Below are 102564 nucleotides of genomic sequence, written 5' to 3'. Positions count from 1 at the left end.
CACTGAATTGTCATATTTTTATCTTTCGGTATTTTTACCGATACATATTAAGATCTGAACATTTTGAATTCTGTTACAAGTCAGAACCATTGCAGGGGTTTCTAACCCTCGTTTTTTACCATGATATTGCCATTTGTTATATGGACTTTCCTTTTGACTGCAGCCTATAGATTTTACCAGTTTGTAAATTTTATTATTACCCTTCTTTATTTTGCTAATATATGCCAAAAGTGAACAATACTGAAATAAACTTATACATTTAAGTCCTGAGAGATCTGTGGAATGTTAGATGTGATTTGTCTCCACCAACGAAAAATTGGGACCACAAAAAAAGCTCGAAAAATTGGGAATCATTTGACTTGTTTCTTTGTCATGCTACTAAATATAATTATTTTTTCTTACAACGATCAAAATGCAATAGATGCATAATTGCTTTTATATAAATATCATTTTCATCGCCACTCGTTTTCAATAAAATATTCAGTGAAGTTAATTTAACTATTCCGCAATTAAATATATTTGTGAATACAAGCTTCTCGACCTAATTTATTTTGATAAAATTCTTCTACACTGCATGCAGACTATTTTGATTACGTGTAGATCTGGTAGACCCGTGCAGGTCCGGGTGTCAAAATAGTAGGCCTGCAGCAGCGCTAAGCTGGTCGTAAAAGGCGACTAAATAGTGCTCAGAACCTTAGCCGGAGGCTAGGGCGCTCTGCCCACAGAACAACTGGGTTGTGTGTCCCAGGTGGTGGAATGGGGTACCCCTGGCGTGTTACATGCTGGAGCTGTCAGGCTATAATACGGAAAACCTGACCGCAAATCATATTGCTTCACCGTGTTGGGAAAAATGCCACGTTCCTGGCACGTTAAAAAACCCTACTGTGGTATTCTCCCGGAGTAGGAACCATAGGGCTCTGCCACAGGAGGCTAAATTGCCCGACCCTACCCACCTCTGCCTATTTCTAGTGGCAATCAAAATTTGTCGGCCCCATTATCCTTGTGTCCCATCCAATTTTTCATTTCATCATCATTTCATGTTCATTTTATCATCCACTTCATATTCATCGCCTGAATATAGCTCGAATATTGCTGCTCGGGCGTTAAACCCCAACAGACAAACAAATAACAAAATATACAAAAGAAACAGAGACAATTAATGAATATTTTGACTCGAATACATTATCTATAAGCAATAATACTGAGGAACTAATATTGATTTCAATTTTCCAAAAAGATTCGAGCGTTTTCGTTTATATTTTAATTCGACATTGTTTAAAAATTTTATAACCTTTTTGTTGTCTTTCCCGAATCTCACTTTCAGAAAATAACGTTTAAAACAAATACAGACAAATATTACTCGCATATGTTAATGTATTATTCAAGAGCAGTTGTAGGTAAAAGATGGGTACCCAAAATTCATAAGAAGTAAAGTCCTTGTTTTGCTGTTGAAAAAAGCCCAAAATATTCAGATCAAAATCTGAAATAGAGGTGTACATCTTCAATATTAAAAACAAGAGGCTCCCAGGAGACTGAATCGCTCACCTTGTTGAATTTTGCCTTTCAAAGGCAATAAATTAAACAAATCAAATATCCCAACATAACTTCTATGCAGGATACCCCAAGGAACATTCATACTAAGTTTGGTTTCAATTGGTCAAGTAGTGTCAGGGGAGAAGATTTTTGAAAGAAATAAAATTAAAAATAGCAAAAATTGTTGAAAAAGGGCAACAACTCCAACATGGCTTAACGGATTAAACCAAAATTTGACCAGAGATAGATATTATCATGCTGAACACTTGAACTCCAGAATTCAGCTAAAACTAACGGTTTAGGAGATATATGTGAAAAACTACCGTCTGACCCCTATTTTCTATTTTTAGAAACGGCGGCCGTGTTTTTTGACGAATCAAAAATCCCCACATAATTTCTATGCAGGATACTCCAAGGAACATTTCATATCAAGTTTGGTTTCAATTGGTCAATTAGTGTCAGAGGAGAAGATTTTTGAAAGAAATAACATTAAAAACACGAAAAAATCGTTGAAAAAGGGCAATAACTTCAACATGGCTTAATGGATTAAAATCAAAATTTGACCATAGATAGATCTCATCATGCTGAATACTTTTACCGCGTGTCAGAATTCAGCTAAAACTAACGGTTTAGGAGAGATACGTGAAAAACTACTATCTGACCCCTATGTTCTATTTTTAGTAACGGCGACCATGTTTTTTGAGGAATCAAAAACCCCCACATCAGTTCTATGCAGTATACCCCCAAGAAACATTCACACCAAGTTTGGTTTCAATTGGTCAAGTAGTTTTAGAGGAGAAGAGTTTTGTATAATTGTTAACGACGACGATGACGGCGGACGCCAAGTGATGGCAATAGCTAAAAATACTCGGTGAAAGTTCTATTAACTTTCAATTAGTGGTGAAAATACAAAAACTACCAATCAATTTCGATATGCTGTACACATGTTTCAAGGAGTAAGCTCTCACCAGGAGCATAAGAATCAAATAAATATAGGAAGACCAAAATAAAAAAAAATTGTATACAAGAAGTACTCAAAGTAAAAAATATCGAAATATGAAGCTAAATCCACCACCGTGAAGTTCGACCATGTGCAATACAAGGAATAAAGCCTAAGTGTTATAGGTATTTTTAATATGTTCATAATGCAAATTTTGATAAATATGATAATTAAAATATGATATAATTCAGGCCAGACAACTGGGTTGGTGAATACCATGAGAAGTGGGAGGAGTTGTAGGTAAGAGATGGGTACCCTGTATTCGTATGAGGTAAATATTATGTTTTTCTATAGAAAACTCCCCAAAACATACAGATCAAATGAAAGAAGGGGTATCCCTGTATAACAGAGAATTAAAGGACAAATACCCCAATTACTATATTCCCCCTTTCTGCAAGCAGGGCATATAAAAGGGAAATTGACTCAGAATATATACACCAAATACATTCGTTTTGATGATAACACATGATAACTTGAAAATATTAAATTTGTAAGGGAGAGAGGAGTTCATTCATTTAATCTAAAGGTTTGACACTGCAGTTATATTTTGGCAAACAAACAATTATTTTCTATTCATATCAGGCTTAAAAACTAATATACATGCAGGCAAAAATAATCTAAGGTATTGGTGATCTTTGCTGGCCCTTGGTCCTCATGAAAAACAGTCTGGGTGCAGAGTAGATTTGTTTGTTATCAAAATATTTTAAAGCCTTTTTTTAGCTCTTTTCTGACCAGAATGTGACCTACACTTGTATTATCCATGATATCTTTTAAAGCTGATTTTGTTATAAAATAGTAGGTACCAGTTGTGAAAAAACACTCAGAACAACCAGAAACGACCTCCAACTCTCGTTTTAAACAGGGAAAACATCCATTTTTTATTTTTGATAGAAATTAATATCTAAAATGAACAGCATGACACCAAAGATAGTATGTGGGAGAGTGTGATTTTGTGTTTGAAAGCTTGAGACTTAACATGTTTGTACCTTATTATATACATTCTGCCTGATTCTTAGAAAGAGATATATACTAACTACTTATTGATATAAACATTCTCATAGGAGTTTAAGAAAGCTAACAAACAATGGAATGTCTACATTTAAACCCTTTGATATTATCATAGAGAAAAACAAACATTTCCTTAAAATAGAGTCTAGCTTTGTCAATAATGCAACCTAATAGTGTTTTTCAAGGAAGATAATTAGATTAGAATGTATTTTTGGCCATAACTCTGTTGAAAGCCTGGTTAGCATATCTGTTCTTTACTAGAATTGATAAACCTCCTTAAGGTAAAGTTTGCTTTGAATTTCCATCCATTTATCATTTTGCATCATTCAGTTTGGAAATAATATTAGATCTTTGTTTTGATTTATTTTGAGTAGATTTAGAACCATGCAAATGTTTGACTGCATGATAGGAGCCTTTTACACTGAAAATTAATTAGGGATCATGCATTTCTATAAGAACCTAAAGATGTGCCAATTATGAAGGAAAAAACATTGATATCATTTCTTCTGTGTCTGCAAGGGTTAACAATGAAGCATTATTATACTCCTTTTTGCTGGCAAAAAAAAAAGATTTATTGATTTCAATAATGGTTCTAATTTTTAATCAAAAGACATTTGCTTAGACAAATGTACATGTATTGCACATATGGAATATAAGTAACCTTTACCTAAAAGGCAATGATTGATAAAATTTATCACTCTTTAACATTATAACCATTGTTAATGACAACAGACAACAAACTATTCAATTCAGTGTGTAATTTCTTTCCAACGAATGTTCATTCTAAATCATACAATCATTAAAAATATCACAGACAGTTTAACTTCAACTCTACCAATGTCATTTTTTCCTGTAATACAGTGTTATGAGGATTCCAACACCAATCAATGATCCCATTCCAACTGTCAACTTTAAACAAAATCTAGATTGTCTTGGTTTTCTCTTCTTCAAATCTGTTCTAGACACCACAAATGCTTCATTCAGTTCAGTGTATGACACAGCTTGAGGATGAAACCTATAAATAACTTGAAATGCTGCACGTTTTCCAGCCTGGACAGCCCCATTCATAAATCCACACCACCTGGTTGCTGATTCTGTACCAGCAAAATATACTCTGAAAGAGTGAAAACTAGATTCAAATATTTTTATACCACTGACATTTTGCTGATAAACAATTAATATCCTTCATGATTTACTGAGGTTTTGATTGTTATCATTGTACTCCCATGTGATTTTCATTTATCATGCATTACAGTTAAATGTTTACTATTATTTCTTTTTAATTTGAGATAATAGTTCATGTTCCCTTAGAAAACCTTGAATCTTGAAACAAACTTGGTTCACTGTTATCTACAAAAATGTATAACTGAGTCATCATTTGTATATATCACACGTAAACTAACTTGACATACCTATCACAGGGGTCCCTAAGTCCACTGACAAAATATGACATAGATCCAGGTGTGGCACTACACACCGGGCTGCCTTCTGTGTAAGGTTCTAGTCCCCAATCCTGTTCTCTGTAGTCACAGTAGTTCCAGGCTTCATCTCCAAAGAAAGATGAAAGACTCTTTAACACAGCTGATTGTCTGTCTGCTGCCTAAAACAAAAAAAAATATTAAATACTGTACATAAAATGCATGTAAGTTGTGATTACTACTAGATGTTTATTTCTTTAAGTTTATAATCACACTTCTGATCATACAAAACATATTTGTTTGTAAATGTAGCATAGCTGGTATTCATTTTCCAACAGATTATATCCTGTAACTGTGTATTCAAATTGTCACAAACCATGCCTCACTGTGTACACAAATGCTAATATTTACACAAGGTTTTAATATTCTGAATCATTACATAATGTCTGCTATAGCTCTGCCTGTTTACTGAATGCAGAGAATACTGATATTCCAACAAGGTTAAAATCAAGAAGAGGTAGATGGTTTGCAGACAAACAGGCATTTATTATTCATTCAATTTGTTTGCACCCAATAAAAATAAAATGAAGAATTACAGGAAACTTATTATATTGAGTAAAGTGAATTTCCCCTTTTTTTGCAACATTTCATTTCAAGACTCATTTAAGCAAGTAATTTACAGTGAAGCTATTTTTTAAAAATCTTTATTACCTATAAGAATGTCTGTATCAAAGGGAAATAATTCTGAACCAAATTCAATCTGGTCTGGCATTCTGAATCTTTTTGTCCATGTTTTTCCTTTTTATTGAGTGGTTGCCATTATGATTCCTGTTTGCCACTTATAATTCTCTGGATACTTACAGACTGTTGTTGCCACTGTACTGCCTGTTTGCCACCAATGAATGCTACAAGAGCTGGATTATGGTTTGATGAAGTGGCATCATACACAATACACAATGGTCCCTCATCACAACCAGATACTGATGACGGTCCACCAATTGTTACTATTTCTCCTGAATGTCCTGCTTCCCTCCAAAAACACTAAATTATAGAACAGAATATAAGGAATAAAAGACAGACATAATCAAATAACAGTTATTCTGACCCGCATAAAAATTTATATGTTGCATGAAATTTAAAGAATGAAATAATAAAACGAAAACATAAGTTTTGTCCAATATACTGATAGTTAAAAAATGATGGAGAATAAACATACATTTTTCCATGTTCACTAATACATTTAACACAAGATATATTTCTTCCTAAGGTCTCTTGGTTCTACCCAACTTCAATCCTCTCATTTAAATTCATTTGTTTTTAGATGTCAATTCAAGTTCCCCAGTCATTAGGCCTGAAGTATTTTTATGTGCAAGCTTATATGTATTTTTTATTTCAAAACAACCCAAAATTGGATTCCAACAATGTATATAAATTTATCAGTTCCAGTACCCACAGTCTATTTTAATCAAACTATGTTGCACAGTGTTCTTGGGTGGTCTAGTATTTTTTTATGCCTTACTGGGTCACTAAGGCTAATAACTTACAAAATATTGAATGTTTTTAAAAATATTTCGTGAAAAGTTCTTTTTCACCTTTGGATTTATTGACCTTTGACCATATGAATCTTTGTACTATCAAGTGGTAACCACTGATAGGTAAGCTTATAGAGCAGACTGACTTCCAAAGAAACAGTAGATGTACCTTTTCATATGTAATGATTACTTTGGTAAGTAGACTGACTGGCATTCTTTTTATGATTTCCCTCTTTGGTACTGGAAGGTTAGGATTAAAGCTAATTTTATCTGAAATTATGATTGAAAAAGTAGACAAATTATAATGTGGACAAACTGACAGAAATAATTTCTAATCAGAATTATTATCCACAATAAAATCTCAATTTCATAAGAAATTAATTTATAACCAAAAATCATGTTTATAAAAAGACATAGTTTTCTTTTCATATTTTTGTGCAGTGTAAAAAAAAAACAGTAAGTTTTACAGATTTTCAGATATTTTCTTATAAGGTCCAAAAGAAAAAATTCAAAAAATCAAAACATAACATTGGATTGATATTAATATTATCAAAATGCTTACTTCATTACAAAACCTTTAGTACTGTGATATTTTTCCAATGAAAGTCATCAAAGCATAAAAGTTTATAGATTTTTAGCTCACCTGGCCAAAGGCCATGTGAGCTATTGCCATCGTTTGGCGTCCGTCGTTGTCATTAACAATTATATAAAACTCTTCTCCTCTGAAACTACTTGACCAATTGACACCAAACATGGTATGAATGTTCCTTGGGGTATCCTGCATAGAAGTTATGTGGGGTTTTTTGATTCGTTGAAAAACATGGCCGCCATTACTAAAAATAGAACATAAGGGTCAGACAGTAATTTTTCACATATATCTCCTAAACCATTAGGTTTAGCTAAATTTTGACCGGGTAAGTGTTCAGCATGATGAGATCTATCTCTGGACAAATTTTGGTTTTAATCCATAAAGCCATGATAAACGATTTTTGCCATTTTTAATGTTAATTCTTTCAAAAATCTTCTCCTCTTACACTACTTGACTAATTGAAACCAAACTTGGTATGAATGTTCCTTGGGGTATCCTGCACAGAACAGATGTGGGGATTTTTGATCCGTCAATAACATGGCAGCTGTTACTAAAAATAGAACATAGGGGTCAGAGAGTAGTTTTTCGCATATATCTCCAAAACCGTTAGGTTTATCCAAATTCTTTCAATAGCTGAAATGATCCATATTATTAGAACTACAAAAGTCTTCAGGGATAAAAGTTGTCAGATGACTCCTTGTAAGAGTTATTGCCCTTGAAAGGGGAAAAATGACTCCTTTTTTTTTTAACAGTTTTCAGTCGATATCTTGAAAACCATGATAGATTAAAAGAAACTTTCAATTGTTGAGAAGATCTTATGATAAGTCCTACCAAATAACTCTTGAGTCAAAATTGTTGGACAACTTCTGGTTAAATTTATTGTCTTTGAAAGGCGAAATTCAACCAGGTGAGCAATTCAGGCTCATAGGAGCCTTTTGTTTTCTTAAGCCCAATATTTTGGATCTTCTTCTTTCAAGGATAGTTAAAATGTTTGAATGAACCATAATATATAATATGATGTTTCATAGTATATTTTTAATCACTTCTTACTTGTCATATTTGGAGGTGTAGCCATTATAACAGCTCTACATCTGTATAATATACCCTTAACTGTGGTGACATTAATATTGTCTTTTGTCTGTGAAAATATTTAAGAGAAAATAAATGTAAACTAAAAAAACTGTGAACATAGATAAATTGATACTCCATACTCCTCCCAATTTATAACATGCACTTGTTGACCTCAAAATTGATGTGGATCAAAATATGAAAATAGAAGACACACAATGAGAATATGTAATGAGAATCTGAGAAAGTTCCATTCAGTGCAGTAGGAGAAGTAACAGATACGAAATGCGAGATAAATGACTAAGTCCATGTTATGCTATGTGAAATATCCAAATTGATTTGAAACAAAATCTAAAATAGGAGATGCAAAATGGGAATATGTGATAAAGATTTTGTAAAAGTTATATTTAATTCTATTCAGAAGTGTAGGATGTACCAAAAACAACCTTGTGTAGGACTGTTGAGGGAGAATTGATAGAGCTTAAGATGACATTGGGAGAGGCTGAGAACATTAGGCAAAGAAGAGACCTGGAGCGAAGATGATAGGTAGGTAGGTAGGTAGGTAGGTACGTAGGTAATGTAGAATGTGTAACAAAAGGAAGGATTGACACCCCTATCACTTCATATCTGCTCAAGTGGGGTATAAAATGGCAGTAGTTAACAAATGACTATAATAAACTCTATAATTCTATTATTCTTTGCCCCTGAAGATCTAGTTATACTGCTGTTCATTCATTCCCAATTGGGAACGAGAGAACACTGTTATTTCAACATTCTTCTTTAGATTTCAACCAAATTGATACCGGTACATACTGATACAAAGTCCTTTAAGAAAATCTATAATTTTTTGCTTGTCAAAGCCACATTGCCATTCTGTTTTACACTGAAGGTATGCCATGTGCTTACTTTTTGTCTACTTTTTGATATCAACTCATTTCTACGAATCTTATCAATGCAAATTTGTGACACAAATAGTAAGTAAAACTGTACTCTATTGAACAAAAACAATTTTTTTCTGTTGTTGTTTTCCAATCAAAATCATCAGAGTTTTGTACCCAATAAATGCTTCAAAATTTGTGTCTAAGGACCAAACAAATACAATTTTTGACCTTAAGTATAATCTACCATTAACTCTGAGTAAAAATAATGTAGACTGAAGAGAAACAGACAACCTATACTACATGTATGTTTACACTCCCATTTTCCCAGAATTTTTTTACCTGTTCTATACTACTGACTGGTTGACTTAGCTTCACAGAGTCCTTTTCTAGTTTGGTGACCAGGGTCTTTGATATTTGTTGTGCTCCACCCTATAATAAATATTTGACATGCAAAATTACACATCATGCAGAAAAAAGTAAAATCACCAGTATCATACTAATATTTGAAAAATATCATGGACTAAATAACTTAGTTTTTGATTGTTTTCCTATCATAGTAACTTATCACTTTTCTTTATATTCATACACAGGTACATTAAAACATAAGTGTACAACATTGTGTCAATATACTAGTATAACATAGTTTCATTTGACAATGGTCATTTCTATAGTAATTAAGTTACCAGTAACAATTTATTTAATTGGTGCTTCTTGGGATCACAAATCACTTTTTTAAATTAGATATATCTCAGTAACACACACTTTTATTTTAAACTCCTGGCCACAATTTTCTGTTGCCTCTATCAATTTCTGAAGGGAACCAGCTGCATTGATATACGACAAGTAATACAACAAGGATATCTGGGATAGCTCAACTCCCATCATGCATCTGGTCGCAGAAATTATGGCATCTCTGGCAGCTGTAAGATTTCAACAAAATGATACACAACTACATAACGAAGACCATGATTAGAAAAACTGATACAATGTGGAAGTATCTCACATCTAGTGGACAATATATTGGTATACATATGGAAATTTCTGACTAAAATCATGAATTTAAATTGTAAATACAATATAAAAATAACATTGAAATCCAGCTTAACTACCATTAAGCATATAATTACACATGTAGTACCAAAGCAACTTTATTTCTACAACTTGGGTAAACCTACCTTTGGTCCACATTTGCTGGTTGACAAAGGTCTCCACAGTCATTGAATCCCATGTACTGGCTTTTGGACATTTATATGGGTCCTGGATGTTAACAGCCAGAGCCATTTTATCTATCTAAAACATCAAAAATTTCTAATACATTATCACAGCTTTTAAACATTTCCTTGAGAGTGGATTGTATCTGTAGACTTTTTGGATATGTTACACATCCACAACATGCTCAGTCAGGCACACATTATATATTAAACCAACATAAACAATGAGACATTTTCACTTTGTCATGTACACAAGTAAGTAACAACAAGATTTTAAGCAGAATATTGATATTTCATATACAATTACTAAAACAACTTAATGAATGATTGACAACTCAATGTAAATAAAATGCTTTGCAGGGGGCAGCTTGATACATTTATGTACAACCACAGAGGTCAAACACTAAACAATTGAGACAAGTATTGACACACCATTTAAGCATGATACAGGAAAAAATTTGATCAGTATTGCAGTGGCCCCCTTTTGGCACAATGAGCAAAACCCCCAAAATAAATCCAAGCCTTCCTTTTGTGGTACAATTACAGAGATCCAACAACAAACAACAACGACATCCAAATATTTTGTGGTTGTACTAAAAGTTGATTTCTTGGCGTCTAGGCCCCTTCGAACCCTTATAACTAAAAAACTGTAAGAGTAATCTGAAGTCAGTTGAAAAATACAGGCAGGGATTTTCATAAGGAATCCGAAAATTTTTTTTTCTTTCAAAATCCAACCAAACATAAACAAGAGGCTCTCAGAAGCCTGAATTGTTCACCTGGTTCAATTTTTGCCTTTCAAAGGCAATAACTGCAACAAGGAGTTGTCCCTTTCATTTCATCATTCAAAAGTTCCTTTCTATCATTATAGTTTTCAAGATATCGGCTAAAAACTGTAAAAAAAAAACCATCATTTTCGACTTTCAAGGGCAATAACTCTAACAAGGAGTTGCCCAACATCTTTGATCCACGCAGACTTTTGTAGGCCTTATCATAAGAATCATTTTTGCAATTGAAAGAATTTGGCTAAACCTAACAGTTTTGGAGATGTATGAGAAAAACCTCTGTCTGTCATGTTCTATTTTTAGTAGTGGCAGCCATATCTTTCGACAGATCAAAAATCTCAACATCGGTTCTAAGCTGAATACCCAAGGGAACATTCATACCAAGTTTGGTTCAATCCATCGAGTAGATTTTGAAAAATTGTTAAGGACCATGGTCGACAACAGCAGACGCCAAGTGATGGTAATAGCTTATATGGCCTTTGGCCAGGTAAGCTAAAAAGTTCATTTATTAGGCATGGTCAATTTTGTACCCATTTGACTCAAAATGAATAAAGATAAGTCTACCCTATAATAAACTTTTAAAAAAGAATTTCAAAAAGAATACATTTACATCAGAGTAATCAAAATTGGATCAATAAATTAACTTTTTCTATCAATTCTAATGATTACAACCATTTGCCCATTTTAGCCCCTTGTTTTCAAGGTCTGGCAAAAACCTCCAAAAACTAGGGCCCTTTGCCATGTACCTAGAAACGATACGTTAAAATTTAAAAAAAAGATTGGATACGTTTTACTCAAGCTATTGCAAATAAACTTAAGTCAGCGGATGCTAACAATGAGGACACAAATGACAAGGTGTTATCATTATATGACTGAAATTTTTTTGCAGTCAAATTAAAATGTCTGTCCCCTTTCCAAAAAATATCTACAACTTATCGGAACCACTGAAATTGAATTCCCTGAAAATTTGCAGTAATGATGTGTTTTTAGAAATTCGAAAAATGTTTTAATTCTTTTTTGTTCTTCTGATTCTATGTATTACTGAAGTTGCCATCATTTCAAATGTTATATTTATCTTGTAACCTTGCTGTGTAAAATATTTAGCCGCAATGAAACAAACATCTGAACTATAAACAATTTTCTTTTGATCAAACAGAAATCAGTGAAATATGAATGTGTTATTTTTTCAAAACTTTTGGGGTACTTATTATTTTTATTTCTCCTGTATATAAAATGTACGACTATTTAATATTAACATAACATAACATGTATAAATATTTTGATTTACTCTATTCCCAAATTAACAAAGATAGACAAATAAAAAAGAGGTTTTTCAGCTGTTATGCCTATATGAAATTCTTGTACAGTAATCAAATTTCATTTTCTGCCCTGGTTTCAATTAGAGGTGTCCAATATTATTGGTTCTGTGGACTTTTTTCCTAATTTGTTTGGAAATGTATACTAAATTCTAAACATGCTAAAAGCCTGTCTGTTTTAACATCATCTCTTAATTCCTTTTTTTAGAAAGAGTGATCAAGGGAACCAAGATTCTAGTGGAAATCAAAAGAATGTAATCCAGGGACAAAGACCAGACATGGAAAACAGATATACACAACAAAGAATATAAAGTAACTAAAACCATACATACAAAGTAACAAAAGCTGGGACATCATGATATAAAAGGAAAGCCTGTTTCTATGATACAGTATAATAATACTTATCACCATTACTTAATGCTACTTTTAAAAGGAATGGGTGCTTAGTCAAATACCATAACCTTTTTCATAAATCTATCTAGTTCAATGAGTGAGATCACAGACAGTGATGGTATTGTTGAGGTATAGCTCGATATTTTATCTCCACCAAGCTGCATGAATTTTCTTCCAGAAATGAACTGTCGATATGTATCTAAACCAAGCTCCTTCAGAAGATCCATGATGTCTACTTGAGTTCTACAAAATGAATAAAATGCTTCACTTGTTACTGCTTGATATGACCACAAAGGTTGAACAGTCTGTGAATGTATGGCAATTCATTCAAGCTTGATACAGCTCTGAATTTTGATTGAAATTAAATGTTTGACTTAGAATAAGATTTAAACCAGAATCAAAGTAACCTTTTTCAGCAGTTCAAATAATACCCCGCCTTCCTTGGTAAGGCACCTTGTGGACAATTTTAAAGAAATGAATACTCATGTAATATGATAGTCTTTTGGAAAATGCTTGTTCAGGCCACTTCAATGCCCCTTATTCCTGTTATCAAGTAAAATTCTTTTATTGAATAACCTTCTCTGTTCTACTACAATTAGAACTAGGATTTAAGTATGTATACAAATTAAATTGTTTAAGTCTACTAAACTCAAATGTTCTAACTACACATGTGTTAGAAGTTTTTTTAAATGTAATTTCTTGTAATAATCATTTCTTCGCTTTTTTGTGAATAATTCCAGATTTCACTTACGAGCCAATCCATTGTCCTCCCAGGTCAAATATATCAGTTCCTGATCCAGTCTTCAATGGAACAGATAATGTCCTCCCACCTACTCTATCTGTAATGATATCAATTAGTCAGAATTATAGTCCGCTCAGCACATGGCCTAAAACAAGAATAAAGATTGAAGTGAATATTAATGTATACAGTCCCTACATGGTGACAAAAGCAATAAGTGTGTTCCTTATGATGTCATACATGTAGGTTATTTGTGATTGTTTTTAGTTGGCAAAAAATCCAAAATGTGGCATGTTTATTACATATATTGGTTATAAACAAATATGTGCCCAAGAATTTTGTATTTGTAAGTTTCTTCTCCACCCTATTTGCTTTTGAGGTAATGCTGTTTAACAGTGTATTCCAATTCATGTCTTCTGAACTTGTTCTGTGCTTTTTTCCAATACTTCTTTCATTTTTTTTCAGAAAAAAGATACTTTTTACAAAAACACACTGAAAAACCTTAAATAGGAATTTCTGATGATTTAAGATATTTTCAGGATATATTTATGAACACATCATAAATACAAAGTACAAGTAAATTTCAGTGTACAGAGAGAAATTCATTGTAAAGAAACTTTAAAAACTCTTATTGACTCCCTAACCAGTGCTCCATAAGGACTATTGCTCAATAAAAAATACTTTGATTTGTATTGTTCCTAAATAAAAGCATAATTGTCTTCATGTGTTAGAATTTATCATGTTCCAATGTAAATGTTCAATCAGGAAAATGATTGAGAGTGAGGCTCTATGGCAGAGCCAGATGATAATATCAACAATAAATATTGATTTTTTCACACAAGCTCAGGAAAAGGTTACTTTTTGACAAATAGGTAAATTACAATACTGTGACTGAAAAGTAGTTCTTTTAAAGGACAAAGTGCTCAACCACACATACATAGCCATCCTTTCTTCCAGTTTCCACACATCTAAGCCGTAAGTCCAATTTTATACAGTAAAACTAGTCAGATGCTCATATAGTGGTTTAACCTGTTCTGGTGTAACCTCTTTCCCATGCAATGACAAATTTTGATTTTTTATAACGAAGAACAGGGGTTTGCACATGTGGATCATATGTCATCAAGGTCAGGTTATGAAGTGTTTTCTTACATATTCAAATCAGCTCATCATTCCATATATTGTTTATTATTCTCTTTGTAAGTTTGCCATTGTGGTTTACTGAACACCCTAAAAATCTGTGTATGCATTCAAAATTAGATCCATGTTTTAACATTGATAATCAACCTAAAATAAAATGAACAGAACTGATTAATGATCTGCTATGTAGGAGACATTCCTCAATAAAATCAGATTATAATTAATTGCATACATGGCCAAGAATTTCACCTTTGCACTGGAAACAAAAACAATAATGGCAGCTATGACCATCGTCATTCATCCATTTTTTAACTACGTCACCATTTACAATTATAATAAATTTTATGACATTTAATAGAATAATATCCAGGCTAAATGTACAGATGCAAAACATGCCCATCAATCGTCCTTTTGAATTTTTATTGGTGGCTTAATATTTTGACCACTAGATTATGGTTAATTCACTATAGATGCCTTTGCTTTGTTAATAAAAAATGTTTTGGTTCCATTTCAATCATTTCAAATGTAAATAATCCATCGTTTTAATCAGTTACTTATTCATCAGCAAAATGAATATAGTAAATGACAAACTATGTGAAGTTTTCTAAGGTTACCTCCTTTAAAGTTTATTTTTATTATCGAGCACTTGTCAAGTGATGCTTCGATTTCAGAATTTTCAATCAGGGTTTCATCCTTACTTATCTCCCTAGGTAGCCCACAGGACTTTCTGATAGATAAATTAGGTAGACCTCAAAATTATTTCGTGTTCCTGTCTGTAGAACAAAGGAGTAAAATGTACTACAAAAATCCTTGGTAGGACTAATAAAATTAAAAAAAAATAATTTACATAGGTAGCCCAAAGAACTTCTGATAAAACTTTATGGTAAAGTCCTCTCTAAAATTAAGTAAGCATAGGACAAGACCACTGCTAGTGTTGAACCCTGTCAATGGTTCCAAACAAGTTTGTCCATTGATTACGTAACACCCTTTTCAATCTTTTCTCCTCATTAAGACTGATGGAAATATTGTCTACATTGACTTAATTAAATGCTAGTGGTGAACATAAAAAAATCAAAGTACTCATGTACTGAATCAATTTATATCGATCCTTTGCATTTTTAAAAAATCGTCAAATTGAAAAAAAATATGGAATAAAAGGAAAATACGGGGATGATCTCAAACGTACCTCAACACAAGCTTATGGTTATATATGGTTAATATTGAACTTTTTGTTTTATATTTTAATACACCATTCTGATTATGAAGGACATTTAAAAAAACACACACACAACTTCACGATGCATCGTAACAGTGCACCAGTTTGCATTATATTCAGTTTCAATATCGGTTTACATGGAACAACTAGATGAATGTACACACAATTATCCTACTCAGTGTATAATTCAACTAGAATCTACTTTTGGCCATTCTCGATTTTAAATTTTCAGGTCCAATTTCAATTTACTGACCTCCAGGTCGAAATGTAAGTCACAATCATTGAAATAAATCAGATCCTTAGATACATGATCCTCTCAACTAGCTACATTTCCCTGTTGGTAAGCTTAATAGCTCAAGTTATTCCATAGTCACCTATGTGTCACATAAAAGTGCTTTGTTTCTGGATACATACATGTAGTTCCAAAGACAAGTACATTAAAATACCTATAAACAATAAAGCCTTAGAATATAATTTCAACAATGGTGTCTAGTGCAGGAACATTAGCCAAGCACCTACAGCTCTATTATAATAACATTCAAAAGACCAAATTAGTCAAATAGATTAAGAATGATTAAGAAAAAAGCAATAACACCAGACCAAAAAAACGACACAATTCCTGAAAAATGAATTATCGAAATTCCTATGCTATCGTCTATGCAAAGTTTCATTTTTATTTGACATCTCCGGGCTTCCAATGTCATGAGGCAGTAACCGTAATAAAAATACACAATACAATTGCTGATATGTCAGGATGGTTTCGGGGGTTATGCTATCCCTTTATAAGAGTAATCAAGGGGACCAAGATTCTAGTGGAAATCAAAAGCATGTAATCCAGGGACAAAGACCAGACATGGAAAACAGACAAACAACATAAAGAAATTAAAATAATACATACAAAGAAACAGAAGTAAATGAGAAAAAATGGCCAAAATATGAACCCCGAACCCCTTTTCTTTATACACATATTCTTGATCGGAACCACCTCCCCTTTTATCTGCCAGGGCCTGCATGAAATATTTGAGGACAGCTACTCCAATTGGTACTAAGCATTTATCTTTATATTTCAATCCTATGATTTATGACTATTTATAATATTGTAGGGTTTCATTTCTAGCTTAACATCAAATGGTTTATTATGCATCTAAAAATAAATAAGCAACTTAAATATATTGAGACTGAAGACCGCATGTGAGGGCAATTGCATAGAAATATACAGGTACTGATAAGAGGTTAGAGGTCAATTAATTTTAATTTGAATATTATTAATGCAAACCAAATTTACAAGTATATTCAGTTTGCAGTAAAAGTTGTTTATTTGAGTTTGTTTATTGGCATAAATAACACAGACTTGAATTTGATGTATTATAAATACCTATAAAGGTGACATAACTATCTGCATTTGAACCTGATGGAGGTATGCCAATGGGACTACTTTCCTGTGGTAGTATAAGATAATTGCAGATGCTATCAGGTATTACAAAGTTAAAGGCTCTGGCGACTGCTATATAATTCTTATCTTCGATCTTAATTGATAAAAACAACATTATATAATTAATTTTGCCATAGCATTACAAAAAATTATCGAGGACTGGTTCTTCCATAATGGGTTCTTCAGCTGTTATCGCAAATTAGTCACCTTTGGCTTCCAGAACAACGTAAGTCAAGTTTGGGTCACGTTTTGCTATTGTGTATGCAGCTGTTAGTCCAGAAATCCCAGCCCCAACAATAACAATATCCACTTCCACCGTCATATTGAAAGTGAAAGTAAGCACACCGATATTTGAAGCTAAATTCTAGATGAGTTCCGACAGGTTTATATGGAATCTACCGAAAGTTCGGTTTGCCTAGAGACCGACACGCTATGAAAATACAGAGACGTACCAAAGGTATTCGGTCACTCTCATTAGCATACTTTAAAAAAATGCCAATGAAATACTTCACGACTCGTTTTGAAGATATTTTACTATAAAAGAGAATAATGTCAAAACTAAACTTTTGTCATTGATGGGGTTCTACAATATCATTTTCAGAAGTATCGGAGAATTCCGTTGTGAAAAAATATAGTGTCATATTTTTTGTTAAAAACAGTGTAAAATTGTTACGTCATAAATTGTTCGGGTAATTAAACTGCCAACATCCCTTCATTTTTACAGGGGCGGATCAGACACTTTAAAAAGAAGTGGTTCCTCAAAGAAAAAGGGGTGCTAGGACATTAATATTTGCCATTTATTTTTTCTCAATTTTACACATGAAAATGACAATTTTTTAAATAAAAAGAGGGTGCCAACCTCTGCATCCCCTTCGGGATCCAACACTGTTTTAGTCAGAAAATCTTCTTTTCTTTTAATAAATTGTAAACATTTCTATGGCAAGCCGTTGTGGAATTTATTCCCCATTTATTGATATCAATAAATTATTTATTAATATCAATAATTCATTTATTGATATCAATAAATGATTTATTGATATAAGGATTAATTATTGATATCAATAAATTGGCATTATTGATATCAATAAATTGGCATTATTGATATCAATAAATCTTACATATTTATTTCTCTTCTACATCTACATTGGTAATCCGTAAAGAGCCTGTCCGACTCATCACACGAATGGGGTGTGATTATTTTTAATTAAAATAATCTAGAAATAACTTCCAAATATGTGATTTTGCATAGAAACAAAGGAAAGATTTAAACAAAAGGAAAACTTACAAGTGACTGAATACTTTTGGCACGTCTCTGTACATGAATATCAATGTCCCCATGTTTTGTGTCTTTTGTGCTTTTTCTATCATTATGTCTACAATTCGTCAATATTCATGTCAGATAAAATACATCCACCTTGTTGATTTTCTTGGTGGATGAAACAAGAGTGTGTATTATAAAGTCCCTGATGAAGTCGACACAGTAATTAAATCATACGTGGCGCCGAATGGGACTTGATCTTATTGTAATCAAAATCAATTTTGCGTACACAAATCATTTTTGTCGTACAAAACTATGTTATACAGACTTGTTTTATGACCACTTCAGTTTTGATATGACAAAATTCATTCTTGTAATGACAACATTCTTTTTTGTCATGACAGCATTCATTTTTGTCATGACAAAATTCAATTTTGTCAAATATGTATGCAATCATTAATTTATTTGCATAGAAAATTGACTTTTGTTACCTGATATGGAAATTAAATAACAAAAGTCAATTTTGTGAGACAAAATTGAAATTGTATGCAAAATGTTGATTAAGTTAGTTAGCATCCTGTGATTTTGTATTTTAAATTAATTTTTGTAGATACAGAAGTGAAAATTTAACACTATAGTCAATTTTATATGCAAACTAGTTTACAGAATCCTCGCTGAAACCTGCGTCTGCGACCCGCGGTTACTATATTCATGCAATGAGAGACCTTACAAAATCGTGATGAGAGAATTCATTTGCATATCCAAAGATTTCTGAAAACTAATTTGCGTACAAAATTGACTTTGGTGACACAAAATTGACTTCTGTGACACAAAAATGACTTTTAATTGTGACAAAAATAAATGACTTTGGTGTTAGATTGCATGCAAAAGTGATTTGTGACAAAATTTAATTTTGTCATAATATTTCTCAGTTTTGTATGCAAATTAGTTCACAGAATCTAAACTAAACTAATTTGCATACAAAATTTACTTTTGTTACCCAATATTCAAATTAGTAATCAAAAATAAAGTCTATGACACAAAAATGAATTTTGTCATGACAAAAGTAACTTTGTCCACTGAAAGATTACTTTGTATGACAACATTTAAATGTGTAGTATATTATAAATTTTGTTAATCTGAACTCATTTTTGTTGAACAAAACTCACTTTTGTCAGTAAAAAAATTAAATTTTGAGTGCAAAACCACAATAGTCCCATTAGGTGCCTCGTAAAATCAGTTTATGCAATGACATTTGCTACGAACTGGCTTTTGATTGAAATGGGATTGCTTTTGTATGATTTTATCCTCATAGCAGTTGGTAATAAACATTTTTGGCAGTTTCAGTGTTTTATATGGTTTTTTTTTTTGGACAATATGAACGTTCCGTTGAAGGCAGGTGTTAGAAAACTCACCTTTCGTATCTTAATTGTGCGATAAGATTACTTAGGTATTCTGATCATGTGACATTGACACTTACATTACGCGAGGGCTACATTCCATAAAAATTCTACCATCTCAGAATTTAATTGTAAACCCGTATAAAAAGCGGAACTAAATCCGACCAACCGGGAACAATCATGGAAAGTGACCAGAAGGAAATGAAGAGAGGAAAATTGTATTACCATTCATGTTTCAGATCGAATAGATGTATATGGCTTCTGAGAGGTAAGGTATTTGCGTCTACTTACGAAATTTTATATGGTAGTGTTTGTCAAGTAAGTCTGTTTTGAGTTACAATATACGTTTTTTAGGAGGCTCATGTATGATGAAATTTTGCCTTTAATTTCTGAAAAGTAGTGTAATGTACTTGTATTATTATTATTTCATATCCTTTGCAAAATGGATATAATTTTTCACAGACATCCTTGAAATGTTAGTAAAAGTCGCAGTTTTGCTGAAACTGTAAAAAACTAACAGAATTTTAACATCCATTTTCACATCCTATCAGCTGTTCAATTTTTCTCAACCACTGGTAAAGTCAACTTGTCAGGTGCCTTCAAATCCACGATCAACGACGTGAATTTCCAAATCATCTATACACAGGCCAGTTCAGGTCTTGTATTCCTTTGAAAATTGATCTTTTATATGTTATAAGGGTATATTTAGCTTTGAAACATTAAACATGCTCATGAAGCAACAAATTAAAAAAAAAACAAAACAATCGTTATTAATATTCTGTATTATACACAAGGATATGGTGAAAAGCTACAAATGCACAAAATACACCTAAAATAGTAAATACATTCAGAAATTACGTGAATATGATGCATATTTTACGTTTATGCAAGAGTATATTAAATAAAATCTTCAGGATAAAAGGGACGAAGCGAGCGTGAAAGTCAAATATTTCATTGGGAAATAATTTGGGTCACCGGTTATTGTTCCCTTTTTGTAAACACAGAGGCTTGAGTTCATGAGCTTGATTCATTAAATTGTCAAAAATTGAATTAAAATAGCCATTTTTACGAATTTTTTGCATTTTACTCTCCATGGCAGTACACTAAAAAACCATGTGCCGATTTTTTCATACATTGCGATGTATCAAAATCTACAGTTTTTTTCAGTACATGGCCATGGATAGTAAAATGCAAACTAAATGGCATTTCAGTCAATTTTTGACAATTTTATGGAGCTCATGAACTGAAGCCCCTGTAAACAACAATTACAAGAATAATCAAAAGAATACATGTATATTCTAGGATGACGGGTCATGACTAGACAGGAAGAAAAGACATAAACAATAAAGAATGTTAAATATCAAAATTAACACGTACAAGGAAACAAAAGTTAACGAGCAACCCAGACTCCACTAAAACATGGTTTAATTATTTACACGCTTTGTTTTTTAAGAGATAAGAGCCTTGCAGGACTATGAACTCATTGATGTTGATGTGTGGAACAAAACGTCAGATGAACGTAAAAACTACACTAAACATGTCCATCCACACACAACAATTCCTGCTCTGGAATATGACGGCAAAATAATCTTGGAATCTGGGGCCATTTGTATGTTCTTAGTCCAGAAATATCCCGAATTAATTCCTGTGGATCTAATCGATTATTACAAGTAAGAAAAATATCACCTGTTTAAGGAAGTCGTTGATATTAATATAACTAGGACGCCTAATTCTTCGATTGTTGATTTCACCAGTTGTTGTCATTATTGGTGGATTAAGATATTATAAAGGGGTACCAGAAAAGGGGTTCCGTACTGTTATTTCCTTTTTTAACCTACAAACTAAAAAATACAACAAAAATGGGTGATCGGAGGTTCCAACCACAAAAATGTTACTTTACTATATGCTAATATGCAATTAAAAATATAGCAAATGATAAAAACTTTTTGAAAAACCAATAATTGTCAGGGAAGGTCAAATCAAAATTATAAAATAACTCTTATCTTTGACAATTTGGTTTGTTTCCCATTATTTCCCTTTATTTACAGTCTAATGTTTTATGTCTGTGCAACGGTAGACGAAGTACAAGAAAGGTTGTTTGTCCAATACTTCTTCAACGAACCACAGGGAACAGAAGACAAAGATGAGATAGAAAAATCAAGGAAGAAATTCGAGACATGTTTGGACTACATAGGATCCAAACTTAAGCAAGGTGGTCCTTTCATTTGCGGAAAAACGTAAGTTAAGTTTTGATTATGATCCTCCTACTTATTTGATTTTAATGCTGCTGATGAGAGGTTACTTTTTGAAACACGTGTACAGCATATCGAAATTTACAATATAAAAAGGTGGTATTTTTTGTATTTTAGATTTGTTCTAAGTATCTGTCATTTACTTTATCGTGGATCAAACATATGCTGAGATGGCAAGTCACATTGTACATTTTATTCGTTCGTGTTTTGAATATCATTCATTGGTTTGAATTGTTTTGTCAGATGATATGTTGAATAAATGCAGACTTTCAATATTTGTTTCAGATTTACTGTTGTTGACTGTGTACTGGGGTATAATATCTGGTGGGCAAGTGTTATGAAGGAAGGTATACTACAGAAGTATCCAGAGCTCACTGAATACCTTAAACGACTTGGACAAAGACCTGCTTTTCAGAAAACATTCAAAACTGATGAATAATACTAAAGTAGTGACAAACTCACATACTATAGAAAATAACATACTTAGGAATAGTGTTTACATCAGTAACTTTTCTGACGAGGTATTATCCTATGTTTCCGGTGGTTCCGATACATTCAAATACATACACGCCATCCTTTTTTTATTAATTAGAACCTATAGACTAGAGTATTCAACTGTTTGTACTTTTTTGTTTCTTTTGATATTTACTACAGCTTTTAATAAATGACTGATTTTATTCAGTCTAATGTTGAGATATGAGTACTACGATAAAATGCAGTCAAATGAGTATGCTATATTTTTTCCAGTCAATTTCTTTCATTTTATTATACTACACACAACAAGCTATATAGCGTTGCTAATGCAATTATAAGAAAAGTACGAGTACTCGTTTCCTTTCACAGTTTACCGACACCCTAATCAGAGTATAGAATTTGAATATATCAAAATAATGATATAATATATTGAAATAACGATAAAATTATATCATGATAACGATGTATATATCGAAATAACTATAATTATTTTTTCTATGTTCCTGTCAGGGCTTCCGTAGAATTCTCTACATGGGTTTGGAGAATCTAATCGATATGTTTTATTTATCAGATATATGGGAACTTTAGAAATGTTTCTTCGTTAAAATAAACATATAGCGTTTTTTATTCATAGTAAAACCGTATGATACGAACATTATCGGCGCGCTCATTCAATGCCACCTTCTGCATGTGTTCCAATGGTAGTGCTGCTTAAACTACTGAAGGCTTGTCTATTAGTGCGCATTATGGGTGCATGGTCATTTGATTAAAATCCATAAAAAATTAAAGGGGGGGGGGGCCCCCCCCCCCCAAAAAAAAAAAAAAAAAAAAACACGACCACGAAAACAGACGCTAGAAAGTTAAAAACAGATGTAAAAGAGTATTAATAATCAATGGAACCAAGATTTGGGCAGAAATCAAAAGAATATAATCTGAGGATAAGACCAGTGAGTGAAAACAGACACACACAAAAAAGATCACGAATTAACTAAAATAAAATAAAACTAGTATAGAGAAACAAAAGCATTTGATCAACTCGTACTCCGTCAAAAACTGGAAGCATGAACTAGGTGCACCGGTAGGTTAATATAAAACAGGAGATGGATGTGGAGCCAAAAGTATTGCACACAAAAAACATGCAAATGCATCGTTTTATTAAAAACAAAAAACAAGAAAAGCGAAAAACAGTCAAAAAAATGTTTTTAAAAAAAAACATACGTTAAAATAAAAACATACATCAAATTGACAGAAACCGATATAAAACTAGGAAAACTGCGAGCATGCAATGTTCACTAACCGGATATCCCCACTCCCCAATTTAAAAACAACCTTTTTAACCGACTTTTTGATGTAAATCAAAATCTAAAATAGGAGGTGCACAATGGTGATTGTTGTAGTGTCTGTGTTTGTCTGTGACTGTCACTCTCGCTTTCAGCCTCATCATTGGAGAGTAGATTGCTGCGGAAAGGAAGATGTGTATGTAACACTTCCCTGCCAATTATAGCCACTCATGCAGTAAGACCAATGTGATCATGAACTAGAGATGGGATCGTCGTCGAGTTGGTAGATGGTAACCTTGCGGTCCCTGGCTAAAAGGCACGTAGTTCCCCTGGTGTGTGGATATGTCCAGATGCCTGCAAACCTAGTTCCCAGCTAAGGGTCAAATAGTACCAATTGCCTTGTGGCAAACTGGACAGTTAAAGGCCGTGGGAGAAACCAAGACAGAAAACGCGACTAGAAGAGGGTCACAGTCTAGTTAAGACATCGAAGAGAAGAATACTCTGAAATCGTTTCCGGACAGATGGCGTTCGTAAGCCTGGTAATCCCACTATCTATTGGAAGAAACCCTACACAAATCACGCTGGTCCACTAGGTTGGAGGTTGTACAAGAGTGTTATTCCCCCTTCCCGTAAAACAAAACTCATTACGGAAACAAGGATTAGAAGAATAAGAAAAAGAAAGTCGAATGTTCACGGTGCACCAGAATCAGAACTCATATTACATGGAGTAGTGAAAACAAAAAGGAAGCTGATCTTATGAAGAGTATGCTGAATACGAGAACAAAACTCAGAATAGAATTCTGGAATGTTCGTACTATTTATGAAACAGAAAAAAAACAAGCCCAGGTAGTATGTGAAATAAAAAACAAGCTACACATACTAAAGGTAAGTGTATGTAGACGGACAGTTTTTGGTAAGAACACGACAAGTACAGGAGAAACAATACTTTACTCTGGAAGAAAGGACAATGTATATCAAGAAGGATAACAGAAAAATAATTAAAAATAAAAAAAAAGTGTAGAAATGAAACAAACAAAATATACAGAGAAAGATAAGTCCTAAGCCCTACTTACCTATGTATAGAACGCCATACAATTGGATAACACTAATTAGGACACTAAATGGTTCATATGGGGTCGTTTCTGCCCCCAACCTTTCAGGGTCCCCTTCCTAAGTCAAGGGTCCACGTGTCCCTTCAACCCAGTAATACAATTTTTAAAAATTAATGGTTTTAACAAGAGGAATGAAAGAAAAACTCGCTCGGACGTCGCCCAGTATAAAAAGGTCCGAACCTGACAGCAGATCAGACACTCTGTTGTCTTGTAAGAATGTGGTGTCCCCAGATTGGAATGTTAGCACACTCACATCTGGTATGGAAAGTGCCCGACCAACTCAACTAAAAGTATCCAATCACACGTTCAGTCTGCAGACCATATATTACCATACAAAAATTCAGACTATTTGAAAATTATCAAACCATGTTCCATCACTTTAAATGATATATTTGACCACAACGATGACAAACCGCATTGTACCATATCAAAATGTGGAATTAAAAATTGCAAAACATACAACATTCTTATAACGACTCTTACTTCTCCAGTTTCCTTCCATGCAAGAAGTCACGATGACTTAAGTTGCAAATCAACAAACTTAATATATGGATTAGAATGCAACTTATGTGGTTTAGTATATGTCGGAGATACACAAGAACGACAAATTCCCGACAGTTTATCAACACTTTAATCAATAAGATCATTCAATCCTCTCAATGAAAGTTCGTATTTTAAAAAAAAAAAAACCATCCTACGAACAGTCCCGTTATAATTAAAAACTATTGCAGGGAAAGAGAGGAGTACTGGATACAAATTAGGTACTGCAATACCTTACGGATGCAATGACAACATCAAAAGTATAGGAAACCTTTCAAGCCAATATAACAATAGCATAAATGTGATGAATTTATTTGACAAAAATCCAAGACGGGAAAGGAGTCATGGCCATCGCCACTATACGTCACCTAAGTTACATTATGTCTCCATAGATGGTCTCCTTCCTTTCATGCAAAAACCTCTTGGACTTTATCACATTAGAACCAAACTTTATTCTATACCTCTTACTCTACTACACTCCCTTTACAAAACAAGTCTTGACACTCCTGTTTCTGACCCCACCGCATCATTATACAGACTTGTTGCCATCATTTTGGATATTGGTTTCCACAGACTCTTTAAACCAGTTTGTGTGAAAAGTCAAGATGAAGAAAAACGATAATTTCTTCCACTACCGTTTGTCAAAAAACGTATAGATGCAATTAATTTGGCTAAGATCCTCCATCACAAAAACGTCACCACCAAAATTCCCCCATATTTCAAAAACAAATCCATACCAATTATTTCATATTCCTATACTTCACCCATTGCATCCAAAATTTTCAATTATAAAAGGCAATTGCAGAACCTCGATATTGAGGACTTCAAGGCTAAACCACCTGACTGTTCTTGCAAAAACTCTTCATTCAAATATGGCCCTTCTGGTCACGTTGTTACGGGAGATTTAACCATCATCGAAAACGAATCTGTGAGTAATATCCTTTCTAAAGGTCCCAAGTACCGTAAACCACGCTCCATAAATTAGAATCACAACTTTAAAGTTCTTATGGAAGCCGTCGAGGACTAAATGGATAAAACGAGAACAAGAAGACATTGATTCTCCGTCACAGTGGTTAAAGGCCGTGAAGTCTTTAATTTTGAAACGAATGAAAGTTTTAAGTAGGTCAATGAGTGCCAAAGCTACATCAGTTTTCAAAGACCCCGATGTAGCAAAAACATTGTCTACTATACATGAAAAATATTTGTCGTACCAGCAGACAAAGCCCAAAACAACATTGTTTTTGTCTGCAAAACGTTTTACATCCAATGTTTATTATCAGAGCTAGACGTAGAAAATAATAGCAGTGATAAGGCCTATACTGCTACCACACTCTCCAAAGAAGAGATTGTGGAAAACCCTAAATCTGTGCTATCCTCTTTTGGTTTCTCTACCAAGGACTATGGTTGTGATTAACCGTCTATGTACGGGATTCCTAAAATCCACAAGAATCCATACAAACAACGTTTCATAGCTGGATCTGCAAAATGTACCACCAAACCTTTTTCAAAACTTATAACTTCTATACTCACAACTGTCAAAGAGGGTCTGCAGTCCTACAACAACACTTCTTACTCCCGTAGTGGTATTAATTCAATGTGGATCCTGGAAAATTCGAAAAATCTTTTGGAGACAATCAGTTCAAGACTATTATCTGAATATAATAGCATTAAAACCTATGATTTTTCAACACTGTATACTTTATTCCCCATACTCAGTTAAAATCCCGACTTAAAAACATTTTACATCGTTATTTTTCCAAAAAAGATGGAACACCTAGATACAAATATATAGTTCTTGGCAGAGACTCCTCATACTTTGTAAAAAATAATTCCAAATCATCTTCCAAATATACAGAGGAAGATGTTTACAAAATGCTGGAATTTTTAATCGACAACATATTTGTCCAGTGTGGTGGACGTGTTTTTCAACAAACGGTCGGCGTTCCAATGGGAACAAATTGTGCTCCTTTACTAGCTGACCTATTCCTTCACGCTTATGAGGATGACTTTATAGCTGACCTGATCCGAAAGAAAGAACATCGTTTGGCTAGATCCTTTAATCTCAGTTTCCGCTATATAGATGACGTATTGTCGTTAAACAATACTAATTTCGGGGTTTTGATACATCGCATCTACCCCAAAGAACTTGTGATAACGGATACTACAGACACGGTAAGGTCAGCCTCATATATTGACCTACACTTAGAAATCGATGATAAAGGAAAACTATAGACCAAACTTTACGACAAACGTGATGATTTTTTATTCAGAATTGTCAACGTTCCTTGCATCTGTGGCAACATCCCTTCAGCACCTGCGCATGGAGTGTTCATATCACAACTCATACATTATGCCAGAGCTTGGCGGAACTACGCAGACTCTTTGTATCGCGCTAGAACTGTAACAAATAGGCTTCTGGAACAGGGTTATGTTGCTACAAGATTGAAGTCATTACTACAGAAGTTTTATGAACGTCATCATGGATCGTGGATGGTTATGGTGTATCCATCTGCAACATGAAAACTGATTCATTCAACGGGTCATAGTTTTCCTTTCCTCGTTTGTCTACCCCGGACTTGACTTTTTATGAGCAACTCGGCGGGTGTTTCTAGAAATGCAGAGGACGCTTACCCTACTGGTGCAGCTGGTCCATGCTCCCAGTTTTTAGTAGAGTCCGAGTTGCTCATTTGCTTTTGTTACTGTGTATGTATTATTTTAGTTACTTTATGTTCTTTGTTGTGTATGTCTGCTTTCCATGCCTGTTCTTGGCCCTGGATTACATTCTTTTGATTACCGCTATAACATTGGTTCCCTTGATTACCCTTCATTAGTCAAGGGTCACCATGTCCCCTTCATTAGTCAAGAGTCTTCATCTAAGCCCACTTCCAGTCAAGGTTGTCCAATTCCGGGTTCCCACAGTCTCCTTCCTGTCTCCTGTCCCTACCGATAACCCCCCCCCTCAGATGTTCCGATCAAGTGCACATTTTACTATAGAAAAGTCCATAGAGAAGGACATTAAAGTGATCTTTATGTACTTTTGATAGAAAAGACTGCTGTTGCAAATCAACTGAAAAAAAGAACATACAATGATTTAGAAGAAGAAAAGAGATGCTGCGATAAAATATTTGTACTCAGAAACATCATCGAGCAATGCACAGAATGGCAAAGACAATTAACTGATAATAAATTTCATCGACTTTAAAAAAGCTTTTGATTCCATACAGTGAAACAGCTTATGGAAAATATTAAGAAATTATAGCATACCAGTAAAGATAGTCCTATTTATCCAAATGTTTTACGCAGAATTTAGATGCTTCATTGGAAACACTACTGACACCAATTTCCTAGTATTCTGGAGTACGTCAAGGGTGTGTAATGTCATCTCTCCTCTTTATGATAACAATTGACTGGGTTATGAGATCAAGCCTAAGTGAAGGAAACATCGGTATTAGATAGACCTTATTTACACATCTAGACGATTAATAGATTATGCAGATGATATTGTCTTAATGTCACATCTGGAGATCAACATCCAAGATAAAACAACAAAATTACAAAAGAATGCAGCTTCAATAGAATTAACCATCAACATCGAGAAAACAGAAGTGATTGCCCTTAACTGCAGAGTACCTCCTGATATTGAAGTAAATGAAAACCATCTAGATTGCTCTACATCATTCACGTACCTAGAAAGCATCTGACAGTGGTGCTGACAAAGAGTAATCAAGAGAACCAAGATTCTGGCGGAAATCAAAAATGTAATCCAGGGACATATGCAAGACATGGAAAACCAGACAAACACAACAAAGAACATAAAGTAACTAAAATACTACATACAAAGTAACAAAAGTAAATGAGCAACTCGGACTCCACTAAAAATTGAGCATGGACAAGGTGCACCGGTAGGTTAAGCGTCCTCTGTTTTTCTAGAAACACTCGCCGAGTTGCTCATAAAAAGTCAAGTCCAGGTTAGATAAAATAGGAAAGGAAAACTATGACACGTTGAACAAATCAGTTTTCATGCTGCAGATGAATACACCGTAACGATCCACAAGTTCATGATGAACTTGAACATATAAAAATTCTGTAGTGATGACTTCAATCTTGTAGCAACATAATCCTCTTCCAGAAGCCTAATTGTAAGAAGTCTAGCTCGATACAAAAAGTCTGCGTAGTTATGGAAAGCCATGGCATAACGTATGAGTTGTGATATGAAATCTCCATGCGCAGGTGCTGAAGGGATGTTGCCACAAATGAAAGGAAAGTTGACGGTTCAGAATAAAAAGTCATCACGTTTGTCGTAAAGTTTGGTCAATAGTTTTCCTTTACCATCGACCTCTAAGTGTAGGTCAAGATATGATGCTGACTTCATAGCGTCTGTAGTATCCTTTTTCCCAACTTCTTTGGGGTAGATGCGATGTATCAAATCCCCGAAATTAGGATTGTTTAACGATAACACGTCATCTATATAGCGGAAACTAAGATTAAAGGATCTACCTAAACGATGTTCTTTCTTTCGGATCAGGTCAGCTATAAAGTCAGCCTCATAAGCGTGAAGGAATATGCCAGCAAGTAAAGGAGCACAATTTGTTCCCATTGAAATGCCGACCGTTTGTTGAAAAACGCGTCCACCACATGCACCGGACAAATATGTTTTCGATAAAAAAAAATCCAGCATTTTGGAAACATCCTCTTATGTATATTTGGAAGATGATTTGGAATTATTTTTTAAAAAGTATGAGGAATCTCTACCATGATTTATATATTTGTAGCTAGGTGTACCATCTTTTTTCGAATAGTAACGAAGTATAATGTTTTTGCGTCGGGATTTTAACTGAATATGGTAAATAGAAGTATACAGTTTTGAAAAATCATACGTTTTAATGCTATTATATTCTGATAATAATGTTGAAATGAGGGTCTCCAAAAGATCTTTCGAATTTTTCAGGATCCACAAATGAATTCATACCACTACGGGAGTAACAAGTGTTATGGTAAGAAATGAGACCCTCTTTAACAGCTGTATAGAAGTTAAAAGTTTTGAAAGATGTTTGGTGGAACATTTTGCAGATCCAGCTATGTAACGTTGTTAGTATGGATTTTTGTGGTTTAGGAATCCCGTACATAGACGGTAAATCACAATCATCGTCTTTGGTAGAGAGAGATCAAAAGAGGATAGCACTGATTTATGGTTTTCCACTGTCTCTTCTTTTGAGAGTGTATATCCAATCAAGATAGGAAAGGCAAGACGTGCATTTGTCAAACTTCGGAACATCTGGAAACCCTCAGCTATCAGTAGGACAAGCAAAAACAAGATATACAACAGTTGTGTCCTCTATGTTCTCCTATATGGAGCAAAATATTGGAGAAATGACTGACTGAGACATCAAAAATCTCTCCATTTTCCATAACGGATGCTTGACAAAGATCATCAAGATATTTTGGCCCCGTAAGATCACTAACATACAGCTACACCAATCAACAGGATATGGGGACATGACAACACTTTTAAAACGAAAAAAGACGGAGAAGAATTGGCCACGTGTTAAGAAAACCTGCTGATAACTTGGCCGGAGTGGCACTAAGATAAACAGAAGAAGGGAAGAGAAAAAAGGAACGTCCAAAAACATGAAGACGAACGGTAGAAGCAGAGATGAAAGAGTATGGCTACAGGAGGGAAGAGTTGGAAAAGAAAGTCTACTTGTCCTTGTCCTATGTGCCCTCGGGTAAAACAAGGACTAGGTAGGCAGGTACAATGGGAACGTGTAATATAGATTCTGTGAAAATTCCATTCAGTGGTATATGAAGAGTAATGGATCAGGGATGGGTTCCCCTTGTCCACATATAAACAATTGACAGATTAGTCCATTTTGTGCTATGTGAAACTCCAACATTGATTTAATCAAAATCTAAAATAGAAGGTGCACAATGGGAATAATGTCATGAAGATTCTGTGAAAGTTTCATTCAAGTATATTCAGTTGTATAGGAGGAGTGACGTGTAAGAGATATGTCCCCTTGTCCCAATATTAACAAAAGACAAAGTCCAAGACATGGAAAACAGACATACACAACAAAGAACATAAAGTAACTAAAATCATACATACAAAGTAACAAAAGCAAATGAGCAACTCGGACTCCACTAAAAACTGGGAGCATGGACCAGGTGCACCGGTAGGATAAGCGTCCTATGCTTTTCTAGAAACACTCGATAAGAGATGAGTCCCTCTATTTGCACATATTTACAAATGACAAAGTCCATGTTTCGCTATATGAAACCCCCAATTTGATTCGGACGAAAATCTTAAATAGAAGTTGCACAATAAGAACATGAAATAAAGATTTTGTGAAAGTTTCATTCAATTCCATTCGGTTGTATAAGAGGAGTAACGGATAAGAGATAGGTTTCCCAGTTGCCCATATTAATAATTTACAAAGTCAATATTTTAATATGTGAACCCAAACACCCAAATTTATTCGGATCAAAAACTAAAATAGAAGGTGTACAATGGGAAGATATGATAAAGATTCTGTGAAAGTTCCAGTAGTGGCGGGAGGAGTAACGGATAAGAGATGCCGCCCCCTGAGTATCGGAAGGACGGACGGGCTGATACCCGATCATTTTATATACCCCCAGTTTTCCAGGCAGTATAATAATGCTAGACTTCTATTAAAGATTGAAAAACAGAAGTCAAACAAAATTAGGAAAAACTCAAATAGAGTACAGACAACAAGGGTCTAATATATAAAAAAAACGGACACAAAATTAAAAAAACAGACATTTTTTAATAATACGAGGCATTTGATTGTTTTGTGGACACATTTCTAGATTACTTCGCCAATAATCTAACAATTCATCGTATTTTTTACTTGTTAAAAATATTCTTCAACATGGAAGTATGTCATTATTGTGATTTGCAATCATAACTTACAAATGCACATTCTCGTTTGCTTAAGCTTCTGCTGATGACACAAAAATACTATCTATAGTATTATCATGGCATCGCATCTCCCCCTTTTTCCCCCATATAATTTTAAATAAATCATTAACTTTTTCTGATATTGTATTTCTATATTTTAGTTGTGAGCTTTTTGCTTTACTGTTTGAACACCAACATCTTTTGTTGTAAATTGTTACCTATATAACAAAGCGCTCGTGATAATTTATCAAGTAATTTTGAAGCAACTCTTCAGATCATCATAATCAAATCTTACGCAACGACGTTAAGGTACTTTTCATGATTTCCTTACTTTTTCACTGGGAATACACAGTACATCTCTTTAACATGTATAATAACTATCATTAAACGTCAATTTCATTATTCTAAACGATTTACGTGATTTCTTGATAACCAGAGAGCACCTTGCAATATTTATTGTTTGACTTCATCTATCAGCTTTAATTTGCGTCACGTGATTGTAAAACGAAAGTACCACCCTTAATCAGAAACATCAAAAGTCCAGGTGGAAGCCGACCACAGTTTGTCATGGAATTTCACATGTTGCTTCCTGGTTACATATTCTATACAGAAACTGCTGCGCCCAATTTTAAAATTATTGTTAAAACTTTTTAAAATAGCAAAAAGTGGCGACTTGTGACATATCAATGGAAATTTGACACTTTTCGTGTATTTTAATATACTTTTCATAGCGAGAAAAAATTGGGCGCAGCACTTTTCTATTAAATCAATCACTTCTCTTTTAGCGAATATGAAAATCTAGTAATTCTATTGCGTTCTACCACCCGGACCTTTCGATTAAACACAAGTGATATTGTTTTTCTTTCCGTGATGGCGAAAATAAAACGCCGAACTGACGTTGGTAGTGTAAAATGACGCAGTCACCAGAACAACAACTTATAATTTCCGAAAAAGGAACTGAACATTTTGTTTACGTTGACGGTAGATACATATTATGTTTTACGTGCTGTAAATCTGAAAAATAGTGTTTTAAGTGTTTGGTGTTTTTATAAATAAATACATTTCTGTGATAGCTCAAAAAAGGAGTAAAATAAACATAATGACGTGTTGGTACAATAAAATATTGGATTTTTTTATGTATATTTGTATTTTGTAAATTTAATCAACAACTCAAGGGCTGATGCAGAAATTCAACTGTTTTAAATAAAAAGTGGCCGACAGACATTTTGCTACTGACACAAATATCGTGGGTAAAATTTTTTAACAGAAAGAGGAATCTCGAATCCCCTCCCCCTTTTCCCCGTCAAGATCTGCCACTGCATCCGGCTTTGTATACATGTCTTAAATTTCTGATCAGCAGTGTCTAATATTTTAGTCTCGATTGCAGCATTTAATAGTGGCACATTGTGTACATCATACATGTAACAAGTTTGGTTTTGTGGCGGGAAATTATACCGATGTCGGACGGCAGAGAATTGATATGAAGTATTTCTCTTTAAAGTTTATGCGCTACCTTTAAGACATCGTCGTCCCAGTCACGATGGCTTTGTGTGGCAATTTAAATGTAGATCTTGGGATCACTTTATCCGCAGTGTCAAGTAGCAATGACTCAATTAAAGAACACAGACTGCCAGTGTCTATTTTACAGTTATTTTCAAAATTTTAATCTATTCCTGAATCTAACATTGATATTTGAAACTATGATTGGTGGTTTTTATGGTCTTGTGGAATTGTGTTAGTAGATATGTTAGTGTTTGGGGTAGCGGAGCCCAGCCTTCGGGATACCTGACCGAAGAACTCAGAGTATGTCCGACTAGCGACTGAGCTGCTCTGTTGACGCTATGGCCTACTCCCAGACTCCACGTGGGTCCGAGAGCGTTTCTTCACTCTAACTATTTGTGAGTACATCAACGCGTAGAGTGGATTGTTGAAATAATTAGACAGTTCTTATATAGTAGATCCAAGATTCGGTGACTGAGTGGACCAATCAGTAAGTGTGATTTTGATTACTGTACAAAATAAACTTTACCTTGTTTTAGATCCATTTCAACATTATTTTTTCCAATACCTGACCTAGCCCTTCCGTACTGTAATGATGGTCAACCTAGATAGATCAGCCTTTCTCCATAGCTCATGTGTTGGTTGACTTTTAATAATCTAGTTGCCCTTCTTTGCACATTTTCAATTAGAATTGCTTCTTTTTTTTATTAAGGACAGACCATACTGAACTACCATACACCAGATGCGGACGTACTAGACTTTTATATAGGGCAAGGAACATTTCTTTGCTTAAATATTTGAAGGTTTTGTTTATCAAACCTAATTTTTGAATTGCCTTTCTAACTTGGATGTTGATATGTTCTTGAAAATCCAGTTTGTTAGGTTACAGACCACCAATTCAACCAATGAGCATTTGGAACGTACGCAAAAATAGTCCTACGCAGAAATTACCCCTGTTCCTCATAGTGCTGTGAAAAAAGTTCTCATCTTATTTAAAAAATTTAAACAGTTTCTGAAAGGAAAAAACATTTCTGTACATTTTATAGGTGCATTTTGCTTCTTGTGATGTAAAGCCTAATCTCCATAATGATTTTTAAATATACCCCTATCTTGTGAAAACACTGGGATTTCCCATGCTATTTATAGACCCTTCACTTCCGGTGACCAGTACTGCACTGCAAGTCTGCTAACCCCACATGCCATTCTGAGGATTGTGAGCTGACATATGTAGAATCATGCTGATATATAGTCATCTGCAGGTTAAAGTTAAGGTAAAGTCCAGAGAAGCCATTGAATGTTGTGAAATTAGCATAGAAGCCTATGGGAAGTGGAATTAGTGGTTTTTAGCCTGTTATCTATAGTGGTTCCGAGATCTTTTTCTTTGTTCGTCTCTGTTAATTACAATCTCATTATTCATGGTATATTTAGCACCTGTTTCTTGACCTATGTGCAAGTGTTTACATTTGGTTTTATTAACTTTTAGTAACCAATCATCTAACCAGTTCATTAGAGCATCTATGTCCCTTTGTAGACTATTACTTTCTTCTTCTGTGTTTACAGTGGCGTATACTTTTTTGTCGTCTGCAAATAGTTTGACTAGGTTTTCAATAGCATCAGGGAGGTCATTTTTATAGTTTAAACAGTATAAGACCAAAAACACTGCATTGTTGAATTCCACTGGTGACACTGGATCAATTTGAGTTTTCTCCATCTAGCACAACTCTTTGTTTTCTATTATCGAGAAAATCTTTAATTCAATTCAGTACGCTACCGTCTATTCCGTACCCTTTGAGTTTGTGGATTAGTCTTTTGTGCGGCACTGTATCAAAAGCTATGTACGTGGAAGTCGAGAAACAAACAGTCTATGGATTCTTTGTTGCCTCGGTCATCTTTACATTTCCCCATTACTTCTATTAGTTGGGTAACGCAGGATCTTCCCTTTCAGTTTCTAAAGCTATGTTGATGATTCGTGAATAATTTGGGTTTTTTATATGTGTTCCATAATTTTGACCCTGATTATTCTTTCCATCGTTTTGTTTTCATTTCATAAGTCTAGTGTTGTTTTTATTTGTACTATTATGAATGCTTGCTAAAAGATAAAATAAAACTTTACATTTTATGCTTGTGTTTATATTAAATAATAATCGGTTATTGGTTAAATTAAATCTTAAATCCGAAGTGGATCAGTCCGACATAGTTTCGTCCTTTATATTTAAGGTGAAGGTCAGCAAAAATGGCCACTGTCGCAAAGAACGTGCGAGCCCTTCTTAAAGTGCAGTCAACAGTGCTAAGAAGTTCATTATGTAGATTTAGTGCTGTTACATATGTTCACATTAAACACCAAACAAATCAGTTATGCTTGTCTAACCTCCACAGACTATTTCCTCAGGTAGAATATTAATATATTGTTTCATAAGTTTGGCTGATCTTTTGAAGGACAAGGAGCCGTCTGCTCTTTATATCTGTATAGACCTTCGAAGTGCTTTATATAAGCCATGGATAATTTATTTTTGTGTTTGACAGAAAAAAAAAACTAAACATTGAATGACTAGTTTATAGCGAACTACTGTTCATATCATATGAATCAGTCAAAAGCTCAATACTACAATAGAGCTTACAGTTACATTGCAAGTTTATTTTTACTGGATCCGGCAAAATATTCAATGCCTTATTTTTATGTATATTATGCCTTCTCTAAATAAAACTTGTTTATTGTTAAGGCAATCATGTTCCTCTGAATAGTTTTACCATAAATTTACCATGATTTACAAACAATGACATTTTCTGTAAGTTTTTATTGACAATATGTTATGAATTTTAATTCAATGGATTTTGCAGGTATCCTTATGTACAGTGATAAATCTACAATAATAACCATCCCCCCACATTAAACCCTTTGGGATTAAGTGCTTGAGATATTTTTGTTTGTTTTTCCCCTAAAAAAATTCCAAAATTACTATTATTATACCTGTTAACCTAGTCAAACCTAACTGTGGGCGATCTCCAGCAATCCATCATAAAATTGCAGGAGATTTAGCATGACATATTTTGTGATGTTATAAATTAAATAAAACTGGATTTTAAATATTTTTAACAAAACGATAAATATATGATATATACTAATGAATCAACAAAATGAATTTGTACATGTATGCACAGAAGTAAGGCTTGGTATGGCATAAAATAGATTTTGCCCTGTTCCAGTGTTCGTCACTGGCATGTCAATGAATCTGGTTTTGATGGACCTCCTTCCATCTTTAAAAATGTGAACAAGGGTAGCAAAGAACTTTTTGCCATCCCTATGATTGCTTTCATCAGATAAAATACTGAATGGTATCTGTTTACAGTTTTCAGTCACTGTACGTTTATAGCCTCAAGACTTGGTATGATAACCTGCTTTATGATTTGGTTGCATTTAGTCCTTTTACATTATATTTCTTTGCAATTTTATTGTCAGCGAATGTTTATTTTTCCCAAACTCAGTAAAATGATCTGTCACACAGAACGGCAAGTTGTGTTCGGCCATAAATTTCGTAAAATCTTGATATAACTATCCATTTGAAATTGTAAATCATACAATTTGTTGATGTCAGCAAAGATAATTCTAGAGAGACTTGTATGTCGATCATCTATTCCAAGTGTTTTGACGATAAAGCCATTTTGTGACCTACAATGTTGTTATCATAAACAAAAATAGACGAAAATTTGATAAATTCAATGATTGGAGGTTTTTACGGGAGGAATTCCTGAAACCGGGAGATCGATGCCTCCCGCATGGTAGACTTATTTTGCAGGTCAAAAAGTAAAATTACGGGAGACTCCCGCAAAAAAAAAAAAAAACAGGAAGGTAAACACCTATGCTATTATACCTCCTTAAAATGGCAAAAAAATCAGACAAAATTGTTTGCTTCAACTTATGGTATGATTAGAAATACAGATTTGAGTTTCAATTGAGAAGATTGGTATTTTGCAATGGACCCCTAATTGAATGTAAAATTGAAAACAACATATTAACTTTGTGGTCATCTATAGTCACTTAATGTCAGTATAATCACTTCAGAATAAATTTAAGTGTATTATAAACTCTTTGAGATTGATATTTTGCATGCATTTAGAAATGAGTAGCTTAGTAATGGCTCTAGACAAGCATTTTCATGATGTCTGAACAAAGACTTGAGTATAAATGAATGGATATCTTTGGAATTGTACCACCTTCCGAAAGTACTATGCATTAAAATATGTGCATCTTCATGTTTGTGAATGCAACTCCTCTGAAGCCGTTGGTAAAAAGCAAGTTACAGGTAGTTGTTATATTTAATAAGTTGTCTTTATTTATACATTTATTTGAGCGTGCCTTGTATTTGTTCATTTGCAAGGGATACTGATTGGCTTTTGTCCTTTTTGATTAGGGTGCTTACTTTTACATAATAAACATAAATACAACATTTTTAAAGGATTCATCTGGTAGCTTTTTGCGACCAATGCAACATAATCAAGTGCTTTATTAGTCTTTTTAGTAGAACAAGGTAAAAACATGTATTTTTTTGTGAATGGTGGGGCTTCTGTGTCTTATAGACACATTCTCTTGTTCACTTCAGATTTCACCTTTAAATTTGAACTCTAGAGTACAATACCATGGGAAGAAACGTCCTCAAGAAACTGAAATTGCAGAGAGGGTCATGAAGTTGTTGAGAGATTATGATAAAATTACAGCAGATAAGGTATGAATTCGTTACCATGGTTACTTTATTTATTTCCAGACACCTAATGTAAATATTACAAGATCTTATGGTGCAGAAATTCCTATGACATTTGATAACATCACACAGAGAGTAATTCTTGTATTGAGGCTTTTTGATAAAGTTGATCCAGAAAAGGTAAGATAAGGCCATAAAAAATATTTGTCTGCTTATGGTTACTGGGTTGACCCTAAGCCATTTTATCAGCAAGCTGAAAGTGAAAAAATAAAAGTTGATAATATCTATTTAAAAAGGAAAGTACAATTTAGCCAAGTTACTTAAGTGTTTGAGTTATCCAGGCGTTTTCACATTCACCAAAGCGTATTGGCCACCCAGTTGTAAAAAAAAGGTCAGCATGGCACAGGCCATGTTGACCAGTGCTGAAATTGAAAATTACAACAAACTGACCCTATTTTTGTTAAGAATATAACTAAACAGACATTATATTTTTCATGTCCAAATTGGTTGTGGTAAATGTAAGGAAAACATTGTTTGTACTCCATCAATTACAAACTGCTGTTAAACACACAAGGGTACATCTGTTATCAATCCTTAGAATAAAGTAGGAAGAAAAATACATAACACACAATTTGTTATAACATATGTAATTTTTGTACAGGACTCCATATATGCTTCCTAGAATATGTAAGAAGCTTTATCATTTTACTATAGGGTCTCAACTGGCAAAAAAGTTGATTGATATGTTAACGGTAAACCATATGAGAATTTTCTATAGAATAAGAATTTCGATGAAATTTTCAGCAGCCTTTCAAATGGTTTGCTTATTGATTATGCATATTAGGAAAATTGTTTCATCCTTTTTTTTCTTTCAATTCATGCTTCGTAAAATCCGGTAGGATTTTATGATAACATAACTACATGCTTTAAATTTATATTTCAGTGAAATTCAGTCAGATATCTTGTGTTGTTTCTACATGACACATAATGGTGAAAGCAAATTTACACTATGTATGAGCAGTGGTTAAAAATTCTTATTCTGTTCTGTTTTTAAGAAGTGCATGCATTTTCTAACATTCTCCTGAATTGACTATAAGGTCCTTTCCTTTGAAATTATTTTAAAATCAGACAGTTTCCAAAATTTTCAACTATAAGATAGACACTTGTTTTTCTTGTTGGCTAAACTTTAAAAGAATTTTTTTTAACTACTTCCAATAGACAGTGCCTTAAGTATCTCAATGTTTTTGGTAGAACCAAATTGACCTTGTTTTTTGTTTTACTGAAATGTGTTTCAATTGTTTGTTTGTATTCCTTTTCTGTGATAAGAAAGACTTAGTATTGTATTATAATACACACTAGGTATTGCTTTAAAAGAATTTTATACCAAAATAAAACCATTAGAACCAAGTTTCACCAAACAATCAATTTAATTTTTGATTGTGTCCCTAACCATGCAAATCTGAATCATAGATAAGTTCTAGGCCGTGTTTAACATTCTCATTATAGGTAGCTATTGTATCACACTACAGGGATTTTTTTTCTTTTATTTTAGCTTACAGATGTATCCCACTTCATGAATGATTTAGGTTTGGACAGCTTGGACCATGTAGAAATAATAACAGCTATCGAAGATGAATTTGGTAAGTTAAATATTATAAAAGCAAATCATTTGGGTTCTGTTAATTTTTATAAATTCAAAAATGATTTAATTGGGTTTAGTGTGAAAGTGTGTAAATTTTGAATATTGTACAATAAATGTGTCATATTGACAGTCGCATGCATTTTCTAAACTACATTTTGTATAAAGCAATTTTAGTTTTAATAGAAAAGCCAGAGAAAACAACAATTTCTGCAAGAAAAATAATATCTGCTTGGGACAATTTGAATATTAACCCATATAAATGCAATAATACAGAAGTTTTGATCAAAAAGTGGGTATTTTTTTGTTAATTATGTTTTTACTTTGAAATTGTTAAGATTAATAAAAACTTATTCCCTTTTGTTTCAGCTTTTGAAATACCAGATTCAGATGCAGAAAGATTAATGACTCCAAAAGATATAATTCAGTATATTGCAGATAAAGAGGACATATATTAAGAATGGTAAGTTCTGTGAAGTCAGAAACTTCATGGCTAGTGTGTGATATATTTAAAAAAATGTATATTATGGAATTACTGTAATGTCTCTGCAGTGCACAGTTTATAAAATAAGCAGGCATCTCTCCCAACACAGTGCACCACTATGGTTTGCGGTCAGGTTTTCCGTATTATTGCCTGACAACCCAGCATGTAACACACCAGGAGTACCCCATTCTACCACCTGGGACACACAACCCAGTTGCTCTGCGGGCAGAACGCCCTAGCCCCTGGCTAGGGTTCTGAGCACTATTTAGTCGCCTTTTACAACAAGCTTAGCGCTGCTGCAGGCCTATTCTTTTGTCACCCGGACCCACACACGGCTTCAAGTAAGGGAGTGTTGTATGAAATTTGGCATACTTGAAATGCATTATGCTTAAAGTATCATGCATGTAACTAAAATGAAATTAAAAATCAGGTAAAATAATCATTTACCCCAGTGTATTTTCATTGGAAGTATTGATCATTAGCAGATAACATTTCATCTTTTATAGTTAGTGATTGAGTCATTGATTCTACACTTTGTTTTGTTTCTGTTTCAGATATTAAACAGACTGTTTTAGGATACATGTGAATTATCACTGGACAAAAATCATGAACAATATCAGTACTGTTCTTAATGTGTGATTTATTTGTTTGTTGAATTGTAGTAAAAGTTTTACACAGGATTAGTATTTTATGTAAAGACAGATTCCAAAAAGAGTAGATGATGAACAAGGGAATAAATACTTTCATGTGTGAAAAGGGAAAAAGAGGCTATAGGTGCTTGATTGGGGTGTACCATTAAACACCAGCTTCCTTGCTGTATATGATAGTCAAATAAAGGTATATACAGGAAAATGTTCGTGGAACAACTACCCCAACAATAATTACAATAAGAGAGTATTCCATGTTGTATACTTCCTACAGTACCATGAACAAAGTGAAACAAAATTCAATGAATGTCAATGATATTTATTTGCCCAATGGTAGAAAATACACAAAATTTATACAAAGCCCATCAAATTTCTGTAGTTTTAGCTGAAATATTTTTTCTCTTTGTATCTTTATTTTTAATATTGTAGTACATTAATGTATTTGTTTTCTTGTACTAAATGATATAATCTTGGTTCATCACAAATGAAAGATCTCTATATTACAGTCTCATAAGAATCAATATCAAACATTGTAGGAAATTACGCAGTTTGAAAAAGAAGTGCACATATCTAGGAAAGGGGAATAAGTCAGTTGACTTCACGTACAAGAACATAATAAGAAACACTGACATTTAAGCTACCTTCATTCTGTTATTTTTAAATTTTCATCAGTTTGATAATTTTTACAGAGTTATGGCCCTTGGGCTTACTCTTTATCTTGAAATTGTCAGTTTTCCTGTTTACATATTTTTTGGAAGTGGTTTCTGATCATTGGCTTTTCATTTTTGGTACCTTGCAATCAGTAGCATTTTTGAAACGTTTATGTCATTAGGTATCATATTTTTGTAGCCCCATCTTTGTTTGCTGGCATAATTCAAATGCTAAATATCAAATATTTTTATGACAAATAAGTATAAACTTTTATTTCTTACATAGTACACAATGACAACATACAAAGAATAACATATGAAAATGCATGTGTTGTTGGTAATAATTATTTTTGTACTTGACAAAATGTTAATGAAATGGTGATAAAGTGTTTAAAATGGCAACAAACTTCTGAAAAATTCTCACTAACCTAAAATGAATGTAAATAGTGAAAAATTGCCACAACTTCACATATTTTTTTGGTTTCACAACAGTAAAAAAAAAGCAAAGCTCAAGAATGCTCAAAATTGAACTCCCTGTATATGACATTCCCCAAGGAAATATGTTTATGCCCCCCAAATCAAAAATGTGTACCTTCCAGGTGATTTCTACAAAATAAGGGCTTATTTAGTTCATTTTTAATTTTTGATAGAGATTCATTTTCATATTAATATGCAATTTTGTCTTCTTTTCCTTAACCTGACTGGCGGAGGGTTAAGTGCTGCTCGTATTGCTTCATCAAATATTGGCTTCAGTCCTTTCATTAGCATGGCAGAGCATTCTAAGTACTTGATAGCTTTGATTTCCTTACATAATGCCATGCCTTGTACTGGAGTAATGGCTGACAGATGTTTGGATTTTAAAGTTGCTACTGTATCTTTGTCATCCCTCAAGTCAGATTTGGTTCCGATTAGAATAATGGGCGTGTCAGGGCAGTGGTGCACAACTTCAGGATACCACTGAAAATAATATTGAAATGGTTCACTATTTATTGCAAACTTAACAATATACCAGGGTATATATTGCCTTCCATTTGTTATACCAGGGTATACGAAACAAGACAGATACAAAAAAAACCTTATAAGGAAGATAAAATAATTTTAAAAATTAGATGTAAAAAACCCAATCATTACAAATACATGTATTAAGGTTCAGCTAAAATCGCTTAATGAAATGTTTTCATTCACAGTTTTAATAAGACATTAAATTCAGCCCTGAAACATTGCTTAATGCTACTTTGCTTATAAGCACAAGTCAAATTCAGGAAAAAAGTTATGTAACTTCTATACAACATTTACAACAAAAGTGTAAACAACATATTTTAGAATAAATTGGCTGTAAAAAACAAGACCTGAAATCTGAAATTCATATACTGGAAGTCCTGTTCCTAAATGTATTATGCAGTGCAAGCTAGCATTTCTTTAAATTTAGATGAACTGAGATATTCTATGCCATGATCCAGCTAAATACAGCTAAACACCATTAAATATGAAAAATAAAATTTTAATCAAATCTGACAATTTGTCATAAATTATTGCTAGCTTGCACTATACTGTATAATTAGGCCATAGCATATTTGCCTTTCACAACAAAAATCTGTTCTAGTATCTGTACATTTATTTGAAAATATGATGTTGGCAAAATATGTCTGTAGTAATATGTTTTGTGAAGGAAAAAACGTGCATATATATATGTAGAATACTGTATAAAAATGCATTAAGCAGAGTTTTCAAGATAATAATTGCATTTTTAACATCTTTAACATCCTAGAGTTTGACTTCGGCAGAACTTAAGATACAGCCCATTACAGTGCCAAGGAGGAAAAAGGGTTGGTATTTAGAAAAAAAATAAATGTAAATCAAATTTTTGTCTTGCCTGCGATCAATGTCACAAAAGGTGAGAATATGGTATTACTTGTAAGGCCTTGGCGTCACAGTCCAAGTTATGAGTTTTCTGATTAGATCATTTTGATATAATCCACTTTTGCTAGGTCCATCAAATTTAGTATGTAGTTGCATAAGCAGCTCTATAGCACAATTCTTTATCCAATTCATTGAAATTTCAAGTTTTATGCTAAGATATTGTTCAGTTTTCTAATTAGGTTAGTTTGATATGAACCAATCATATCACTTTACCACAATTCTGTATCTGTTATATGCAAATGCCCACACAGTCCTAGTGTATTGAAATTTCTTGTTAATATTTTTATGTTAGTTTTCAGATAAGGTGATTAAAACATGAATCACTTATACTAAGGACCTATAATATACCTTAGGAATCTGTCAAGTTTTATGGTGTCAAATAGTTGTATTAAATTATAAATTGTCCATAAAATATATTAAATTAGTTACGAAGTCACTATCATTCAAGTTTTAAACAGTGTCCATGTGGGACAGGCAAGACATATCTCTGTGATAAGTTTATTTTCTGATGAAAAATTTATTCTATCACACCTGAAAATCCAAGCCTATAGGAAGTAGTAAGTAATGCTAAACTTAATTTTCATGTAAAACACAAGTTCTTTTTTTTTGTTGTTGTACCATGGAATATAATATAAGGCAACCCACACAAAAAACAAAGAGAACAAGTTTTTATAATGATATACATTTGAAAAAACTGCATACTAAATATAATTGTTCTCTTCATAGATCTATAACATGGTGGATTGGAAAAAAAGACATAACACTCAAATGTTCATTGATGGACATTAATGAAGTCTTGTTAACTTTCAGTTTCTTTTATAAGACCATGTTTAACAAAAATTACCATTAAATTATATTGCACATTTGTTTCCACTACAATGGAAAGTGAATTTGGAAAATGGTCTTTAACAAAGAAATCCAAAATTTGGTTTAAGATGTTGGAATAACATTCCTTCATGGCACTAAGTCAGAAAATAGCTTGGGGAACAATTTTTTCTTTAATGATATCTTGATTTTTCACAAATTTTAGGTATTTTATTTTTTAATGCCACCCCTATTAACCTGAAATTCTGGATTCACCCCTGTTTAGCATTGCCGGAGTAGTAAAAAAGGGGTGTAAACATTAGTATTCATGTATATTGCTTTTTTCTTATCAGTTTTTGATGACTAATGGCTCTAAAGAGCCTAAATTGCTCTCCTGGCTTGATAAGCAACATTTTATTTTTGTAAAAGCACCCAGGTTTTTTCTTTGATAAAATTTCTAATGCTCATACTAAAGAAACAACATATCAATTTTAATCAAATTCTATTCAGAAGTGTGTGAGGAAAAGTGTTTTGAAGTAATCTCATTAAAAACAGCAAAAATAATACTTCATTAAAGGGCAATAACTCCTACATGGTGCAAGATTAACCTGAAAATTTGACCATAAATCTCATCATGCTGAACACTTTAACCCAGTCAGAATTTGTCTTAACCAGTTTTTGATATATGCAAAAATCTTCTGTCTGGCCCCTCTGGTCTATTTTTAGTAACAGCTACCATGTTTTTCAACAGATAAAAAATCCCCACATCAGTTCTATGCACAATCCTAAGGAACATTATACCAAGTTTGATTCTAATTGTTTTAGTAGTTTCAGGTAAGATTTTATAAGAAAATGCCCATTAATAATAGCAACAAATGTTGAAAAAGTGCAATAAGTCTACCATGGTGCAACAGATATACGAAAATTTGACTATGGATAGATCTCGACTATTGAACACTTTAAGCCCAATCAGAATTTGGCTAAACCTAATGACTTTTAGTTGTATGTGAAAAATTTCTGTTGGATTCCTATGGTCTACTTTTAGCAACAGTGGCTGTGTTTTCCAGTGATAAAAAATCCCCACATCAGTTCTATTCACAATGTCTTAAGGAATATTCATACCAAGTTTGGTTCTGATTGCTTCAGTAGTTCAGAGGAGATTTTTAAAGAAATAACATTGAAACAGCGAAAAAACATCGAAAAAGGACAATAATCCCAACATGGCGAAACAGATTAACACAAAAAATTTTACCACAGATAGATCTCATCACACTGAACACTTTAACCCAGTCAGAATTTGTCTCAACCAAACAGTTTTTGATATATGCAAAAAAAAACTTGTGTCTGACCCCTATGGCCTACTTTTAGTAACAATGGCCATGTTTTTCGATGGATCAAAATCCCCACATCAATTCTGTGCCGAATACCCTAAGGAACAATTTACCAAGTTGGGTTCAACTTGGCCCAATTGTTTCAGAGGGAAGAGTTTTGAAAAATTGTTAATGATGGAAGCCAAGTGATTGCAATAGTTCACATGGCCTTTTGCCGAGGTGAACTAAAAAGGTATATATAAGAATATGAAATTATCTGCATAGATATAATACTAAAGAGGGAAATAAACAAGAGGCTTCCAGGAGCCTGAATTGCTTACCTGGTTGAATTTTGTCTTTCAAGGGCAGTAAATTTAAGAAGATTTTCTATTTATCATAGTTTTCAAGATATTAGCTGAAAACTGTAAAAAAAAACATAACAAAAAACCTGTCATTTTTCCCTTTTCAAGGGCAATAACTCTTACGAGGAATCATCTGACAACTTTTTTTTCCTGGAGACTTTTGTAGTCCTAATAATAAGGATCATTTCAGATACTGCAAGAATTTGGCTAACCCCAACAGTTTGGAGATATCGTATGTGAAAAACAACTGTCTGACCTTATGTTCTATTTTTAGTAACAGTGACCATGTTTTTTGACAGATTAAAAATCCCCAAATCAGTTCTATGTGGGATACCCCAAGGAACATTCATACCAGGTTTGGTTCCAATTGGTTAAGTAGTGTCAGAGAAGAAGATTTTTGAAAGAAATAACAGAAAATAGCAAAAAATGTTGAAAAGGGGCAATAACTCCAACATGGCTTTGGTCTCACTAACCACTTCTAACGTTTCCATTACTTTACATGTTAAAAAAGTAATTTTCAAAGTCTCCCTGTGAATTCCCAGGACAAATCACATCTTAAAGTTGCATACTGTTGCGAGGCTTGGAAAATATGGCTTCCAAAATCATTATTCTAATGGTACGATGATAGTAGAAATTCTTCACAAAATTTACTTGAATAAATAATAATGAAAATCCACATTTTTACCTGTTCTGCTAACTGACAGCATGGAGGCAAATTACTCACACATGTAAACAATATTTATACACTTTTGTAGTTAATTACATATATGATTTTAAAGTACACATTTTGACTACTTTTAATCATAATACACACAAATAATGCACTTACAATGCATATGTCTAGGTTCAGTGTGTTTTTGGTACTACATAGGGGCGTGGCCATTTGACCCGGAAGTGGTTAGTGAGACCTTTACGGATTAAAATGAAAATTTGACCACAGATAGATCTCATCATGCTGAACAGTTTTAGCCACTGTCGGAATTAAGCTAAACCTAGCGGCTTTGGAGATATATATGAAAAACTACTGTCTGACCCCTATGTTCTATTTTTATTAACGGCAGCCATGTTTTTCAACTGATAAAAAATCCCAAAAAATTCTAAGCAGGATACCCCAAGGAACATTCATACCAAGTTTGGTTCAAATTGGTCGTGTTGTGTCAAAGGAGAAGATTTTTGAAAGAAATAACATAAAAAATAGCAAAAAATGTTGAAAAAGGGCAATAACTCCAAACATGGCTTAGGTCTCACTAACAACTTCTAAAGTTTCCATTACTTAACATGTTAAACAAGTAATTTTCAATGTTTCACTGTGAATTTCCAGGACAAATGACAACTTAAAGTTGCATACCATCACAAAGCTGGAAAAATAAGGCTTTCATAATCATCACTCTAATGGTACAATGTCCACAGAATTTCTTTACAAAATTTACTTGAATAAAATGTACTGAAAATCAACATTTTTACCATTTCTGCTAACTGACAGCATGGAGGCAAATTACTCACTCATGTAAGCAATATTTATACACTTTTGTAGTAAATTACATATATGATTTTAAAGTACACATTCTCAGCCTTATTTTGACTACTTTTAATCAGAATACACACAAATAATGCACTTACAATGCATAGATCTAGGTTCAGTGTGTTTTTGGTACGTGTACTACAAAGGGGGGTGGCCATTTGACCCGGAAGTGGTTAGTGACATCTTCATGGAATAAAATGAAAATTTGACCACAGATGGATCACATCATGCTGAACACTTTTACCCATGTCAGAAGTAGCTAAACCTAAAGGTTTTGGAGATATATGCAAAAACTATTGTCTGACCCCTATGTTCTATTTTTAGTAAAGGCAGCCATGTTTTTCAACAGATCAAAAATCCCCACATCAGTTCTATGCAGGATACACCACGGAACATTCATACCAAGTTTGGTTCAAATTGGTCAAGTAGTGTCGGAGGACAAGAGCTTTGAAAAATTGTTAACGACAACGACGGACGACAAGTGATGGCAATAGCTCACGTGGCCTTCGGGCAGTGAGCTAAAAGGATTTTATGTACTGTTAAGCTGATGATAATTTAATATGGCTGTCGTTGCTGAGAATACAACATACGGAATTTACTTAAAGGATAACTATGACTTAAATTGAAAAGGAGCAAAGAGAAACTGAGCAGAAATCATTAACACACTTTCAACTGAATGTAATTGAGTATTGTTCCAACATACTTTATTTGTGGGCTTCAGGATCTCCTATCAGTTTGCTGCAATTCAATTTTGCAACATCTTTTTCACACTAGTTTCAAAGAGATCCATTCACTTTACTGGAGATATGACCATGCTTGTTTCTGGCCAGCTTAAGCCATAACCACCAAAATCACTTACAGTCCAAACATAATGAAATTTCTTCTTTCTGGCCCCTAATTCTTGAACTGTTCAAGTCACAACCCCTACCTTCCTTTTGTGGTATAGCACTTAGTGGTACAATTTTATAAAGATCTATACACATATACTCAAATTACTGTTTGGACAAGAATGCAATCAATGACAGCATGATACCATATACAACAATTTTTGTGCAGTCCTAGAAAAACAGCATCATAACATAATAAGACTGCAATTTTAGTTGTTAAAAATCTGAAAGAGTAGAACTAAAGACTAAAAACCTTCTTGCAAGCCAAATACATAATTGGCTCTAATTTATACAGCATTCTTATTATTGAAAAAAAATGGTATTGGCATTTTCTAGTGAAACATGTTGTAAGAAAAAAATGCTAAATGGGACTCCAAAGTCAAAAGATTATACATCAATTTTAATGATGTAGGCTGTACAACTAAATTTGGTTCTGGAAAGACCTTACGGGGCAATTTATCAATGGCTTTTAATAATATGGAATGACAGTACCTACAGTAAAACATTGATTATGTTTGACTTCAATTCCTATACAGTTGATATTTTACAAAAGGTGTTACTCATCATAATGCCTACTAACTAATCCCAAGAAGTAGATGTAAAGACAGCAGAAATATTTATATGCCCAACAACTAAAATCAAGAAGACCTTAAAATTTCAAAGGAAAAAAAACCAAGAAGTTATCAACAATAAATATTAAACTGAAGTAAAATATGTGGCTTCAATTCTTGAACATCATACTACAAACTAAAATAAAAACATTAGAATATTATAGTTTTAAATTTATTGATCATTTATGAAGCTTATATGAACATATACACTTTTGTTAATATATATTCACATCAAATGAAAATAAAACATCCAAATATATGAAGAAAATATCTCTCTACTGTAAAGATGTAGTTTCTCTTATAAAGGCGTTTAAAGCAGGAATTACACAAAAAAAAAGAAACACAATGTAAGATGACAATCGAGAGTACATAAATTGTTACATAAACAATAGCACATCAGAAATCATGTCCAATATATATTCTGACACATCTATCCTACTTATGAATGAAAACAATGTATGACGCATTGAAACCTGCTTGAATTATACCAGTAAGAGACAGTCTAAATAAAGATAAACAACTGAAGAAGTACCAAACCATACTTTGAACAATTGCCTACTTTGATCTTGAACTAGATAACTTTTGTATAGGATAGTTTTTCTTTACTTAGTTGGTAATACTTCGAACAACTTTCAATGTTTATCATTTGAAATAGAAACAGACACATTTCTACCCTAATACAGCAATGCATAGCTGAATCATTGGCACCAATCAAGTAGAAATCTAGAAAAATAACTTGATAAATTTGTATTCTTCCCTTTAACCTTTCAGTAAGTAAGCTGATCCAACAAAATCATGACTTTTCAGCAAGATTCAAGAAGAAAATTCATTATTACTGCCACATAGGCTATTTCATTTCATCAATAAATTGTTTGATTTCTATAAGACAGTGTTTTACAGTTTATACTGACCTCAGACATAACAAATCATGCACTTGAGTCCAATGTATACTGAACTTTCAGACAAGCCATGACAAAATTCTTAAATAAATAGCTTTGTCCCTAACCATAGATGTGCCATTAGGAAAATTTCGCACAATTTTATACAGAGTTGCTAAGTTGTATTAATTGTGAATTAAAATCATATGAATTATACAATGCATTATGTGAGCAAGGCTTATAATACAAAAAGGTTCATAATGCTCTGTAAAAAGATAACAAATTTACACAACTGTTTCAAAATTTAACATAAAAATAAAATTTCAAAGCTTCAATAAGATGCTATAAACACAAATCTAACAATTACTAGGATTGACAAACAAACAAAAATTACTTTTTTTTCATTATGTGTTAAAAACTCATAAATGATGTACTAAATGAAATTCTGTGAAGAAATATTTCTAAAATAATCATCTCCCATTAATTATTAGTCCAGAAACTTTATACTGAAAAAAAAAACAGTAAAACATTTAAAATACAATAATACTTATTTTCAAGTACAAAGACAGAGGAAATTATTGCAATTATTCACAGTTTTAACCAACTAAAAGATCAGGTGTTTAGTAACTTAACATGTTCATTTAAATGTACAAAAAAAAAACATTTAACTAGCACTAAAAGGTCCCACATTCTCAAAATATCTACCTTCATATCAACAATTTAATATTAAATAAATGCATTCAACTTTAGGACCTTTACTATAAAGATGTATAAAAATAGTTTTTACACTAATACTACTAAATGTGAGTGTGTCCAAAAAATGAAAATAGTTGTGCATATGATATTGCTTGTCCGTAATCAAATTAATACCACTAATTAAAAAAAAGTCAATTTACACTCAGTAAGATGCAGATTTAATGTAATCATCAGTTGCTTCAAAATTATAGCTATTCAAACAGTAAGCCAGAAATCTGAATAAACCTATAAATTTTTCAAATGCACCACATTAACGTCCCTGACAAACAATAAAACACAAAAATCAGTGTCATATTTTTATGTCGGCATTATGAGGCAAGAAGTTTTTTTTTGTGAAATCATTTTTCAAAATTTCTATCAGATCCAAAGTAACATAATAAAATATTCTACACTGTTATACATTCAATTAAAAAAGCTATATTTTCAAACAATATGATCTCATACAAACTACAATAATACTGTGAAAGTACTATTGTTCGTGGGGTACCAATTTTCATGGTTTTCGTAGATAGGCCAAACAACGAAATGTGGTTACCAAAGAAATGGAGATTTTCATTGATGTGTATACTGAAAACCTCAAAACCACGAATTCAAGAATCCAAGAACTTGTGTTTCATCCCTAATCCTTGAACATTGGTATCCATGAATTAAAGTACTTTGACAGTAGTACAGAGCAATTTAAACACTACCTTGGGTGATGTAACATTTCACCTTCAAGTCTGGTAATTATAAATATCTGAGAAAGTAGCATCAATAAATTCATGATTCAATTCAATAAAGAAGACAATTCTATCTTATATCAACCAGTCTAAAATGACTTCTAAAATGGAGAAAGTGTCACTGAGCTATTTCGCTTGTTTGCTTTCACACATCATCATCTTATTTAAGGATGTTTTTATCCCAATTTTTTAACTTCTGTACTACAATACTGAAGACTTTTTACAGGAGTAAGGGCTAATTTCTATGTAGAAAATTTATGTCTACACATGATTTACAAAATAACCCCAACATTGTTAGCTAACATGAAATAAAAGAGGGTTGTTAGAAAAAGTAAAAAAATCCGGATACTAGATCCTACTATTTGCCTGCAAAGGTACAATCTACAATAGAAATTAGTCCACACTACAAAGTTAATAATAACAGTATTTGTAATACTTTCTTCAGATATCACAATATTATGTCTATAAAACAATGAGAAGAATACATCTTTAATATTCTATAATAATTGATAACAAAAATATCCTTCCCAACAAAAAAACCTAAAACCTAAGTGTCTAATTATAGCATTTTGCATTTCTTCTTCTTGGGCTTTGGTTTTGGGCACAGCACTGCTCGGATAGCTTCATCAAACACTGTTTTTAGGCCTTTCTGTGTCAGAGCTGAACATTCCAAGTATTTCACAGCATTGATTTCTTTTGCCATAGCCAGACCTTGTGGGTATGTGATTGGTGAGAGTTTCTTCTCTCGTAATTTTTCTACAGTCTCTTTGTCTTCTCTCAGATCAAGTTTTGTTCCAACAAGGATGATTGGGGTATTTGGACAGTGATGGCTTACTTCTGGGTACCACTACAATAAAACAACAAACACTTCTATATGATCAAATTATTAACTAGTATTTACTACAGAGGTTGGTGCTTTTAACTCAAACCTATTTGTTTATCAATTTAAGATTATGGCAAGACTGACCATTGTGGAAACATTGTTTTTTCTTTATTATTTTCTAAGCTGCTATGGGTAGATATCATTTAATGGTACATGTTAAAGATCATTTCTGTGTAATACGTGTAATAAAGTTACGACATTTAAACTAAAATTTTACACCTTCTGTATTAAAAGGTAATTCCCATAACAAAATGAGAAAGGAAATAATATCTAAGTTTATTTACAGAGACATGAAGCTTAATGTATTGACAAGTTGTTCAGGACCCACAATATAAAAATTTTGTTTAAAAATGAAAAATTAATTCCTGTAAATAAAATATAATTACAATTAAATATACATTTTGTATTAATTTCAGAGGCAATAATTAGAGTAAAGCTAGGTCTTTCTTTCAGATTACTTTTTCAGTCTTTCCATAAAATTCTATCCTTAACATGAATTTCATTATATCAATTGTTTGGAAAGAGGTTTTTCCCTATTACAGTTCTTTAACTAAGCATTATTTCATAGAAAGCATTCTAAATAAATGTTATTTTATTAAAAAAGCTGTCATATAAAACGAGTGAGTCATAGCAAAAGCTTATTTTTTTCCAAATTCAGGCAGGATATGATTTGCAAAAAAACGAAAAGAAGACTTCAAAAATTTACCTTCAATTCCAAAACAATCTTGACGCAACAAAATGACCGTGATTTTATTCTCTCGTGCGTTTGCTTACTTGTAGGAAAGCTATTTTGCAAGGATTGTTAAATTTCAAGACCATTCAATTCCTTAAAGATTCAATGAAAATATTGAAGTTGCTGGAAAATGTAACAGCGAGATGTTTTATGAAACTTGATCTAGACACAACAGAATGTGTGTGTCCAGACACAAATCTCAACCATTCAACATGTGTCATATACAACAAATCGTCTTGATATATTTTTCTTACTTATCGACAAGTCATTATTAGGTATATCACTAAACAAATGCCAAATTTATAATTGATCAGAAAAAAACTCAAGACAGTCATGTTAAGCCAATAACTAGTGAAATAATGCTTAAATGAAATGCTTGCAGGACACAGCTTGATATACCATAGCATCCAAACTATTATCATACAAAACAAGATTCTGACATATATGATTGTTCTCATAGAACTTTGAAATTTGAAGTTAGACATAAGATAAACAATTCAGAATAAAATGCATTACAGTGTGCAGCTTGGTACAACTACAGAGGTCAAACCTTGAACAGTTGGGGCAAGTATGAACACTTCATTCAAACTTGATATAGCTTTAGATTGGGATTTAACATTTGATACAGGATAAAATTTTGACCAGAATCAAAATGACTCCTAATTCCTAAAATGGTACTAGCCACACCTTTCCTACTGATGTATGCCACTATGTGGTACAATTTCAAAAAGATCCATTCCCTTTAACTCAAGTTATTATCAGAAATCAGAAAAATGCTTGTTTCTGACCCTTTTGTGGTCCCTAATTTTTAAAATACTCAAGTCACAACCTCTGAATCAATATCAGACTTCCTTTTGTGGTATGACAACATGTAGTAAAATTTAAGAGATTAATTTCCTCAGTCAAGTTTCTGTCCAAACATTAGGAAAATGCTTGTTTCTGGCCACTTTTTGGTCACTCATTCCTAAACTGTTCAAATATTAACCCAAAAACTCAATCCAAGTGTGACTATAGTGGTATAGAATATTCTAGACATAAATGTACATATGCTTTTACTGAAGTTGTATGGTTCAACTCTCCCAAAAACTTGTTTTGGCCACTTTTTGGTCTCTCATTCCAAAACTGTTGGGGCCATAACCCAATAAATCAATTCCAATCTTCTTTTTGTCAGTTGAAACCTTGTTGTTGAACTTCATAAATATCAACCAGCTGAAACTTAAGTTATCACACGAAAACCAATGGTCTTCCAATGACGACAGCTTCATACCATTATACGACTGCAAATTTTTTGCAGTCATATAAAAAGTTGATCAAAATACTTACTTCCGACCCATTTTTGCTATTAAGTAAGAACCAAAACCCTTAAAATCCATTTAAATCTTCATTCTATGATTCTGAACCTACATGTAGTAGTACAATTTCATAGAGACCCAGAACCTAATTTAGAAACATGAAAAGCAATTGCTTTTCTGGTTTCAGAAATAATCCAAAAACCTAGTTCAGAAACACACTAAAACCAATGCACAAAAACTTATACTAACCTTTGCTCTAACATTTTCAAAACTGGCTGGACTTATCAGTGAAAAGCATATAAGGAAGACATCCTACAATGAACAACATTAATTAAATGAATCACTGTACTTATTGAATAAAGCTTCATTAATTTTACGTAATTCATGTAATTAGAAAGTGCAGAAGGAAATGTTCATTTCAAGATTTATACTATTTCCAGTCCTTTTAATTGAGATTACCATAATTTGTTTCCTATTCAAAGTATTAGTACATGTGCAATATAAGGAGAATGGATATGGTGAATATGGAACCCAGATGCGGAGGTTGCCATGTTTGTTTGAACAGGTAACTGACAAAACCGGATGCGGATGGAGCATAATTTATGGATTTTTCATTTTACGCCTATTTTTCAAATAAAAATGTTTAAGGTCGGTGTCAGAAAATAGGATCAGTCGGGGTACTGTAAACACACACATTTTTTTTTGCCCAATCAGGATAAAATATGTCAGCTCAAGGCCACCCATGGGTCTTCAATGAATATTGAGGAAATCCTCACACCTATGGGCAGGCCACAGCTTGCCCCAAAACATTATACATTGGTACAGCCAAATAGTTGCCTGTATTTACTGTATAGCAAACTTTTTGTTGTAAACTTGGTATTTCTAAGACTACTTCTTGTCACTACTTTAACTTACTTGTACAGTCTGTACTGTAACTCCAAAGATTGCCAGTGATTTTTTCTTGAACTGTCTTATTTCTATTGGATTTCTTGCAACAAGTTAAATTTATTGTATTTGATAGTTTACATACATCTTTTTATATTGTTAAATTGGATAATACTAAAGTAATTGCACAACATACTGTTTGTGGATATGACAGGGGACGTAACCTATCATAATCTTCTTGTCCTGCTGTATCCCATAAACCTAAATTGATAGGTTTGCCATCTACCATAACATTTGCAGAATAGTTGTCAAATCTGAAAAATAAAAAATCATTGTTGAAGTTGATAGATAATATAATAAAAGTACAATAATGTACAAATACATGTAACTGTTATTTTTTATTTAATTGTATAATTCATAGTCATTTAAATATGGATAATTTATGGTAGTTCATAATTAGTCTATCTCTCAACAACTCATTTTATACTGTACTGAACTAAAAACAAACATAAATGTTTTCCTGTTTCACAGCACTGACCATTTTGACCTAAATATAGAACATTGTATTTATACATTTTTGTATTTGTTTTTACCTCCTGTTTAATTCAAACATTCAACAAATCTTCCTGATATTGAACTAAAAAATCTTTCATTTATTAAAATGAATTTCTTTTAAAAGAAACAACACAGGTACATTTTCTTAAACATTCACACATTAAAGCAATAACTTCCTTATTTTAGATATTTCTGTCATACAACATGGCCATAGACAATTAATAAATGTTTTATCAATCGTATCAAAACATTCCTTTTAAGACAAGGACTTCCAGTTTAAAGGACACTAGATAACTTATATATTGACATCAAATGGGCACAGGTACATTGGCATTAAATTCTGGTCTTTGATGACAATGAGTATAAAAAAGTGACTCATAATCTATAATGACAAATCCTACTTTAATAGACACAATATCTTCAAATTTGGTTTTTGTACAGTGTATTCATTTATCAGCCTTTAGACATTAAAATGTCACAGAGCTTTGATTTAACTTGATAACCTTTTAATAATGACCTGCTAAAAATCAAAATAATTTCCACTAGAGTGAAAATTGACATACATTATATTGTACATCACTTCATAAAAATCAACATCTGCACTGAGAGGCCAAGCAAAAAGATCATTGACTCTTAACTCATTATTCTTTTAAGGCATAAAAACCTATAATTGTCTCTTTTCCTACATTTGTATGTTTAAAACATTTCAGTGATACTGAAGTTTTGATTTTGTTTTTCCTTTTTAAAAACTAAGTTGTCTTAAGACATGGACCTTATGGAAAACATTTTGTCTACTGCTTTCTAAAGAAATATATACCAGTGGTGTTTATATTTTCTAACTGCAATTGCACTACAATTACATGTACATATTCATGTGTACATTGTATGTTATTTAAACCCATTAAATTTTCTATAAAGATAATAACCTTCATAATGAATACAATATTCCACTAAATGGTACATTTTTAACTTTCACATCAAATTACATGTACATAGCCTTTTATTCATGTTCATGTTAAATTTAATAAACATAAACTTCCTATGACTGACATCAAAAGAGGGTTGTTATATCCTGGGATTAAATGACAATTCACAAGCAAATTAATCAGCGTAATTAATGTGGTAAGTCAAACTCCTACAGTTCAGCAATAGGGTTTACCACCTAAAGTAGGACACACTAAAGTTGAATATACATGTACACATTCATATGTAATAAATTGAGGATTGTATACAAACCTACATATACTATGTATTCAATTTCAAATACATATGAAAGGTTTGGAAAGCTTGAAAACAGTGGTAGATGAAATACATTTCATACTTAATTTATTTGTGTGATTTCGGAAAACGCAAGTCCAATTGAAAAATAAATATTTCTGATATTAAATCTGTGTCAACTTCTCTAATAGAATACATGAATATGTGTACATAGATAATTGTATACAGTTTACAACTTCCTGGACATAATAGCCTACTTGAGCAAAATCATCCTTCAAATTTACCATTGTAATGTATACTTTTAACCAATATCAAGTTGTTCCTGGTTTCAGTGATTGTCAGAGGTACATATATACCATGCACATGCAATTAACAAATGTATTACAGTCGGTGGAAAATAGGACTTCGGTGAATTGAATACTTCAATGATTCTCTTTGAGTGAATACTTCCATAATTTCCTTTCAGTGAACACTTCCATAGATGTTCTTTGAATGAATACATTCATATACAATGTACATGTTTGTATGTTCTTGATAAATACTTACACTGTGGGTATATACTCTCCTGGGAAGGCATTTGTAGTATAACTGATCAATAAACAGGTTTTACCAACAGCACTGTAAAGAAACATAAAGAATATAGACATGGTACTCTATATTAACAACAAATACATGATACTTGTTGATGGTAAATTAAAACTGAATAATTTTCAATGGGTAACAACCCTTTCGACTGGGCCAGGGGTCATGTCAGGCAAAATGCATTTGTTCAGTGACTAAGAATTTAAATTAAAAAACTACCAAAGAATCTGCCGTGGGATAATCTAAATATGGTAAAATACCAAAATATGGATTAAAAGAGGATACAGGATACAAAGACAATCTTCATAAACAATGTAGTGAACCCAATTAAATAGATTACAAATACTTATTAAAACTGACGATAGGAAAACAAGATGTCACACAATTTTTTGGGGGGATTTTTAAAATTTGTTGCCAAACTTTTTGTCATATAAGATCTAAAACTGTTTTCCCAAAGTGAGCTCTACTAAAAATTTACTTGTGTTAACTCTTAACTTCTGGTAATATCATCATTATTTTGAGGAAAAACACATATATATATATAAACATATAACATTGCATGTACATTTTCTATGGAACTTTGTAAACGTTCGCAGTATGTGAAAAATACACATTCTGCAGTGATTTTTCCAACACAGTCGGTATTGAGTTTGCTTTCATATCACGTGACATACAAATGTACATGCTGCTTAACCATCGCAACCTATACCTATGTAGCTTACAACCTCACATTTCATTGGACGAATGTGATAGCAACCATGTAATTTAAGGCTCCATTGGAGGCATTGATGTCCAGAATATTTTCAATCTCTTATATATGTTGAATAATCTTTTATATGTTGAATAGTTGGAAAAAGTTTATTTGTTGAACCAATAAAATAATTAACAAACGAAAATCACACTGTTTTAATCAGTTTTGGGTATTAACAAAGGCATAATATGCGTCGTCTATCTTTTTTAAAATGATAGATAGTACTTGTTTTTACCCTTGATACAATTAATTTCTTAATCTGTTAATACATTTAGTTTATTTTTCAACAGCATCTGAAAGATAATCAAATTTGTATACAAGTACTGTGTACACCAAGTCATTTGTTTAAATCAAGATATACATGTATGTACAAATGTAATTTCATGTTTAAAATGCATTGTATTTCTGCAAGGCATTTTTTAGTTCAACAAATTTTAAAATGCAAAATTTGCCATTGATCAGAGAAAAATCATTATGGTAAGTGCAAAGACCTACAATTTTACATCCAGTCTTACTAAGTATATATGTACAACTACATATACATTGTAAATAGAGCTAATTACTCTGACAATTTGTTCAAGGTAAACATGAGGTCACTGTGTTTTGGAATGTATAGCTCCAGGTGTCAGTGAGTCAATATGTATGTCAACAAATTAGTAGGTTTATGTCATAGTTCACATAAACATTTCATTCAGTGATGTCACAATTGTTATAAGTGGCATGTGATTTCTATTGTCAATTAAAAGGTGCAGAATAAAGTATCTACAAGTACATGCATTCTTGATATTTGTGGTTCTGATCACCCAACCAACCCTAGACATTTTTTTACCAATATGAAAAAGAAAATAAAATAAAAACCAACTGACCACAATTTTCTATTCACTTCTTTGTTTTTTAAAGGTTAGAGCTCTACTATTACTTGGTTCAGTCCTCATTGTAACAGGAGGTTTAAGATTTGGAAACACAGAATTTGAGTTCATATCGAGGTCAAAGGCAGTACATGTATTAATTCATGAAAATGACAACTACATGTACAACGTACAACTTGGGAGGGAACTAAAATTTGAAAGAAATTCTTACCCATGTTTACCTCTATGAAGTAACCGGAGCCATACATATTTTTTTTCATTTGGCCCTAACGTAACTAAAAGGCATACATGTATATACAGTACATGTAAACTTGATCTTAAACAAACAATCTTTTTCACTTAGATATACAAAACCTGAAAAAGGACCAAAATATCAAGCTTAGGGCTTTATCTAGAGGACATAAATTAAAGCTTCTCCTTGTAATCAGTGTCTATATAAGGTTGTAGCTACATTTTACATATACATGTAAACTAAAAAATATTTTAGTTAAAGAGTAACATGTGTAGTTATCTTTAGTAAATTATCACTCCCCCATTATGATATGAATTGAGTAGTTGATCCAATTATAGTTCATGCAACTATGTTTTCCATGATAAGACTTATGAAGCACATTAAAATGCTATAAAATGATCATCTCTTTGAAAAATAATAGACTGAGTAGAGCTCCAACCAAATATATTGGACTCTTCTTCTTTCAGTGAGAATTTTTTAGTAAAGATGACCAAGACAAGACAACATGCTCTAGTGTTTACTTGAACAATCATATGCAAGTTGTGATTTTGCAAAGTAACATCACAATGACAGTAAAGGAAATGAATTTTCCTGACACTATGAACAGGAATGCGATAAATAGTGCAAGTCTACATTTAATCGAAAACAAGTTATTGGGCCAAATGTTGTTTGGTATTCCATCACTCATACATGTACATTGTAGCTCAGAACATACATTAAGTACAATGTTAGTACATGTACATTGTGTACAAACATGTACATGACGGTAACATGTAAATGTAGGTAAAATGTAGAAATAAAAAAATGTGGATAGGCATCCAGAACCTACATGTATAAATGTATTATAATCACTAAAATCCACTACCATTATTGACTTTATCCTAGATCTACAAATGTATATTCTAGGAAGTCTTGAACCAAGTCTAGTCATCAACAAAAGTTCTAAGCAGATCAGAGTACAAATAGCCCTGTCGCTCTTAGCCAAAGCCTTAAATCATATCAGCAAGATTAGATGTGAGACCAACAACAATAGATGATCTTTACATTTGCCATTTAAAAATATGTATGTCAAATCTGGTGGAAGCTGGTTAATGGTTTACTAATAGACAAAGAATGGATAACTGATTTGAAGGCTACAAGAACAGTAATGTTACAAAAAATGTATGTGAACATACTTAATACGTCGCTGATCATAAAAATATCAGAAATGCTTCTAAATTAAAACTATCATTTCACAATGATTCAAGTTCCTGTTCACTTGGCTCTCATTGCAATGTCTCCGACCTTATGACAGTTGCCCTCAATATAAAGGAAGAACTTTTCCAGTCCATTTAATCATTGTAATATGAGCAGATTTAACGCACTCTACACTAGTTGCACACTACAGTGCATGTATCATCTAGAAGGTGCCAGTCAGTGTCTTCACAGAGTTAGAAATAGTAGCCTGCCCGCCAGCCCAAGACTGGTTATTTTTAGGCAAGGCTGGCTAATTTCAGCAAATATCTATACTGCCATATAGTAAATATATTGAAAAATTGTATTCAGGACTGGCTAAAATTTCAGTGAGTTTCCTACTCTGGTCTTCACAACAAAATGAGTTACATTTGTATGAGTTCCTGGCACAACAGCAAGTCAAGTTTTGGTGTGAGAAAGTTAGTATGTTTCACTATCTTTTTGGCATGTAGTAAACTTGAAAATTTTAAAGGATTTGTTAGTTGGAAAGTGGACTTCAATTGGGGCAAAGTAGTTCCAATGAAAACCTAGAAAGAAAAAATACCCTAGTCCTAGAACAGTGTACTACTTGGTAGTCTTCAGACCGGTTTGCCTTTATTTTTGTTGCTTTACAAAAATCAAAACTCCCTCTTTGAATTAACTACTGTTCATTACCAACATACTGAGTAAAGAGTTTACCATTATTACATTAAGCTACCATCAAATGGGGAGACAACTCTGCCAAGCACCTGTCATCATGAGGCTCCTTCAGCAATTTACAGAGTTACTTTCAAATCGTTAAGTTTAGAACAACAAAGTGTTAAGTTGTGAATTTTTTGGCAATACAAATAATTAATTGGATAGAATATGAAAATGCACGACTACTTAACGGGTATTTTCAAGAGTAAACAGGTGAAGCCATTTCCGCGTTAGAAAGAAACTCGAGAAAGTTAAAAGGGAGTGTTCAATTGTAAAAACTTACCCGTCTCCTACTACTACACACTTAATTGCCTGCATCGTGTTAGTCTATAGATATATAAATTCATATAAATACACAAATAAGTTTAAATTCCTATCCTCCTCCCTTTCATAAACACTGCCAAAAAATGGCCGTCACAGTTTTATATACCGACTCACTTCCGCTATTTTTAGCACATCCAAAAATAACTGCGACGACCCGGATGGATACTATAAAGTCTCTTAAGCGATTGAAAAAATGGTATTCTTGGAGGATTTTGTGTACTTGTACGGTCGATTTAAAATCAAATATTAAAGGCCAAACTGTTGCACAACGTGGCGATCGGTCACCGGAAGACATCTATATATAACATTCCTCAGTAAATATAAAAAATATACAAAAAACAAAAAAAGTAGTGTCTAGTTATTGGTTAGGCCAGGGAGTGTAATGTGAAGTCCCCTGGTAGGGCATATTCTGCCAGGTCCACACATTTTAAGCCGTTGTTTAAAAATTCACGTAATTTTTTAACCGTCCCTTTTATGGCGCGGTATCGGGGCAAAAAAATGTTTATGAATATGCTAAAGTCAATTTATGCATATAGATCTATATGCTAAAATCGAATTTCTGTGAATGCTTAATTATCCAAGCATATGTAAGGAGACGCCTTTAAAATTCGATTTATGCCTATGCATAAATATTTAAGCATTTGCATAATTAGAATTCTTGCATATGCTAAAATTAAAGCATATCCTTAATTCGAATAAAGATTATGTGCAAATGAATTATTTCTGAGTATGCATATTTCGACTTATGCCTAAAGATATATAAATAATTAAGCATACGCAAAATTCGATTTATGCAATACATGAGTAATTTAGTATTGGCCAAATTCGAATTATGCATATACATAAATGCTTATTTTGACCCTGATACCGGAACATACCTTTGGAACTCTAGAGTTGGTCCTCGGAACTATACCGCACTCAGCAATAACCCCCGGTCGAATATGGAAATTGTATAGCACGCCTTGACAGGTCACAGTGTAAGGATTTCTATGTTCAGGACTGCCAGCTGCTAGTTGTCTTTTTACATGTTTATTTAATCTACATCTAATAATGTAGATGTACCCTGAGATCGTACAACAAAATTTGGTAAACAGACATTCAGGTATAGTGTGCAGTTCTTTGGAATGACTTACCCGAACATATCAGATCACAACGAAATTTTAATCAATTTAAAAATCTTTTGCAGTCATTGAACGGAAACATCTGTAGTTGTGCGATATGTTAATCTTAATGCTTGTGTCTGGTATTCTCAGATATGTTGTTTCAATCCAGCTTTAAAACTTGTTTTCATCTGCTTGCTTTTTAAACTTTTTTTGTGCTACAACTAGTGCTTTGCTTTTAACCATACGTGTTTGTTTGTTTGTTTTTGCTTTTGCTTATTGATAAGTATGCCTTTCATTTTATAGTATTACTTGTCTGATGCTTTATGTGTGCATGCATGTGTGTTGTTTTGTTATACATATCGCACAAAAGCTCTTCATTTTGTATGCATACCGACTCTAAATAAAACCTGTCTTATGTCTTATGTGTAACCGGGAACATGATTCACCAAACAAAATTATACATTGTGCCTCCGTCTATATCGAATTGTATAAGAAATGTACAAATATATTTTTGTTCCGCACTAGGATTTCAAATGCTTTTTTCGAAAATGCATGCATAATAGCCATACATTTTCGCTATCTAAAGGTACAAATAGAAGCATTCAATTTCCTTAATTCTCGTTTTTTGCTTGTTTGTTTGTATTTTTTGTGTGTGTTAGTTGTTGTTTTTTGCTTTTTGTTGTTGTTGTAGTTTGTTTGTTTGTTTGTTTGTTTGTTTGTTGTTGGTTGTTTGTTTTGTTTTGAAAAACGAAGTTTCAACTGCATGGAAAGTTTGGTCTCCTGAATAGTTCCTACTCCAGAAACCATGTCACAAAAAATGTGCCATGGAATGCGTCAAAAATTGAGTCTTCGTGAAACAAGACTACCGTCTTTGAACACCGGATAGATATTTGTATTGTAGACAACTGGCTAAATAACTAGAACATGTGCATGTATTAAGGCCCGGCTTTTGTATAACTAGACCTACAACTACACTAAACCATGCAATCGCAGCTAATATTTTTAATAATATCAATATATCGAGCGATCTCCAGCTTGACGTCTTGAAATCCACATTTTACAGTTGATTTGTTACTGTCGGGCTTGCTATTTTTACATTGATATTTTTAGAAGAGCGAGAGTACTGACAAATAAGTTTCTAAGAGAGGGACATATTCAATCCTTAATGCTATAACTACTACTGAATTTTTATGCTTGTCATCACTATTTGATTGACCTATTTTAAATTTCTACCATATAAATGAAACAGGATAGCTTCAGTTGTATTTCGGGTGTAACCCGATTGAAATAACGCTTATCGAATTTTACTCAATTGCAATGACGGGTGTTGCTGGCGGAGCAAGACATGCTGATTCTTTCGGAGCATTTAATGACACTCGTATTGCTCATATTACAAGTACTTTAATTGTCTTTGTGTATATCGTAAGTTTTCATATGTTATAGTATTTTATTGTGTTGTCTCGTCTCTGTTTCCTGTTTCCACGTTCTCGGCCATGTCTGTCTATGGAATCAGGTGTCTCTGAATTATCCTTTTGTTTTGATGCTTTGGTATTTTGTGCCAATATTTTAATATAATTTAGCCTAATGCCGACTTACATAAAACACAATTTGTGATAAAAACAGAACAAAATATGCACAATAACATATTTTATTCATAACAAAGATAAAATAACAGTTAACATGTAAAGGCATTGCACAAGGATAATCTAAGACCTACATCATTTCACAAATTATGGATGTAGATCTGACTCACTATCACATTATAACACACTTTTTATTGCTATCAACATTCTTATCCGATTTGCATATAGGTTTTTGTTTTGTCGGTATTCTTAGAACTGCTTGTACAACTTCTTGGAAGACATTATGTAGTCCTTCATTTTTCATAGCCGACGTCTCAACGTATTGTTTGAGGTTAAGTCGTTTTTTCAATGCACGTGCTTTACAATGTGCATGCTGTTCAGATTTTGTGTCTACAAGGTCACCTTTAGTTCCAACAAGTATAACCGGTATGTTTGGACAATGCTGCGTTACCTCTGGATACCACTGAAAAAATGCAATTAAAGTGAAATAAAAATAACAATGAGAGCAACCACGATACGAAATATATACGTTAAAGCTCAAATTTACTTTCTATACTGGATAACTAGCCATATACAAGATAAGTACTTGTGATTAAACCAAATGGCATTAGTTTTTAGTTGCTGAAACAAATGGCATCCGACTCTTCTGGTAGATTGTTTTACATGACCTCTTATATTGTTTGCAATTCACATTCCTGGTATGAACTTACTTTCATCCTCCCAAGTCAGGGTTTTGAGTCCACCTTGAGGGAGCGAAAGTGGACTCAAAACCCTGACTTGGGAAGATGTTTACTTTAAAACGAAACAAATCGACAGCAATTATGCCGAAAAGTTCAATTTCTGTTGTTATAAAAACCATATTATAAATATATCTTTATAATTAATTTCTTTAATTTCTACGAAAGCCCATTGAGCTCGTTTTCATAGATTAAATAAAAATCGCGTTATAATGCAAAACTTACGCGAACTAACGCAAAAGTTTGCATTGCTTGTATATAAAAGAGGAAGAAAACATTTGATCTGTCCGCCTGTATTTTTACACTTTAACTTTCTGAAAAAAATTCTGAGATTTTTAATTATCTCTTGTGTTGAAGGTCGAAATGGAGAGACCCAAAAATGTTTTGTTCTTAATATAAAGTTGTACTTATGTTTGTGTTTGGTCAAACGAAAATATATATATCAAGAATGAAAATGGGACGAAAAGAAACCATAAAAAATTAAGAAATTAAGAAAACAACAACAAAATATATCAGCTTTAACTGTTGTCAGAAGACATAAAATACTATCGACAACAGAAAAGTATTATTCGTTTCATTAATTTATTAATGTGAGAACAGACATAAAAATATTGATTAAAACACCCTCACTTAAATCTTGAAGCTATCTTTTTTTCCTCCAAAGAAAAAAGTGCTGAAGCAACAGTAATGACAAATACATAAAGTATGTATCTGTGACGCAAGCCAATAAGTGCTAGCTTCCAAATCATTTTTTAAGCAGAGGCATACAAATTATCTAGCTGACCCCCTTCCCTGATCATATAGCGATCACTAAGAAGCTTTGGTATAAAAAAAAATGGCTGCCACTAAATATGTTCTTTCTTGTCATCGATTCAAAATGCTTTCATTTTCAAAGAGAAATTTATTCATGACCACCATGGCAGCGAGGCAACTGACAGACATTTGAAAGCAAAATAAAATCTCGGTCTCTGATTTTTATCATATATATATATATATATTCATAAATTCATAAATTTCAGAAGTAACACGCTTTCTGAATGGATAAAAAAAATTGTCCATCATTTTGTAATGTGACCGTGACGTCATGAAACTTTTAGAATAATTTACTAGCTGAATTATTTTGATACCAAAACTAAATTTAATTTTAATAAGCAATGACTGTTATATTTTTTTGTCTATTTGAAATAACCTTAATGCTGGTAGAGCACACTTGAAAATGACCTGCTACGTGATTGAGGTAATTTCTTCATAAACCGAAAAAAAATATAACAGTCATTCCTTAAATACTATATTCTTTGTAATTATAGGAAATATAACTTTCTATGGTTATCCAAATAATATTCACAAGATTAGTTCTTTTACCGTGTAAATACTTTTATAAAATCTCAAGTAATATTCAATATTATTTTAAAAGATGTATATATTTCAGATAATATTTTTATTATTTCATGACTTAACTGGCTCCAAATAAAAGCTCGGATAGTTTCAAAAATTCAGATCGTGCCTACCATTTTGTGTTGAGTCAGGAAGTTGTTGTGTGTGTGTGTGTGGTTTTTAAACGACCGCATTTTTTTTTCGGATGCTTTGAATGAGAATTCTGTTTGATACTAAGACCAGTTTTCTAGGAGTAGGAGTGGATTTTTAATATTTTATGAAAATCCTTTCATGAAAATTAGTTTTTCGTGGTTCATTTATGTAGAACATTAAATTATCTATCGAATGATACCAAATTTGAAATGTTGAATAGTTGAGCAATAACTTGTAGAGTCGAATTTATTTATTCCGAAAAATCGAAAATCGCATTTTTTTGCATTTTTTGATAAATTCTTACTACAAAATCGCCAAAAAGTTATCAAAAGAACCCTAGAAGTATAAATTGTGATAATATTAAACAGAAAATAGCAAATAAGCAATTTTTGACTGAAGCATTAATACTCCAGGGGTTTTGACTTTGACTTTGGAAGGCTTAGACGTTCATACAATTGAGTCGCAAAAATCTTGGCTTTTTGACCCAGTGGGGTACAAATATAGGCTTGTACTGAAAAAGAATCCGAAAATATTCTTTGGCGACAAATTGATTTGGTAATGGGAGGTATAAAGGTACCTAAAATCACCATGAAGTTGATGAGTGGGGGGGGTGCACGGTGGACCCTCCCAACCCATGGACTAATGTCTCATGAAACTAGTATGTCATCTTTATTTTGTTTTAATTGGCAGTCAACGTTTTGATACATGTTACGACTGCTATACCTTCAATACATGTTTATACTGTATGGTGAATTCATGTTGCGACTGCTATACCGTCAATACATGTTTATACTGTATGGTGAATTCATGTTACGACTGCTATACCGTCAATGCATGTTTATACTGTATGGTGAATTCATGTTACGACTGCTATACCTTCAATACATGTTTATACTGTATGGTGAATTCATGTTACGACTGCTATACCGTCAATACATGTTTATACTGTATGGTGAATTCATGTTACGACTGCTATACCTTCAATACATGTTTATACTGTATGGTGAATTCATGTTACGACTGCTATACCTTCAATACATGTTTATACTGTATGGTGAATTCATGTTACGACTGCTATACCGTCAATACATGTTTATACTGTATGGTGAATTCATGTTACGACTGCCCTACCTTCAATACATGTTTATACTGTATGGTGAATTCATGTTGCGACTGCTATACCGTCAATACATTTCATACTGAATGGTGATTAAACTTCTGGACCATTGCTTGATTTTGATGTCGGTCCCAATTTAACACATTTTTTAGGAATATACAAGCATTATCGGTAGAAGTAGGTTAGTTTTTGTTATTGAGATTACCATACTTACAATATGTTCAGCATCTTCAAGACTTTTATGATCAACCAAAGAAAAACATATAAGAAAGGCATCCTGTCATAAAAAAAAGAAAATGAAATCTACCGGGTAAAGTGAAGAGGATCGGAATATCAATATATGACATTTCTGATATACGGATTCATGATAAGTCCAACAGCTAAGATATAATATAATGATTTAATTTAATTGTTTATTTCCCATCTGGATAAGATCGTTTATTTTCCATAAACTAACTCAGTACTGTGATGCCCGCAGTCCGCAATTCAAATAATTCAAAACTAAATAAGGCTTTGATGAAGGCAGTGGTGGATCCAGCGAGGTGCAAGGGGTTGGCATCCCCTTTTTATCTGAAAATTTATCATTGACAAAGAGTGGCAAATAATGTCTTAGCACCCCCTCTTTCTGAGGAACCTTCGCTGGCATCCCTCCTTTTCAAAGTGTTAGGATCCGGCCCTGGAGGGGCACTTTAATCGATTAGAAATTAAATTACAAGATTTCTGTTTTTGACCAAGTTATACTCGCATAACCAACTTTTATTGGTATGATCTAAATCCCAATTCCTTCAATGATATTTTAAAGAGGGCTATCACGATGAACACACGTTTTAGTGTTATTTACACACTCTTTGTGACTTGTGGACAAAGAAACCCTTTTAAATACATATATATACTTTTTTTTAAATTCCTCATTATTTACTTACCGTAAGAGGATACAAAAAATGACGCAGACGTGAATAGTTTTCTTCACAATTAACGGCATACAGAACTAAGTTGATGGTCCTGTTGCTGAGTCCTATCTTTGCTTTGTAACCATCACTAAATGGGAAAAAAATGTTAATTATTCATTACAGTATCAACAATAAGTATAATCGAACAAGAATTGTAAATGTGATGTAAATTGTTTGTTCCTTTTTGTTTGTTTGTTGTTAATATTTTGTATTATCTTATTCCTTTGCTTCTTTTACCTGCGCGCCAAATACGTAAGCAGGTCTAGGAGTCAGGGCATTCCGTCCTTCCGTCCGTCCTTCCGTAACCCTTCAGCTTATCATTGCAACTCCTCTGAAAATACTCAACTATAATTCCTGAAACTTGGTATGTAGCCTGATCACTCTATATAATTGTGAATATTATCAGGACATGTTGATTCTCTAATTTTTATTGGATTTATGCCCCTTTGTACTAAGATATTTACTGAAAATCAACAAGTGTCAGCTTGTCATCCTCACCTCTAAATACTTAACAGAAATCCCAGAAACTTGGTATGTAACAAGAACACCACATGTTGTTGTGCATATTATTAGGAAGTTTCACATCAGTAATTTTTGTAGGAGTCATGTTAACTAGTTCCGTATTTCTGTCCGTAACATCTCTTCCGTCACATTTTCCTCAGCAACTATAAATCATATATGCAGTGCGACGCAGATCCAGACATCGATTGGTCTAGCTTGTTTTTACTTGACTACAACGTCTTTCTTATTACCGTAATTACTTTCTTTTTGCAATGTCCCAAAATGTGGGAAATATCATCAATTACAGATAATAGTATATATATGAGAAGAAATTTGCCGATAAATGTCCAAGTAATTCATGCATGTGTAGTATCATCACTGTAGGAGGAAATGCGTTTCAAAAGACCCAGTACCAAATTATTTCCAGATATCAGTCCTTGGTTGAAAAATACTCAGTTTCTTCCAAACAATGAGTAATGATTGTTTTTTTTTTTGTTTGTTTGTTTTTAAATTTTTTTACGTTAAAAAATAGAATTATTATATAATGAATAACTGTTATATTTTTTTCGGTCTATTTAGAATTGTTTTTGTTCTAAACAATTCTCTTTGAAATAAAAAACAATGCCTGTGGTGGTGGACGCTTGAAAATAACCTGCTACGCATTCATAAAATAGCAGGCAAATGCTTTTTTTTTTAATCACCACCGGAATATTGAAAGTATGGCGCCTTGAAAAACCTAGATATAACCCACAATTTCGTTTGAAATGCCTGTACAAAATCAGGACTATTGCAGTACCAGTTGCTCCGGAGGTGCGATATCTATTTTGTCATATTTAATTTGGACTTGACTTTATTATGGATCGGATTAGTGTTCGGCAATTACGTTGATATCCTTAAGAAAAATGTGTATATAGCATGATACTTCAAAATACTTTTACCCAAAGAACTTACTTCGAGGTAAAAATATAAGATATTAATTACCTTATTGCTTTTGTATTGCCGAAATTGTAGAATTAGTATCTCTGGTCTTTACAAGGCAAATTGTAGAATTAGTATCTCTGGTCTTTACAAGGCAAATTGCAAATATTCCGGATTTTGATTGTTTGTTTATAGGCTAAAAACCACTAATTCAACTTCCCATAGGCTTCTATGCTAATTTCACAATATTCAATGGCTTCTCTGGACTTTACCTTAACTTTAACCTGCAGATGACTATATATCAGCATGATTCTACATATGTCAGCTCACAATCCTCAGAATGGCATGTGGGGTTAGCAGACTTGCAGTGCAGTACTGGTCACCGGAAGTGAAGGGTCTATAAATAGCATGGGAAATCCCAGTGTTTTCACAAGATAGGGGTATATTTAAAATTCATTATGGAGATTAGGCTTCACATCACAAGAAGCAAAATGCACCTATAAAATGTACAGAAATGTTTTTCCTTTCAGAAACTCTTTAAATTTTTAAAATAAGATGAGAACTTTTTTCACAGCACTAAGAGGAACAGGGGTAATTTCTGCGTAGGACTATTTTTGCGTACGTTCCAAATGCTCATTGGTTGAATTGGTGGTCTGTAACCTTATATACAGGTTTTTGAGTGTGAATATAGAAGTCAGGTGAATTAAGATTTACTTTACTATAACCTGTAGCTTTAGTTAAGGTTCCGATAAACCAAAAGTCTAGGACATACCATGCACATGACGATACATCTAGTTGCAATTTCAAGAAAATTTTTGTTGATACTGTATGCTACATATAAAGCACGTAACCTTTCTTCATAAAACATGTTATCACAACTATATTTTGCAAACAATAAAAGTGTAACCATCAAAATGTTCAAAATGTACAACTTACCAAAACAATTTTTGTTTGGAAACGTAAATCAGAAATTACCTGATTTTAATTAAAAACAAAAACAAAACCAAAACAACTTTGATATTTTATGCTTACTGATGGTAATTTGTTGGACCATAACATGAAATATCTTAATTTATTTAAGGAGGTAGACCTAGGGTAAGGGACATAACTCTTGAAGTCAGTGATATGTTTGTATCATATTCGATTTTACCAAAGCCTTTCAAGCTTTCCTTTGAAACAGAATGAAATCAGTCCAAGTTATTTCGATGCTTAAATGAGATTTGAAGTAAAATGGTGAATACAAACGTTCCAATGATTTGTAAGAGTTGTGTCCCATACCCTAGATCTACCTCCTTAAATTAAAAGAATGACAATATTCAACGCTAGATTGCAAGTTTGCATAGTACATTTAGGAACAGGAATAACTATATGAAATTCAGACTTAAAAACTTATTTTTCACTGCTGTAGATTTATCTTTGTTGTTTATTAAATATATTAGTTATAAAACATTTCCCCCAAATTTGACTACTGCATTTGTGTTAAATGCTAGAATCAGTAAGAACCAGCCAAAATCGGGAAAAAATGAATCATGCTCAGCAAGAAAAAAACACGCACTCAAATTTAACATTGTGGACACATAGTTTATGGTCTATTGAAGACGAATTGACAGTTCTTTCGTCTTAGAAGTATCAGAGGATGCAGAACGGCGAGTTTAAAGTAACAATAGAATGATACGGGAAAGGTGAGTTATTTCCCTTTGATGATCAAATTGCAATTCATTTTTATATAATACTGACACTGGCAAACAGAAATGAATGCAATTTCTTTATATTTCAGATATCATATTGAATACGATGGAAATACTTGTGTGCGTTTTATTTTTACCATGATTCACCCACTGCTTGATTATTACAGAGAATAACACTTTTAAGTAGCAGTCTTTATAAAAATCAGACAGAAGGTGATTCATGCATGTCAAAAACCCACCAAATTCAGTTTTGTTTCTTGCTCAGAAACAGTAACTGATCACATAACCAGTCTGTTTTTCATTTGGTTTTTGCGCTTTTGATATAAAAATTATATAGATTGGACATGAAATTGGCACTTTGCAAGAGTTACGCGTTCTTGATTTGGCTTCATTTGGTTGATTTTAGTGGGAGTATGATTTCTGAATGCAGAAAAGGTTGTTGTTCTGTGAAAATATAGCATACGTAGACTAAAAAAGCATCGTTTGTTTGGTGGGTTTTTCTTGACCATGATCACTTTATCAGTGGTAGTGTCAGAATTTTATGTGGACTGGTACTTAAATGCATATATAAAGCTACATATATCATAGCTTCAGGGCTTTCTTGAACTCATTATCAAAACCATGAATGAAACAATTTCAATAAGAAATGTTTTAGATTTTGACGTATATGGAATCTTATCCCGCTAGTTTGGTTATTGATTTTATATTTGTCAATTAACCCCTTTAAGGAAATCGTTCTTTACATATCTTTATGTTATTGAAAGAATAATAGAAACACGTTTTTAATTCAAAGACGCAATCTACATTTTGAACATGTTCGACAACTACACCAATGAAATGCTTACCTCTCGTTTTGTACCTCATTTTCCGGAAATGTGCCTTCAGCATATGTTCTCAGCAAACAAGTTTTCCCTACATAACTTAAATTAATAAAAAATTAAGTACATTAAGTGGGTGAAAATTATGTTTTTAAAGTAATATGTTGTTATGTAGCCATATGTGTGCATGTGTATACGTGCTATTTTTGGGTGATTGTTTTACCGAAGAGAATGGGGGTTTAATTTGTGCTACACGTGTATATAGTAGAATGGTATAAATGTCGTAAAAAATCAAAAACCTTGCGATGACAGTTTTACACTTAACCCTATATAAAGACATGGTCTATAAAGATAAATATACAGAGAAACAAAACTAAGCTAAAACAAGAGCATGAAAGGTGTAACAAATTTGACCAAAAAAAACAAGAGAAACCAACTACAAAGTCATACAAAATCCTAAAGCTGAAATACAAAAAAGAGATACACATGCAAAGTACTTAATAAAACCGAGAGCGAACAAAAAGAGAAGTAAGACAGCTAGCTAGATTTTTCAAAGAATTTTTGAACAAACGTGTGAGAACTCAATACGTTATTGTTCGTTTTTTTTGCATCGATTGTTATATTTGATTGTTTAAAATTATGCAATATAAATATTGATTTTAGTTTTTTTTAAGTTTTGAAATCATTGTGCAATTGAAACATTCAATATGAGTTGTCATTGCCTTATTTCACACATTTTTTAGGTTTCTTTGTGTCAAAGAACTTATACACAAATAGTTTTCAAGTTATACTTTAATATATAATTGTAATCATGAAGTACTTGTAAATGCGTAAAATAAAGATACTTATATACTTCATGTATGTAATAATATTTTTACATCCAACTGTAAAGTAAATGAAATTATTGTTATATATTTTCCGATATTCACATGACTGAATAGTTAGTTTTGGATTAATTGATATGATACAGGGTATAAACTATATAATAAGTATATCTTCCGAGCAACTCGGCGGGTGTTTCTAGAAAAGCAGAGGACGCTTGCCCTACCAGTGTGCCTGGTCCATGCTCCCAGTTTTTAGTGGAGTCCGAGTTGCTCATTTGCTTTTGTTACTTTGTATATATTATTTTAGTTACTTTATGTTCTTAGTTGTGTATGTCTGTTTTCCATGTCTGGTCTTTGTCCCTGGATTACATTCTTTTGATTACCGCTATAACCTTGGTTCCCTTGATTACTTTTTCCAACTTTGTAATAAAGGAAATAATATTTTTTTTTAAAGATATGAAGTTCAATCAACATATTTTCTTCCTCTTATTTAAACAAACGTATCATTAACAACTATCATTACAATCTACTAATATAACTACATATCTATATATACCTTACCTATTACCAACAGCGACAACTTTAAATGAAACCATGACTTTACTTTCATTCCCAAGTCAGAACAAATAACATCATTTCCCTATCCCACCAGGAAGTTATATAAACGGAGAGACACAAATTAAATTTCCTACATTTGAAAATCGGTCATAAATTGCAGTCACGACAGTGATGAAAATATGCGCACTATATATATACTCTTTAAATCATATCTTACCGTCCATCGATATTTGTAATCTTTATCTAGAATAATATGCATTGCTTCTTCAGCAGATATATAATTCATTAGTAAAATATAATGCCTTTAAAATAATACGGAATGATTAGTCTATTAGTCTATTTATATGGCTTCAAAATTACGTCTATTCAATTAAAAAACCTCATTGTGGTATATTATATATAAAGATTACGTCTATCTATGTAAAAAAGTGTTATACAATTAAACACACCTAAAATCAATTAAAACGGTCAGAGTCCCTTATCGGAGTGGAATGACTGTAAAACACAAAAAAGAGTTGACAGAACTTTAAAAAGGTATAGATAAGCAGAATGCTAATACATAAAATGAATGCAGAAAAGGGAGTCATAAACATGTTTTATTTTGGAAAACGCAAATGAGCAAATGAATAAAAATCAACGAGCGGCTATCTAATGGGTGTTGATGAAAGCCCGATTTTCTGATGAATAGAAAGCTCTTTCAATCGAAATTCTAAGTTGTGAAAGGTCCAAATTCTGCTATTGGTACAGTTGACATAAAATTATACATGTATATCAAAATGCACATTTTAAGTTATCGTAGGAGAAAGTTGCTATGTTCCCTCTCTAGACAGAGTGTGCATATATGTGGCGGTTGCATTCCACTCTGCAAAATGTATCAAAAACAGTTTTCAAAACTTTTAACTTCTATAATTACAGCTGTTAAAGAGGGTCTCCAGTCTTACCACGACCCTTGTTACTCCCGTAGTGGTGTTAATTCAATGTGGATCATAAAAAAAGTCTGGAAACTCTCAATTCAAGATTATATCAGAATACAATAGCTATGACTTTTCAACTCTTTATACTTCTATTCTCCATACTTATCTAAAATCCCGACTCAAGTGTAAACATTATACAACGTTGTTACTCCAAAGAAGACGGTACACCTAGATACAGATATGTAGTGAAAACATATTTGTCCAGTGTGGTGGACGCGTTTTCCAACAAAAGGTCGGCATTATAATGGGAACAAATTGTGCCCCTCTACTCTCTGGCCTATTCCTTCACTCTTATGAAGCCGACTGTTTAGCTGATCTGATCCAAAGGAAGGACCATCGTTTAGCGGAATTATTTGATCGCAGTTTCCGCTATATAGATGACGTATTATCGTTAACAATCCTAGTTTCGGGGATTTTATACATCGGATCTACCAAAAAAACCTTCCGTTGAAGGATACTACAGACACTGTTAAGTCTGCCTCATATCTTAACCTACACTTCGAGATTGATGGTAAAGGAAAACTGTTGACCAAAATTTACGACAAGCGCGATGATTTTTCATTCCGTATTGTCAACTTTTCTTTCATCTGTGGCAACATCCTTTCAGCACCTGCGTATGGAGTACGATATGTCAGAGCTTGCCGTAACAACACAGACTTTTTGTACCGCGCTAGATTTCTTGCAATTAGGCAGCTGGAACAGGGTTATGTTGCTAAAGTTTGAAGTCATCATAAACTCGTTGATAAGGTGTATCCATCTGCACCATGAAAACTGTTTTGTTCAACACTTCATAGTTTTCCTTCCATCTTTTGTCTACCCAGGACTTGACTTTTAATGAGCAACTCGACGGGTTTTTCTAGAAAAGCAGAGGACACTTATCCTACTGGAGAACCTGGTCCATGCTCCCAGTTTTAAGTGGGGTCCGAGTTGCTCATATACGTTTGTTGCTGTATGCGTATTATATCGGTTATTTTTTTATGCTTTTTTTGTTGTTTGTGTCTATTTTCCATGTCTGGTCTTTGTCCGTGGATTACATCCTTTTCATTTCCGCTAGAATATTGTTCTCTTGATTACTCTTTGTGAAGAATATTTCCATTAAATATAGGGTGGGAGATACACACACGTATTAATTGTTCAAAAGTACATTTTGTACATCTATATTTGAGAATGAATTACTTGTATCGTTTGAAAAAAAAATGTGAATGTTTTTACGAGCTTGTGTAATCGGAAACATTGATGGGGTAATTTCTCGGCTAAGACAAATATTTCTTTCGTTAAAATCCGAAACATTGTAACAAACACGAGCAAATCGAACCAATTATGATATGTCAAGTACATCTTCATCTCCACAAATAAAAAAAATATATTTACACATTTGTCAGGTAAAATAAATGTATATTCCTACTGCATACATCTGTTGATAAAAAAAAAGATAATTTCATGAATTTTGCTAAACCAGAAAAAACAGAGATAACACGAATATAAAAAATTCAAACAAAAAATGAATACAAGATATTAAATATTACACAAACCTCGGTATTTAGAATTAGAGGAATCATTATTCAATCAGCTACACGAATGTTTTTGTTCTAATACATTATTTCAATGTCAACGGCTTTATTAAATGTGGTTATTTTGACCCACTTTCGGTAATGATGATAATAGGGAGCAACACAAATTTGTTCTCTTGATAAACATTTCGTTGTATTCATTATTTTAGTAATATTAGTTATAATTTTTCTAATAGCCATTTGCGTCATTAGTTATGTTTCTAGAACGAAACCTATATCTACTAACAACATAACAATGACCAAATGAGGATAATTCGGTCATAGACATATATCATCCGGAAATGGTTACTCTTAATCTTTTTGTTGTTGAATGTTCATCTTTATTAAATCGCATTATACGCCTCTTTCTGGTTTCAATTTCAATAAGTTATTTATTTAATTTATTATAGTTACCAACATACCTAAAAATACTAATGTTTTTGGTGAAAGCAGATATAAAAAAAAATGCATTTCATTTGTACAAATTCAACATAGACATTTTTTTTTGTTAGACTTGGCAAATATGCTAAAAATATTAATGGTGAAAGGTTGACACACCCATTTTAATAAGATCGATGTGACTGGTACAGTACTGTCAATGTTCTCCAGATTGTTCTTACCTTGTCTGTTCTTCTGGTCGATGTTATGTTTAGGCCAGTCTTACATTTGACAGACCAAATCTTGTTTAATATGACTTATCTGTACGATTAACACATTTTAACTCTGAATCTTTGTTTTTTCAGGTTCAAAATTAAACAACCAAAATTGAAAACCAAAACCCAAAAGCCATTTAAGAGTACACCTTTAATATGAATATATAACAAAACAAATATAAAAATGCCAACTGGAAAAGAAAATCACAACAACAGCAAGAAAAAATAAATAAAATATAACAACAATAAATACTACAATAACGTACATGACTTTTTTTTGTCTTTAGTTCGGTGTTTCTTGGGAGGACTTAAAACTATTTTTATCACTTCATCCATTATCTGTTTTACTCCTTCCATTGTTTTTGCAGAGCATTCTAAATATTTTACAGCTTTGATTTCCTTAGCTAGAGCTTGTCCTCTGTCATGATTTAAATGGGATTTTCTTTTGTCACTTGAATTTCCTTGTGTTTCTCTTAAGTCTGTTTTTGTTGCTACAAGTATTATAGGTGCTCCTGGACAATGATGACGAACTTCCGGATACCACTGAAATCGAAAAAAAAAGATATCACTATTGTTCTTTTGAGGGTTTTTCATTAGTTGTTATACTAAAAACTAAGCATTGTGAATATACGGTATCTTTTTTTCCCATTTATTGGAGCCATATTAATAAGATAAGCAAAACATTTTCAACAACAACAAAAAATCAATTGTATTTAGTTACTTGACTTTTCCCTGCTGTCTTAATTATCATAACAAAGTGTATTCAATACCTTTCATTTTCATAAACTTACTTTGCTTTTAATGTTTCCATAGCTGTTTCTATTGTCAACAGAAAAACACAAAATAAAAATATCCTAAAAGTAATAGAAATAGAATATATGAATATGAATTGTACAATATATAAGATAGTTTTATGCTGAAGAAGGATATCGGTTATCCGAAATCATTATGTGATGTTAAACATGTTATATATATATTACGTCTCAGAGTGTGACGACTATTTGCTACACTGCTCCATCGGATCAGATTGATACAGGGAATATATGTAAAGATATAGATAGGTCTGAAAAATTCCCAACAATGTTAGGACCGTCAAATTTGGGATGCAAGTTTTAAATATATATATAACACCATGCTACTTTTAACTAACTATAGCAGGCATTGAACGCCTCCATTAATATATCCCTTACTAATCCTTTTTCGTGTTATTTTAAAAATTACATAATTCATATCGGTAGCTTGCTGCATTATAGGAACACACATTATATTTGTATACTTGATAATTGTCGATTTCCTTGTCCTATTGATTCATAACGTTTCTGTGGTTTTCGTTCCACTGCCTTATTTGATTTTTTTAGAGTATCATTTTATTAAGGTTGTTTCTATCATTTCGTAAACTTACAGTTAATGGATACGACAGGGGACGTAATCTATCATAATCCTCTTGTCCAGCAGTGTCCCATAGACCTAACTGTATTGGTTGATTGTCCACCATCACCATAGTAGTGTAGTGGTCAAATCTAAAAAAAAAAAAAGAGAACAATGAAAAGTAGAATAATGCAAAATTTTTTATAAAATGAATTATACTCTATGTCAAACAAACATCAGCTCATGAGAAAACGACTTTTTTTATGCCCATGCCGAAATTCTTTGGACCTTTAACATGGCTTAAAATCTAAAGGCATTAAGTACAGTAAATGTGTTGTACTAGGATGACTTAGAGTAAGGTAGTGTGCGTTAGTCGCTAAATACTTTCGACGTATATGAGATGTTTTACACTTTAAACACTTTAAAGTAAGGCAAAGTAACAGGAAATGTAATATTTTTTTCTGGAAGTGAAGTGCGTACTGATGCTTGACAAAATTATCAAGTGTGTCGTTGATGCATTAAATGATTTGTAACGGATTTAGGATTAGTTGTTTCCATGCATCATCTAGAGTTAATTAGGAAATATCTATGACATATTCAACTACATCTGTACAGAAATTCAACTGATATTATGTTCTCTCAGACATAATAATCAAGTTTACGATATGATGGGCGACACATCTGTTATCTCTGTTGTTTAAAAAAAATCCGAAAGTCTTACGCGATACAAAGGTAAAAATCAATATTAAATTTTTAAAACAATTAATAAAGGGAGACATTTCTACTTACATTGTAGGTACGTAATCTTCGGGGAACGTGTTGGTAGCATAGCAGCATAACATGCAAGTCTTACCAACCGCCCTGCAAAACAAAGGTTAGTTTTAATGATAAAATTTCGTGGGAAATCTAAAAATGTTTCAGGCTAAGACAATGTAAATCAACATCTTTATTTGAATAAATTAATGCGGGACCTTAAATGATGAAGAAAAGAAATGAATTTATGATTGATTACATTAATATCCAACTGTTTTTAAATTATAAAGAAAAAGAGATCATTTTCATGATAAGAGAACGCGTATTAAAAAATCATGTTCAATTTCTTTTTGCATGTACATATTTAAAAATTATTCCGATTTAATATGGAAGTTCAACAGACGAATTTAGACTTATGAGGCAAATATTTCCTTGAAACAATAGTAAGCGAAATACTGATTAAATTCAATTTGATAATTATGATATTAAAACAAATTGAATAATATCAAGTAGGTGAAAATACATACCCATCACCAACGACGACACATTTGATATTTCTTGCCATGTTTACCGCACGTGCTTTATTTCAGTAAAACTATTGTGTGCTACTATATACTAGTATTTATAAAGAACTGTGAATATTTAAAAATAGCCTTCTAATTTTAATGATTTGGCTGTAGATCAACCGGAACCACATGTACGATGACATATTTTATACGTGTAAATTATTCAGGAAGTTGAAGGGATTTTCAAGTTTTTATGGTGATGATGTAGTAAAGATAATCCATCTTTGTTGATGATATATATATACATGTATATAAAATATGTTCAGTGTACTTGTTACTGTGATTTTAACCACAAGAATAAGAATACTATAGGGAAATCCGAAACCGAAATTAGTAATTTCCAAAAAAATGCTTTCTTTTCATATATTTAATCCAGACCCGTGTCAATGAGAAAAAAAACCAGAATAATTCGAATTTAATCACTTTTATCAACATAAACACAGCACATTCTTTATTTACTGAAAAAAAAAAAAACAAACTGAATCTTTAACTCGCATACAAAATAATTCAATAGTTAATATCATTTAATATTCTTATCACCACGTCCTTAGAATACACTTGACAGGTAGTTTTTGACATATTAAGCATTTTTGAAAAGTTAAATTATTCATGTGTTTCGATTGTAATATTTCCTTATTAACGTCTTTTCTTATAGACTGATTTCAAAGTAGCGAACCTGTTGACGAATTTATGAAAAAAAGTATAAAATCCTGGCGAATACAAATAAGGTTTCTAGTCTTTTTTATTTCCTGAATAATCGTAATTATACTGCTCTAATGTACCTGGCCTTGATATTCTGTGTTTAGAGTTACCCACCTTTGATCATATGTTGAAGTAGTAGCTAAAATGGATAAAATTGTTAGCAAACAATTATTTTCAATCAATACCTTCTTAATATCAGATACCTTCATACAATACAATCAGCTTCTAAAACGATTGGATCTGTATAGAAAGAGTAATCAAGAGAACTAAGGTTCTAGAATGTAATCCAGGGACAAAGACCAGACATGGAAAACAGACATACACAACAAAGGACATAAAGTAACTAAAATCATATATACAAAGTAACAAAAGCAAATGAGCATCTCGGACTCCACTAAAAACTGGGAGCATAGACCAGGTGTACCGGTAGGGTAAGCGTCCTCTGCTTTTCTAGAAACACCCGCCGAGTTGCTCATCAAAAGTCAAGTCCGGGGAAGTCGGAAGAGGAAAGGAAAACTATGACACGTTGAACAAATCAGTTTTCAAATGAATACACCGTAATGATCCACGAGTTCATGATGACGACCATAAAACTTTCGTAGTGATGACTTTAATTTTGTAGCAACATAACCCTGTCCCAGAAGCTTATTTGATAGAGTTCTAGCGCGATACAAAAAGTCTGCGTAGTTTTGCAAGCTCTGGCATAAAGTAAGAGTTGTGATATGAACACTTCATACGCAGGTGCTGAAGAGATGTTGCCACAGATGAAAGGAAAATTGACAATTCTGAATGAAAAGTCATCACGTTTGTCGTAAAGTTTGGTCAATAGTTTTCCTTTACCATCGATTTCTAAGTGAAGGTCAAGATATCAGGCTGACCTCACAGTGTCTGTAGTATCCTTTATCTCAAGTTCTTTTGGGTAGATGCGATGTATCAAATCCCCAAAATTAGGATTGTTTAAAGATAACATCATCTATATGCGGAAACTGAGATTAAAGGATCTAGCCAAACGATATTCTTTCTTTTGGATCAGATCAGCTATAAAGTCAGCCTCATAAGAGTGAAGGAAAAGGTCAACAAGTAGAGGAACACAATTTGTTCCCATTGAAATGCCGACCGTTTGTTGAAAAACGCGTCCACAACACTGGACAAATATGTTGTCGATTAAAAATTCTAGTATTTTGTAAACATCTTTTTCTGTATATTTGGAAGATGATTTTGAATTATTTCTCACAAAGTATGAGGTATCTCTACCAAGAACTATATATTTGTATCTAGGTGTACCACCTTTTTGGAAAAAAAAAACAACGATGTATAATGTTTTTAAGTGGGGATTTTAACTGAGTATGGGGAGTAGAAGTGTACAGTGTCGAAAAATTATAGGTTTTAATGCTATTATATTTCGATAATAGTCTTGAACTGATTGACTCCAAAAGATCTTTTGAATTTTTCAGGATGCACATTGAATTGTGAGTTACGGGAGTAACTAGTGTTGTTGTAGGACTGCAGCTTCGCAATGATATACAACTTTAAGGGGTCATTTGTCCTGGGAATTCACAGTGAAACATCGAAAATTACTTGTTCAACATAGAAAGTAATGGAAACGTTAGGAGTGGTTAGTGAGACTATAAGCTAAATTTTGGCATATTTCAGAGAAATGCATAATTTAATGAAAATTGCCTTTCCTGGGCATTATTTCCATTTTCATATAATATCAGTCTAGAGATATTGGTAATCTGGATATAGTTTAAGAGGTACATTGTGCAAGATATTGTAAAAAAACAACATAGCAACAAGATTTTTATTACTAAAACTGACTCATAACTTGACATCATATCCGAAATTCCTAACCTCACTGCTTGGTATATTCAAAGTACTCAAATGGTCATACAACACAGACTAAGAATTACACAGTGATGAAATAGGCATGATGTTAATTGTTGAAATCTCTCCTTTTTCAAAATGATAAATGACATTTACTATTACAACTTCTTGAATTATCATAGATTTGGTGTGACAAGTTAGTTAAAATTGTATTTTTTTTAGTAATTTAGGGAAAATATCACTGAGGGACATCATGTAAAAAACGACCATTTCTTTGTAGTCCCATGTCTAATTTTAATAGTTTTGGTCCTATTAGGCTCACAATACCACAAACTTTCATCAAATGTGAAAAAAAATACAAAAAAAACTCATTAAATGTTTTAAGGTCTTACTAACCACTTCTGGGTCAAATGGCCAACCCCTTATTTAGTACCAAAAACACACTGAACCTAGAAATATGCATTGTAATTGCATTATTTTGCAATGGCATGCAACTTTAAGGTGTCATTTGTCCTAGGAATTCACAGTGAAACATTGAAAATTACTAGTTTAACATGTAAGTAATGGAAACATTAGAAGTGGTTAGTCAGACCTATACTTTATTTGATTTTAACGATATTTGGTTTATATAGTAAATATAGTATCCTGATTTGAATTGTGATGATTACAATGTTGTGTAGACATGGTTTAACTTTATTTTATGTTCTTTTTCAGCAAATGTATACTGGGCTAATGCCCCCTACCTCCGACCCGGTGGAATAACAGCACATATTAGTTACATGTGCCACCCAATGCCTGGATTTTGCATGGACGCCCTCTTGACAGCATAAGATAAAGTTTTGTTGCTTATTTTTTTTAAATCTTAAAGGTATTAAGTCGTTAGTTATAACATCAAAATTGTCAATAATGTCACTGAACAACATTCTAATTGTCAGAAAGTCCTTTGAACAAAATTCCACTAAAAATCAACACCCGAATTTAGAGATGAACAAGCTGGCTTCAGGCAAGAAAGATCATGTGTAGACCAAATACTGTAAACACATTAATTTTTGCGGCGTACTAATTTTCGCTATTTTCGCGGTTGCCTAAAGAGCGCAATAAATAGTACCAACGAAAATATATTCACATTACCAAAGTCCTTTGACTGTTATAATCGTGGTTTCCACAATTTTGAATAAAAACATCATTGTGTAAGGGTCGTATCATTCAATGCAATCAAGTATGAATTTATACTAAGTCTATTATAAAAACGTATATGGTAAAAGCATGTGGGTTATAGTTTCTAAATTCATGATCTTGTTTACATAATGATTTATAACAATGACATTAGATCTAGAGTACCTGTCATATCAAAGTATAGATATAAATACTGTTAAAACATTTTATTCACAAAAAGACCCAAATGTAAGTGTCAAACACACACTACAGGTGATCACCGATAAAAGGTTACCGTTAAATACACACGCCGAGGACTGTCAATGAAAAGTTATCTGTAAACATGCAATTAACAGTAAAGTGTCAAAAGTTATCCTTCCAATTAGCTACGGCTTGGGCACTATGGAATTCCACAAAAGATTATCAAAGGTAATACACAATGGAACTATGACTGAATCATTCACTGTAACAATTGGTGTACGACAAAGTTATCTTCTCTCTCCTTTTCCTTTTCTTAATGGTAGTTGACTGGATCAGTAATACAGCCTACAAAGACCCAAAAGGCATTGGTTGAACCATTCCAGTATTAGAACGTTAATCAAGGGGAACACAATCCACTGACAACGACAAGACAAGGCAATAGACACACATAACAAAGAAAATAAAACTATCAAAATGACACGCACATGGTAACAAAAGTAAATTAGCAACCCCTACTCCACTGAATACTTGCAGCATGGATCGGTAGCTAGGGCAAGCGTCATCTGCTCAGGATGCTCATAGAATGTCATCCCCGGGGTACACAAATGAGGAAAAGTAATCTATGACACGGTTCTCGTGCTGCAAATTGATATACCGTAACGATCCACTAGTTCATGGTGACGACAATATTTTTTTGTAGTGATGACCTTAATGCAAACTTTGTTCAGTATGCTTAACTATAAGAAGTGTAGCTCTGTACAATACCTCTCGTACTTTTTGACAGCTCCGTCATAACGTATGGGTTGTGAAATAAAATGTTAATAAGCAGGTGTTGAAGGAATTTTGCAACGGATGAAAGGAAATTTGACGATAATAAATAAGAAGTCACTGTCTTTGTTGCATATCACAGTCATGAGTTTTCCCGCAATCTCTAAGGGTATGTTAAGATATGAGGCTTACTTAATAGTGTTTTTAGTATCTTTTCTCTCAAGTTCTTTGGGTAGATGCATGAATCTAGAATTGTTTAAACACAAAATGTAATCTATATTATGGAAACTAATATTAAATGTTCTTTCCAACCGATTGTCCCTATTTTGAATAAGATCAGCTATAACGGCAGCCTCATAAGGGTGAAGGAATATCTCAGCGAGTAACAAAGCACAATGTGTTCCCATTGGATTGCCGACCGTCTGATGGAAAATGCTTGCCCATAAAAAGAATCGCAGCACTTGAACAACATCTTCGGTATATTGTTTTTCACAAAGTGTGAAGAATCTCTGTCGTACTTATATTTATATTTTCCATCTTTCTTGGAGAAACAGCAATAAATGATGCTTTTGAGGCAGGATTTCAATTGAGTATGGAGAATAATAGTGTAAAGATTTGAAAAAATAATGTCATAATGCTACTATATTCCGATAATAATCGAGCACAAATTTATGGTTCTCAAACATGTCTTCATTATAGAGTGTGGTAGCAGTACTAAGTCTAGTTACTGTTAGCATTGATATAAACATTTTTTGTTGCTTTATCTGTTGGTACACAACATACTCTTCTCGTATAGTTGACAATGTTTTGGTTACATCAGTATCTTTGAAAAACGAGAGCACCCCAATTGTCAATAATGCCATTGAGCAACATAATGATTGTCGATGTTTGCAGTGAACAGGATTCTAATTGTCAATATTTAAAGTAAAGAAAGATATACGGTTGACAATAGTTCTTGTGAACAACGCACTAATTGTCAATGATTCCTATAAACAACATGCAAATGTCGATATTTCTAGTGAACAACACCCTTTCAATTATATATAGTCCCTGTACACAACATTTCAATTGATGCTATGCACTGAATGAAATAAAACAGATTGAACTAAGTGCACTGCCAAACAACTTTCAAATAAAGTATCAAAACAATAATTTATTGTTTAATTCGAAAAATGGCAACTTATAAAGCGAGTAAAGTTTAAAAGTAATACATCAATATAAAAATAATAGCAAAACAAAATCCTTTTTGTCGTGCGAATAGAAAAATGTCAATCATATATATAGTAAGCATGAATTGGTAGGGAATGATTAAGAGATATAAACCTATTAAACATCTAACATATCATTCTGTTTTGACGCAATGTACAATTTGGTTTATTAAAGCCTCACAAAAGTACTACTCTCGACCCAAGGTCTTCAAAGAATTTACTTCCTTTATTATCCTTTCAACAGAGTATTTAGATTGTTTTTATCTATTACTTGTAATTGCTTAGCAATATTGGTTGTCGTTTTGAGATATTTTCATTGCAAATAAGATAAAAGATTAGTTTGTAATATTTTCCTACAAAAGTGTACAACTTTTCTTCTTTTGCGGATGCCTAAAATAACCTGGACAAATAACAGCCTTGACTGCCTCTTCAAACACACTGTTTAAGCCTTCTTGTGTTTTTGAAGAACACTCTTTATACGAAACAGCTCGCACCCTATTTGCTAAGTTTTGTCCCTCTTGATACATCACAAATTCATCGTGTTTTGCTCGAGAATATTCTTCAATTGGACGTGTATCCAACTTCGTCCCGACTAACACAACTGGCGTATTCGGACAATGGTGTCTGATCTCTGGTATCCACTTCAATATAGGCAAGATAGCACAATTTATTAATATGTATGGATGAATATCAGTAAAGTGTAACACATCTGAATGTTATGACATGCTGGTTGCCCTAAGTGTTCGTATAACAATATCTATATCGTTGGAGAACCTGATGTAAATAACAAGATTTCATAAAGGTATCTATTAATTGCAGAAATATATATATTTGGCGTAAAAATAATAAAAAATTAATACAATAAAGTACTACTAGTCTGTCCGTAGTGCACAAACATTTTTTAATGATATTTTTTTACAATTATTTAACAATAATTATAAAATAAGCGAATTTTATCATGGGTTATGTTAATCGAGCTTTAATATGAATTTTACATACTGTTTTGTTTTGAAACCGAGTGATGTGAAACTACACGAAAACCACGTAAAATACACAGAATCGAATGTTTGTGTATACTAGCAAAACTCACTTTTTCTGTCACATTTACCCAACTTGGACGATGAGAAATAGAGAAACACACTAAAAAGACATCCTAAAAAGGTTCAAAATTATATGATTGATTCTTATATACTAAGATGAATATAACAAAACCTTACTTCAGAACGGATAATGCAACTAAATGTTAATTACGGACCGGGAACTTCTCAAAATAATAAATATGTAATATTAATTTAAATATTCATATACAAAAAATATGAATGAATCATTCGTGAATAGTATAGCAGAAACGTAAACATTAATGCATACATTCATTATATTTCAATTACAGGAACTTCTCGACGTGGATTCAGAAACAAATTTTTTGTTCAGTGTCTAGTTTTTATGTGTGTGTGTGTGTGTGTGTTGTTTTTTTTATCAAACATAATGGAACTTCTTCCATGAGATATATTGGAGGTATCTTTGATGTCAACCAAGTGCAATGTTAATCGTACTTTTCTTTTATTTGACCGATGATCCTTAATTGACCGTGATGTTCATTTAGAATTAATTACAAAAAAAAACTTAAATATCGAATATATAGAAAAATAAGGTAGAAAAATATTAACAAGATTTATCGAGTTTATTGTTTTGTATACTGTTTAGTTGATATGTTTTGTTTTTGATAACACTCATGAAAACGTTTTACTGTTACATTGACTTTTTTTACATGATCAAACATACATTGCAATGACCAATCAAGAATAATCAAAACACTACTATTTCAGTTGCAGCGAAATTATCGATAAAACTATCATGCAGTATCTACTGATAGTTAATACAACCAGTAATTAAGATAATGAAAACTATTTAGAGATACTCGCCATACAGGCTGCTTTATGCCTGACTGCGAAATGTTAAATGATTTGACTCTGACGTTAATATTTCTGCTTTTATCTAGAAGGGAATAAATAACAGATTCTACTAGAAGTGAATAGTAATGGTTTCTTCTAGAAGTGACTATGTTCGTTTTCAACTAGAAGAACAATTACATCAAATACCTACGGTTTGAGGATACGATAGTGGACGGAACCTGTCATAGTCTTCTTGTCCTGCTGTGTCCCATAGCCCTAACTCAATATGCTTATCATTTAATAATAGTGTAGTCTTGTAATTATCAAATCTGCAAGACAGAAAATCAAAATCTCAAATGATGGTATGTCTCGTTTAGGATGTAATGTAGCTTCTCGCCTTGATGTTACAGCAAAGATTTCGAGTTTTATTATCAGGTATAAAATCTTTGAACGAAACAACGAAGAGAACAACATAACATCATAAAAGGTCCACAAGTACACAAAGAAAAACGAAAATCACAAACCTACTAAAAATCTCATCATTTTTTTCTATATACATCAGTTGTGTATATTAAGCCATAAGAAATGATTTGGTTTTATTCTATGGAACATCCGACTACGATCAATAAAATTATGGTAGACATATGAAGAAAGGACTTTTGTCTCTACGACAAAGAAGAGTTGCATCATTCCAATGCACATGAGTTCCATTCCCGCTCATCTGGTATTTTAGTTTGGTTCGTTCTGTCCATTAGTGTGTGTGTACGTTTTAGTTCCTTTGAGTTTTGCATCTTGATGTGCGTCCATTTGTTTTGTTTCCATTATTTCTCCTCGTTTTACGTTCAGTATTGCTTATTTTTATTTAATTCTAAAGTTTTAAATTGAGAATAAGACAGCTGATAATCTCATGGAGATCACCCGTTAGAGAACATATGCCCTTGTTTGCTGCTAAATTTTGTTTTCAACTGAACTAAGAACGTCAACATTTGTGCTTGTTCTTTTTTACCTTCCTAAATGAGAAGAAATTTGCACTTGATGGTCTTAATATGTTTGGAGAACCAGAGTAGTTTATTTAGTTTTATTTCCCTGTGTGTTTCTGATTACATGTTGTACGTCATTATTTCCTTGACCTAATATTTGTTCTTTCTGTTTCTAGATTCAAAAAATGTGTCACATGTGATTTCACTTGATTTCACTGAAATTGTCAAATACTGTTTCTGTTTAACATCATTCTGTAACCTACACAGTTAGGCACTATCTCAATTTATCTGTAATATCCCTCCCTTTCTTTCATACATAACTTACATAGTTGGCACATATTCTTCCCTAAAGCTATTGGTTGAGTAACACATCAGTAAACACGTCTTTCCCACATTTCTGAAAAGCAAATTGTAACTCATGAAAGTTAATCAAAATGGTTTTTTTCAAACTATCAGTAATTAATCTTGCGATTTTATATATGTTATTTAAATTGGATGTAATGAAAACCAGGGAGTAACATGTCCAAGGTCCGCGAGCGTTTAACATTATAGATACATCCTAGAATCGTCTGTTGACACTTTAAAATTTTTTTTAAACCAGTCAATTTGTTTTAAAACTGTCAGGAAATATTACAGAACAGCTTAATGGACGTAAAACTTATTTCTTTTATGACCTGAACTTAATGATTTTTTATTAAAAACTAGCTGATCATAACGATGGAGCAGTGTAGCGAATAGTCGTCACATTCTGAGACGTTACCTATATATATATATTGGTAAAAATTGGTATATATATATATATATACAATCCTTTAGACTTCTATCATTTTTAATTGTTTGTGCTGCATCGATGATCCGATACCCATTAAGTTTGCTGGTTGGCAGATTTTACCACGACTTTCAAAGTATACGGTTTTATAGGCTACTGCTTGATAAAACACATAAACTGCAATATTTACATGATCGGTATATTTTTTTTTATTTTCATACTATATAAACACTAAGTATATATCCCAAGTTTAGGATCCTTAGATTGCATCTTAAAATTATTTACGCTTTATTTTTTTAAATATGAAAATTAAGAATATCTGCAAACGAAACACAAAATAATAAGAAACAAATACATCATTTGACTTACCCATCACCGACTACAACACATTTTATATGTTGCATCCTAATTTTAACGACGTAGTTCTTCCATCCTTAATTACACAAAGATTGTCAATCCCGTAGTGTATACACCGTCTAGTTGTTCATTAAAACTTAACTTAGTTGTAGTTTAGCTTCCTGACATTAAGTAGCAATTCATTACGTGGTTTTAGTTCCTTGATTTGAGCGAAGTTCGCGTCTTCAATATTAGACACAGTTCTGCTTATGACACTTTAAGTTTAGTAACACTTTTTTAAAATATCCATTTACAACGTTTTGGATATACATGTATATGAAAAGCTGATCCGTTTTAGAATGTTTTCGATGACAAGAAACCTTGAACATTAGTTTTACTTCCGTCATCGATTATTTCAAGGAAGATGGACATGACCTTTCATTTTGAATATGCTAGCTACCAAGTATATACTTCGAAAATGAATTGGTGGAAATTTGAAATCAATACATTTTTGGGGGATGGGGGAAATTGATATGATATTGATTTCCTGAAAACAAAGCATTATTTTGTTTCGTGGTAAATGTACGTGACACGAGCTTTGTTATGTATTTATATCAGAATAAAATATTGTGTAAAATTCAGCAGGGTCAACACATGCACAAGTGTATGTTCATAAAGTTGGGTAAAACAAATTACGCTGAACAACTTAACAACAAAAAGTATTTAACCTAGGTGAAGTGACCAAAATGGGGAACGGATTGTTGTACCTTTTTTAATGGATTTTCAAGATAATTTTTTTCCTAGATTAGTTGCAACCCAACAAAAGCAAGATGATGGATATTTTCAACAATGCAAAACATTAATATAAGTACCTCCTGTTAGATATATTAATAAATGTGTTTAAAGAGTAATCAAGGGAACCAAGGTTACAGCGGTAATCAAAAGAATTTAATCCAGGGACAAAGACCAGACATGGAAAACAGACACACACAACAAAGAACACAAAGCAACTAAAATCATACATACAAAGTTACAAAAGTAAATGAGTATGGACCAGGTGCACCGGTAGGGTAAGCGTCCTCTGCTTTTCTAGAAACACCCACCGAGTTGCTCATCAAAAGTCAAGTCCGGGGTAGACAAACGAGGAAAGGAAAACCATGACCTGTTGAATAAATCAGTTTTCATGGTGCTGATGGATACACCATAACGATCCACGAGTTCATGATGACGACCATAAAACTTCTGTAGTGATGACTTCAATCTTGTAGCAACATAACCCTGTTCCACAAGCCTATTTGTTAGAGTTCTATTGCGATACAAAAAGTCTGCGTAGTTTCGGCAAGCTCTGGCATAACGTATGAGTTGTGATATGAACACTCCATACGCAGGAGCCGAAGGGATGTTGCCACAGATGAAAGGAAAATTGACAATTCTGAATGAAAAGTCATCACGTTTGTCGTAAAGTTTTGTCAATAGTTTTCCTTTACCATCGATTTCTAAGTGTAGGTCAAGATATGAGGCTGACTTCACAGTGTCTGTAGTATCCTTTATCTCAAGTTCTTTTGGGTAGATGCGATGTATCAAATCCCCGAAATTAGGATTGTTTAAAGATAACACGTCATCTATATAGCGGAAACTGAGATTGAAGGATCTAGCCAAACAATATTCTTTCTTTCTGATCAGATCAGCTATAAAGTCAGCCTCATAAGAGTGAAGGAATAGGTCAGCTAGTAGAGGGACACAATTTGTTCCCATTGGAATGCCGACTGTTTGTTGAAAAACACGTCCACCACACTGGACAAATATGTTGTCGATTAAAAATTCCAGCATTTTGTAAACATCTTCCTCTGTATATTTGGAAGATGATTTGGAATTATTTCTTACAAAGTATGAGGAATCTCTACCAAGAACTATATATTTGTATCTAGGTGTACCATCTTTTTTGGAAAAAAACGATGTGTAATGTTTTTAAGTGGGGATTTCAACTGAGTATGGGGAATAGAGGTATACAGTGTTGAAAAACCATAGGTTTTAATGCTATTATATTCAGATAATAGTCTTGAACTGATTGTCTCCAAAAGATCTTTTGAATTTTTCAGGATCCACATTGAATTAATACCACTACGGGAGTAACAAGTGTTGTGGTAAGACTGTAGACCCTCTTTGACAGTTGTGAGTATAGAAGTTAAAAGTTTTGAAAGAGGTTTGGTGGTACATTTTGCAGATCCGGCTATGAAACGTTGTTTGTATGGATTCTTTAGGAATCCACTACATAGACGGTAAATCACAATCATTGTCCTTGGTAGAGAGACTAAAAGAGGATAGCGCAGATTTATGGTTTTCCACAATCTCTTCTTTGGAAAGAGTGGTAGCAGTGTAGGTCTTATCACTGCTATTATTTTGTACGTCTACCTCTGATAATAAACATTGGATATAAAACGTTTTGCAGACAAAAACAATGTTGTTTTGGGCTTTGTCTGCTGGTACGACAACATATTTGTCATGTATAGTAGACAATGTTTTTGCTACATCGGGGTCTTTGAAAACTGATGTAGCCTTGGCACTCATTGACCTACCTAAAACTTTCATTCATTTCAAAATTAAAGACATCACGGCCTTCAACCACTCTGACAGAGAATCAATGTCTTCTTGTTCTCGTTTTATCCATTTTCTTGCATAGTCCTCGACGGCATCCATAAGAACTTTAAAGTTATAATTCCAATTTATGGAGCGTGGTGAGAAGTGAGAAGTGTCATAAAATACCTTGCTTTCTTACATGTTTAGCGTTCTTTTTAAATATCTAAAACGTTTGATAGTCCTAAAGAACAAAACTTATATTTTCTAAATCCCAATCTTTAGTAACTTAATCTATCGCGTTAAGTAGATATTGTGTCATCGGAATTTTTATTCTGATAACAGTGCACAGATTTGACATAAAACTAATAAACGCATAAAGCATAGAGCCGAAGGAAAACGCAAAGCCGTTTTGATGATTTTCACAGATTAAAGTCGGATTTCTATCAATTTCAATCATGTTTTTTTGCCAAGTCAGTGCACTGCTATCGCTTTATACTTCAATAAATATTTAAAAGAAATATGATGTTTTTTTTTAAGTTTTCTTTCGAAACGAGTCACATACTGGTAACTTAAAAAGACTGACGTATGTGACTTCACAACAGGAAGTAATACATTTGTCAATGACCGTATACCTAATTTATAAGTATGCAGTTAGGCGTTTGGACTGCTCAGATATAAATAAATATACAAAGGGCAAGGTTCTACATGAAACTCTCTTCTTTATCCAAATGCATTGTCATCCCGGTGGGGTTGTTGTCTCTGAGATATACACCATACCTATTCTCGTGATATATAAAGAGGTTGTTGAAATGTCTTTTTAATGCCATTTCTTTTATACGAAGTAATGATTTCATATGGTTTTTTCGTAATCGTTCTAACGATGCCTATATACTTTTAATGTTAAATTATACAAATCCTCAAGGTACGATACATGTACACCGTTCTTTTTTGTATTTGATGGTAACAAGCCATCTATATTTATTTTCAAATGTACAAACTGAGGATAGGACATAAGGCCCTTGAATAATAAGTTTATTAGAAACATCCGTAATGTGTCCTCTCTCTGTTCTTCACATAACATCCTCTAAGAGCGAAAAGGTTCCAAATATCATCACAACACAAAACAGTTAGAGGTGCTGGTCTGTATCTTTTCACTAGTGACAATTCGAATGACCTCTTCTATCACCGACTTAACCCCGTCCCCACTTTTTGGTGAGCATTCCATATACTTCACCGCCTTAATTCGTTCAGCCATTTCTATTCCTTGTTTATATGAAATCAATTTTTCCCTTTGCATGCCATCGTCTGTGCGATTTTCACCACACTTATATCGTAAGTCAGTTTTAATACCTATAAGAACTACTGGTGTATCTGGGTTGAATTGTTGCATTTCTGGTAAAATCTTAATAAAACAAAAAATAATTATAATTAGCAGGATCTTTAGATTTTGTAAATGTTAAGTATTACATAAATTCAGTATTACAACTGAAAGAATAATCAAGGGAACCAAGATTCTGAAGGACATCAAAAGAATGCAATCCACGGAGACAAACCAGACATGGAAAACAGACACACACAACAAAGAACACAAAACAACCAAAACAACACATACAAAGCAACAATAGTGAACGATCGATTATTTTTACAAATATATTGGATTCTGAAAAATTAGTATGTCAGTCGATCGATTATTTGCGACTTAACAATAAACCTAGTAAGTATTTGGTAGCCCATTTTTGCGTTAAGATAGCATCTCGATAAGCCTTTCCTGTCAGGACACTACCGGAATATGTCTTGTTTTTTGTGCTTTTACCTAAACATGGTATATTTGAAAATCTACCAAGGGTGCTGGATTAAAACTGTTAATTTAATGTCAGAGATCGTTGTAATGCCTGCTGGTCTACAAACGTAATATTCTTAACATAATGCCTTATTTTTTAGTTGAAGTCAAGTACGGCGATAAGTCGTTGTTCGTTGAAATTAAGTATAGAGTTTTATTCTGAAATCTTGTCTTAATCACGAAATTCTAATTAGCATACATTTTCCTCAATCTTCTTATAACTGTTCTCATCATTTATGGCGAAACACATCAGAAATGCATCCTACAAAAGATTACATACAGACTGCATGAGATTCTTACCTGAAAAAGTGTATTATTTTATCTGTATGTACTAACAATACATGACATGCTGCAATTTAAGAATATTTTTTTACTGAAAAGTTGTTAAATGCATGCATCCTCTTGGGAGAATAAAATTGTGAATGGACGATTGAATGTACAATGAAATAAAAACTGATCGTGACCTCTGCAATGTTTAATGGAATTGGATGAATTAAATGTACTAATCATGTATAGTTAACTGGTGTATGTGTTTTTCTACCAATTATTTTATTACCTTCTGAAACACATTTTTGTACCGTTTGCCTTATGTAACTATCTGACACTTACTGTGAGTAGGTAAGAGAAAGGCCGGAAATCATCTAGCTCATGATCATTGCTAGTATCCCATAGTGTAAGATCCACCTTGTCGGAAAGGTACGGAAGCGAAGTCTTGAAATCAAAACTGTGAAATGCAACAACTTTATTAGTTTTTTTCTGAAAATGATGATGAGAAATGCATTTGTTTATAATTATTTCAATTCTCACTTAAGACTGAGCATGGTGCATAAACAAAATACCGAATTTCATCAAACAAATTATGAGCTACATGTACAATTTATCATGTAAAAAAAAATTGTGCCTATTTTGAACAAAAGTCATGATGAACTTTCATCCTGCGTATCCACACTCTCTGCTCTTAATAATGTCTCGGTTGCACTTATTTTTTTAAGTTGCTGTGTGTCTTTTAGTTAATTTGTATTATTAATGATGTTTTGTCTGCTCTGGGCCTAAACTTTGTTCTCGGGTTATGAATATTCCGTTTCTTTTTAAACATAAAGCATTTGCTTTTACTTTCAACATAAAACGCCATGAATAGAAAAAAGTGTGCTCGACCTATCGTAGCGAGTTAAAAAGAATGAGTAAGTTAAACGGCTGTGATAAACTTACATCGGCGGAACTGAAGCATCTTCGAAAGAACCATAAGCAAAAGACAGGATCAACGAAGTCTTCCCAACCTTGCTGAAATTGAATAAAGATAACAGTTATAAACAGTATTGTATGGTTATTTGTTTTATTATATTATCCAAGTGTACAGAGTTCTGTAAGGTATCAATCACATTAAATGAAACTTATTACTTTGCAACTTGAAATACAACAACTGTTGAAAGTTTAAGACATCACAACATTTACATCCTTTTTCTATAACAATAATCGATTAGTTGAATAATCTATCTGATGTAACAGTTACTGCAACATCTTTTATGCCTTTAAGTCAGCTCTAAATGAAGAAAACTGGAACTATTATCAATTTATTAGTTCATGTTAATTTCCGCACACCTATATCAATTATCAAGTATAAGTTTATCATGTACATATATTATTAAGCGACGAGAAATATGATGTTGAGGCGTATACAGACGCCATTTGGGGCTTATTTGCTTGCCCGAAGAAAAAGGTACAAGGTAAAACGTTTTATTAAACGGTTTCATACCTTTGTACAGTAAAATCAACTATATACGTACACTAATGTACAATATAATACAAGATGAACAGCTTTACTCGTACTCAACTCAGTTTATTATTACGTTTTGAATATATTTTACTGATGATATCTAAACAATTGTATTAAAGATAATGTTTAAAAGCTTATGAATTATGTGACACAGTTCATTACAATATTGCAAGAAAACTATTTGACTGACCTTTCACCAAGCAAAACACATTTCACCCTATGCATATCCAGTGTAAACTACAAGTACATAAATCACAGCATTCTTAAACGCTAAAACATGAGTGTTGCTACCGACCCGGATATACACACATCTAGGATAATGTTGTAAATACTTCTTGAAAAGATTAATTGTTGCATGTACAAGTATATTAAGGTCACGGTGAATATATAGTTAGACCATCATTAGAAAGTCATTTGTTGCGATTTCGTCTTTCCGGGTATTGGTACAACTAATTTCATTTTTGTTCACGATGAATAAAAAAAAATATATAATTGATAAAAAGTGGGTTTTTTCTACTATTTTGTTTTTGTGAATGAAAGGTATGCACGCAACTCTCGCTTGTGGACAATGACAATGCACAATATTATGAAATCCAAAAATGCTTAAAATTGTATTCTGATTACATTTGTAATTTATTTCTACAAAGACTTTTTAATTAGAATGAGAATGCAACTGCTTTCAGTAAATCAAGTGTTTTTAAACCTGCTATGGCAATTATCGTTTTATTACACTTTATGTTTAATGAAATGAAATGAAATCAAGTAATGCATGAGATGAGTAGTTTGGAACATTTTATGATATTATAGCAATTTGAAATAGAGTGATGTTGATTTCAATACAAATCCAGCTAGGCTACTGAGCAATTTAAAAAGCTCTCTAGGAAGAATTCTGTCCTAAATTCTACAAATGTGTCTTACTTTATTGCAACAGATCGTCTGTGTACTCTCTTGGATGTTGTCAGACGAATTTATTTATACCTTTGGATTAAGCCATATAAATCTTTTCTGGGTATATTTGTTTTCGTATCTGATATCATATCCTGTAATAGGAAGTCTAAATCAGGAACCAAAATATTAAAATATTTCTATTCAAAATAGATAGTAATATTATAAGATGTATGGCATTATTGTCTCTAAAAAAAGCAGACGACTTAAATTATGTTCAAATTGTGCTTTAAAATAAATTTGGGTTTAGACGTTGGTTTGATTGTTATTTATTTTGGTACATTTTTTCTTAAGGAGGGGTTTTCTTTATTCCAAGTGTTACTTGTAGAATGTGTCGTTTTTATGCAATGTTTAAAAAAAATACGCATTTGAACTCACAAAAAGAAGCTAACAATAAAAAAGACAAACAAGTGTGAAATAGTAGAGTTCTACATTAACTTGAATTTACATAAAATCAGCTTTAAGAAATATGACTTGGGAAAAACACGGGTTCTATCTCCACTAAAAGAACGAAGGGATTGGAACAATAAAATCATAAACGTGTAGTATGCCTTTATTGTGTAACAAACAAAAGCAATAAAGGTGTAGATTGAAATAAAAATGATATGCAGATATTACAAAGAGATTGAGCTCTTTAACTAGAGGTTAAACTTTTCACTATTTATATCATATGTAGATGGTGAGATGTGTTTGTCTAACAATTCGAGAAAGTGCATATTAACTGATACAGCAAATTTTTCACATTCTCGTGTGACTATATAATACAGACGAAAGTATTTACAACCAAAATAAAAATCAAATAAATAGAAAGAGTAATCAAGGGAACCAAGGTTATAGCGGTAATCAAAAGAATGTAATCCAGGGACACAAATTTCTGATGAGTATGTTTTTGATCCAATGTTTCAATTTCCAACTATTGAGAAAATTAAGTCAAAATCACCAACAGAACTGTGGACTAAGACAGATCTGAAAAGCAAGACACAATGTTAGCAATTCACTGAACATAACATATTAGTTTTCAAATCATTAATTCATTGTGTTTCGGACAGATCGACAATGTAAAAACAGTACAGACTGCGGTGGCGTTGTGATATATGTAAACCAGAACTTCGCTTTACACAATTCGGCATTTTCTAGGTTTTTTCACCTTTTTTGTTGGTATCAACACAGCTCTTATAGCAGCATCGAACACTTCCTTGATCCCTTTCTGGGATTTAGCGGAACATTCCATGTACTTAATAGCACCAATTTTGTTCGCTAATACAAGTCCTTGATTATACGTCACATATGGAGATTTGGAAGATATCTTCTCTTGTGTACAGTCTTTTTTCTCTTTAATGTCTAACTTTGTTCCAACTAATATCATTGGAATGTCTGGACAATGATGACGAACTTCTGGATACCACTGAAACGATAACATTTGCCTAAACCCGGTTGAAGTAATGTAATGTGAAAGACTAACACTTTACTAGTAAATGATTCCAAAGTGTTTTATCATTTATTATTTGTTAAGATTGTATTTTAGATTACTCTAGACTCCCAATTTGTCTATTATCAAGGTTTCATTTAACTACTAGGATTTATTAAGATTCTGAATTCTTAAGTTTTTTTTTAACTTTAATCATTTCAGTGAGGCATTTGATATCATATTGTTTATGTTACCTTCTGTTCAATATTCTGTAAACTTGTTACACTGTCAACAGAAAAACATACTAGGAAAACGTCCTGAAATTAAAACAACAACATTATACTACATTTTTTTAAATCGTCCATTTTTGTTTGACAAATATGATAATACGATTAAGAGAATAAAAATAAACATGACAAATCTATTCTTCTAATGAGCATGTTTCACTCGGATCAATTCTTGCTTTTTTTTTTGTTGAATACTGCAACCATCATGAAAGTAAATGTCTAATTACCCAATGGTAAAATTGCAACTGTTGCAATTATTTAGAGAAAACAAAATTTGCATAAAACAAATACATGAATTGAATATTTCCCCTTCTTTTAAGTTGAATTAAATTAAGTCTAGGTATGTTACCTATTTATGCTTTCGATGTAACTAAGTAGTATATATGGGTGGTAAAAGTTTTAAAAATGAGCATTATAATAAAAGTAGAAACCTTGGAATCTTACTACTTAAGACGTTTAAATGAGTTAAATGAAGAAAAGTATAAAAGAGGGCCAAAATTAAAAGCACAGTTGTGGAAGATATAAACCATCTCGACTCGTATCAACAAATTTCAAAAGTACTTTAATCTACAATAAGTTAATTTAATAGTCCGTGTGATTAAAGTATGAATTATAACCCTATGCCTAACAGGGCCGTTTGACCAGACCTATCAGTATATCAATCGAGAAAAGTGTGTCTTTCAATTGTCAATAAGTTGGAATTATTAGTAAGCTCAACTACGACTTTAACGGATGTGTTTCTGTATGTGTACACTGCCAAAGTATACAGTAAGTACATCTTAGAGTCATCCGACAGATTTTGTACTAGACTAACCTGTTTTAAAGATGCAAAATATAGCTGAATTTCACGGCTTTATTTTGATCATGATACTTACTGTTAGTGGATACGACAAGGGTCGTATTCGGTCATAATCTTCTTGTCCTGCAGTATCCCATAGACATAACTGGATAAGAGTGCTGTTTACCCTAACGTTGGCTGCGTAATTGTCAAAACTGAAATTATTCGTATAATCTATTATATGAAGTTTGTAGACAAGTGTAGTTCTTAGTTTCCCTTTTATGTAATAAAGGGTTCCAATCGAAGTATAATAAAGACATAAATCAGTCGATGCGTTTGTTCCCATTTGGAAATACCAAAGTCATAGTGTGATATATGACAAGACATATGAATAAAAGGAAAATATATAAGGAAATCTTAATTCGTAGATTTAAATCAAATAGATTTGATGTCATAAATTATGACCAAAAGTTCATATATAATACAAACGAATGAAAATTTTATTACATGAGATTGTTTTGACCATTTGAAATCCTGTATTAAATAAGTAACAAATATATGTTGTATGTTATTTATTTGACGTGTAGGTAACATAAACAAAAACAAAAAACAAGAATTTGATAATAATACATACACAGTTGGAACATATTCTCCTGGAAATGTATTGCTTGTGTAGCTCATTAATAGACACGTCTTTCCAACAGCTCTGAAAATTTGTGTTTAAAACTATGACTAAAACGTTTACATCAAATTTCAAATCAATTTTATATATCTTTCTATGATTATTCACAAAGAGCTAAAATTTTGTTGTTTTGAAGTAAACAAAATTAGCAAGATTCGTTCAGTTGGTGAAGCCATTAAAGCTGTGGAAGTAAAATCAAGGGAAGTAATTAGAAAAGTAACCAGGCAAGTGAACCGTAACAGTTGTCAACAGTACAATGACATACAACTGACGTTGACTTGCCCAATATTTTTTGATCAACTACTTTTTAGTCAACATTTTTATAAGCAATTTTTAAAAAGTTAAACCAAATTTAATACTTCAAAGTTAAAATAAAAATAACATTATAGTTTAGAGAGAGAAAAAAAAAGAAACAATTATTCATATATTTGTAATAGCTTTAAAATAATAATAAAAACAATGAATTTTTACAGACTTATTGAATAAAAGTTCACATACCCGTCTCCTACAACAACACATTTTATACTTTGCATCTTTAAGTTTTACCTTTCTTAATATAATAAATTATAAGCATGGAATTGTCCACTTTATATAGGCATTCCACGAAGCTTCTAAATTTAACTTTCTAAAATTAACTCAATGATTACCCGGATGTCGTAAGCACTAGTATAATAGTCGATCGATCTTTATTTATCATTCATAGCATAACTCGTCCGGGTTTAATTATGGTCTTCTTTATACGTTTATCCTTATGGTTTAAGAAAATATATTAGAACATGGTAGAGCTTGAATTTGTTTTGAATTTATTTATGTTTTTTAGCATCAGTATCATTTGGATGTGCGGACTTTTATAATAAGTTTTATACTTTGACTTCCTTCAAGAGGTTCAAATCCGAATGAGTCATTCTTAAGGTCATATATTATCATTTCTTATAAGCTTCTATGATAAACCCTTAATTTTTAGAATTTTCAACCTTATTTAAAACCATATCTTTCGAGAAAATGTAGAATAACACTATTTAAAAGGCTAGAATTTTAGTTCACCAGAATAGGTCGAACTAAAGCAAGACTTATTCTACTTTCAATTTTATTTTGAGGTTATGAAATAGACTAATTTTCTAAGGCATTAGTTTTCGTGAAAATACTGTTTTTCACCAAAAACAAGTTGTTAGTGTCGTGGTCTAATATTTATCCAGTACTTTGTATGAAAAGTGAAAGTCATTGGCAAAAACAAAAACAAAAACAAGAACACTCAAACAATAAATAGCAAATGAAGCCTCCATGTTTTGACATACACCCGCTTAATACAAGACAGATACCTGATATTAAATTTAACTGTGATAGAGTTACACAGTTATATGGTCCTGTAATTGTAAGGCTGGTAGGGGCCAATCTTGCAAAGCCTTAGTGTTCACAGTGGGGTCCGAGTTGCACATTTACTTGTGTTGCTTTGTACGTACTGGTTGGGTTATTTTATGTTCTTTGTTGTGTGTGTCTGTTTTCCATGTCTGGTTTTTGTCCCTGGATTACATTCTTGTAAAATCAGCTTTGTAGAAAATACAGTGAAAGTGCATTGGACATTTTGTGCTACATCGTGGTCGTTGAAAACTGGTGTAGCATTGCCATTCATTGACCTATTCCAAACTTTCATACATTTCAAAATTAAAGACCTCACAGCCTTTACCCACTCTGATAGTGAATCAATGTCATCTTGTTCTCGTTCTATCCATTTTCTTGCATAGTCCTCCACGGCATCAACAAGACCTTTAAAGCTATAATTCCAATTTATGGAGCGTGGTTTTTGGTTCTTGTGACGTTAGAAAGGAACTTACGGAGAGATTCGTTTTCGATGATGTTTAGCTCTCCCGTAATAACGTAACCGGGAGGATCATATTAAAATGGAGGGTATTTGCAAGAACAGTCAGGTGGTTTAGCCTTGAAGTCCTCAATTTCGAGGTCCCGCAAATAGACTTTTATAATTAAAAAATATGGATCCTGATCGATAAATCTGGCCGACTTTGGTCCATTTGTTAAATATTGAGACCCGCGGTTACTATATCCAATGAGAGGCCTTCTTACAAAATCGTGATGAGATAATTCATTTGACTTTTGTGACACAAGATTGACTTTTGTATTAAA

At 32.7% G+C, this 102564-nt stretch overlaps 9 protein-coding genes across 13 annotated transcripts; 2 read left to right on the top strand and 7 right to left on the bottom strand.

The window, feature by feature from the left end:
* Positions 1-4125: 4125 nt before the first annotated feature.
* Positions 4126-17621, bottom strand: LOC148618993 (putative flavin-containing monoamine oxidase A). The gene is made up of 11 exons (XM_088578463.1): positions 17463-17621; positions 13483-13570; positions 12800-12974; positions 10205-10319; positions 9792-9949; positions 9369-9458; positions 8131-8218; positions 6661-6761; positions 5821-6000; positions 4954-5141; positions 4126-4655 (listed from the first exon to the last, which is right to left on the bottom strand). Exons 1-11 carry the CDS (start codon positions 17575-17577, stop codon positions 4382-4384), a joined length of 1572 nt encoding a protein of 523 aa, XP_088434589.1. The 5' UTR covers positions 17578-17621; the 3' UTR covers positions 4126-4381.
* A 2339-nt stretch (positions 17622-19960) lies between these two features.
* Positions 19961-23427, top strand: LOC148618992 (uncharacterized). The gene is made up of 4 exons (XM_088576909.1): positions 19961-20181; positions 21367-21583; positions 21962-22150; positions 22451-23427. Exons 1-4 carry the CDS (start codon positions 20094-20096, stop codon positions 22602-22604), a joined length of 648 nt encoding a protein of 215 aa, XP_088433035.1. The 5' UTR covers positions 19961-20093; the 3' UTR covers positions 22605-23427.
* A 12756-nt stretch (positions 23428-36183) lies between these two features.
* On the top strand, positions 36184-41488 carry LOC148618991 (uncharacterized). 2 transcript variants are annotated; one of them, XM_088578462.1, is made up of 5 exons: positions 36184-36379; positions 38751-38867; positions 40240-40327; positions 40696-40789; positions 41365-41488. In XM_088578462.1, the coding sequence occupies exons 1-4, from the start codon at positions 36224-36226 to the stop codon at positions 40782-40784; spliced, it is 450 nt and encodes a 149-aa protein (XP_088434588.1). In that variant the 5' UTR covers positions 36184-36223; the 3' UTR covers positions 40785-40789; positions 41365-41488. The 2 variants fall into 2 exon arrangements, with proteins under 2 accessions (XP_088434588.1, XP_088434587.1); XM_088578461.1 differs by lacking the exon at positions 38751-38867 and adding an exon at positions 38589-38711.
* Positions 41489-42350: 862 nt separating this feature from the next.
* Positions 42351-62186, bottom strand: LOC148618990 (ras-related C3 botulinum toxin substrate 1). Of its 2 annotated transcripts, none has more exons than XM_088578459.1 (5): positions 62071-62186; positions 57989-58060; positions 55866-55983; positions 55034-55096; positions 42351-43064 (listed from the first exon to the last, which is right to left on the bottom strand). In XM_088578459.1, exons 1-5 carry the CDS (start codon positions 62103-62105, stop codon positions 42768-42770), a joined length of 585 nt encoding a protein of 194 aa, XP_088434585.1. In that variant the 5' UTR covers positions 62106-62186; the 3' UTR covers positions 42351-42767. The 2 variants fall into 2 exon arrangements, with proteins under 2 accessions (XP_088434585.1, XP_088434586.1); XM_088578460.1 differs by lacking the exon at positions 42351-43064 and adding an exon at positions 49682-52723.
* A 2660-nt stretch (positions 62187-64846) lies between these two features.
* Positions 64847-74615, bottom strand: LOC148618989 (ras-related protein Rac1-like). Its single transcript, XM_088578458.1, has 5 exons — positions 74439-74615; positions 73081-73155; positions 69102-69216; positions 68393-68455; positions 64847-65260 (listed from the first exon to the last, which is right to left on the bottom strand). Exons 1-5 carry the CDS (start codon positions 74471-74473, stop codon positions 64970-64972), a joined length of 579 nt encoding a protein of 192 aa, XP_088434584.1. The 5' UTR covers positions 74474-74615; the 3' UTR covers positions 64847-64969.
* A 3133-nt stretch (positions 74616-77748) lies between these two features.
* Positions 77749-80416, bottom strand: LOC148618988 (ras-related protein ced-10-like). The gene is made up of 5 exons (XM_088578457.1): positions 80261-80416; positions 79770-79841; positions 79015-79132; positions 78404-78466; positions 77749-78155 (listed from the first exon to the last, which is right to left on the bottom strand). Exons 1-5 carry the CDS (start codon positions 80296-80298, stop codon positions 77865-77867), a joined length of 582 nt encoding a protein of 193 aa, XP_088434583.1. The 5' UTR covers positions 80299-80416; the 3' UTR covers positions 77749-77864.
* A 5680-nt stretch (positions 80417-86096) lies between these two features.
* Positions 86097-90532, bottom strand: LOC148618987 (ras-related C3 botulinum toxin substrate 2-like). Of its 2 annotated transcripts, XM_088578455.1 has the most exons (5): positions 90168-90527; positions 89355-89426; positions 88261-88378; positions 87248-87310; positions 86097-86798 (listed from the first exon to the last, which is right to left on the bottom strand). In XM_088578455.1, exons 1-5 carry the CDS (start codon positions 90200-90202, stop codon positions 86511-86513), a joined length of 576 nt encoding a protein of 191 aa, XP_088434581.1. In that variant the 5' UTR covers positions 90203-90527; the 3' UTR covers positions 86097-86510. The 2 variants fall into 2 exon arrangements, with proteins under 2 accessions (XP_088434581.1, XP_088434582.1); XM_088578456.1 differs by lacking the exon at positions 87248-87310 and having other exon boundaries at positions 90168-90532.
* A 3083-nt stretch (positions 90533-93615) lies between these two features.
* Positions 93616-97675, bottom strand: LOC148618986 (ras-related protein ced-10-like). Of its 2 annotated transcripts, XM_088578454.1 has the most exons (6): positions 97244-97675; positions 96516-96562; positions 95761-95832; positions 95161-95275; positions 94751-94813; positions 93616-94113 (listed from the first exon to the last, which is right to left on the bottom strand). In XM_088578454.1, the coding sequence occupies exons 2-6, from the start codon at positions 96548-96550 to the stop codon at positions 93823-93825; spliced, it is 576 nt and encodes a 191-aa protein (XP_088434580.1). In that variant the 5' UTR covers positions 96551-96562; positions 97244-97675; the 3' UTR covers positions 93616-93822. The 2 variants fall into 2 exon arrangements, with proteins under 2 accessions (XP_088434580.1, XP_088434579.1); XM_088578453.1 differs by lacking the exon at positions 97244-97675 and having other exon boundaries at positions 96516-97150.
* A 132-nt stretch (positions 97676-97807) lies between these two features.
* LOC148618985 (ras-related C3 botulinum toxin substrate 1-like) lies at positions 97808-101035 on the bottom strand. Its single transcript, XM_088578451.1, has 5 exons — positions 100924-101035; positions 100378-100449; positions 99841-99958; positions 98933-98995; positions 97808-98675 (listed from the first exon to the last, which is right to left on the bottom strand). Exons 1-5 carry the CDS (start codon positions 100956-100958, stop codon positions 98385-98387), a joined length of 579 nt encoding a protein of 192 aa, XP_088434577.1. The 5' UTR covers positions 100959-101035; the 3' UTR covers positions 97808-98384.
* Between the last annotated feature and the right edge of the window lie 1529 nt (positions 101036-102564).

This window comes from Perna viridis, chromosome 4, assembly GCF_037379345.1.
Source record: "Perna viridis isolate PV_CMFRI_1.1 ecotype Kerala chromosome 4, ASM3737934v1, whole genome shotgun sequence".
NCBI lineage: Eukaryota > Metazoa > Mollusca > Bivalvia > Mytilida > Mytilidae > Perna > Perna viridis.
The sequence above is the reverse complement of the archived record's forward strand: the minus strand, read 5'-3'. Positions and strand labels throughout refer to the sequence as shown.

Bases quoted from the DNA above. Each gene is read 5' to 3' on its own strand.
- LOC148618993 (XM_088578463.1), bottom strand. From the start codon at position 17,577: ATGACGGTGGAAGTGGATATTGTTATTGTTGGGGCTGGGATTTCTGGA. The intron at 13,571-17,462 runs GTGACTAATTTG...ATATCATTACAG, and splicing joins CGTTGTTCTGGAAGCCAAAG to ATAGAGTAGGTGGGAGGACA. The intron at 8,219-9,368 runs GTAAAAAAATTC...ATATTTTCACAG, and splicing joins CAGTCAGTAGTATAGAACAG to ACAAAAGACAATATTAATGT.
- LOC148618992 (XM_088576909.1), top strand. From the start codon at position 20,094: ATGGAAAGTGACCAGAAGGAAATGAAGAGAGGAAAATTGTATTACCAT. The intron at 20,182-21,366 runs GTAAGGTATTTG...TTGTTTTTTAAG, and splicing joins ATGTATATGGCTTCTGAGAG to AGATAAGAGCCTTGCAGGAC. The intron at 21,584-21,961 runs GTAAGAAAAATA...CTTTATTTACAG, and splicing joins GATCTAATCGATTATTACAA to TCTAATGTTTTATGTCTGTG.
- LOC148618991 (XM_088578461.1), top strand. From the start codon at position 36,224: ATGGCCACTGTCGCAAAGAACGTGCGAGCCCTTCTTAAAGTGCAGTCA. The intron at 38,712-40,239 runs GTATGAATTCGT...CTTTTATTTTAG, and splicing joins ATAAAATTACAGCAGATAAG to CTTACAGATGTATCCCACTT. The intron at 40,328-40,695 runs GTAAGTTAAATA...CTTTTGTTTCAG, and splicing joins AGCTATCGAAGATGAATTTG to CTTTTGAAATACCAGATTCA.
- LOC148618990 (XM_088578459.1), bottom strand. From the start codon at position 62,105: ATGCAGGCAATTAAGTGTGTAGTAGTAGGAGACGG. The intron at 55,984-57,988 runs GTAAGTATTTAT...TTTATTTTTCAG, and splicing joins GGAGAGTATATACCCACAGT to ATTTGACAACTATTCTGCAA. The intron at 43,065-55,033 runs GTTAGTATAAGT...TATTATTTTCAG, and splicing joins TTGAAAATGTTAGAGCAAAG to TGGTATCCTGAAGTTGTGCA.
- LOC148618989 (XM_088578458.1), bottom strand. From the start codon at position 74,473: ATGGTTTCATTTAAAGTTGTCGCTGTTGGTAATAG. The intron at 73,156-74,438 runs GTAAGGTATATA...TATTAATTTAAG, and splicing joins GTTGTCGCTGTTGGTAATAG to TTATGTAGGGAAAACTTGTT. The intron at 65,261-68,392 runs GTAAGTATGGTA...GCATTTTTTCAG, and splicing joins TTGAAGATGCTGAACATATT to TGGTATCCAGAGGTAACGCA.
- LOC148618988 (XM_088578457.1), bottom strand. From the start codon at position 80,298: ATGGCAAGAAATATCAAATGTGTCGTCGTTGGTGATGG. The intron at 79,133-79,769 runs GTAAGTAGAAAT...TTTTTTTTTTAG, and splicing joins GAAGATTACGTACCTACAAT to ATTTGACCACTACACTACTA. The intron at 78,467-79,014 runs GTAAGTTTACGA...TATTACTTTTAG, and splicing joins CCCTGTCGTATCCATTAACT to GATATTTTTATTTTGTGTTT.
- LOC148618987 (XM_088578455.1), bottom strand. From the start codon at position 90,202: ATGCAACATATAAAATGTGTTGTAGTCGGTGATGG. The intron at 89,427-90,167 runs GTAAGTCAAATG...TTTGCTTTTCAG, and splicing joins TGTGTTGTAGTCGGTGATGG to AAATGTGGGAAAGACGTGTT. The intron at 86,799-87,247 runs GTGAGTTTTGCT...CCTATATTGAAG, and splicing joins GGGTAAATGTGACAGAAAAA to TGGATACCAGAGATCAGACA.
- LOC148618986 (XM_088578454.1), bottom strand. From the start codon at position 96,550: ATGCATAGGGTGAAATGTGTTTTGCTTGGTGAAAG. The intron at 95,276-95,760 runs GTAAGTTTATCA...TGCATTTCACAG, and splicing joins GATGCTTCAGTTCCGCCGAT to TTTTGATTTCAAGACTTCGC. The intron at 94,814-95,160 runs GTAAGTGTCAGA...AATCTTTTGTAG, and splicing joins CTTTCTCTTACCTACTCACA to GATGCATTTCTGATGTGTTT.
- LOC148618985 (XM_088578451.1), bottom strand. From the start codon at position 100,958: ATGCAAAGTATAAAATGTGTTGTTGTAGGAGACGG. The intron at 100,450-100,923 runs GTATGTGAACTT...ACAAATTTTCAG, and splicing joins TGTGTTGTTGTAGGAGACGG to AGCTGTTGGAAAGACGTGTC. The intron at 98,996-99,840 runs GTAAGTATCATG...TTTTAATTTCAG, and splicing joins CCTTGTCGTATCCACTAACA to GACGTTTTCCTAGTATGTTT.